General features: G+C 43.2%; 3 protein-coding genes, 1 long non-coding RNA gene, 1 other non-coding gene and 1 pseudogene across 11 annotated transcripts; 5 read left to right on the top strand and 1 right to left on the bottom strand.

The window, feature by feature from the left end:
• Positions 1–6,357: 6,357 nt before the first annotated feature.
• On the bottom strand, positions 6,358–11,896 carry LOC133231292 (uncharacterized). The gene is made up of 2 exons (XR_009731118.1): positions 11,320–11,896; positions 6,358–8,795 (listed from the first exon to the last, which is right to left on the bottom strand). It is a non-coding gene; the product is annotated as an uncharacterized LOC133231292 (long non-coding RNA).
• Positions 11,897–11,991: 95 nt separating this feature from the next.
• Positions 11,992–45,491, top strand: KHDRBS1 (KH RNA binding domain containing, signal transduction associated 1). Of its 2 annotated transcripts, none has more exons than XM_061389411.1 (11): positions 11,992–12,674; positions 24,857–24,981; positions 26,147–26,263; positions 27,482–27,628; positions 30,283–30,416; positions 31,207–31,408; positions 31,898–31,965; positions 32,750–32,808; positions 35,058–37,339; positions 37,852–37,911; positions 45,182–45,491. In XM_061389411.1, the coding sequence occupies exons 1-9, from the start codon at positions 12,293–12,295 to the stop codon at positions 35,153–35,155; spliced, it is 1,332 nt and encodes a 443-aa protein (XP_061245395.1). In that variant the 5' UTR covers positions 11,992–12,292; the 3' UTR covers positions 35,156–37,339; positions 37,852–37,911; positions 45,182–45,491. The 2 variants fall into 2 exon arrangements, with proteins under 2 accessions (XP_061245395.1, XP_061245403.1); XM_061389419.1 differs by having other exon boundaries at positions 12,172–12,674; positions 35,058–35,250.
• Positions 45,492–55,898: 10,407 nt separating this feature from the next.
• TMEM39B (transmembrane protein 39B) lies at positions 55,899–75,340 on the top strand. Of its 4 annotated transcripts, XM_061389335.1 has the most exons (9): positions 55,899–56,028; positions 57,871–57,997; positions 58,507–58,726; positions 59,288–59,371; positions 59,677–59,831; positions 67,897–68,233; positions 69,631–69,818; positions 73,202–73,322; positions 74,917–75,340. In XM_061389335.1, exons 1-9 carry the CDS (start codon positions 56,025–56,027, stop codon positions 75,157–75,159), a joined length of 1,479 nt encoding a protein of 492 aa, XP_061245319.1. In that variant the 5' UTR covers positions 55,899–56,024; the 3' UTR covers positions 75,160–75,340. The 4 variants fall into 4 exon arrangements, with proteins under 4 accessions (XP_061245319.1, XP_061245339.1, XP_061245347.1 ...); XM_061389355.1 differs by lacking the exons at positions 55,899–56,028; positions 57,871–57,997 and adding an exon at positions 59,091–59,173 and having other exon boundaries at positions 58,638–58,726; XM_061389345.1 differs by lacking the exons at positions 55,899–56,028; positions 57,871–57,997; positions 58,507–58,726 and adding an exon at positions 58,744–59,173.
• Positions 75,341–78,793: 3,453 nt separating this feature from the next.
• On the top strand, positions 78,794–138,170 carry KPNA6 (karyopherin subunit alpha 6). 3 transcript variants are annotated; one of them, XM_061389304.1, is made up of 15 exons: positions 104,200–104,313; positions 118,380–118,528; positions 118,893–119,026; positions 119,878–119,970; positions 122,160–122,259; positions 123,406–123,500; positions 124,481–124,612; positions 126,047–126,135; positions 126,906–127,005; positions 127,326–127,489; positions 127,658–127,736; positions 129,360–129,485; positions 129,801–129,928; positions 130,885–131,063; positions 132,967–138,170. In XM_061389304.1, the coding sequence occupies exons 3-15, from the start codon at positions 118,898–118,900 to the stop codon at positions 133,152–133,154; spliced, it is 1,602 nt and encodes a 533-aa protein (XP_061245288.1). In that variant the 5' UTR covers positions 104,200–104,313; positions 118,380–118,528; positions 118,893–118,897; the 3' UTR covers positions 133,155–138,170. The 3 variants fall into 3 exon arrangements, with proteins under 3 accessions (XP_061245277.1, XP_061245268.1, XP_061245288.1); XM_061389293.1 differs by lacking the exons at positions 104,200–104,313; positions 118,380–118,528 and adding an exon at positions 78,794–78,899; XM_061389284.1 differs by lacking the exon at positions 118,380–118,528 and having other exon boundaries at positions 104,199–104,313.
• Positions 99,589–100,300, top strand: LOC133231212 (large ribosomal subunit protein uL1-like; annotated as a pseudogene).
• On the top strand, positions 117,007–117,154 carry LOC133236294 (small nucleolar RNA SNORA79). Its single transcript, XR_009732830.1, has one exon. It is a non-coding gene; the product is annotated as a small nucleolar RNA SNORA79 (small nucleolar RNA).
• Positions 138,171–142,852: the final 4,682 nt, after the last annotated feature.

Raw genomic sequence — 142,852 nt, 5'->3', positions numbered from 1 at the left:
TGCAAACTAGTACAGCCACTATGGAGAACAGTGTGGAGATTCCTTAAAAAACTGGAAATAGAACTGCCTTATGATGCAGCAATCCCACTGCTGGGCATACACACTGAGGAAACCAGAAGGGAAAGAGACACGTGTACCCCAATGTTCATCGCAGCACTGTCTATAATAGCCAGGACATGGAAGCAACCTAGATGCCCATCAGCAGATGAATGGATAAGAAAGCTGTGGTACATATACACAATGGAGTATTACTCAGCCATTAAAAAGAATACATTTGAATCAGTTCTAATGAGATGGATAAAACTGGAACCTATTATACAGAGTGAAGTAAGCCAGAAAGAAAAACACCAATACAGTATACTAACGCATATATATGGAATTTAGAAAGATGGTAACAATAACCCTGTGTACGAGACAGCAAAAGAGACACCGATGTATAGATCAGTCTTATGGACTCTGTGGGAGAGGGAGAGGGTAGGGAGATTTGGGAGAATAGCATTGAAACATGTATAATATCATGTATGAAACGAGTCGCCAGTCCAGGTTCGATGCACGGTACTGGATGCTTGGGGCTGGTGCACTGGGACGACCCAGAGAGAGGGTAGGGGAGGGAGGAGGGAGGAGGGTTCAGGATGGGGAATGCGGGTATACCTGTGGCAGATTCATTTCGATATTTGGCAAAACTAATACAATATTGTAAAGTTTAAAAATAAAATAAAAGTTAAAAAAAAAACAAAACTCAACATTCAGAAAACTAAGATCATGGCATCTGGTCCCATCACTTCATGGCAAATAGATGGGGAAACAATGGAAACAGGGACAGACTTTATTTTGGGGGGGCTCCAAAATCACTGCAGATGGTGACTGCAGACATGAAATTAAAAGACACTTGCTCCTTTGAAGAAAAGTTATGACCAACCTAGACACCATATTAAAAAGCAGAGACATTAATTTGCCAACAAAGGTTTGTCTAGTCAAAGCTTTGGTTTTTCCAGTAGTCATGTATGGATGTGAGAGTTGGACTATAAAGAAAGCTGAGCGCCAAAGAATTGATGCTTTTGAACTGAAGTGTTGGAGAAGACCCTTGAGAGTCCCTTGGGCAGCAAGGAGATCCAACCAGTCCATCCTAGAGGAGATCAGTCCTGAATATTCATTGGAAGGACGGATGCTGAAGCTGAAACTCCAATACTTTGGCCACCTGATGTGAAGAACTAACTCATTTGAAAAGACCCTGATGCTAGGAATAATTGAAGGCGGGAGGAGAAGGGGACAACAGAGGGCGAGATGGTTGGATGGCATCACCGACTCAGTGGGCATGAGTTTGAGTAAGCTCCAGGAGTTGGTGATGGACAGGGAAGCCTGACGTGCTGCCATCCATGGGGTCGCAAAGAGTCAGACATGACTGAGCAACTGAACTGAACTAAACTGAATCTAAACAAAGGGCTTTCCTGCTGGCTCAGTTGGTAAAGAACCTGTCTGCAATGCAGAGACCTGGGTTTGATCCCTGGGTTAGGAAGATTACCTGGAGAAGGGAATGGCAACCCCCTCCGGTATTCTTGCCTGAAGAATTCCATGGACAGAGAAGCCTGGTAGGATACTGTTCATGGGATCACAGAGTCAGACATGATGGAGTGACTAACACTAATGCACACTTAATCCAAACAAAGCCTAATGGCGGAAGGAGAGCCCTAGCATCTAAAGCTTATTCTCCTCCCCAACCCTAAGCCTGAGCTCAACTGACTGAGTCCAGATGTAGGGTCCCTTTGGCTTCGGTGTCTCCAAGTTTAACATGAACTCCCTCCACTCCCTGGGTTCCTCCCACTGCCATTGCCCTCCCCTATCCACTCTCCACCCTCCTCTTCCATTCCCCTACTGGAATGATCCCTCTAAAACTGGGTCACAACTTAAATGCTTAGAGAGTCAGGCTGGTAGGAAAAGGCCCAGGGAGTTAGAGGCAATGCCCTTTAAAGGTGGGAACTAATTATTGCTTGCAGGAGTACAAACCCATTGTTCCTAGAACAGCTGATGTTTTGAGAAATTTTTTTAAGTTGTTGTCATTCAGTCTTTAAGCCACATCTGACTCTTTGTGACCCCCATGGGTTGTAGCATGCCAGGCTTCTCTGTCCTCCACTATCTCCTGGAGTTTGCTCAAATTCATGTGCATTGAGTCAAGGATGCTATCTAACCATCTCATCCTATGCTGTCTTCTTTTCCTTTTGTCTTCAATCCTTCCCAGCACCAGGGTCTTTTCCAATGATTCAGCTCTTTGCATCAGATGGCCAAAGTATTAGAGCTTCAGCATCAGTCCTTCCAATGAATATTCAGGGTTCATTTCTTTTAGAATTGACTTGTTTGATCACCTTGCAGTCCAAGGGACTCTCGAGAGTCTTCTCCAACACCACAATTTGAAAGCATCAGTTCTTGGGCTCTCAGCCTTCTTTACGGTCTAAGTCTCACATCTGTATATGACTACTGGAAAACCATAGCTTGGACTATACAAACCTTCACTGACAAATTGATGTCTCTGCCTCTTAATGTACTGTCTAGGTTTGTCATAGCTTTCCTTTCAAGGAGCAAGTGCCTTTTAATCTCACAGCTGCAGTCACTGTCCGCAGTGGCTTTGGAGCCCAAGAAAATCAAATTTGTCATTGCTTCTACTTTTCCCCCTTCTATTTGCTATTTTTAAGTTAGGCAAGCCAATTAAAACATATGCACAGGCCAAATATGGCTTGTGAGCCAATGGTTTTCTTCTCTGCTCTTCATCTTTGATGCTCTGATCCTGATGCTCCCCATGAACCTTCTATTTCCTTACTTGAGCATCAAAACATGGACTAACTTCGGGGCCTACAACATCTCCTGTTATTTTCCATGCACCTCCCTAGACCCCAGTCTAGATCATACCATGTGACTTGCCAGGGCCCCATGCCAAGCTTTGTAATGCTTTCATATCTCTGTATGTGCTGTTCCTATTTCTTTAGTCACTGAGCCAACCACTCTTTGTTGATCAGCCAACTCAGCCAATCCAGTATGTGCCGGTTGCTGGGGACATAAGTGTAAGCCCCACAGATAAATCTCCTGCCTGAATAGGCCTTACATTCAACTGGCAGAGGTAGATGTTCCTCAAACAATCACATGAAGAAGTAAATTTAAAATGTGATAAGTGTTAGGAATGAAGCCCTGAGAACATGTAACAGTGAAAGCTAGCCTGATTGGCCCTGGGGATCTGGAAAGGCTTCTCTGAAGAAATGACATTCTTCATAAGTCTGAAGGATAGATAAGAATTAGCTTCCCTGGTGGCTCAGGGGTCAAGAATCCTCCTGCCAAGCAGGAGCCACAGGTTTAATCCCTGGGTCAGGAAGATCTCCTGGAGAAGGAAATGGCAACCCATTCCAGTATTCTTGCCTAGGAAATCCTATGGACAGAGGAGCCTGGCAGCCTACAGCCCTTGGGGTCACAAAGAATTGGACACAACTTAGCGACTAAACAACAACAACAATGAAAAGAGGCAGAGGCAGGGGAACTTGACTGAGGGGAGGGAAGACATATTTGGAGTTTAGGCAAAGGAGCCAGAAAGTGTGCAGTCTGGGGGAGGCCTTAGTCTGGCTTGCTTGAGGAACTGAAAAAGAGCTGGGTTGCCAAGCACAGGAACTGAGGAGAAGAATGGCATGAAATGAAGCAGGAAAGCCAGGCAGGGCTCACCATGCAGGCAGGGCTGGATCAGACGTGGTGAGGGTTCTGGTCTTTATTCTAAGGACAGTGGCAAGCCACTGAAGAGGTTTAACTAAGGATGTTTGTATGTGTGTGAGACAGACAGACATGATCAGATTTACACTTGGAAAACACTACGCTGGCTTCTGGGTAGAGAAATAGAGAAGATGGGTAGGAGCAAAAGGAGAAGTTGGGGACCAGTTCAGAGGTTGCAGAAGTTCAGGTGAGGTATTATGGCACCTAAGATGGAGACACAGGTAGTGGAGACAGAGAAACACAGAGAGGCAATATTTATGAAGTAAACAACAAAAAGGTTCAGGCATGGATTTCATAGGGTGGGCATAGAGCAGTGAGGCAATAGAGAGAAGTTAAAGATGACTCTCAGATTCCTGGCTTTGTGGTGAGTTTGGGGGTGCTAGTCCCTAAGACAGGGAACTTGGGAGGGGAAGCAGGCTGGTGGTGAAAGCAACGGGGAGAAAGAGAGTTTAGCAAGACACGTTTATCAAATGCCTGTTTTGTTCCAGCCTCTGTCTATATATAAAGACAGAAATAGTTCCTGCACACAAGGGGGACAGGCATAAAAAATTATTATAATCCAAATATTACACAGGCCTCATAACCCTGTGAACTCAAACAAAGCCATACGAACACTCATCATTCCAAGTTCCTGTTGTTCCCCCTACAAATTTCCCTTCAAGTATCTTGGGGACACTTCTAGGGACTTTTCATAAGCGACTGTCAGACTAAGTGTTGGGGCCAAGTCATTGGGCACATCAGCCCCACACTGACCCCCTTTGTCCCTGCCCACTGACCCCAGGAAGGGTGCCTTCTGTAGGAATGCTAAGAGCACCCCTGGACTAGAGTGAGGCAAACAAGCAGCCTGGCCCTGGAAGTGGATTCCTCCTTAAGTGTTGCTGGCACATGATGCTCTCAAGTGCTGGAGCAAGCCTGGGTCTAATTGAAGGAGTTAGTTTCTCCAGTCATCTGAGCCCTGAAGCAGCACTGCTGGTGCTGCAAGTGTGAGTTCTACTGGGGACATGGTGAGTTGATGGGTCTCTGGGACATCAATAGGGGGATGTAACAGGATGCAATTGGCTATTTGCATTTGGAACACAGAAGTTTGGGTTAGAGATCTAAATTCCAGATCATGGAGTATGGATATTAGGCACAGGACCCAGCTCTGAACTCCCAACATTTAAAATGCCCTGCTTCCACTTCACCTGGCAACTTTCATCCAAATCTCACCTTCCCTCATTTATGTTGGCAGTTGGCCAGTCACTCCTTCCTGTGCATTCCAGCAGCCCTTGGTATAGTCCTTTGTGATTAAGCACTTTTCACACTGCCTGATAACTCTTGATTTACATATTTGTCCTCTTCACTCTACAGTAAGCTCCTTGAGGGCATGGACTCTTATTCAGTGTCGGTCGTCATGGCATTTTCATCCACCACACCACAGAGGCAAAGACCAAAACTACAGGAAGGAAAATAAAGGAGATGTAGTGCATATATGCAATGGAATATTATTCCGCCATTAAAAAGAATGAAATAATGCCATTTGCAGCAACATGTGTAGACCTGGAGATTATCATACTGAGTAAAGTAAGTCAGACAGAGAAAGACAAATATCATACAATATCGCTTATATGCAGTCTTTAAAAAGATACAAATGAACTTATCTACAAAACAAATAGAGAACTAGCTTATGGTTACTGGCAGTGGGGGATAAGACTATGAGTTTGGGATTGACATTACACACTGCTATGTTTAAAATGAAATGCTCTTCCATGAAAAAATAAAATCAGGTTAAAAAAAACTATGGGACGAGAATAGCCAGAATTGATTGAGGAGGTTGGAGAAGAGGATGTTGCTAGGTACAGTTTTATTGTGTCATTTCTAGGAATTTATGCCATGAGTATATTGATATCAGTGCACAAAGATGTTCTGTAGGATGATGTTCATTGCAGTATCATTTGTAACACTGAAAAGCTGGAAAAACCTACATTTCCATCAGAAGGTAATGAGAAGTACTTGGTGGAATAATATCCTACCATGAGAAATGAAGTAGATTTACATATACTGATAAGGGATATTTGAATAGAGTATTTCATTTAAAAATAAGTCAAAAGCTGTTCATATAGTATATTGCAGTTTGTGTTTAAAACAAAAAGGACAGACTCACATACAGATGCTTAAAAATGTCTAGACATTTACATAAGCAACCACTGAATAGTGGATATATTTAGAAAAGCACAGTCAAGTGAATGGGCCAGGTTTTAAGGGGAATTTTACTTTTCACTTTCTTCCTTTCTTATGGTTGATTTTCCTTAAAACTAGAAGCATATTATTTTTCTAATAAAATGTGCTATTTATTTAACATTTGTAATCTTCTGGGCATTACTCTACTTTGTATAAATGTGCTCTTTGAGTCCTCAAACAGCCCTATGAAGTAGGTAGTAGGGGTATTTTTTTTGTTTGTTTGCCCTTTTGTTTTTGGCTGCACCACAAGGTATGTGGGATCTTAGCTCCCCACTAGGAATCAAACCCATGCCTCCTGCAGCGGAAACACAGAATCTAACCGTTGGACCACCAGGGAAGTCGCAGGTGTAGTTTAACCCCATTGTATAAAAGAAAAAACGAAGCACAGAGATGCTAAATAATCAAAGCATAGATTTATAATAATTAAAAAATCTTAGGCAGGGGAGGGATAAATTGGAAGATTGGAATTGACATATACACACTACTAAACACAAAATAGATAATCAGTTCAGTTCAGTTCAGTCGCTCAGTCGTGTCTGACTCTTTGCGACCCCATGAATCGCAGCACGCCAGGCCTCCCTGTCCATCACCAACTCCCGGAGTTCACTCAGACTCACCTCCATCGAGTCAGTGATGCCATCCAGCCACCTCATTCTCTGTCGTCCCCTTCTCCTTCTGCCCCCAACCCCTCCCAGCATCAGAGTCTTTTCCAATGAGTCAACTCTTAGCATGAGATGGCCAAAGTATTGGAGTTTCAACTTTAGCATCATTCCTTCCAAAGAAATCCCAGGGCTGATCTCCTTCAGAATGAACTGGTTGGATCTCCTTGCAGTCCAAGGGGCTCTCAAGAGTCTTCTCCAACACCACACTTCAAAAGCATCAATTCTTCGGCACTCAGCCTTCTTCACAGTCCAACTCTCACATCCATACATGACCACTGGAAAAACCATAGCCTTGACTAGACGAACCTTTGTTGGCAAAGTAATGTCTCTGCTTTTCAATATGCTATCTAGGTTGGTCATAACTTTCCTTCCAAGGAGTAAGTGTCTTTTAATTTCATGGCTGCAGTCACCATCTGCAGTGATTTTGGAGCCCCAAAAAATAAAGTCTGACACTGTTTCCACTGTTCCCCCATCTATTTGCCATGAAATGATGGACTGGATGCCATGATCTTCATTTTCTGAATGTTGAGCTTTAAGCCAACTTTTCACTCTCCTCTTTCACTTTCATCAAGAGGCTCTTTAGTTCTTCACTTTCTGCCGTAAGGGTGGTGTCATCTGCATATCTGAGGTTATTGATATTTCTCCGGGCAATCTTGATTCCAGCTTGTGCTTCTTCCAGCCCAGCATTTCTCATAATGTACTCTGCATATAAGTTAAATAAACAGGGTGACAATATACAGCCTTGATGTACTCCTTTTCCTATTTGGAACCAGTCTGTTGTTCCATGTCCAGTTTAACTGTTGCTTCCTGACCTGCATACAGATTTCTCAAGAGGCAGGTCAGGTGGTCTGGTATTCCCATCTCTTTCAGAATTTTCCACAGATTATTGTGATCCACACAGTCAAAGGCTTTGGCATAGTCAATAAAGCAGAAATAGATGTTTTTCTGGAACTCTCTTGCTTTTTCCATGATTCAGAAGATGTTGGCAATTTGATCTTTGGTTCCTCTGCCTTTTCTAAAACCAGCTTGAACATCTTGAAGTTCAGGGTTCAGGTATTGCTGAAGACTGGCTTGGAGAATTTTGAGCATTACTTTACTAGAGTGTGAGATGAGTGCAATTGTGCGGTAGTTTGACCATTCTTTGGCATTGCCTTTCTTTAGGCATTTCTTTGGAATGAAAACTGACCTTTTCCAGTCCTGTGGCCACTGCTGAGTTTTCCAAATTTGCTGGCATATTGAATGCAGCACTTTCACAGCATCATCTTTCAGGATTTGAAATAGCTCCACTGGAATTCCATCACCTCCACTAGCTTTGTTCATAGTGATGCTTTCTAAGGCCCACTTGACTTCACATTCCAGGATGTCTGGCTCTAGGTCAGTGATCACACCACCGTGATTATCTTGGTCGTGTGAAGATCTTTTTTGTACAGTTCTTCTGCGTATCCTTGCCACCTCTTCTTAATATCTTCTGCTTCTGTTAGGTCCATACCATTTCTGTCCTTTATCGAGCCCATCTTTGCATGAAACGTTCCTTTGGTATCTCTAATTTTCTTGAAAAGATCTCTAGTCTTTCCCATTCTGTTGTTTTCCTCTATTTCTTTGCATTGATCACTGAGGAAGGCTTTCTTATCTCTTCTTGCTATTCTTTGGAACTCTGCATTCAGATGCTTATATCTTTCCTTTTCTCCTTTTCACAGCTATTTGTAAGGCCTCCCCAGACAGCCATTTTGCTTTTTTGCATTTCTTTTCCATGGGATGGTCTTGATCCCTGTCTCCTGTAAAATGTCGTGACCCTCCGTCCATAGTTCATCAGGCACTCTATCTATTAGATCTAGTCCCTTAAATCTATTTCTCACTTCCACTGTAGAATCATAAGGAATTTGATTTAGGTCATGCCTGAATGGTCTAGTGGTTTTCCCTACTTTCTTCAATTTAAGTCTGAATTTGGCAATAAGGAGTTCATGATCTGAGCCACAGTCAGCTCCCAGTCTTGTTTTTGCTGACTGTATAGAGCTTTTCCATCTTTGGCTGCAAAGAATATAATCAATGTGATTTCGCTGTTGACCATCTGGTGATGTCCATGTGTAGAGTCTTAAGGACCTACTATATAGCACAAGGAACTCTACTCCATACTCCATATTCTGTAGGTGGCCTATATGGGAGAAGAATCTGAAAGAGAATGGATAATGTATGTGCATAATGGATTCAGTTTACTGTGTGCCCAAGACTAACACAACATTGCAAATCAAATATACTCTAATTTAAAATTTTTTAAATCTTAGAAAAATTTTAAATATTGAATTTTGGTCTCCCTTTCTCCTTCCATATCCTCCACATATTTGGCACCATAGATGTTTAAGCTTAAACAGATGGATAGAAGAGAAACTCTACGGCCCAGGGAGAGCTGGAGAGCTCCAGGCTGGAGCCCTTCAACTCTTGGGAACTGACCGCAAAGCAGGGAAGGCAGACGGGGCCTGCTGGTCCTCCATTCATGGATCAAGCACAAGTCAAGCAGCTACGTGCAAAAAAAAAAAAAAAAGTCCTTCCAGCCCCTCTGTTAGGGACTCACATGAAAGTGAAAACAAGCATTAAGGTACTCAGTAAAATAATAACAATGGCCACTATCGCTTATCAAGCACCTACTAATTGCCAGTTCCCGTGCTGAGTGCTTTACAAACACTATCTGTTTAATCCTAACAGCCCCAAGGTAGGTATTGTTATGACCCCTTGTTTATCAAAGAGGAGAAAGCAAGGCTGAGGAAGTTTAAGTAATGTGCTCAATCATCCAGCAGGTAAGCCAGATTCGGACCTAACTCCATCTGAATCACAGTGCTCTCAATTAATCTTGCATCCTACACCATAGAAACTGAATGCAGGGAGGAAACAGGGTAGAAGAAACTTCTCTCTCCCACCTCCAAAACAAAATCTAGCTACAGTCAGTGAAAATGAGACAGATTAGAGAACAGGCCTTTCAGATCCACAGCTAACATGAAACACCCAAAAATCTTCACTAGGCGCTAAATGGAATAACAATTATCCTGATTCTGCTTATAAACCCAGGAGGTTTACACTGTTATTTGTTAATGCTCACAACAACTCTGCAAGGTAGATATCATCAACTCAACTTTAGAGAGGAAGAAACTAAGGCTCAGACAGGTTATAGTTTTACTAATGGTATACAGCAAGAACAAGGCATAGCTGGCTTTGAATTTGTCTGCCTCACTCCAAAGTCAGTTTCTTCACAAGGCCATGCTGTTAATACCTTCAGGTGAAGGTGGGGCACAGTATATCGTGGTCCACACAAAATGAAATCCAGACCTCCAGTCTTTCAGGACAGGAATTACTCTTCCCTGACCCCAGGGAAGACCCCACCCCCACCCCCAAACAGAAGGCTGTTGCTTCGCCTACTTGGTGAACACACTGCAGGGTCACAACATATTACCTCAGAGATAACCGTTTTTGTATCTCGCTAGGAAGGTTCAAACTTCTCTTCAACCCCACCTTTCGACAAAATAAGTAAAGGTCTGACAGCCTCCCAAAATGTTGAGTCTAGTCTAGAAACCCACAGATACCACTACCCAGCGCCTTCTCAGACACTTCTTTATCAAAGTTTCATTAGCCTCAGCTCAAGGTAACTCCAGCTGAGCATCTCATTACAGAGCAAGGACACTTCAGACATTTGTAACACCACCACCCAAGCAGGAATTTCAAGGACAACAGCAGAAATTAATCGCAAGGGAGCTATAAATCCTCTTCACTCCCTTTCCCCTCCTCCATACACTCGCTCTCTCAACTCACCTATTTTTCCACAGTCCACAAATGGATTACTCCCATACCTTAAACACATCTGTGACATTCTCATCTCTGTTCATGTATTCACACTTTCCTTTGCTTGGAATTCATTCTCCCCTGGCTGAAATCTAACTTCCACTTTGAACTCTAATCCCACCTAATATTTATTTATCTTTGTGCATTTGTCACATTACAGTCTTCATTACAATTATCCAAAAACATTCCTTTCTTTTTTCCTCCTCCTTGATTATAAACTATCTATGTGACCTCAAAGTAATGTACTGCCTAGACACTGGAGATACAAGTGTGATAATTTATGGAGATTTTGTTTTGTTCTCATTCCTGCTGGTGATTTATCTCCCTACCCCCAAGAAGGCAGCCAAGCCCTAATGTTCCCTAAGCTGAAGGCTTCTAAGTTTCAAATCTAAAAATCAGCAGTTTTTAGGCACCCAGAAGACAATTTCCAGAAATGCTTTTGGAAAGCGTGGGCTTATTAGGGCAACAGATCTAGAAGGAAAAGGGATGAGAGCAAATGCTTCGAATGAGAGAAGCAAAAAAAAATCTGTGGGAGGAAGGGTTAGAGAAGGTACCAAGTGTTAGAGTTTATGGAAAGTAAAGACCTAGCCTTCATCTGCATATAGCACCCCAGGATAAGGAGTACGCTGTGGGAGACTGTCCACTATAATACCTTGGCCTTGAGAGCTGTGCTAAGGGTCTATCTCTGAGCAAGTGTGGAAAGATGATTTACAGCAGGAGGATTAGCACTCACATCGGCAGAAGAAGCCACCCGAATGATGCAACCATCACAGATTAAAGAGCTGGCCTCTACCCCACTTTTTTTTGTGAAAGAAACACAATCTGCAGAAAGCAGTACTATATGCAGAAAGTTAAAATGCTTCACCTTTCAGACGACTTCTCTGATCAACAACGGGTATGTCTAAGAACCTACTATACTGGAAACGACAGGACACGACTTCTTCGATTCCCTGCTTCGGTCTGGGGCCCTTTTCCTGGCTGGATATCAGGTCTCCGATCTGAACCCTCCCTCTTAGTTTAACTCCTCCAATAGCCTTCAGTCTTTCCACTGACCAGTCCTTCCTCAATGGCCCCCTCCAAGTCTGGCCGCATCTCCACCCCTCAACCCTACGTCAGACTCTCCCTTAGCCGTTCCTTCTTCACTCTAATCTCCCTTGTGCCTCTCACCCTCGTCTCCTTCTGCCCAGTCAGCCCCAATTCTCTCTCCTTCCCCTCCCGCATCCCCCGGGAGGGTCTCCTTTCATTCTTCAGTAACCACCCCCCACCCCGACCCACCCGACTGAGTACAGGCATCCCCCCCTGGTCCCCCCCCCGCCAGCTCAGCCGTTGGAGGCGTGGCCCAGCGAGTAACAGGTCTCCCGCCCCACACTCCGCGGGCTCGCGCGCAGACAAAGACATTCCACAGCCCCCGCCCCCTCCGTGCGCTCGGCCAGAAAAGGGAGGAAACACGTGTCCCGCTAACGCCGAGTCACGTGGAAAAGAAACGAACCGAGCCCGCGGCCTCCCGCGCACGCGCACAAGTACCAGGCCTGGAGGGCTCAGAAGGAAAAAGGGGAGCGGGGAGGCGACTTCTTCGGACTCCGCGGCGGTGCGCAGGCGCCGTGGCCCGACCGGGGACTTTGTTCTCCGCGGAGAGACCCAAGGGCGGTGCCGGTGGCTGGCTGCGCACGCGCGCCGCCTCATTTCCGGTGCTCTCTTTTGCTGGGTCGCTCGGGTCGGCTTCGGTCGCTGTCGCTCCCGCTCTCCCACCCCCGCCAACCGCCGCTCGGGCCGCCGCCGCTCGGGCCTCCGCCGCTACCGCGTCGCTTCCTCGATCCCTTAATCGCACATCTTTCCCAATGCAGCGCCGGGACGACCCCGCCGCGCGCATGAGCCGGTCCTCGGGCCGCAGCGGCTCCATGGACCCCTCAGGTGCCCACCCCTCTGTGCGTCAGGCGCCCCCTCGGCAGCCGCCGCTGCCTCACCGGTCCCGGGGAGGCGGAGGAGGGTCTCGCGGGGGTGCCCGGGCCTCGCCCGCCACGCAGCCGCCACCGCTGCTGCCGCCCTCGGCCACCGGTCCCGACGCGACAGTGGGCGGTCCAGCGCCGACCCCTCTACTGCCCCCCTCAGCCACTGCCTCCGTCAAGATGGAGCCAGAGAACAAGTATCTGCCCGAACTCATGGCCGAGAAGGACTCGCTCGACCCGTCCTTCACTCACGCCATGCAGTTGCTGACGGCAGGTAAGCGGGCCTCTGGGGTCCCTCTGGGTCGCCCGGCCACCCGGGGGCATGGGTGGTAGCGGCTTTGTTCCTCTTGCTTCCCGTTCCCTGAGGACGTAGGCAGTCGTGGACTCCTCTCATCCTCATCTTCGGAAGCTTAAGATCCCACGTTCCCATCCCGGCCCAGAGTGCGAGGGAGAATTTTTAGGCTGCAGTGGAGGCCCGGAGGGAACTTGGCGATCTCTTAGCGCAAAGATCTTGATGGATAAATGCCGCGTTCCCCGCCCCTTTGGCCGACCCTTCCGCCTCCCCTCTTACAGCTGCCCTGCGCTCCGAGTGCTCAGATTCTTCCAGAAAGGAACCTTCATCTCCCCCTTCCCCCAAAGGGGAAGCTTGTTTGATCGCGGGTGGCGGTCGGCGCCTCAACTGAGAGTGTAGGAGGTGAAGGCAGCCTGAGCCCGGAGGGACCGTGAGTGGGGGCGGGGGTTGAGGTGAGATGGGGTGAGACTGGGGTGCCCTGTCCAGCGCGCCGCGGCCGCAGGGGCCGATCGGACTTAGCGGTAACTGGAGCTTGAGTTGCTTGGAGGCAGGAGCAACCTGTGGGAATCCGAGCTTGAGGTTTTCCGAATTATATTTCCGATCTCGGCAATAAGATGGTCATTTCTGCCGAGCCAGACGTTTTGGATCCCTTTATTTTATAATGTGTGTTGTGCATTCAAGAAAGGGGAAAAAAAATAAACCTAGAACGGTGAAGGGGTGATAGAGGTTAAGGATGGTTTGCGTGGCATTCCCAATCAGATGGGGGAAAAAATTGACAGAAGTTTGCGTGGCCTCCTCCCCTGCTCTTTTCAGTAGTGAAACAGATAAGGAATAGTAGTCTTTGTTCTCTGTCTGTAGACTAGCGCTCCTTTTTTGCTCAAAACTAGCCATCATCTAGTCGCTCTGATTTCTCCCGAAAGCCGCCTATTTTGCTCTCTCTTCTTGTTAAAACGGTATAATAAGAGTGTCTTATGATACCTAAATTTTATAACCAAATAAAAATTCAAAACCTTCCAACACTGAGTGAGTAGTTGGACCCTTTGGCAGGATTGAAATAATGGACAGGCCCCATATGAAAATACCTTTTCCCCTGCGTTTGTTCTCTATCTCCCAACATCAGAGACCTTTACTTTTAAACAGTAAACAAAGCCCGAGACATTCAAGAATAACATTTAAATAAACTGCTTACGGTTTCAACTCTGTGCTTTGCTCTTCTCTAACACAGTCAGATTGTTTGAAACATTACTGTTCATTGTGTTCTTCTGGCAAACTCTTTGAGGGCAAGGAAAGATTTTTTTAATCTTTATGTTTTTCATATTGTCTTGCATATAGCAAATACCAGTTGTTTGAAAGCAAGTACGCGTAGGTTCAAGAACTTCAGACAATGGTAAAAGTTGATGGGTCTTTTTTTTATTTTGCATCTTCAAACAGTCCAGATTAAATGTGTGAGAATAAAATAACAAACTTTAAAACTGTAAGGTGTTGACTTGGGTTTGAAATTCTAGCTCTTGACTAGTCATCTACTCTTGGGAAACTTTCTGAATCTCACTAAGCTCATCTGTAAAGTGGGGTGGTGAATTGTGAGGATTAAATGTTGTATAAAAAGCTCTGGCACAGTTCCTTTTGACCTATAATCATTAGCTAATAACTTGCCACCAATTTTCTCCTAGTTGTAAATTTGTGGTACACAGTTAGGATGAAAACACAAAATTTTTCTTGCCATTCTGCGCACATCAGGTGTCCAGTGCTAGTCTAGTCTTTTAAGTAAAATACGATTTCTTAGAGTAGCTATCAAAAACTTAATCCTTATAGTGAAGGTGTTAGTTGCTCAGTCATGTTTGACTCTTTGTGACCCCATGGACAGTAGCTTACCATGCTCCTCTGTCCATGGGATTCTCCAGGCTAGAATACTGGAGTGGGTTGCCATGCCCTCCTCCAGGGGAATCTTCCTTACCCAGGGATCGAACCCAGGTCTTCTGCATTGCAGGCAGATTCTTTACCATATGAGCCACCAGGAAAGCCTGATCCTTATAAGTTAACATAAAATTTTCACCGTTCTCTTACTGCTTAACTTTTGTCACAAGAGAGCGTGCTTTAATTTTTTTTTTTAATTTGAGCTTTTTTTCCTCTCACTTTTTAAAAAATATATATAATTTATTTATTTGACTGTGTCAGGTCTTAGTTTCCACCGATAAGCTTCATTACTTTGTGGCATGTGGGATCTTAGACCCCAGGGCCATGTATCAAACCTAGGTCCCCTGCATTGCAGGATGGATTCTTAACCACTGGACCACTGGAGAAGTCCAAAGCTTTTTTTATGTCTTTTTTTCTTTAACCAAATTGAATTTTAATTGGAGAAAGGGGGTTGAGGTAATGCTGGCTCATTGAGAGAGCTGACTTGGGAAACGTGAATACTTCTCAGTATGAGTGTGCTGTGCTTAGTGGTTTAGTCATGTCCAACTCTTTGCAACTCCATGGACTATAGCCCGCCAGGCTCCTCTGTCCATGGGGATTCTCCAGGCAAGAATACTGGAGTGGGTTGCTATGCCTGCCTCTAGGGATCTTCCCAACCCAGGGATCGAACCCAGATCTCCCGCATTGCAGGCAGATTGTTTACTATTTGAGCCAGCAGGGAAACCCGAAAATACTGGAGTGGGTAGCCTATCCCTTTTCCAGGGGAACCTCCAGACCCAGGAATTGAACCTGGGTCTCCTGCATTGTAGGCAGATTGTTTACCAGCTGAGTTACCCAGGAAGACTCTTAGCATGGATAAATGTTGATATATGTTGGACCCAGCTTTTAAGGTTTTTTTAAGTTGAGTATAGTTAATTTAAGATATTTTTGAATGATCTGGAAAAGGGATTGTAGTAAAGTTGACCAATTGTGAGGAAATGAGACTGAGAAGACAATAGTAGTTAAACTCTGTGATGAGGATACGTGTAGGAAAAATACGACTAACACTATGCTGGATGCTGGACACTGGTCTGAGCACTTTACATCAACTATTAACCTTACTAAGAGGAAGTTACTCTTATTACTCTTATGTTTATTTCTACATATGAGGAAACCAAGACAAGCAGATTAAATAATTTGCCTAAGGTAACAAAATCAATAAACTTCATAAGGAAGATTTGAAGTCAGTCTAAGTCTGGATCCTCACACCTAAACCTCTTTGCTCACCACTCCCCCATCCCTCACTATAGTGCCTGCAACAAATTGTACACAAAAAAATTTATGTGTGCTAAAATATTAAAAGAAAATCTGAACACATCATAGTCTAGCCAACAGATCAGTGAAGGTAACGAGACCAAGACATAGAAGGAGGAGGAAACCCAGAGAGCATAGCACTTGGGACTGTGACTCCTCCAGGCAGCTCTGCCCGTTTCCCAAGAGGTGCCACAAGAACCAGACCATTCTGGCCTTCCCAGCCCTCCCTCTCCCTTTCCCAGCTTAACCTTATTTTGTGCTTATCAGCATCTGATGCACCATATGTTGTAGTTAATGTGTTTGCTTGTTGGCTACCCCCTCTTTATGACCAGAATGTCAGCTCTACCAGGGCAGGGATCTTTTGTCTGCTTTGTTCACAGCTGTGTCTTCTGTTCCTTTAAGAGTACTGCACAGAGTGGCTTCTTACTAAATAGTTGGTGAATGAATATTCATGTTCATTGCATGATGGAAAAATATCAACACAATTCTGAAGGATTTTGATTTTGAATATAGACTTCTATATTAGCCAAATTGATAATCAACTATGATGACAATTAAATGCGTTTGCAGAAGTACAAGGACTTTCAGGGTACCCATGCTTGTTTTCTGAAACAAATAATTTATCATAGTATTTGTGTTAAATACTTATATAATAAACATAAGATGTTTTTATATATATCAGTGTTCTTTTTCTACTTTTTATAACTGGGAAAGTACAAGTCAGTATAAATGACTCAGGAATAAGTAAACATTTTGAATAGATTAACAATCCCCAGATGATCTTGAAAGGATACTCAGCAGTTCATTTTCCATGAGCACTCAGTGCAGGGACTTCCCTGGTGGTCCAGTGGTTAAGACTCTACGCTTCCACTGCCGAGGGCATGGGTTTGATCTCTGGTTAGGAAACAGATCCTGCATGCAGCATGGCAAGGCCAAAAAAACACGTCAGTTCAGAATATTTCCAAACAAAAACCTATTTAAATTTCAAATAGTTAATTTCTGTATTTTATTTACAATGTGCTATAGAAATACATCTTTTTTTTATGTATTTAAATACATCTAAGTCATGTCCAATTCTTTGTGACCCCATGGACTGCAGTCAGCCAGGCTTCCCTATCCTTCACTATCTCTCGAGTTTACTCAAACTCACATCCATTGAGTTGGTGAGGCTATCCAACCATCTCATCCTCTGTCACCCCCTTCTCCTGCCCTCAGTCTTCCCCAGCATCAGGAATTTTTCCAGTGAGTCAGCTCTTTACATCAGGTGGTCAAATATTGGAGCTTCACCGAAAGTCCTTCCAGTGAATTCAGGGCTGATTTCCTTTAGGATTGACTGATATAATCTCCTTGCATTCCAAGAGGCTCTCAAGTGTCTTCTCCAGCACCGTAATTTAAAAGCATCATTTCTTCGGCACTCAGCCTTTTTCATGGTCCAACTCTCACATCTGTACATGACAACTAGAAAAACTGTAGCTATGATTGTACAGACCTCTGGCAAGACCTATTAAACCCAAGAAGTGGAATTGAAGAGGACCTATATAGACCAAATAATGGCTGTCTATATCCACAGTTTCTTCATGTATGTGAATTCAACCAACAGTGAATCAGAAATATTCAGGGGTAGGGGGATTCCACAATTTCCAAAGAACAAAACTTGAATTGGCTTTGCAGTAGTTTACCTTGTATTTCCAACTATTTACATTGTATTAGACGTTATAATTTGAAGTACACAAGGGGGTGTGTGTAGGTTATCTACAAGTACTTTGTCATTTTATACAAGGTACTTGAAATCCGCTTATTTTGGTATGGGGGTGTGGTCCTGGGACCAGTCTTCTTGGGACACTGAGGGATGTCTTTGTAGGTATGAATATAAATACTAGGAAAGAAAGAGGCAGCATTTACCATTTGCAACAACTTCATGGTTGTTTTATCTAGGAAAATAGGAATGTATTGGGAATATGCTCAAACTTTTATTCGTGAATGCCTCAGTAATAAAATGGTGTACCTTATTTCATCATTGATTGGATACTGAGAAGTTTTCAAAATGAAATACAGTAGTGAAAATGAAAACTATAGCTGAATGCCACAACATGGAGAGATCTTAGAAATCTAATGTTATATGAAAAGGTCAATCCCATAAGGCTTTATCCATGTGGTACAATATTGTTTTTATGGAACATATAATACCAGAAAAATTAAAATGTTGTTAGCATGAATAAATTTCAGATAAAACAGTTTTTAACAAAACTTAACATGTGTTTACCATACGACTCAGCAATTACACTTGTGGGCATTTATCCCAGAAAAATTAGAATTCACATTCATAGGAAACCTGTACATGAATTTTCATAATAGCCGAAAACTGGATATAAGCCATATATGTCCAGTTGATGAATAGTTTCGCTGTGGTACATCCATACCATGAAATACTACTCAACAGTTTAAAAAAAAAAAAAAAAAGATCGTGATTCCCTGACCAGGGATTGAACCCCAGCCCTGGTGAAAGCATCAGGGAAAGCACCAAGCCCTAACCACTGGACAGCTAAGGAATTCCCTCAAGAGAATTAGCTGAATGAAAAAGCCAGTCTCAAAAGATTGCATACTGTATAATTCCATTAATTTAACATTCTTAAAAAGACAAAATAATTTGAGTTGGAGAACATCAGTGATTGCCAGTGTGAAGGAGAGAGGAAGGGAAGTGACTGTGCCTATAAAAGGGCAGCATGAGGGAACTTTGTGTTCTGTGGTGTACTGGAATCGTTCTGTACCAACACTGGTGGTGGTCGAGTGAATCTGATTAAATTGCATAGAGCTAAGCACACATGCGTGCACACGCACACATGCGTGCACACACACACATGTACATGCAAAACTGATGACATCCAAATAAAGTCAGTAGATTGTAATTGCATTTTTTGGTTATGATATTGTATTATAGACCTGCAAAATGTTATCATAGAGAATAGTGGGTGAAGGATATAGGGAATCTCTTTATTTCTTAAAACTGCATGTAAATCTACAATTATTTTAAGATAAAGTGGTTTGTTTGGTTTTTAAAAGGAAAAAAAAGCCCTAAACTGTAAGTTGTACCCTAAGAAAGAGATTTGGGAGACCATGGTCAATAGGCCATGATAGAGTTTGCCATTATCTTGAAATATGGGAATTGAACCCCTCTTAGAGGGCTCTTAACTCAGGCTTTGAAGCTTTTTTTTTTTTTTTTTTTTGAGCCAATACCCACCCTTAGTTAACATTGTATGTGAAATACCATGTCTGTTTTTCTGGGGAGTTAGTCTGTAAGGGCTCATGACCCTAAATAAAATTAAAAATGTGTAGCTTTGTGTTCTTACTTTACAGAATAATTAATTTGAAAAATGAAAAGAATGGAGTGGCTTTATACAAAGTTAATAAACTTATTGGACTTGTGAATCCATAAGGATTTACCAACAGACAAGATACAGGGCAGAGAACTATAAACTTGGGAATGGTAAAGTTATATGAATTGTTAAGGGAAGTTGAGAGTGTTAATGGAATATTTCTTTAATTTGATATATCTTTATAGATGCCTGTTGTCTATTAGGCACTGTATTATAAATGGCAGTGATGAAGGGGTCCAGAAATGGTTGATAGCAGGGGCAGGAGTGCTGTTGTTAGATGTTTGAAGTGAATACATTGATATTCTGGAGAAGGGCGTGACACCTGACCTTTTGGAGCAGATACCCTGTGAATCTTGCCCTTCTAGAAACAATATCTCTGGATGCCTTAGTCAGAAAATCATGACTGTCTTGCTCCTTATGTAGCATTTATTAAATGTTCAGTTAATGGATTGTACATGATAGTCATTTTTAGTTAAGCCAGGCCAGTTAATAAAATCTGTATATAATTTTTTCTAACTTCTCTAGTATTAATATTTTTCTGTTCATGAAATCTTTTTTCTGTTTAAAAAAAAAAAATCTTCCTTTTTAAAAGTAAGAAGCAAGACTGAGGTTTAACAACTTGCCCCAAGGTCACACAGCAAGCATGTAGCAGAGTTGGGACTCACACCCAGTTCTGTTTAGCTTCAAAACTCAGGTTTTCCTCTCAGACATACATTTAAGAAGCAGTTCTCATCCTTTGGCACTTACAATACGGTTGTGATAAGGCCTACCAAAAAAGGAAAGGTTAAGTTATAGTAGAAGAAATGCCACAACACTGATTGAATTTGCTAACTGACATACAGAATAACCTGGGTTTAAATACCTCCTCTGTCGTTAATTTTGTGATGTTGGACAGGATTTCTGCACCTGTTAAGTGAGGATAATCCTCATTATAAAGACAAAGGGAAACCCAAAAGGGTAAGATAATGATTATTGTCAGCATCTGACTCTGAACCAAACAGGTCACCTCTCTGTGTTGTTTACAGGATACTTTTTCTTTCTTTGACTCTTGGGACATCCAAGGTCTCCAGAGACCCAAGAAAAGATCTTTTAAAGGAGTCAATTTCACAAAGATTGTCTAGAAGTACTTTTGCCTGCGGGTAAGGCATTTCTAGGAAGCTTCACCTTATTTTTTTTTTTTTTTTCCTTCCCTTTACAGCCTGCTTGTTAGCTCTCCACAAGAAGTGAGGCTAAGGAGAGAAATTGAAAAAGAAAAAGATCAGGCAGCTGAACATCTGAGGTGTCGATAGAGCCCTTTTGTTGCATTTAGGTGGATGACAGTGTCTGGGGGTATAAGCTGAATTTCCCAAAACTTTACAAAAGTAGCTCTTTTTTCACTTAAAGTGTGCCCCTCTCTGCCTATTGAGAGGCAATAATAAAAGCATGAGGTTTGAAGTTAGAGAAAGCCTGGGTTTTAATCCTTATTTGGGTACTACTTCAACAGCTTTCTGACTTAGAGATTTAACTTCTCTGAGTTTGTTTCTTCAGTTGTAAAATAGGGATAGTACCAGCTGTTTCACCCAGTAATGTTTGAGTATAAATGGGGTCATATTTGTATAGAATTTGATGTATTGTAGGCACTGAATAGGCAGAAGGCAATGGCACCCCACTCCAGTACTCCTGCCTGGAAAATCCCATGGACGGAGGAGCCTGGAAGGCTGCGGTCCAAGGGATCGATGAGGGTCGGACACGACTGAGTGACTTCACTTTCACTTTTCACTTTCATGCATTGGATGAAGGAAATGGCAACCCACTCCAGTGTTCTTGCCTGGAGAATCCCAGGGACAAGGGAGCCTGGTGGGCTGCCATCTATGGGGTCGCACGGAGTTGGACACAACTGAAGTGACTTAGCAGCAGCAGCAGGCACTGAATAAAGGATTGGTCCTTCCCCTTCCAAAAGTGGAAGATGACTCTCTTTGAAGGTTCAAATTGCTTCTTTTGCTTTCTAGGCTAACCCTGTGATTGATTTATCATTTCAGTCCTGTTTTATTTAAATCATTGTTCTCTGAATTCTCTAAAAAATGCTTTAATATTATTTTTTAAATTGTAAGGTAAGTGGACAAGGGGATCCTAATTAAATCTACCTCATTCAAAACATAGCAGAAGGATCTGTGTTTTAAATTTTGCTTATTTATTATTATTTGTTTGTGCCAGGTCTTAGTTGGGGTGTGTGGGATCTAGTTGCCTGACCAGGGATCAAACCCCAGGCCCCCTGCATTGGGAGCAGAGAGTCTTATTTAAACACTGGACCACCGGGGAAGTCCCAGATCCATGTTTTAGAAAGGCCTTATATTCACAGGGCACATTTCATTGATATTAAACCTTTCTACTAGGTTCAACGTTTGCAGCCCTGCTTCCTATGGGAATACAGATTAACAGATTTCGAGTCTTAGCTTCTTGTTCTGAGCAATTAAAGTTTCTGGAAAGTGGTAGAAAGTACAGCTGAAGGGCCTGACTAGATGGCAGCAGTTAGAGCACACAGAGACATGGGTGAGATGACGTATGTAACTTGTGCCACGTTTTTAGAAGCTCCTCAGTGGTGTATTCTGGTTTGAAATGTGGCATCTTTGTTCCTGTAGGACATTTGAAGATTTTAAGTACCCAGTTGACCAGCCCAGAAGCTCTAGAAGAGGTGTGTTCAGAGATGGTAGCTCAAAACCAGTGACTGCAAAGTTAATATTAGCAGTAAATGGGAAGGAGTGGAGGTCAGGATACACAGGCAGTGAAACAGTGAACAAATAGGGTGTTGAATGAAGCATTTAGTCTGTTGATTGTAAGGTTAAATTTGCTTTCTACTCCAAGCAATGAAAAATAGGAGTGCAAAGAGCATGGTCATTTACGGTTCTTTTAAGTGTATAACATCTCAGTTTAGGCTTTTTAATAAACAGAGAAGCCTTCAGTTTGGAATTCTGAACTCTGTGAGTCTCAGTAACTTTCCTACATCATAGCTAGATTTATTCTAAACAGTTATTTTTTAAAGTTTGTTAAAGGTTTAGATTTGCAGAATGTGTTTAAAGTATTATATCTTTATATACTAAGGTATATAAAGGTCCGCCACCCTCCTCTGTCCATGGAACTCTCTAGGCAAGAATACTGAAGTGGATTGCCATTTCCTTCTCCAAAGGGTCTTCCCGACTCAGGGATCGAACCTGGGTTTCCCACATTTGAGGCGGATTCTTTACCATCTGAGCCACAGGGGAAGCCCATATATTGAACTAGTGGTTTTTGAAGTGTGAACCTTAGGGCAGCAATATCAGAATGACCTGGTCATGGTTTTAAATGCAGATTCCTAACACAATCCTAAATGCATTCCCAGACTGGGATTGGGTCCCAGCAGTCTAGTTGAACTAGCCATCAAGATGATTCTGCTGCATATTGAAGTTTGAGAACCCTTATCTTTAAATTACAGAAGATAGGGACTTCTCTCTTGGTCCAGTGGTTAAGACTCCATGTTGCCAGTGCAGAGAGCACAGATTTGACCCCTGCTTGGGGAACTAAGATCCCACATGCCCCTTGGCATGGCCAAAAAGTTTTTTTAAAATCTGGAAGATAGCAACACTGGAAATGTTGTATAAGGAGAACATTGTGTTAGTTAAAGTGTTCCACTGATTTTAGGGCGTATAAAATTTTTTTTTATTCTCAGTGGACCATAGTATAATATTTTAATTGCTGATATTCATTGCCTCCATACTCTGCCCCCATCTCTGTTAGTACTCCTTTTGTAGCTGTTAACTATTCTTCATCGCCAGCTTCGTATACTGGTACTTCTTGTATATAGACATAGTGGAGATTGGGACCATGTCTGACTGATTGGTTTCTCCTATACTTTAGAGGGCCAAGTGCCTGGCCCTTAGTAAGTTTTCCATGGTGCTTAGTGATCATACCTATACCTGTCCCTTCATGTGCCTCACCATAGGAAGCACTCAAACACTTGGAATCACTAAATGAATGAATGAATGAATGGAGTTCCCTAATGATAGGAATCTTTTGGGATACTAAGGTTCTAGCTGATAAAACTGTCTTAACCTGTGAATTGAAATTACCTTGGTGCATTTTTTCCTTTAGGACACTGAGTGAATTTGGGCTAGAGAGTGTTAAGTAGATATTAAAACACTTCCTAAGAAATGTGCTTTTAGGACTTCCCTGGTGGTCCAGTGGTGAAGACTCCGGACTTCTGCAGGGGGCAGAACTAAGATCCTGCATGGCCGAAAGGAAAAGCAGAAAGAAAGAAATGGGCTTTAATTAGCATATTTGCATATTTTACTTTATTTATTTGGCTGTGCCAGGTCTTAGTTGGGGCATACAGCATCTTTTTAATTGCTGTATGCAGGATCTAGTCCCCTGACCAGGGATCACATTCAGGCCCCGCTACATTGGGAGAGAGGCGTCCCAGCCACTGGAACACGAAGGAAGTCCCTGCATGTTACTTTATTCTGTCTTTATAGCAACCTCTTGAAGTAGATAATACGTCCATTTTACAAATGAGGACATCAAAGTTCAGAACAGTTAAACTTTTCAGAGTTCACACAACGAGTGAGTGGCAGAGTAAAACCGAGGTCTTTCAAACTTTTAAGGACTACTCCTATCCAAAGCACTACTGTTAGAAAATTTTAATAGGACTCTCAGTTGTGTAGTTAAATTACCTTTGTCTCTTCATTAAGATACAACTTTGGGGACTTCCTTGGTGGTCTAGTGGTTAAGAATCCACCTGCCAATGCAGGGGACATGGGTTTGATCCCTCTAGGAAAATTCCACTTGCCTCAGGGCAACTAAGCCGGTGCACCACAACTACTGAGCCCGCTCGCCTTGGGGTTGTGCTCCACAGCAAGAGAAGCCACCACAGTGAGAAGCAGAAGCACTGCGACTGGAGAGTAGCCCCCGCTCACCACAGCTGGAGAAAGCCCAAGTGCAGCAGCAAAGATCCAGTGCAGCCAAAATGAATAAATAGAATAATAATAATAAAGATATGGCTTTGGACTTTTTCTTGATGGAGGTTTTAATTTTTTTCAGTTTAATTATCCCTCTTTGCTCATCTCACTCCTGTCTAAAGAACATTGGAATGTCTCTGTAGAGGTTTCAGCTGAAAGTAAAGAACAAACTGCCCTTACTAGAGGGAGGCTTTGAGACTTCCCTCAAAGTAGTAGTCCAGTGGGTAAGACTCCAGACTTCCAATGCAGGGGATGTGGGTTCAATCCCTGGTCAGGGAACTAAGATCCCACATGTGGCGAAGCAACTAAGCCTGCAAGCCAAAACTAGAGAGTCATGTGCAGCGAAGGATCCCACACGACTCAGAGATCATCCCACATGCCACAACTGAGAGCCAGCATAGCCAAGTAAATAAAAAGAGGCAGGCTTTCGGTTTCCTAGTCAACTTCATCTAGCTTTGGTGCTGTCTCTATTTGAAATTAAGGCACTATTCATCTGAACTGTTCATTAATATTTGGTCTCATTACACTATTCCCTCTTACTGCTTTAAGTAGACTTAGAATTTTGCCTTTATTTAAAAGAACAAAGCTAAATTAAATTTCTGTTTGTCCTATTCAGAAATTGAGAAGATTCAGAAAGGGGATTCAAAAAAGGACGATGAGGAGAATTACTTGGATTTATTTTCTCACAAGAACATGAAGCTGAAGGAGAGGGTTCTGATACCTGTCAAGCAGTATCCCAAGGTAAGGGAAAGAGTGCCTCATTTCTTTGAGTTGTCTTCGTAGTATGAGAGTATGTAGTATGTGGTGTGTCTTGTAGCACCGGCTGTAACAAAAGATTTACAGAGATTGTGGGCTTGGTGAAGGTTCTGTCCCATGCTTGTAGTGACCGTATCCAGCAGGCGAGACACACAGGCCCACAACCAAGAGCATAGCTACAGCCAGGAAGGAAATGCGACCATCTTTTTATTATCAAAAAAGGAATTTCCTTCTCAAGTGTTTGTTTAGCTTCAAGTTTAAAGGAAAAAAATTGAACCCTAATTGTTCTTTGTCAAAAGATTCAGCTGAAGTTTAAATAAAGGAAATACAACACAAATCCTTGTGACACAAAAATAAGTTAATTTTATTTCTTACTCAAAGTTTTTTTGCTCTTGTTTGTTTTTGGTTTGGGCTATACTGCTTGTAGTATCTTAGTTCCCTGACCAGGAATGGAACCTGTGACCCTTGCAGTGGAAGCACACAGTTTTAACCAGTGAACCTCAAGGGAATTCCCAAAGTTTCACTTTTAAATAAATGGTTTCTACTCCTCCTCCTTTTTTTTTTTAAAACAACTAGTTTTAATCAGTCAGACCAGTACTACCAAAGGGTACCATATATCTGTTCTGTTCTAAAGTAACTGCCTTAAAAATGTTTATGTATGTTAAATTACAAAGAGTTGTGGTGTGATAATTTGGAAAGAGCACCACACTACATCAGGAAATTCAAGTTCTAGACTTGCCACTTTGCAGTTTTGTGCCATGCTATGCTCAGTTGCTCAGTCATGTCCAACTCATTGTGACCCCAGTGACTGTAGCCTGCCAGGCTCCTCTGTCCCTGGGATTTTCCAGGCAAGAATACAGAAACAGGTTGCCGTTTCCTCCTCCAGGGGATCTTCGCAACCTAGAGATCGAACCCGCATCTCCTGCATTGGCAGATGGATTCTTTACCACTGAGCCACCCAGGAAGCCTCTTTCCAGTTGTATAACCTTTGGCTAATCAATTTTATCAGTACCACTTCAGTATATCCTTTAGTAAAATGGGAGTGGTTAGTACTCTACTTCCTTTACAGGATTATTGAAGATAAATAATACATGTAGAAATATTTTATAGGAACATACACATTTAGAAATCTGTCTTTATTTTCTATCAGTTCAATTTTGTGGGAAAGATCCTTGGACCACAAGGAAATACAATCAAAAGACTGCAAGAAGAGACTGGTGCAAAGATTTCTGTGTTGGGAAAGGGCTCAATGAGAGACAAAGCCAAGGTAAGCTCACATTAATGAGACAAGAAGACACCCTAATGCCTTCCAGTAGCCTAGAGTCCAGTATGGATACCTTATGGAAGCTAGTTCTTACATGTGTACTGAAAATGATTCCCTTAAATTCGCATTGGATGTGAGAGATTATAGACCAGTTAATTTACTTTGGCAACCCCAGAAGAACCTTGGTATGCCCCGGTAATTGTTTTTTTTTCTGACTTCACTGTGTAGTAATAGAAATAGCAGTAGCAGCTTTGGCCTTAGTAAGCTTATCTAGGAAAACTTGGAAGGGGAAGCTGAATGTACTGAAACTTACCCAGACTAAAGACACTAAAATGTGAACAGCATTCTGTTTCCAGTTAGTGTGGAAAGTGTGAGCAGTAGTGTTGTGAGTGCAGGTGAGTTTGAGGATTAGTTGGCTGGTTTGTTTTATAGCCAGCTGGAATGTGAGGCATGCTAAAGGAAGATGTTACAGAAGGAACCATGAGAAATCCTGACAGTAGGATCCAGAGCTTACTTTTCCCCAAGCCATAGCCCCGTATTCTTTATACTCTAAGTGTGGAGAAACTTCCCACCAAAACAAAATAGTCTTAGCTTTCTAGATTCAGCTTTTTAGATGGGATATAACCTGCTCCAGCCTAAAAACTTACTCTTTCAGGCCTCCTTGTATGCAGCCTAATTGATGAACGTTTTCTCAGACCCTCTTCTTTTTCCTCCAACATTTCTCACTGGATGAATACAGTTAGGGCTGAAGTATAATACTCTGTTTAATGAGGTGTACATGAGATTTTCTTCTCTCTGTTATGACTTTTTTCCTTCTCTATACAAGCATATCAGAAGAGCTGGTGATTAACAGCTCTACCTGGGGTTTATTAAAAGCAAATGCTTGGCAATTAATGAATGAGTGGATGGATGCTTGGCAAACAGCTGTTATCTGAATGGAGACTGGAATTACGTTTGTTTCTTCTGTGCCTTCTAATATGAGCTCCAGTGAACACACCAGCAATTCAGAACAACAGTTAGCTTTTAGCAGCAGACCAATCGTAGGTTTAGCAGACTGTGTAAATTACGATACTCCAGAGTTTCTTTTACTTTTTTCTTATACTTTACTGGGTTTTTTTTAGGTGTTGGAGTCATTTCTCACTGTCCCTTTGGCCTAATGGTAAAGGTGTCATTTTCTCCGTAGTCCAAGTGATAATGGTGTTTTTGTGCATTTTTCCACAGGAGGAAGAGTTGCGCAAAGGTGGAGACCCCAAATATGCCCACTTGAATATGGATCTGCATGTCTTCATTGAAGTCTTTGGACCCCCATGTGAAGCTTATGCTCTTATGGCCCATGCTATGGAGGAAGTCAAGAAGTTTCTAGTACCAGTAAGGAAATCCATATCCTGTATCATTTGAGCAAGAGAATACTGGGATCTTGTGCTTATTGCTAAGGCAGGGGTTCTTAACCAGGGTCTCTGCATAACCTGAAATTGCAACTTCTGCAATTTATGTTCATTTTTCTGAGGTAGTCCATTACTTGTACCTACTTCTCAAACCACTGTGCCCCGAGGCCACTCTACCACTCCTGGTCTAATGTGATTTTAGTTGTATGCCAGTATCTTTTGTCAATATCTTGGATCCACAGTGTGTCTTGGCATTCTAACATTTGGTTAAAAAGATTTAACAAGGTCTTCAATAAATTATTTTGGTGCTAGTATGGGACCAGGAGGTTATGATAGGAAAATGGTGAAGGCAGTTGTAACCCCCTGTGCTTAAGGGGTTATAGTGTAGACTCCTGAGAGTCTAGATGATGGTAACAGCATCATCTAGTCTGATGATGTGTTATCTGGCCTCCAGTGTAAATGGGTTAAATTCTGACCTGAGTGCATTCAAGAATCTATCCTGGAGGAGTTTACTCAAGTAGAGTTGATTTGAAGGAGGCATGATGGTTGTAGGCGTAACTGTTGATGACATTAAACAGATTGGTGTATAGCTTCTTTCAGAATGTAGTTAAGGCCTTGGAAGAGTTGGAACAGACCAGGTTACCTGTCTTCCTTATTACCACCTGATCAGAGGTTATTCATTCTTTGAATAAGTAGGAAATGATGACTTTTTGCCTTTTGACAAGACCTGGTAGTTTTCAGAGTTAACATACTGCTTACTGTTCAATATTTAACAACCAAAGAAGACTCTGGAACCTTAGGAAGCATTTAGAGTACTATTCAACTAGAATTGAGTAAGCATCATAGTTTTCATCAACTGAGAAGAGATGATACATAGTTCTTGGTTTTCTTATACATGTAAAATGAGGGAGTTGGAACTGTCAGAGGATATGAGAATGGGCAGAGCAAAAATTTTTAGGCAGTGTGTCTCTGTAATGCTGAGCTCCAAGGATTCTAGCACTGTCTCAAATATCTATTCTGCTCTGCTTCTAAGTATGTCATCATTAGAATGTTCAACTTGAAACAGCATATTTAAAATATCCTAGAAAAAACTCAGAGCTGGTAAATTTTCCCTTGAGGGGCTTCTTTACTCTTTGAGGTGTGTATTGAAGCATCCTGAGCCATCCGTTTTCTGAAGAACTGCAGAGGAATGCCCATCTTCTCTTTATCATTAATCTCAGCATATAAAAGAGCTACATCTTCAAGACTTCCATGTGAGTCTTCAAAAAAGAAGCCTACCAAGAAGATCTGGGTTTCCTCAGTGTTGCTATGGCAGCTAGAGAAATCTGAGCAAATGGCCCATCATTGGTCACTTGACTCTCTAATGTTTGAGTCTCAAACAGTGGAAATGTGTAAGGTAGGAAGAGGTGAAGAGTCAGGGCGTGGAGGTGGAGGGAGCATCTCTGTGGCGACCAGAATCTTTTAGAAGCTGTATGCACCTGGGATATATAAAAATGCACTAAGTGTTGAGACTGAATGCTCTCATCGGGAAATATGTGAAAAGATTTACAAATGGCATTTGACTCGGTTCCTCCTCCTTGTGAAGAAAACAAATGAGCCTGTTTTTGCATCCATGACCAGAGTCCTCCGTTTTTCCCTTAGAAACTGGTACAGCAGGAAGAGCACTGGACTGGGGGCTTTATCTGAATCATCTTGGACAAGTTATTATATCACTTTTTGAGCCTCAGTTTCCTTGTTCATCCCAAACATTTGTTAAGTATCTAGTAGGTGCTGAATACTATGCTTGGGTCTGAAGTTACAGAAATGGTTCTTGAAGAGCTTATAACCTAGTGAGAAAGACAGACAGACATTTTTAAATGATGTGGTAAGTGCTTAGAGAAGATTACATTGTGCCATGGGAAAAGAGGAGAGAGTGAGGAATTGGCATCAAGAGAAAGTTTTTCAAAAGAGGTAAGGTAATACTTTTGATTAAATCTTGTAAGAATTAGAGTCCTTCAGGTGGACAGAAAAAGGCAACAATATACTGATTAATTGATACATTAATGATTCAAAGCCTAGATTTTGGAGATAAGTAATTCTGAATTAACATATAGAATCTGCCACTCACTAGCTCTATGTCCTTATATTGGTTGCTTTATGCTTTCTGAATCTGTTTTCCCAAATGGGAAGATCTGCCTACTTCAGGATTATTTTGAAGATTAAACTGAAAACCCTATGTAAGGCTTATTATATGGTACCCAGCTGTGGAGCTTAATTAATGGTAGTGGCTTTTATTATTCTAGGAAAAGGAAACTGTTTGCAAGAATGGATGTGTATGAGTATGCCATGTTCTGAACTGCAAGTTGTTCAGCATGGCTTGAAAGGAGGTTATACATGGATAGAGGATGGAAGTGATCTGGAGAGCTAGGCAGGGACCACATCATGAAGAACTTCATCTGAACAATGAGGGGCCTACCATCAAGATTTTCCTCAAAGAGGTGACAGGTAGCGTGCCATTTGACTTCAGAGAATAATCTGAGATTTCATCTGGGCTTTCAAAGTTGTTCTTCGCATCCAAGGCTCATGTGGGCTAGATGACTTCTCAGCAGAAGGTAGAGATGTTGCACAATACTCCTTCTCATTATCTTTTATCCACAGGATATGATGGATGATATCTGCCAGGAACAATTTTTAGAGCTTTCCTACTTGAATGGAGTACCAGAGCCCTCCCGTGGACGTGGGGTGCCAGTGCGAGGCCGTGGAGCTGCACCGCCTCCTCCACCTGTTCCCAGGTAAAAATAATAGAGACAGCTAGAAATGGGATGTAAATCTGACTGCTAGTACCATTTCTATCTTCGTGCTGCCCTTATCTCCAGCTTAGAAGGGGTCTCCGGATGTGTATGTTGCATCAAGAGTGGAGTTCTAGAGTGTTCCCTGGTGGTCTAGTGGTTAGAATTTGACACGTTCACTGCCGTGACCCAGGTTCAATCCCTAGTCAGGGAAACTGAGATCCTGCAAGTCATGCGGCACAGCAAAAAAAAAAAGAGTGGAATTTTAGATCTTGGTTACTTTGGCCGTAAGCAGGTGCAGCAGTCCTGCTGAAGCTGTTTTTTTTGTTGTTGTTTTTTTTTTTTAATTTTGAACAGTTTTCAGCATTTTTAAATGGTCTCTGACTTTAGAATTTTACCTTTGCTGACTGACCTTTATGGACTATTCAGACTCTCAAGACAGACTCTCCACTAATAATATATTAACAGGTCCACCATGGGCCTAGGGAACCTTCCAGAATGGGTCCTTTACCTACCTACACATCCCTCTGTGTTTTTGTTTTGTTTTGTTTTGGCTGTGCTGCACAACTTGTGGGATCTTAACTCGAGGACCAGGAATTGAACCCTGGCCACAGCAGTGAGAACACAGCCGTAACCACTGGACCCCCAGGGAAGTCCCCATTCCTCTGTTTTTGATAATAGTCAACTTAAGGCATCATAAAATCTACCTGGCTCCAGAATTTTAAGACAAATCTGAACATGAAAGTAGCCTATTTATTAAAAATATCCATTTAAAATAAACTCTTTTCTGCAGGGGCCGTGGCGTTGGGCCACCTCGGGGGGCTTTAGTGCGTGGTACACCAGTGAGAGGAGCCATTACCAGAGGTGCCACTGTGACTCGAGGAGTGCCACCCCCACCTACTGTGAGGGGTGCTCCAGCACCAAGAGCACGGACAGCAGGCATCCAGAGAATACCTTTGCCTCCACCGCCTGCACCAGAAACATATGAAGAATATGTAAGACGTTTGGACCATGTGCCATTTCTTAATAGCTAACAGATTGTCAAAGGAAGTTGAGTGACAGGGCATTGGCCCTTGATGTAGGTAGCAGGAACTGCCTATAAGGTTTAGAATCTGCCCTCTTCTGTTGCAGTGATTGTTAAACTATGAGAGAAGATTTTTCCATTTTAAGTATAATTTACTGTATACAAATGTAGATGAAACAGGAAATAAGCTGTGCCTTGATATTTAGTGTTTTACTAAGGAGACTCCCCCTACTACTGCTGATAATGCTGATAAACTTCAACTTGAACGTTATTTCCTGCCCACGCTGAAAGGGTTTTTTTAATTTGATTGATCGTTTTCTAAATGTTTCTTTCTTGACTATTCCACAACAGATGTTAATACTTTGGAGGGAAATTCCATGTTCTGTTCATTCATAAGCCCTCCATATTACCTTACCTACTTTGTGTGATTCTGACTTTTTCTATTTCATTTTGTTTGTAGGGATATGATGATACATATGCAGAACAGAGTTATGAAGGCTACGAAGGCTATTACAGCCAGAGCCAAGGGTGAGTCAGGCAGTGGGAGTGCTGTTTCGTGTCCTTGGGATATAGAGGGAGTTGGAGGAACTAAGAGATTTAGGCAGCACAAATCTAAGGAGCAGATGGCTCACCTTTTCAGGGTGTTGCCTCTGCTTTTGACATCTGTAAGGCACACACTTGGATCTGCAGATTTGGAAAACTGTGTATCTTAAATTATAATGTAGAATCTGGGGTTGGCATATGAAAAATTCCTTAGCTGTGACTATATGGGAACAAAGGGAAAATGCCTTAAAATTGTTTTGATTTGTTACTTTAAACTGTCACAACTACATTAAAGTTGCATAGAAGTTTAAAAGGGTACTAGATTCCCATTACTTAACTCAGGTTCTCTTCTGGTCTTTTTTTAAAAAACATGTTTTTGTGTATGTGTATATATATGTATGTTAACTGTGTTGGGAAAGGCCTCTCATAATTCTGCAGTGGGGACAAGACAGTTCTTTTCATATTTGCTTATTCTCTTCCAGTGAGCCCTGTGAATGTGTGTGTTTACACTGAGCTTTTGGGTTGAGCTTTTTCACTTTAAATTGTATGCTATTCATTTTTCTTTGCTGTAGTTGTCATAATTTTTAAATGAGTATCTAGTATATACATGTTTTGGAAATATTTTACAGTTTGGAGATGAGGGTAGAATGAACTTTCTTTTGTTTGTTTGCACCCTCAGTAAAATGACTAAAATATGGAAGCATTTGGGAGAAAGGTAAAACTGAACATGGTTGCTGTATAGCTCTAATACTCTATCTTTGACTTTCAGGGACTCAGAATATTATGACTATGGACATGGGGAGGTTCAAGATTCTTATGAAGCATATGGTATGTCTTTATTTCTGTGGTGGGACAAAATGTGCAAGTAAGTGCCCAGAAGAATGCTGGTGACGGGATTATTGGGGGTCAGGCAGTCATGTACCTAAGGAGAAACCTCATAAAAAGATCAACATGTTGATAGATGTGACACTAGAAATCCTGCTCTTATTTAAATCGGGTGGTGTGTAGTAGAAAGAAAGACTATTGAAATGAGTTAGGTGTACTCTTGGGTGGCTAAGCGGATGTCCTAAACTCGGGCTAAGGTCCAGGTTGGCTGGTTGGAGCAGCAGGCTTTTCGGCTGACGCTGGGAGATGGCTAGACCTAGGTTATGTTGCTGAGCCTTTGCTGCAAGATACCTAGGCCACACTGATGGATAATAAGAATGGAATCATATCCAACTTTTCTGACCCATCTCATTTTTAAAAACAATTTTGGATCTCATTGTAAAGAATCTCAGTGTAGAGGAAATGCTAGCTGAAAGAGACCCAATGACAAGAGCAGTTTGAGGGCAAGAAAGGTGCCTGTTAGATTAGAAACTGGGGACTGGAGCCAGTTCAAGACAGTTCAGCTTCCTTACTGTCTTGGAGACATCTCAACTTAGTCCTTAATCCCAAGAGAGCTGTAGATGCTGGAATGGCAGCAGGACCAAACTGCCTTTCCTGAGGCCTGGTTGAAAACACATTGCTCAGGAGGTATCCTCAAGAGCCAGTTATGGACCTGTGATAATGGGCCCCAGAGGGAGTGCCATGTGGCAGTAGATGTAGAGAGAGCAGCCTTTTAAATATGAGATGTTTCTGGCATACCTGTGGGAAGTCCAGAGACCTTGGCAAGGGACTCAGCAGTTGACAATTTAAGATAGTAGTTGACAATCTCCCTTACACCTAACTGAAAGAGGAAAGAGCTTCTTAGAGCTCCCACAGACAGACTCCTCACCTCCTCAGCATAGTATTTAGCAGCCAGTCAGTTGTCCAGGGGAACAGTTTTTACCAGCTCTAGCTAAATGGTCCTGGACAGTTGCCATCTGTAACACTGCATTGGTCTGCTCATATGCCACTGTTTAGAAGGGTGATATGATTGCCCCAGGGTGTTTCCCATCATCGGTGAGCAGTAAAATGGGACCTCTGTAAGTGTTCACTAAATTACCTTTCTGTTTTGCTAGAAAAAAGACTGCACTGCAACAGGCAGGCTGCTCCTTGTGCTTCTGGTATGATGCTGCCATGGTTAATCTGTTCTGATTTCTGCCTTTATAAACAGAGCTAGAAAAATATACTATCTGATTGGTACAGTAAGAAGTCACTTAGAAAGTGATGGACATGTCTGTTGTACTAGAGGTATAAACAGGCTTAGATAGCAACTTTACATCCATGTAGGGGTTTTAGACCTAGAATGATGGAAGTAGATGTTTGTGAATGCAAGCAGCTAGAGAAATAGCAGGCCTGGGTAAAGTCTGGGGGTGAGCGGAAAGAATAAACTTATAAACGACTCATGTTCATGAGAGATCAACTCTAAAAGTACATGATTGTTTTTGCTATAGGCTTTTCCCCGTCACAAAGGAAAACCATTTGAGGATAGCAGTCATGTCATGTTGTTTAGCGTCTCTGGACTATTGGCACAAAAATGAGATAATAAATTCTCCTAATGAGTGCTGTAGATACATTTGATTGTATTTCCCACCGCCAGAGCAGTGGGCCAGCTCTGCTGGTGGAGGGTTCTTGAAATGTGATCCTTGCTTGCTCTTCCCAGGGAGCCAGAGGATACTTCTCCACAGGCAAATCTGACTTGCTGTTGCATGGAGAGGGAGCTGCCTCTGTTGCTTTCAATCTGAAAGACTTCCAGAAGTTGTCACCTTACTAGAGGCTCTCTCCTGAACTGCTTTGGAAATAGGAAAGAGCATTGCAGCCCCAGTGAGATTGATTCCTCACTGTCCGAAGCAAGGTGTTGGGTTTATCCAGGTTTGGGGGCTGGAATATAGATCATGCGTGTTGCCTATGGACAGCTTCTTTCCTGGACATCACCGCAAGTCCTTTCTGAACTGTTCCTTCTGGCCATCCACTCAGAACTGCCCTATACCTGGGAAGTTGCCTGAGCTGCTTGGCAGGGAGGGCCAAGCAGAGTAAAAAAGTAAACCACAGAGGAGGTGGCAAGACATTGGAAGCAAAGCAGCATGTTTGGTGATCTTTACCAGGTGACCTACACCTGCCCATTCCAAAATGCCATTGGCACATGGTTTATAAACTGTTCTTGCTTTTCCCCACAGGCCAGGATGATTGGAATGGGACCAGGCCGTCGCTGAAGGCCCCTCCAGCTAGGCCGGTGAAAGGAGCATACAGAGAGCACCCATATGGACGTTATTAAAAACAAACATGAGGGGAAAATATCAGTTATGAGCAAAGTTGTTACTGATTTCTTGTATCTCCCAGGATTCCTGTTGCTTTACCCACAACAGACAAGTAATTGTCTAAGTGTTTTTCTTCGTGGTCCCCTTCTTCTCCCCACCTTACTCCATTCTTAACTCTGCATTCTGGCTTCTGTATGTAGTATTTTAAAATGAGTTAAAATAGATTTAGGAATATCGAATTAATTTTTTAAGTGTGTAGATGCTTTTTTCTTTGTTGTTTAAATATAAACAGAAATGTACCTTTTATAATAAAAAAGAAGTTGAGTAAAAAAAAAAAACACAAACCTGTTAGTTTCAAAAGTGACATTGCTTGCTTAAAGGTTCTGAAGTTAAGGCTTGTTAACTTTCTCTTAGTTTTGATTTGAGGCATCCCGTAAAGTTGTAGTTGCAGAATCCCAAACTAGGCTACATTTCAAAATTCAGGGCTGTTTAAGATTTAAAATCACAAATGTTAACGGCAGTAGGTGCCACCATGTAAAAGTGAGCTCAGATGTCTCTAAAAATGTTTCCTTTATATAAAAAAACACATGGCGGTTGAATCTTAAGGTTAAATTTTAATATGAAAGATCCTAATGAATTAAATAGTTATGCAATTTTTAACGTTAATTGATTTAAAAACAAAACAAAATTAGGTTCGTAAAACTGAATTTTTCATTACGTGGGTTTTGAAATCTAGCCCCAGACATACAGTGTTGAGAGATACTTAGCGGGAAGTAAGTTTCTAAAGAGGTTGATTTGGGGAGAGGGGCTGGCCACTTGAATTTGATGGAGAGCTTTTTAATCATGAACAACCTTTCAGTAATAGTTCTAATAATTAACATTTCAGTATTTCAAAAGACAAAGTATTTTGTCCATCTGAGATCTACACTCCATGAAAAACTCACTTGGACACTGGGGCCAAAAGCTGATGATATCCTTAAGTTGACGGTTATCAATATTGAGCTGTTCCCAAGGAAGTTAGTCAAGTATGTCTCAACACTAGCATGATATAAAAAGGGACACTGCAGCTGAATGAAAAAGGAATCAAAATCCACTTTGTACATAAGTTAAAGTCCTAATTGGATTTGTACCGTCCTCCCATTTTGTTCTTGGAAGATTAAATGCTACATGTGTAAGTCTGCCTAAATAGGTAGCTTAAACTTATGTCAAAATGTCTGCAGCAGTTTGTCAATAAAGTTTAGTCCTTTTTTAATCAAAGTAAATGTGATGAATTGTCATTTTTTTGGGTGGACAATAAAATAGTTTTCTCTTTCAAATAAACTTAAATTAACTCTAAAGTTAATGGGCTTGTTAAAAGTTGGAGACATTCTTAAAAGTGGTTGGGGGGGATTTTATTTTAAGTTTACCAAAAAAAAAAAGTTTATGAGTTGTTAAGTTTTAGTTTAAAAATAACCAAAGCTTTTTCACCCCCTGGAAGTTGTTAAAAGAAGTTTTATCCAGTCCTTATCACAAGCTCTGATTTCTGGAGAGAAGAATCAAACTAAGCTAAAACTTGGATTGGTTTCCATACCTAGGCCTCAGTATTTAAAGTTCCAGTCACTCTAGTTTGCACCTTTTGTAGAGCCCCTAGGTGGCCCTAAGTGTGACACCAAATCATCTCTGTGAGCTTGGAAAGGGATAGCACTTGTCTGTAGATGATGACAATTCAGCAAACCCTGGGTGCCCTTAAGGGTTTTCCCTTCCAATCCCAGAAATGCTGTTAATCAAAGAACTGGGCTGGGGCAGGATCTGGTGTGAAGCCTGGCTCTGTACCTTCTGAGACCAAGAGAGGAAGTGATGGAATTGGTTGACCCTGTTTCTACTCCTCCACATTAATTATTAGGATTCTCATGCCTTCCCTAAGGGAGCACTCTAAACTGCTCGGGGGTGAAAAATCCTCTTGTATGAAGTGCCAAGCTGCCTGCAGCAGTGCATGATGGACATTTTTTTTTCTTTTTAAAACACACCAACAAAAAAAATGTATTTGTAGATTGTGATAAAGTGTAAATAACTGAATTTTCAACCATGGTTTGAAGTCAGCTTTCAGGGCATTATGTCTTGTTTTGATGAAAAGAGATCACTCTATACCCCCCTTTTTAAAGGAAAATTATCGCAAGAGAATCAGGATGTGTAAAGCTAACATGCATCGCAAAAAACCAAAGGTAACCTAAATGTCTGATTTTAATAGCACATATTTCTCTTTTACATAAACTGTGACAGCAACTTGCATAAACAATTCTTTAGCTGTTAATTTTAATGTTAAAACTTTGCAAAACTTGTTTAATAAAAATAGCTGTAAAAAGAAGAACCATATGCTGCCGCATAAATTAGCCATAACTCTTAATAATCCTGCCCATCACAAGTGAACTGTAATGTAACCTGGGCACAAAGTCTGACATCTTAAATGACACATTGTAAAATTTCAATGACTGTAGTTTAGATCTGCTGCTCCCCAAAGTAAAGCTTTCTGCTCAGCTATTTTAAAATGTACAAGGATTATCCCCTATTAGGTCCCCGTATTGATATTCACAATGAAATGTTACTTAAAATTTCTTTAAAGTTGCATGTTTCTCTCCTGTAATGTGTAAACTGCATGCAGGATCTCTATCTTTTATTTTGTATGTCTTTAAAACTTCCTCTTCAAAATACTGATCTCTTACTTCTCCATTTTCAGGTGGTTGAAAAGTCCTGAGGCATTTCCTGGAATAGAATGGGTAGTGAAGACCCTTGTCAGGTATGTTAAGGTGGTTTTCTGTTAAGGATATTGGACTTTTATCCTAACTGTAAAATGGTTGTGCCAGGTGGTTTATGCATATTATAGTACATTTCAGTACCTAATATATATACAGTGATAGGAAACATATTACTTCCCAAAGCTACTTATTTCATTTAAGATAGCTCCACATATTAGAAGTTTTCTTTCATTTTGAATGAGTCGCTCTAGTGACTTAAACTGATTCTGCTTTAGACCACTGCAGGAATATCCTATCATGTATTTGAAGATCATTTATGTTTCTTTCCCAGCTTTAAAAGTTACTTGTTAGACTTGTTAGATCTGATTTTCAAGAAAAGCTAGAAATTTGGATTTTATATACTGCCAGTTGTTTACCGTCTGCTTAGATCTGTGTCAACCTTGTAAAACATCTGTGCAACCCAAATGCTGCCATCACTTGCCAGTTTGCAGCTTCTGCAGATAGGTTAGCTCCTATTAATACAAATTAAAAGACATGTTAGGATTATTGAGATATAATTCATATACCATACTATTCACTTGCTCAGTGTACAGTTCAGTGGTTTTCATTATATACAAAGTTCTACAGTCATCACCACAATCAATTTTAGAAAGTTTTATCACCTCAAAAAGAAATACCATGTCCTTTAAGCCATTTCCCACAGTCCTCTTATCCTTTCTAGGTCTAAGCAGCCATTAATTACTTTCTGTCTCTATCAACTTGCTTATTCTGGACACTTCATAAAGTGGAATTATACAATATATAATCTTTTATGACTGGCTTCTTCCACTTGAGAATGTTTTCAAGCCATATCCATGTTGCATCATGTTGTCAATACTTCCCCTTTTTTGTCAAACACTTTTATTATTTGCATGTACTACATTTTATTTACTGCTTTGGCCAATATGAATAATGCTGTGAACATTCATGTACAGAGTTTGTGTGGACATATGTTTTTTGTGGGGTTTTTGGACATGTTTTTAATTTGGGGGATATATATCTTAGGAGAGGAATTGGTAGGTCATGTGGTAACTCTGTGTTTAATTTCAAAGGTCTGCCAAATTTTTTACACAGAAACTAAACCATTCCTACCAGCAATGAGGTTTCTAATTTCTCCACATCCTTACCAACGCTTACTATTTTTTTTTTTGTTTGTTTATTATAGCTATCCTATACTATGTGATGTGAATTGGTATCTCATTGTGGTTTTGATTTGCATTTCTCTAATGACCAGTGTTGAGCATCTTTTCATGTACTTACCACCATTTGTCTTATCATCTTTAGAGAAATGTTTAACTCTTTTGTCAATTTTTAAATTGGACTATTTGTCTTTTTATTATTGAATTGTAATATCTTTATATATTTTGATGCTGGACCCTTATCAGATATATGATTTGCAAGTATTTTCTCCCATTCTATGAACTGTCTTTTTATTTTCTTTGAAACATGCAACAGTTTTTCATTTGATGAAGTTCAGTTTGTCTGTTGTTTTCTTTTGCTGCTTATGCTTTTTGTTGTCATAGGTAAGAAGCCATTGTCTCTTTAAAGGACCTAAAGATTTATATCTTTTTCCTTCCAAGAGTGTTATAGTTTTAATTCTGACATTTAGATCTTTGATCTATTTTGCTTTAATTTTTTTATATGAAGGGGGAATTTCATTTTCTTTTGCATGTGGATATCCAGTTGTCTCAGCACTATTTATTGAAAAGACTTTTCCTTCCCCTTTAAAGACCGTGGCATCCTTGTTGAAAATCAGTTGACCATAGAGGTATAAATCTATCCCCTTTGAAGTTGGTATTACTTAAACTGATTAATACAATTTGGGGCATACAGCAGCTACTCAATAGCTGATTAGACTATTTTGGCATCATTAAGAGCTCGTCACTGGTGGGTCTGGCATTTGATCTCAGGTATGGATGACTCCAAGTCATGCCTGTAACACTGCAGGCTGCTAACGTGGAAACGAGGCTGTTGTAGCTACCATGCCTGGCTGTATGTACTTCTCCAGAGGCTCAGAGGTTGAGCCCCTACATGCCCTTCCCCCACCATCAACCTCCTTTGCTCCTCTCCCCATCTCCTTCCAGGGTTTCCAGGGTACTCATCAGTGACACTTGCTGCTAAAGAAGCTCTCTCACCCTTCCTTATCTAGGGATATGGCAGCATTCAAATAGCCTTAGGGTTTGTCCATCTTGCTCTCTCTCCCACCACTTGCCACCTCCTGTCTCAGACTAAAAATGTAGATGGAGATGGGTTAGCAACCACTAGGGCTTTCTGGCCACCAAGAGTGAAACAGACTCGGACCGTGTTTTATTTCAGGAACAGCAACCTGAGAGTTAGGGCCTGTAAGGCTTCTTGCCTGCATGTACAGAATGCTCCTGAACCAAGTGAACTAGGAGGATAAGGGTGGTGCTGGTGGGTATTTTGCTCAGTTGTTTGAACCTTAAGTAATCCCTTCCTGACCTCAAACCCTGAAGCTGTATGTCACCCAAAGATCATTTGAGTTAGAATACATCAGGCAGCACGCGGACTCCCTCTTGATATGTTCTCGTGCTTTGCATGAGTCTGTACAGGCGACTGTTTGCCAGCAGAGTTACTATTAACTTTAATATACCTTTAACTTATTTTATTACTTGTTTATTCCCATTATTGACCTTGACCCCATTTTTAAAAATCATTTATTTATTTATGGCTAAGCTGGGTCTTTTGTTGCTGCACATGGGCTTTCTCTAGTTGCAGCGAGCGGGGGCTACTCTAGTTGCAGTGCATGGGCTTCTCCTTGCAGTGACTTCTCTGGTTGTGGAGCACAGGCTTTAGCACACAAGCTTTGGTGGTTGTGTGTGGGCTCAGTAGTTGCGGTTCACGGGCTCTGGAGCACAGGCTCAGTCGTTGTGGTGTACGGGCTTAGTTGCCCTGTGGCGTGTGGGATCTTCCTTGACCAGGGATCGAGCCCATGTTCCCTGCATTGGCAGGCGGATTCTTATCTGCTGCATCACCACGGATAGCTCCATTGCCCCCCCCCGCCTTTTTTTTTAGAGAAAGTGACATAGAGGAAATAGGCAGCTTTGCCAAGCTAAGAGAGAAAAAAAGTTAATTTGACTATCTACTGTATGTTTTTGTAAATGAGGCAGCTGTTACTAGGGGAGGTGAAGTAATTTACCACAGTTGCATAACAAGTCATGGAGGAGGTGCCCATTAGCATTTTGTACACCAAAACCCATTCTCGATGCCAAAAGCATGCTGCTGCTTTAAGATAAACACCATATTTCATTGACACTGAGGGCATGTGTTATGAGATGCATCATGAAATAGTGCACAGAAAGAAAAAATACTGTCAGTTAAACTGACAAAGTGGTTTGTTTTCATGAGTGTTAAAATGAGTCCTGATTTCAGAAATGATGAAATCGGAGAAAAAAGGTCACTTAGCTACAATTGCATTTTTGTCAATTCTAGCATTCTTTACTATATGCCATTCGCTATCTTCTCCACCTGTGAAGTAACTATTTTATCCCATTTTTACACAGTTTAACACACATTTTTACGTAATGGTAACTAGCTTTGGAACCTTTGGTGGGTTATCCTCTCCAAGGCTCAGTTTTTGTTTCATTTTTAATATTTATTTATTTGACTGTGCTGGGTCTTGGTTGCAGCATGCGGGCTCTTCGATCTGTGTTGCGGTATACAGATCTTTAGTTGGCAGCATGCAAGATCTAGTTCCCTGACTAGGGATCGAACCCAGGCTATCTGCATTGGGAGCACAGAGACATAGTCAGTGGACCACCAGGGACGTCCCAAGTCTCGGTTTCATCATCTGTAAAATGGGAGGATAATATTTATTTTACAGTTATATATTTAAATTTTAATACTTACTTTACATTGTTGTGAAGGTTGGGTGAGTTAATGTGTATAAAACATTCAACAGGACATGTGCTAAGCACCTATATAAACAGAGGCTGGGAGAGTAGGTTAGTGCTGATTTTGAAAAGCTAAATTTTAGTCAAGGAATTTGGACATTGTCCTGAAGTTTAGGGAGGTATTTTAAGGCCTTAACCAGGAAAGTGACTTGAGCACACTTGTGTTTGCCCTCACGCTGGTGAGCTGGGGAAGTAAAGGAAACAGACGGTAAATACCTTCCATATATGCATCACTCCTTTGTGGGAGAGCAAAGGAAGTATTCTCCCCTCCTCATGCCTGGCTTCTGCTCCCTCTTACCTAAAAGCCTTTTTCAGAAAGAACAGCCATCTCTCCTCTCAGATGTTAGGGCTGTTTGAGGCGGGGATGTTAGGCCTTCACCATACGTTGAGGGCATCATGCTATGTACTGTCCTTTTCACCCACCCTGTGAATTAGAGACCAAAACTCTGTGAGTCTCCACTGATGAAAACCACACTCTTAAGGAATTACTAAGCAAGGCTTTGCTTAACCACTTTCAAGTCTTGAATGAATGAAGTCTCTGCCACCATTTCTGAGCTAACTGTCCAGGGAGTATCATACTGCAGCATCTAGGGCAATTCTTACAACCTGTGAAGTGAGTTTTCCTGGGAAACTGACATGCACTTGTTAGGATGACCACAGGGCCCATGAGCTGGAGTTCAGACCCAAGTCTCTCTGTTCCTGGTCTTTCCTCTGTATCTACAGTGGCCACCAAAAGATTCGCTTACACTGGAAGTGGTTCCCAGCTTTGATACACGAGATGGGTGGTACCCCTAGCTTGATTTCCGGATTCCTAAAATTAAAAAAATTAGATCCTTCTTTGCCCTCCCTTTTTCTCTCTGGACCCTCATGTACCTCTTGCTCTTTGGATTGTTATTGCATGTTTAAAGCTAACAGGCATCCAATGAGTATTTAATAGCCTTGAGCAGACAAGCTGCATACAGCTGTGTGAGGCTGCAGCCGTTGGGAGGAAGCCAGTGCACTGCCTTACTCGCATCCTTTTGTTCCCTGTCTTTACCCTTGTAGGCCCCTTGGGAGCAAAGACCTATGGTGGGCACTGCACCCTAGTCCTGTTGTGGCCTGATGGCTCCCAGTGAGGCTGCATTCAAGCAGTAGACCAAACCCATTTGTTTGGTAATGAGGAGCAGATATATTCACTGACCTCTAAAATCAATTTTCTACCCCTCCGGCTATATGTCTTCTCAGTAGCCTGCTATGGCTCTGGGGCTGAGGATGTGTTCTTTTCCAGTGTTCTGCCAACTGTAGCTCTCTTTTTAAAAGGAAGGAACTTTGTATCTGGAAGAGATTTGAATTTCATAACCATGCTGCTGGAGGTTAGCTCCTTGACATTCCTTGACTACAAATCCAGCAGCTTCTCAGCAGTAGGTGCACTTCTCACCCCCAACCTAAGCTGTGCTGGTTGTCTTTAGCTACATCTCAGGAAGGAATGAGCAGGTTGGAATTTTCGTACAGGCACACAAGCTATCACAGTGCTTTTTCCCCACCTAGACCAGGGGAGCTTTTTGCTTCAAAGAGGCCTTGTCATTTCCCAGTCAAATTGGGAGAGGTTGTGGGGACTCCTGAAGAAAGACAGCCCATTTGAGGTGTTTCCAGACAGAGTCCAGCGAGGCTGTCAGCCCAGATTAATCACCAAAGTAGAACACGTTGCTGGAAATTTGGGTACTGTTTATGCTCTTAATACTACATTAAGATGCCTGCATTAGCTCTGGAGCCCACATTGGACCACCTCAGGGTAGCCAGTCTCCTCAGCAGGTACGTAAAGCATTTGAGCCAGAAGATGAAGATACAGAGCTAATTCTTCTTGCTGTCTTTGGGCTCCTTCAGCCTTCATGATTCCTACTTACGGCCTCGCTTTAGGTACAAAGTGAGTGCTCCCAATATGTCAGGCTCTCTGGGGTTGGAATATAGGAAGCAAACTCTGCATCTGCCTTTGAAAAAGAGAAATACCTGGTGTTCTGATAACGATTCTTCATAAGCTTCTCTCAGAGATCAGTATAAATGACTCCTCTCAATCTTATTTTTTTAACACATTCACTATTATAAACTGGAACACCTACTATGTGCTAGACACTGGAGAGTCAGTGGTAAGTAAGTAACGTAAAACTAGTCCCTGACCTCGTGAAGCTTGTAGTGTATCCAGGGACACAGACACTAAACGTGTTAATCTCTTAAATAGCATAAATCATCTATGTTGTGATAGGTGCTATGAAAGAAAAGAATGGGTACTGTGAGGACTTAAATAGGGGCTAACCAACTCTGAGATTTTCCTTGAGGAAATAATGTTTGAGCTGACATCTAGAGTCAGAGTTAACTAGACAGAGAGTTTGGGAGATGATCTAGGGAAAGGACATGAAACACATTCTAGGCAGAGGGTAGGGCTGAGGCAGCTTCAGGGTGAGGTAGAAATCTGGGCCTTATGCTGTGCTCATCACTGAAGACTGTTGAATTCAGAAGTCTGAGGTAAGAAGCACAGTTAGATTTCTCCTTTTTAAACTTCATTTGCTCCTGAGTGGAGAATGGGTTATGGAGACCTACAAGCAAAGAATTGAGGAAGACCTGCGCTAGGGTGACATCAGTGAAAGTGTCGAAAAATGAATGGATTCAAGGACTTTTAAGAGAGAGAATGAACATAATTTGATGATTGATTAGGTGTGGGAGAAGAGGGCCCTAAGTTACTGGCTTGAACAAGTAGGGGATGGTAGTACCATTTCTTTTTTTTAAGATGAGGAGCACAGTTACATTCTTTGGCATGAGATTAGGGCCCTGGCCTGTGCCCCAGGCTTAGGGTGTCTCTCCTATCCAATTCTCAGTGGATAACGCTGAGTATCAGGGGCTGGTAAGAACCAGAAAAAGTGGACCCTTGAGCCTAGGATTGAGGTACTACTAATAGCTATGAGAAGATGCCCGTTCGCTTCCAAAGGATTTAAAACTTTTTGTTACAATCTTTATCTTTTTCACATCTCTGAGAGAGTAGAAATTATTTTCTTCTTTATATGGCTAGAGGTTCCAATGCTTGTGTAGTTAATGGCCCCGAAGGTCTAGTTGCGTCTGTCCCAGATCATTCAGCTCAGGCATGGCCAAGGATGGGATGTGTGAGGCTCCATTTTCATTGCTGACTGACAGCAAAAAGAGAGCTCATAGACTGTGGACTTCTTTTTCTACCCATCTGTGTACCTAAAACCTTGTCTAGGATGCAGTAAACTGGGATTGTGCTGTAGGGTGGGGAGATTGTAAGGGAGGCAGAGTGGTCAGATGGGAGCTTGGGAATCCCCCCAGTATGGCAGCTTCATGCTTCATAATTTTTTTGCCTATGTCTTTGCAGCAATCAGAGGACTCCGGAAACCAGGAGAGCTGTCTACTGTGTCAAGGCTGGCCTGAGGGCATTTGCTGAGCACAGAGAAACCCAGGAGAGGAGATCAACAGTCTGTTCCCACCTACCTCTTGATCTGTCTGATTTACCCACAGAAAGCCAGCTAGAGTCCCCAAAGAGTCTCTAGGCCCAGAATGGAGTCCTTAGGGCAACAGGGGATTGTGATGCTAACAATTAAACCTGCTCAGGACCTGAAAGATTGAAGGGGACTAACAGTATCCTCAGCATGGCCTCCTAGATGTGAATAAACTGGCAACTCCAATTGTGTCATTCCCAGTTTGCCTGCTTCCCTTTAGTCTCCAGCAGAACTGGCTGGAGCCCCCTACCACCGCCTCCTGTTTCCCATCCTGCCACATGTGTGTTGCTGGTGCCAGCCTTGGGCACTTGCAGAGGTCTCCTAGAGAGTGGCTGGTCACTACCTCTGTAACAGGCTGAGAAAAGCCATGTAAGAAGGTTCATGTACTTTAAAAGGTAGGTTCTTTAGCCTCAGAGCCTGTTGTTTTTCTCTGTTGATTAGTTAAGTCCAAAAATCTCTTGAAGGATAGGGTAGGGCTTTTCCCACTTAACCTCTGGACTATATCCCTTCCCCAGCAAATACCTGGCACTGAGGAGCTCAATAAAGGTTCAGTCAAGTGATGATGAATCCCACTCTGGTGGCTTTCATCAGCTTTGAGAGAGAGCCAAAGGAGGTGTCCTGTCTTAACTCCCACTCTCCTTCCAGCTATATTGGGCTAGCTATTTATCCTAATGTTTTCTCTTAAAGGATGGGAAAGTCAGCCTTTGCTACACTTCTGGTTTCCTGTGCCAGTGCCATAGGCCCGTAGGCTGATTTTACAGAGGGCATCTTGAGAGGTTAAAGTGGAAACATCCCACGGTCCACCAACAGAAGAAGGTGGTGGTGCTCAATCGTGTCCAACTCTTTGCAACCCTATGGACTGGAGCCCACCAGGCTCCTCTGTCCGTGGGATTCTCCAGGCAAGAATACTGGAGTGGGTTGCCATTTCCTACTCCAGGGGATCTTCCCAACCCAGGGATTGAACCCCCGTCTCATGTCTTCATTGACAGGTGGGTTCTTTACCACTAGTGCCTCCTGGGAACCCCATTTAAACAATGCTACTTCACTTAATCCTCCAATCCACTATACTCATTTTTAGGGATGAGGAAACAGGCTCAAAGAGGATAAATACCTTGCCTAAGGTTAAAAAACATGCTATCAGACTTCACAGTCCCTGCTTTTGACCTTTTGTAACTCTTAGAGCTAGAAGTACTTTGAAACAGTAAAACATTGTGTTTGAGAGGTTTATTTAGGGTGACAAACCATCCTTGTTTACCCAAGACAAGATTCCTGGGATGTTGAACTTTCAGTCCTAAAACCAGCAAAGTCCCAGGCAAACTGAGATGAGTTTGTCAATCTGTGTTTGCACCAAGACCTTCAATCCAGGGTTGACTGCTCCGGCTTCATTTTCCCTGATTTCTTGGTCTCCTAGGCCTCATCTGTGGCCAGTTTCTTCGTCTAGCATTTGAGGACCTGCCTCAGTCCAGTAGGCAGAGGAGAAATCTGGAGCAGAAGGGTTCAGGAATCAGATGGTATCTTCATCATGGAAATTGGAGGTGCAGAGCCTGGGTCACTACTTGAGAAGCCAATGCTAGAATCTAGGCGGCCCTGCCTACCTTCCAACCCCAGATACAGGATATGTACTTAGAAACCATGGATTTACAGGGCCAAAGCCAGACAAGATCTAGATTCAAACCCCAGCTCCTCACTTAACTCTCTTTTTCTGGGTCTGTTCACTCCATAAAAGTAGGATAAAAATCCCAATCCATTGAATGGGACCTGAAAAGCAACTGAAATGTGTGTGAAATACATCCCACAGGTCTATGCATAATACTGTTCCACACTCAAGTGTCCTTCCTCCCGCTTTCCTGGCTTGTGTTTCTTACCCATTCCTGTCACCTGTCATGTCTGTCACATGCTCCCTTTTCCCATTACCACTTGCAGCCCTAGGGATTTTCCTCAGGGAGCCCTGACCTAGTGGGCTTGGCCTACCCACCCAGCTGCCCTGCATGTCAGTCACCTCCCCTGTGAGCAGAGAAGGAATGACATCAGCTTTTCCCCCTCTCTCCCCAGCTGAAGCCTCTGGACTGTTTTGAGCCATAAATATTTTAGCTGGGCCTTTCTCTGGCTGTTGCCAGGGTGATGGAGTCTCAGGGGACTGGGGTAGGAGTGTGGGGGCGGGGCTCCGCAGCCTGGCCTAGCTGGAGAGCGAGTGGCCTCGGAGGGGCGGGTACAGGCCTGGCCAAGAGCCAGCGTTCGCTGCAGTAGTTCTGAAGGCTGTTACTGTGCCTGCCTTCCCTCTCCCAGGCCCCTGAGAGCGGCTCCTGCTGTTTTCCAGGCCCAGTTCTGCCCTTGAGCACTGCTTGATCTTGGGTGGATTGCTGTATATCTCTGGGCCTTCATTTCAACAACAGAAAAGTCCATTTCAACAGTAAGTGGAGAAGATAAGGTTTTGTAAAAATCCTAAGAAACACATTTGGTTAGTTGCAATTGGAGAAGCCTAGGGCCCACAGCCCTATGCAATAGACCTACAGGCTGGGGTCCCAGGGCAATGTGGATGCCACTCTAGATAGAGGCTGAGTGTTAGACACGGCACGGCCTCCCATTCTCCCCCCTGCCCCTCATTCCTCATGCTTTATCCCCAGCTCCTTTTCTAAGGTGCCCAGGCCTAGCTAGACAACCTGGACTGGCATGAGAGATTCTAAGGAATTTGGTACTTATGAACAGTATTAATGAAAGAAAGCCTCTTTTGATAGAAATACAGAAACTGGATCTGGCCCTCACTCTTCTAGTCCCCGCCCGCCCCGCCTCGGACCCCATCCTAAAGATCTAAATCAGAAGAGTTGCAAAGCTGTAACTCTCAGCAGCATGCCCCATCCCCTTTGGGATGGCTCTAAGAAACAAAAGAGCCAGAGAGAGGAGTGCCTGGCTCCATGCCCTATCCCTACCATAGAGCAGCTCTGGATTGGGTCCAGAATTCCACATCCCCTGCCCAGCCCTGCCCACCAGTTTTTGTGTGGGGTTGGAAGCTCTGATTCCTTTGTATTGAGCTCCCTCTGGTGATTGAGATGTGCATTGCGTGAAAATAAGATCTCAGACTAAATCGCAGGCCACCCTGAAAGGTAAGATGATTTGCTCTTCCTAAAGTTCTTCTTGACCCCAGCTCCTAGTGACAGCCATTCCATTTCCTATGTAGGACAACCCTCCTATATGTTTAGTTCTCTGTCATTAATCCTCAAAATGATGTGGGAATTACTCTAATTTTACAGATGAAACAGACTTTAGTTAAGTCAGTCGTGTCCGACTCTTTGTGACCCCATGAATCGCAGCACGCCAGGCCTCCCTGTCCATCACCAACTCCCGGAGTTCCCCCAGACTCACGTCCATCGAGTCAGTGATGCCATCCAGCCATCTCATCCTCTGTCGTCCCCTTCTCCTCCTGCCCCCAATCCCTCCCAGCATCAGAGTCTTTTCCAATGAGTCAATTCTTCACGTGAGGTGGCCAAAGTACTGGAGTTTCAGCTTTAGCGTCATTCCTTCCAAAGAAATCCCAGGGCTGATCTCCTTCAGAATGGACTGGTTGGATCTCCTTGCAGTCTAAGGGGCTCTCGAGTCTTCTCCAACACCACAGTTCAAAAGCATCAATTCTTCGGCACTCAGCCTTCTTCACAGTCCAACTCTCACATCCATACATGACCACTGGAAAAACCATAGCCTTGACTAGATGAACATTTGTTGGCAAAGTAATGTCTCTGCTTTTCAATATGCTATCTAGGTTGGTCATAACTTTCCTTCCAAGGAGTAAGCGTCTTTTAATTTCATGGCTGCAGTCACCATCTGCAGTGATTTTGGGGCCCAAAAAAATAAAGTCTGACACTGTTTCCACTGTTTCCCCATCTATTTCCCATGAACTGATGGGACCAGATGCCATGATCTTAGTTTTCTGAATGTTGAGCTTTAAGCCAACTTTTTCACTCTCCACTTTCACTTTCATCAAGAGGCTTTTTAGTTCCTCTTCACTTTCTGCCATAAGGGTGGTGTTATCTGCATATCTGAGGTTATTGATATTTCTCCGGGCAATCTTGATTCCAGCTTGTGTTTCTTCCAGTCCAGTGTTTCTCATGATGTACTCTGCATATAAGTTAAATAAACAGGGTGACAATATACAGCCTTGACGTACTCCTTTTCCTATTTGGAACCAGTCTGTTGTTCCATGTCCAGTTCTAACTGTTGCTTCCTGACCTGCATATAGGTTTCTCAAAGGCAGGTCAGGTGGTCTGGTATTCCCATCTCTTTCAGAATTTTCCACAGTTTATTGTGATCCACACAGTCAAAGGCTTTGGCATAGTCAATAAAGCAGAAATAGATGTTTTTTTGGAACTCTTGCTTTTTCCATGATCCAGCGGATGTTGGAAATTTGATCTCTGGTTCCTCTGCCTTTTCTAAACCAGCTTGAATATCAGGAAGTTCACGGTTCACATATTGCTGAAGCCTGGCTTGGAGAATTTTGAGCATTACTTTACTAGCATGTGAGATGAGTACAACTGTGTGGTAGTTTGAGCATTCTTTGGCATTGCCTTTCTTTGGGATTGAAATGAAAACTGACCTTTTCCAGTCCTTTGGCCACTGCTGAGTTTTCCAAATGTGCTGGCATATTGAGTGCAGCACTTTCACAGCATCATCTTTCAGGATTTGGAATAGCTCAACTGGAATTCCATCACCTCCACTAGCTTTGTTTGTAGTGATGCTTTCCAATGCCCACTTGACTTCACATTCCAGGATGTCTGGCTCTAGGTCAGTGATCACACCATCGTGATTATCTGGGTCGTGAAGATCTTTTTTTATACAGTTCTGTGTATTCTTGCCACCTCTTCTTAATATCTTCTGCTTCTGTTAGGTCCATACCATTTCTGTCCTTTATTGTGCCCATCTTTGCATGAAATGTTCCCTTGGTATCTCTAATTTTCTTGAAGAGATCTCTAGTCTTTCCCATTCTGTTGTTTTCCTCCATTTCTTCGCATTGATCACTGAAGAAGGCTTTCTTATCTCTTCTTGCTATTCTTTGGAACTCCGCATTCAGATGCTTGTATCTTTCCTTTTCTCCTTTGCTTTTCGCTTCTCTTCTTTTCACAGCTATTTGTAAGGCCTCCCCAGACAGCCATTTTACTTTTTTGCATTTCTTTTCCACGGGGATGGTCTTGATCCCTGTCTCCTGTACAATGTCACGAACCTCATTCCATAGTTCATCAGGCACTCTATCAGATCTAGGCCCTTAAATCTATTTCTCACTTCCACTGTATAATCATAAGGGATTTGATTTAGGTCATACGTGTATGGTCTAGTGGTTTTCCCTACTTTCTTCAATTTAAGTCTGAATTTGGCAATAAGGAGACTTAGGTGAAATCAAATCTAAACACCACTGTATGTAGCATGTGGCATTCAAGACCCTCAAGTGGTATGAACTTAACCTATCGCTTACCTCTGGATCTTCGCTCATGCTGTTTTCTCTGTTGCCATCTCCCCATCCTTCCAGTATGTTACATACCAAATTCATCTATATTGGGAAAACTAACAAAATACAACATTTTCTCAAGCTTGCACATGCTATGTCTCTAGTAAGATATAAGACATGAAGAGAACAAATGTCTGAGAACAAGTGGGTAAGTGTCTCTGAGATGTGGAAGGTTAGATGGGGAGATTAACGTATATGTGGAAGTCAGAATAACCCAGGAAATTAAAAGAACATGAAGACATCTGGATTCTCTTGTAAAAAAAAAAAAATTAAGTATTAAGTATTCTTGCTGTCAAAAAGGACAAATCTAGGAAACTGAGGCAGAAATTTAGGTGACATTTCTTCAAAAGTCATCAATCTTAAATTCACATTAGTTTTCTTGTTACTTCATAATATATCCATGTTTTAATAATAGGTAATACTTAAATAGCATTTACTATACACCAGGTATGTTTTAAGTACTTTACACTGTCGAACTTGATCTTCATCATAATCTCCTAAGATAGGTACTAATATTTTTTCAATTGAAATGTAGTTGCTTTGTGATAATATATTCAAATGTACAGCATAGTGATTCAACATTTTTCTGTTATACTCCATTTAAAGTTATTATAAGCAGAGACTTCCCTGGTGGTCCAGTGGTTGAGAATCTGCCTTCCAATGCAGGGGATGTGGATTCTATCCCTGGTCAGGGAACTAAGATCCCATTGAGCCTGTGCTGCAACTGCTGAGCCAACACACTCCAGAGCTCATGCTCCACAACAAGAGAAGTCCACACGCTGCAACCAAGACCCAGCGTGCCCCCAGAGTTATCAATACTGGCTATATTCTCTGTTCTATACAGTGCATCCTTATAGCTTATTTCTTTTATACATAGCAGTTTGTACCTCTTCATCCCCTGCCCTTATCTTGCCCCTCCCATCTTCCCTATCCCCACTGGTAACCACTAGTTTGTTCTCTACATCTGTGAGTTATACTATCCTCACTTTGTACTGAGGAAACTGAGGCACAGAGAGGTTAAGTAATTTCTTAGGGTCACGCAGCTCACAAGTGGTAGAGCCAGGATTTGATTCCATGTAAGTCTGGCTCAGAGAAGATGCTCTGGATAACTATAATATTGAAAATACTGCCTTACATTGCTATGAATAAAACTGACACTCCAGGAAGCAGTATTGTATTTTATCCTGTGGTTTCAGGACCCCCAGAGGCCTGCATAATCCAGGCTGAAAACTACTGATCTTGAGGACAGACTTGCCAACCTTGGTCCCAGAATAACAGAACCAAGGAAGAGATCCGAACTCCTGATGTCCAATGACACATGGCTGGCGCAGAGCCAGTGGCATTTCCTCAAAAATTCAAGACTCCTGGGAGAGCCAATAGAGAGCAAGTTAATCAGGAAATGAAGACATACAGGAGGGAAGCAAGGGCCTCGGGGTCACAAAACAGCTGAGATGTGTGGGCACAGATCTAGAGGACAAAAACCTAATGAACATCCTGCCATCGTACGGTTATTTTCTCCACAGAGCCTGTAGGAGGCAGATGTAAAAGGATTAAGGCCCTAGATGTTTGTAGTAGATGCTGAGATGGAAGTGTATGTTGTTCTAGATTCTTTCAGTAGCAATTGTCAGATACAAAACTGGCTTTTCGTAACAGAAAAGTCCATAAAGACTTCAGATATACCTGGATCAAATGATGCTGTTAAGAAAATGACTCCTGACTCTCTAACTTTTCTGTGTTTCTTTCATTGTCAGCTAAGTTCTCCCCGAAAGGTGGCAAGATAACCACCAAGAACTTCAAGTTTATATTTTATTTCCTTAGCCATCTCACAGGGGGGAAATTTTATTTCCCAATAGCTGTGGCAAAAGTCCTAGGATTGCATCTCATTTGGCCAAACTTGGGTCACTAACACACCTCCACCCTCACCCCAGCCAGTCCCTGTAGCCTGACGTGGCAGGGATGGAATGCTTTGATTTGTCAGGCCAGGGGCATCTGCACACACTGGAACTAAGGCAGCCACCCTAAACTTCATGGACAGAGAGAGTGGGAGGAAGGGTAGATTCCCAAGGGAAAATCAGTGTTCATATCAGAAGAAAGAGGACTGAATGCTGGGCAGGTAAAATCAGTAGTCAACCTTTACAAGGTGAGCAGGAGCCACAGGTAAACGGGTCACATGCATAGTGGTCCATTTGAGTGCCCTTCACCCCTTACCCTGGGTTAATTGAACACCCTCAAATCAATTAAGCAGGATTTCCCTTGTGGCAAAGTAGATAAGAATTCTGCTTCATCCAGGAAGATACCACATGCCACGGAGCAGCTAAGCCTGTGCACCGCAACTTCTGAGCCGGTGCTCTAGAGTCCATAAGCCACAACTACTAAGCCTACATGCCCTAGAGCCTGTGCTCTACAACAATGGAAGCCACTTCAATGAGAAGCCCGTGCACCCCAAAGACAAGTAATCCCTGCTCATGGCAACTAGAGAAAGCCCATGAGCAGCAATGAAGACCCAGTGCAAACAAAACTAAATAAAATTTTTAAATGTTTTAAAAAAATCAATTCAGCAAACATTTCCTGAGTATTTGCCATGTACAAAGTCAAGTACCTTCCACATAGTAGATGCACAGCAAGACATTCCCCTGCCACCAGCCCCAGTAAGGCAATTACCAGACTCAAGCTATTGCTTCCACCCTGAGGACTGTAACAGCCAAACTTCTATTCTCAGAAACCAGCTCTAATGTCATCTCTTATGAAGCCTTCCATTGATTACCTCGCCTGTAAAGATTAGTCATCTTCCATCCACCTCTGAACTTGGTACATACTGCTGTTGTTATCACATTGTGTCATAATTTATTGATTCTCCTCTGCGTCTCTCCCACTAATGAGCAGCACCTCTGTATCCTCTGGCCAACATATAATAGATGCTCAGAAATGTTTATTGACCTGAGTTAAAATGAGTTCCCAGGAATGGCCCAGCTTCAGTCATTGTCTATGGAATATTCCCGAAATCCTTTAGCTTCCCTTACCAACTGGCTTCCTTTCAAGAGTTGGTTTGCCACTATCTAAATTCAACTGAACTGATCCCAAATAAATACCTATCACACACCAGGTGGTTGCCACATGTTGGGGATTCAGTAATTAACAAGATACACTTCAAATTCAGTACTCTAAAGAGGTCAGAACCAGCTCTTCTAACCAGAATTTCTTTGGCTAGAGAAAGAAATTTCAGCCCTGGTTTCTACCCTACTTTGTGACCTGCTTTGTGATGTGGTTGTTCTGCCTTCCTAAGCCTCTTTTTCCCCAGAAAGGAAGGCCTCTTTTTTATTAATATAGCTCTATAATTTAATAGATGTATATATATGAAACTCCATATTTCCATTTGCCTAGGCTAAAAACCATGGGGCAATCATCTTCTCTTTATTCCATTCGCACACCTATTTGTGTTTCTTTGCACACCTATCCAAATTTGTCAATAAACCCTGTTGACTTTACCTTCAAATCCAGACTCCAATCATGACTCATTTTACCCAGTCTGGTACAAACCATCAATATCTCTTGCTACGATCACTGCCATAGCATCCTGGTCTCCCTGATTCCACCCCTCTGCCCTACAGTCTATTCTCACAGGACAGCTGGAGTGATTCTTTAAAAAAGGAAGTTCAAGCCCTCCAGTAGCTCCCATCTCATTCAGAGTAAAAGCCACAGGTCCATTCTTTCTCATGTCTGACTCTCATGTCTATTCCATTTCAAGCCACATTGGCCTCCTTGCTGTTTCTTAAACACATCAGGAGTGCTTGGTGCTTGTAACTGAGGGCCCTGCCTGGACTGCCCCCTTCCTCCAGATATCTACATGACTGACTCACTCTTTCCTTCAAGTGTTTGTTCAAAAGTCACCTCTATGAAACCTACTGACTACCTTGTTTAAAATTACAACCTCCCATCCCCCTTTCCTGTTTTCCTCCACTGCAGTCATTCCTTTCTAATGATTTTTACTATAATTTTTACACCGATCTCCTCCCACTTAACTGTAAGCTTTGTGAATTTCTATTAATTAAATACCTAAATCACTTAATTAATTGAATATTGTTGTCTATTATGTGCCAAACACTGTGCTAATTGATGGAGGTACCAGATGATGGAGACAACTTAGAGGTCTTATGAGGGAAGAAATGGTAACAATTACTAGTAACAGCTCATTTATTGAGAGCTCCCTCTGGGTTAAGTGCTTGCCATACATCTTAACAGTAATGACGGCTAACATTTATCAAAACAGACTCTGTTCTCCATGCATTATTCCATTTAATCCTCACCAAGCCCTGTAAGGTGAAAGTTACCAGTAAAGAGCAAGAAACAGGACTCCAAGTCTTGGAAATGGCAGAATCAGGATTTGAACTAATGTAGTGAAAGAAGGATATTCTTCCTCACATATTCTCAGAAGTGAGTAATAATGCTGAAGCTGAAGCTTCAATACTGTGGCCACCTGATGCGAAGGGCTAACTCATTAGAAAAGACCGTGACGCTGGGAAAGACTGAAGGCAGAAGGAGAAGGGGACGACAGAGTATGAGGTGGTTCGACGTCCAAACTCGATGGACATGAGTTTGAGCAAGTTCCGGGAGTTGGTGATGGACAGGGAAGCCTGACAAGCGGCAGTCCACGGGGTCGCAGAGTCAGACACGACTGGGCGACTGAACTGAACTGAGCATCAGGAAGACCAGGTGGAAGACTGGATAGGCGGTAGAAGGAAAAGGGGGAAATGACTCCCAAGTTTTCATTGGGATGGACTAAGAGCAGTAAGGCCAAAGAGAAAGATGAAAGCCCAATTTGGGACGCGATCAGTTTGAAGAGCCAGTGGACCACCCACGGATGCAGGAACCGAGATGAGGTTCTAGCCCCTTCCCTCGGCCCTGAAAAGGCGCTAGGAGAAGGCAGATAAGGGAAGAGATGGAGATAGGTTCTCCTCCCTCTCGGGTTTTCTAGCAGCATTTGCAGGAAGGGCGTGGGAGATCGCGAGACAAAGAGCGCGCGGCACTGCCTTTGTCCAGGACGGCCCCTTTAAGAAGCGCGCTCCCAGCTTCTAGCCCGCCTTGTATGCAAATTTGGCGGCGGGCCGGGAGCGCGCAGCTGATACCCGGGGACTGGGCTGCGGCGGTTAGTCCTCTCCCGGCCGCCGTCGCCTCCGACATATTGCCCGCAGGAGCTGCGGCGGCGAAGCGGAGAGCGCCGGGGGGAGGAGATGGGTGAGCGGCACGGGTCGGGCTTGGCCCGGGAACTGGCGGGCTCCGGGGTCAGGATGGCCAGGCTGCTAATTGCTCCCCCACGCGGACAGGATCCCGGCGAGGGGAGGGGGAGGGGATGTTGGGCCCAGGGAGACCCCGCCCCCTCCTGTCGTTTTGCGGGTGGGGCTTCTGTTGTGGGGGCGGGACATTGGAGGGGTGGGCGGGGCTTCTAAAATGTGGAGGTTCCTGGGGGCTTTGATGAGGACCCACTAGAGTGGGTCCCGAGCTAGAGCGTGGCGGGGCTGCCGGTGGGCGTGGCCTTCGTGCTAAGGGCGGAGCTCCTAACCTGTAGGCTCTGGCGCAGGGGCAGATTTTCTGGGCAGTAGGGGCTTTGTACTGGGGAGGTGGGGCGGAAAGGAGACCTTCCAGATGAGGGGAGCCCCCTCTGGAGCCGGGCTTCTGGGCAGAGAGAGCTTCTATTGGCTAGTGGGCGGGTTTTCTGAGCTGGCAATTGTGTGTAGGCGGGGCTTCTGGGCTGAGAGGCTATATGTGGGTGCAGAGCTTCTAAAGAGAGGAGAGTGGGTGTGGGTAGAGCATTTGGACTGAGGGTGGCCTGTGTGGGGTTTTCTAAGCCAGGTACAGTAGCACATGAACAGAGCTTTGGCGCTGCTGGGGCTTGTTGGGGCAAAGTTCCTGGACAAGAACTTTTTTGGAGACGTTAGGGACAAGCTTTCAGGCAGAAAAGCTAGGGCAAGGGCTGTGTGTGTCTGTGGAGGCTGCTGTGCAGTCATGAAGAGATATGAACAAGGCTTTAACTTTGGGCTTCCCAAGTGGTTCAGCGGTAAAGAATCTGCCTGCCAATGCAGTAGTCACAGGGTTGATCCCTGGGTTGGGAAGATCCCCTGGAAAATGAAATGGCAACCCATTCCAGTAGTCTTGCCTGGGAAATCCTGTGGGCAGATAAGCCTGGCAGGCTACAGTCCATGGGGTCTCACTGAACACACATTAACTTTAGGAAACGACTTAAGTGACTGAGCACACACATAACTTTGGGACTGGGGTGCTGCCTAGGGGCTTTGTGCAGGAGCTTTTTGCAGGACCTGGGAGCTTGGGCTAAATTGCTCAGCCGAGAAAAAGAGGTTGTAGGTCTGTGTGTTAGGTTCACAACCATGCCATTCTGCCTTGACACTTGCTCAGGCCCTGAATCCTGACTGTGAGAGTTCAGGATGCCCATTAAGCCAGATCTCGGGTCCTGGAGGAATCCTAAGCCTACAGGGACTTGTAGTAGTATCCCAAAGGAGCTGCGTATAGCGGCTCAAAGAGCACAGGACCCAGACCCCCATACCACCTGTGACTCCATGTAAACTGAATTTACTAATCTGGGTAATCTACCTTGCTGGATTCTTCCCTCATCAACATGTTGTTATTGAGCACTTACTCTTAGGCTGGGCACTGTGGTAGAGGGAGGGGATACAGCAGTGAAAGAGACAGACCTCACTGACCTTCCATTACTGCCAAGATAGGCAGTAAATATGTTAACAAATGAATAAGATGAAGAATGAACTGTGAAAAGAAAAATGGAAATAAGATAGAGAGTTAAGGGGGCAGATACCTACAGAATGGCAGGAAATGCTGTACTCTAAGCTCAGAAGGTAGCAGTAAGCTTGGTTTGCCCAAGGAGATAAAGACCAGGCTGGCTGAAGCATGGGGTCGAGGCAGAGAATGGCAGGAGATGTGTTTGAAGTGGTAGGCAGGGGAACCGATCATGGGTCTCTGTGATTGAGTGAGGAAATGAGACACCAAGTTGTTATCCTTGATATATGCCTTCTGGCTTGAGGATCTACCTTATGTTGAGCCCCACAGGAGGACGAAGAGGTCCTAACAGGACATCCTACTGTCGAAATCCACTCTGTGAGCCAGGATCCTCTGGGGGCTCGGGTGGGGGCCACACTTCCAGCGCATCGGTCACCAGTGTCCGTTCCCGCACCAGGTAAACTACTTGCTGTCTCTTGCACTTCCCTGTGGGCTCAGAGGAGCAGTTTGGACAGAGCTGTCCTTGACTGAGCCCTAGGATGTGATACCCCAGATGCCAGATGAGGGCTTAAAGGGCAGGGATCAGAAGAAACGTCCCTGGGTGAGGGCAGTCCCTGGGACAGGTAACTTGGGACATAATATAAAAAACCCAAAGGCCTGGATTCCACTCACAGTTCTGCTCCTAATTCACTGGTGGCTTGGACAAGTTGTCTCCCCTCTCTGGGCCCCCTTCTCCTCACCTTTCCTTTCCTTCCTGGGGAATGTTGGAAAGCCTGAATAAGATGAGGGAGGGATAGGGAAAGGCTCTGTCAGCTTCTTTGTCTGAGAGGCAGAAGAAGTAGGAGGACTCCATCCATCCTTGCTGTCAGCTGCTTTTCTGAGCCTGCCCCACAGTCCTGTGCCTCAGAAGCCCCTCTTGGTAGGGTTCTCCGGTCAGCTCCTGATGTTGTACCCTCTCACCCCCAGGAGCAGTTCGGGGACGGGCCTCTCCAGCCCTCCATTGGCCACCCAGACGGTCGTGCCCCTGCAGCACTGCAAGATCCCTGAGCTGCCAGTCCAGGCCAGCATTCTGTTTGAACTGCAGCTCTTCTTCTGCCAGCTCATAGCCCTCTTCGTCCACTACATCAACATCTACAAGACAGTGTGGTGGTATCCGCCCTCCCACCCGCCCTCCCACACCTCCCTGGTAGGTGCCCAGCTAGGCCCCGCTGTGTGTGCGTGTACCTGAGTGAGTGACACGTTTGGTTTCAGTTTAGCTTATCTCGCCCAGCACCCTGTGTGTTTGGCCTCACACTGGGCATGGGAGGTGTAAAAGGAACCGATGACATCTGAACACTCACCCCGATGTGCTCAGCACCACTCTACACACCGTAAGGGCAGCAGAGATGAATCTGACTCAGATTTTGTGTCAAGGAGCACAGAGTCTTAAGTCCTGTGGGGGAGCAGGCATACATGGTTATTTCAAGGAGAGGAATGAGCTCTGTGCCGGAGCGGGGCAGGGGCCGGGTGAGCAGAGCAGGAGGGCTCACACACCACTCTCTTGTCTCCAGGGACTGTCCCACTTCCCTCCTCTGGGTCCTGTTCCACTCCTCTAGGTATTTTCCTGGTCTGACTCAGCTGGAGGCCTGTGAAGGTCAGAGAGTGGGGACAGTCCCAATGGAAAGGACTGGGCAGGGGGAGGTGGGCATGTGAAAAGCCCACATATGGGCAGGGGGCCCACGTGACCCCCAGCCTCTGCCCCCGACAGAATTTCCACCTGATCGACTTCAACTTGCTGATGGTGACCACCATCGTTCTGGGCCGCCGCTTCATTGGGTCCATCGTGAAGGAGGTGATTGGGTCCCAGAGGCTGGCCTGGGGACTTTGGGACTCCCCTTTACTCCCTGGGGGCACCACGGAGGCATACCCAGCCCTTGATCCCTGAGGCCTTTCCTTGGGGGCTCCCTTTGAACTTGGTGAAGAGCGTTCATCCTGTTGGCTCTTGGAGTTTCCTGGGCATCCAGGGAAAGGATTTGCCATGACAGGTTCTGCCCACCCTGCAGCGGGGGGAATCGTGGGCCATGCTGGGTGGGATTTGGGCACAGCCCCCATGACCTCCATCCAAGGCCCCATCCCGTCCTATCTCCCCTGACCCAGGCTTCTCAGAGGGGGAAGGTCACCCTCTTTCGCTCCATCCTGCTGTTCCTCACCCGTTTCACCGTTCTCACGGCAACAGGCTGGAGTCTGTGCCGCTCCCTCATTCACCTCTTCAGGACCTACTCCTTCCTGAACCTCCTGTTCCTCTGCTATCCGTGAGTACCCCTCACTTCACCCCTCACTGCCCAGCACCTGCTCCTGACCTCTGCCCCAAGAGTGGCTGGGCCCCGGGCTCCCCTATGCCCAGCCGACGCACAGGCAGGCAGCAACAGAACCTTCTCACACTGTCCGATAGCACCATCCTGATCTTGGGATGATTACCCTTCTTTTGCAGGAGCAGAAACAGCTGGCAGGCCTAATTTCCCCAAGGTGCCATTGAAGGGGAGGTCAGAAGGGGGCTCAGATCTGGGTGTGTCTCCCACAGCTCCAGAGCAGGGATGCACGGGCTTCATCTTGCTCTCTCTTCCTTTGCTCTCTCTCTGTTTCTTTGTGCGTCTTGGTGTTTGTGTAACCTCTCGGTGTCTCCCCCAGGTCTGTGTGCATGCACACATCTGTGTGTGTGTGCGTGTTTCTGTGTAGATGTCTGTGAATGAAGTGTGTGTGTGCGTGCATGTGTCTTCACATGCATATCTGTATGTCTGTGTGTCTACTTTGCTCGCCCACTTCCTTCATCTTGCAAGAACCCAGATTGTTGAGGAGGGAAGATGGTGTCTGGGAGAAGCCCAGGCCTGCCCCTTCCTGGCCTGGAACTGGGGAGAGTTTTGGCAAGACCTGCACTCTGGCTGTTCCTGGGGCAGGCTCCTGGCTGCCGGGGCATTCACAGTCATTTCCCAACCCCTGGGCTTTCTGGATCATGAACTTCTTCAGGCCAGTCCATCTCTGTTTCCTGGGAAACTCCTCTCTTTCTCTCCCCTGCATGACCAAAAGGGCACTGTCATGATCGGAGCCCAGTCACACTTGCTTTAGTTATAACTGGGTTTTAATCATCAGAGATATGTGTGTCGTATAACAATATTAAACTTTACAGAGGCTTTTAACATAGAAAATGAAAATCCCACATAATCTCAGTCCTCTAGAAAACTGTACTTTGCAGTGTGTCCTTTCACATTTTTCCTCTGCAAGTACACACACGTACATTTTTTTAAAACAGAAATGGGATTAATCCCTATGCATGATATTGCATAATTTATTACATTTTCACATGGTCATATAAGGTGGATATTTTTCCATGACACTATATATGGGTCTGTCTCATTTTTTTAATGGCCTCATAGTATTCCATAGGACTTCCCTGGTGGCTCAGATGGTAAAGCGTCTGCCTACAATGCAGGAGACCCGGTCTATCCCTGGGTCGGGAAGATCCTCTGGAGAAGGAAATGGCAACCCACTCCAGTACTCTTGCCTGGAAAATCCCATGGATGGAGGAGAGTGGTAGGCTACAGTCCATGGGTCGCAAAGAGTTGGAGACGACTGAGCGACTTCACTTCTTCACTGCACAATATTCCATTGAGTAAATTTTGCACCGTGTGTTTTGTTTTGTATTCTATTGGTGGATTTTTGAGTTGTTTCTAGCTTTTCTCTGTTGAAAACAGTGAGGCAGGGAACATTCTTCTGCACATCTTTGCACATTTATCCAATATTTCTGTATAGCAGATTCCCAGAAGTAGAATTACTGCACCAAAAGGCATATTTTACATTATAGATAGATATTAACAAATGGTCCTCCAGGGTTGTACTGAAAGAAATGTTAAAAATTGCCTTAATTCAACCCTTTCTGGACACTACTCAAATGTTACCCAGTGTTCATGTTTTGTTTTATTTTACATTATTTAACTTTTTGAGTTTTTATTAATATGAGACAAGTATATATAATGTATGATCAAATCCAGTAGTGCTAAAAAGCTGATATGATGGGAATTCCCTGGTGGTCCAGTGGTTAGGACTGCAATTTCACTGCCAAGGGCACAGGTTCGATCCCTATTTGAGGAACTAAGAGCCTGCAAGCCATGCAGTGCAGCTAAAAACAACTTATGATGGAAAACAGCCTTTAACTCTACCCTCCAGATTTTTAGTCCCACTTCTCATAGGCAACCTCTTTCACTGTTTCTGGTTTTAAGTGTTTTTTGAGTCACCTCCGTAATTCTAATATCCTTGTGCTTTTATTTCTTTAAATATTTATTGATTGATTTTATAGTGGAGTAATAGGTTTGCATCATTAAAATTGCAAAATGTATAAAAGAATGTAGAATGATAAATCCTTCCTTTGACTTCTCTTTCCCAGCTACTACCCAGTTTCCCTTCTGAGGGGTAACCACCAGTGTTTCTGGTTTCTTATATATCCTGGAAATAAGTGTTCTTTATAGACAAGCATACCACACACACACACCCACACACACACACACACACACACCCACCCACCCACCCCTACATGCACATGTCCATCAGTTTCCTGCAGTGACAGTGGAAGGTTTAGTTCACTTTCTATCCATGCTGTTCCTAGTATTTGACAGTTATTATTATTTTCAGTTTCCTGTTGGTCCTCTTTTTCAATAATACGAGTATGTTAGTATTTTTTATTCCATCAGCACTAGTCAGTGTCTTAATCCCTTGAGTCACCCTTGTATTCAGAGCCCTACCCATCATTTCTTTTCCTCCCCTCTTCCTCCTGTCACTTCCTGGCAGCTGTGTCACATTTGACATTCACATTCTCCTACATAGTCATGTTTAAGTCTTCTTTGGGCTAATTCTAAAGATTAAAAACCAATAAGTGGCCTTGATATTTTTATGAGTATGAGGCTGTTATTCACTGCGGGACTGAGTAGTGTACATAGAAAGATACTGCTTCGCTGTAGTTCCTGAATTCTAATCTTGGGCCTCTTAAAAAAGAATGTTCCTAGTGTCAAAGGCAAATGGTTTCTCTTTCCTTACATTCCATCAATTGCTTAAAATCATGCCACGTTTTAGTTTGCTTCATATTTAGATTGTAACTTTCTCATATAGCTTTTATTTTTCTTGGAGTTTCTAATTGCCTTTCTTTTTTCTCATTGACAAAAGAATGATGGGCCTTGAACATATCCTCAAGTTTATCCAGCCTGTCAGTCATGCTGCCTGTTGCCTAGAGTCCATATTTCCCCCCAGAGACATCCCTCCTGGAGCCCTCCATCCTCCTGCTCCAGTCTGGAGTGGCTGCTCTTTAGGCCTGCTGTGCAGCTCTCAGCCTGGGACTTTCCTTCGCTGGCCTTCTGGGTTGGATCTACTGTCTCCTGGATCCCATGTCTTCCTCTTTCTTGGTCTTCTCCCTTATTTTGCTGGAGTGCATTATCAGGTAATTTCCTTAACAAGGGTTATGTGGGAGGTATATACATTCTTTTCCTAGCATGTCTAAAAATGTCTTTATTCTGCCCTCATACTTGATTGATGGTTTGGCCTAATATAGATTTTCAAGTTCAAATTCATATTCTCTCAGAGTTTTGAAGATGTTGCTCCATTGTCTCTAGCAGCCAGTGTTTCTGATGAGAAATCTGATGCTAGTTTAATTCCAGTTACTTTGTAGAAGACTTGTTTTTTTCCTTTCTAAAAGCTTTTAAAAATATTCTGTTTATCTTTTTATTATTTGAAATTTCACAAGAATGTGTCTGATGTGGAGCTTTTGTCGTTCCATCTTATCAGTACTTTAGAACTTTTTTAACCCTGAGGTTTGGGTGTCTCTTCAAGTCAGGGAAATTGTCTTCTACTATTTCTTTGATAATATCTCCCCTTGCATTTTTTTCTGTTCTAAGACTTCTCTTCGTCGGGTGGTAGACCTCATAGATTGCTTGTCTGTTTCTCTTACATTGTCTGTCATACTTTTCATCTCTCTCCTTTTCTTCCTCTCCTCCCTCCCCTCTTGATTTCTCTCTTTCTCTAGCTGTCTTTCTCTCTCTCTTTTTACTTTCCCTTTAGGGGGATTTTTCTCAACTTTATCTTCCAGCTTTTTTATTGAGGTATTTTTCAGCAATCTTGTTTTTCATCTCTGAGGCCTCTTGTTTTCTGATTGATCTTTTCTCATAGCATTCTGTTCTTGTTTTTAAAATCTCCTGTGTCCCTTCAGTTTTGTCTCTCCACTGAATCGGTTTTCCTGTTTCTGCTAGTTTGCTAAGCATATTAGTTTCTTTGGTTGTCTGGTTACATTTAAGAGTGGAGGCCGACCTTGCCTTCTGAGATGACCCACACTCTGTCTGTGGAGTGTTTTTCTCTAAATAAATCCACTTCTTACCTGAAAAAAAAAAAGTGGAGGACTGAGTAGCTTGGAATGCATTTTTGTCTCCCTCTGCCATTGTATACCTGAATGGGAGGTTTGACTGGGAGTTCTGAGTATGTGGGCAGGGTTCATTGGCTGGTAGACTTTGCTTTAGTGAGTAAGGTGCCAGTTGTTAGGCTGTGGGCCCCCATAGACGAGAGAGGGGAGAGAGGTATTACTCTGGAATGCCCCCACTGAAAACCTCAATTCCCAGTTTATTCAGTCTCTTTAGGGAAGAATTTTTCAGGACGGGTTGTGTAAGTTGTGTAGGAGAATAAAGGGAATGACTCATGAATACAGATCGTTTTTAATCCAGTTTGTTCAGCCCTGCTTCTTACTTCTACCCTCGATCAAAGGTGCCCACTTCAAGCCAGTCTCTGCTGGGTCACTCTGGACAGATCAGCTCCTGCCCCCAGTGTAGCCCTCTCGTGACCATCTAGCCAGTTTAGTAATTTCTAGCTGCCTATTGTTATTAAACATTTAAAATAGGCTAGTTTTAATTGAAATGTACTATTAGTGTAAAATATACACCAGATTCTGAAGACTTAGCACAAAAAAAAAAGGAAGTAAAATATCTCATATATATCACAAATAATTATTTTATATGTTGAAATGATAATATTTTGTATATATTAAGTTAAGTAAAATAGAGTATAAAGTTAATTTCTTTTTTTTAATGTGGCTACTAGGAAATGTAAAATTATATATGTGACTCTCATATTTCTGTTGGACAGTGCTGCTGTAGATGATGACTTCCTCATTTGTCAACATGTTTCCATCTGCCATCTAAATTTGTCAGAATCAGTTATGTACTGATAACCCCCACTCCCATTCTTTTTTGCTGATACGGATTTATTTTCTACTTTTCTTTATTTACTTTCTACATGGATACTGTCACATCTTGGATGGAGAGGATGAAAGAGAACGCATGTGAAGATGTTTCTAACTTTTGACCTGTCAGAGCAGCCATTTGCTGTTATCAAATAATGTAACTGTATCTGCACTTCTTAGCGGCAAAGCCAGGACAATTCTTAAGTACTTGTCCTTAAGTTTGAGCCTGAGCCCTTGTGTGTTCGTGCGGGTGCCCACCCCCTCATTCCCACCGAGCATCCTGAGGAGTGTTTTGGGAATCCCATTTCAGTGTTCTTTTCTGTCCCACAGAATCACTGGCCTCTTTCTTTTCTAAACAAAATCGTACTGCTCTTCTACTCTGGGCCAGACACCATGCTGGGCATTGTTACGAAGATTATCAATGAAAGAGTATTTGTGAAAACACTAGCATAATAGAGAATCAATACAAGCTATGTCACTTAAAGCAAGTTAAGGAAACTGAGGCTCATAGAGGTTATATAGTTTGTCCTAAATCACAGCACTAGTTAGTGGCAGAGCTGGGGTTTTAACACTGGCCTGTTTGATCCCAAAGATTATGCTCTTGACCAAAATTCTCTGTTATCTTCTGCTGTGCTGTGCTTAGTCACTCAATCATGTCCGACTGTTTGTGACCCCATGGACTGCAGCCTGCCAGGCTCCTCTGTCCCTGGGGATTCTCCAGGAAAGAATACTGGAGTGGGTTGCCATACCCTCCCCCAGGGGATCTTCCCAACCCAGGGATTGAACCCAGGTCTCTCACATTGCAAGTGGATTCTTTACCATCTGAGCCACCAGGCAAGCCCTATCTGTTATCTTACTTAAATCTTAATGCAGGGAAAGTAGTAGCATTCCCATTAGATAGATCAGAAGCAAAAACCCAAAGAGGCTAATTATATGAGTGCCTAAGAACACTATGTCCCCTCTTGGAAGTTCAGAATAAAGGAAGAGAACATTACTATAGATAAGAAAAAGTAGAATTTTCATTGGATGTAGCTCCTGGTGGCAGCCCAGGGACCCTTCTGGAGCTATGTCTGAGGACCTGGGAAAATTGAGAGGCTCTTAAGGGCTGTATACTGTCACCCTGCTTATTTAACTTATATGCAGAGTACATCATGAGAAACGCTGGGCTGGAAGAAGCACAAGCTGGAATCAAGATTGCCGGGAGAAATAGCAATAACCTCAGATATGCAGATGACACCACCCTTATGGCAGAAAGTGAAGAGGAACTAAAAAGCCTCTTAATGAAAGTGAAAGAAGAGAGTGAAAAAGTTGGCTTAAAGCTCAACATTCAGAAAACTAAGAAATCATGGCATCTGGTCCCATCAGTTCATGGGAAATAGATGGGGAAACAGTGGAAAGTGTCAGACTTTATTTTTTTGGGCTCCAAAATCACTGCAGATGGTGACTGCAGCCATGAAATTAAAAGACGCTTATTCCTTGGAAGGAAAGTTATGACCAACCTAGATAGCATATTCAAAAGCAGAGACATTACTTTGCCAACAAAGGTCCGTCTAGTCAAGGCTATGGTTTTTCCTGTGGTCATGTATGGATGTGAGAGTTGGACTGTGAAGAAAGCTGAGAGCCGAAGAATTGATGCTTTTGAACTGTGGTGTTGGAGAAGACTCTTGAGAGTCCCTCGGACTGCAAGGACATCAGCCTTGGGTGTTCTTTGGAAGGAATGATGCTAAAGCTCAAACTCCAGTACTTTGGCCACCTCATGCGAAGAGTTGATTCATTGGAAAAGACTCTGATGCTGGGAGGGATTGGGGGCAGGAGGAAAAGGGGACAACAGAGGATGAGATGGCTGGATGGCATCACCAACTCGATGGACGTGAGTTTGAGTAAACTCCGGGAGTTGGTGATGAACAGGGAGGCCTGGCGTGCTGCAATTCATGGGGTCGCAAAGAGTTGGACACGACTGAGCGACTGAACTGAACTGAACTGAAGGGCTTCCCAGGTGGCACTGGTGGTAAAGAGCCTACCTGCCAATACAGGAGACATAATGAGACATGGGTTCTATCCCTGAGTCGGGAAGATCCCCTGGAGGAGGGCATGGCAACCAGCTCCAGTATTCTTGCCTGGAGAGTCCCATCGACAGAGGAGCCTGGTAGCCTATAGTTCATAGGGTTGCAAAGAGTCCAACATGACTGAAGTGATGTAGCATAGCATAAGCTAAAACAAGGAATGCCTGTAAAAAGAACCTATAAGGACATTCCATGTGCTGTGCTTGGCACTTACCTGGTTTAGTTATCTACTCTTCCTAGCTGTGAGTCTGTCTAATTTTCTCCTTAAATTATATTAGCCACACACTCCATCCCTTAACTTAAGGTTAACTTAAGCCTCAGAGGAAGGGGTTTATACTGTTTAAGGGTCTATTTCAGTGCCTAGTACATAATAGACACACAGCAAATATTGTTCCTGAACTGTCCCTCTCTGTAAACTTAAGAGCTGCCCTTATAGGCACTCTTGGCCAAATCTACCTCTCTTTTGTGGAAGCATGTACATTTTTAATTAATGAATTGCTTTTAGTGTTTCTTGAGTGTCTGTCTTGATTTCGGGTACCAGCCAGTTCCGGATTTGAATCCCAGTTCTATAACTTCCTTACTAACTGTGTGACTTTTCCAGAGCCCCTCCTCCACCTCTCTGAACCACAGCTTCCTCTGCTGAAAAGGGCACAAAATAACAGTACCTAACACAGAGTTAGGAGAAACAGAAGAGAGTGCATGTAAAGCACTTAGTGCAGCATCTGGAGCACAGGATGTGCCCAGGGAATGCGTGGTGTTATGACTCCTGCTGGACAGCAGTAGACTTGGAGGGCTGAGACTCGGGTCTTGTCTCCTACCGTATTCCCGCCACTCCATACAGGGCTTGTTCCGTGCGCGGGGCTAACACAGGTGTTGAATGACTGATCACTGGCTGGGAGGCTGGATAGCTTTAAGGACTGGTAGAATCTCCCCTCGGAGCAGCTAGGAGAGCTCAAGCCCAAGGAGGAAAGAAGATTCCCTGGGTGGTTAAGGGTTGGGATCCTGGCCCATGGCCAGGCCTGCCCTGACCACTGTCCTCCCCAGCAGGTTTGGGATGTACATTCCGTTCCTGCAGCTGAACTGCGACCTCCGCAAGACAAACCTCTTCAGCCACGTGGCCTCCATGGGTCCCCGGGAGGCGGTCAGTGGCCTGGCGCGGAGCCGGGACTACCTGCTGACACTGCGGGAGACGTGGAAGCAGCACACCAAGCAGCTGTACGGCCCCGATGCCATGCCCACCCACGCCTGCTGCCTGTCGCCCAGCCTCATCCGCAGTGAGGTGGAGTTCCTCAAGATGGACTTCAACTGGCGCATGAAGGAGGTGCTGGTCAGCGCCATGCTGAGCGCCTATTACGTGGCCTTTGTGCCTGTCTGGTTCGTGAAGGTGCGTAGCTTAGCACAGGGAGAGGAGGGGTCTGTCTGGGACCCCACCTGCTGCCTGTGCTCCAGTAGCCCTCCTGCTTGGAGAAACGAGGGTGCTGCTCTTGATGAGATTCCCATCTGTTCTCTCGAGGGCCAGAGTGACTACTGCCTCCCTTTTTTTAATTTATTTATTTATATATATATTTTTAACTTTTTCTTTTGTATTAGGGAGAAGGAAATGGCAACCCACTCCAGTATTCTTGCCTAGAGAATCCTGTGGACAGAGGAGCCTGGTGGGCTGCTGTCCATGGGGTCACACAGAGTTGGACATGACTGAAGCGACTTAGCAGTAGCATAGCGGATTAACAATGATGTGGCTGTTTCAGGGGGACAGCAAAGGGACTCAGCCATACATTCACATGTATCCCTTTTCTCCCAAAGTCCCCTCCCGTCCAGGCTGCCAGTTAACATTGAGCAGAGTTCACTGTGCTACACAGTAGGGCCTTGTGGGTTATCCATTTTAAATATATAGTAGGACATACATGTCAATCCCAAATGCCTCCATTTCAGAGTGGAAAAAAGAAGGCTTGCTGAACGAACATGGCCCACACAAGGTTGCCCAGCCAGTGAGGGGCACACGGCATGGTTCTTGATACTTGAAAACAGAAAGGACTCACTTTGTATTTCGGTGTGGCTGTTTCGGCCCAGGCACGTCACAGCGTCCCACTCTATCATTAAGTCCAAAAGCCAGATTCATCCAGATCTGGGTGACTCCAAAAGCCTATGCTCCGCCTCTGGCTTTTGCCGCCTTCTGGGAAGGCACATCCCTAGTGGGCTTGTCACATTTCTCCCAGGATGGGCTGCACTGACGGATTGGGGGTTGAGAAGACTTCACGTCTGTTGGGCAACATGCTAGAGCTTTCTTGAGTAATAGTATCCTCCTCACGCCTCTCAGAGGTGGCTACTCTTATCCTCATTTGCCAGATGAGGAAACTAGACTGCAGAAAAGTAAAGTGACTTGCCCAAGGTCACATAGTGACTAAGCAGCGGAGCCAAGATGTGAGCTCATTTCTGTTGAATCCCAGGACCTGTTCTCTGGCTCAGAGTGAGAGTAATTTTTCTTTGTAGAAAACTGAGGCCTCTTGCCTTCTAGGTTGGCCCACACTCTGTGAATTGTATTTCTCTCTAAATATATCTATTTCTTACCCCCCCCCCAAAAAAAGAGGAAGCTGAGTAGTGGGCACAAGGTTTAAGCCCATGATTAAGCTGCCTTTGTTAGGTGTTTGATCTTTGGTCTCAGGCCACCCTGAGGTCTGTCTAGGGCTGTCCTGATCTCCGAAGAAAGAGGGAGTCAGGGAAGGGGAGGGCGTGAGGCCGTTATGGGTGTCTGTGGTCTCACTCACCTCCCACTGCCTCCAGAACACACATTACTATGACAAGCGCTGGTCCTGCGAGCTCTTCCTGCTGGTGTCCATCAGCACCTCGGTGATCCTCATGCAGCACCTGCTGCCTGCCAGCTACTGCGACCTGCTGCACAAGGCCGCTGCCCACCTGGGCTGCTGGCAGAAGGTGGACCCGGCGCTGTGCTCCAACGTGCTGCAGCACCCGTGAGTCTGCCCTCTGCCCCACCCCAGCCCCACCCCGCCCCTGCCATCAGCTCATTCAGTCAGTCAGCAAATAGTTAACTGAGCATGTCTTGTATGCTAAGCCTCATAGCCAGAGTAGAATATGGCAGGGCCCAGGAAGGACATGCCCTCTGTCCCTGGGTAACTTGCAGTGTCTTGGAGATAGGAAAGGGGCAGGTAGTAAATTCTTAGACTCGTCAACTTTCTCATTCGCTGACTTAAGTACTCACTCCTTGGCTGATATATTCATTCACTCATTCATTCATTCATTACTTCCCTCCTTCCACTCACCTATCATTGACTCAGGTCGTTGGCTCGTCTACTCTTTCAGCAAGCATTGCATCTACCTAATCCATCCCAGGCTTGGTGCTGTGTATTGTACAAAGGAACTTGGACTTTGACCTCTAGGCAGAGGGGAGCTATGAAGGTTTTTGAACAGTGGAGGGACCCATTCCAAGGTGGGCCTTAAAGAAACCTCAGTTTGATTAATAGGATATGGTGCTGTGTTAGTTGATGTCATAACCTGGCCAGGGAAGTAGAGCCACAGGAGGAAAGAGCTAAGATCTGACCCCTTGAGGAGTACACAGGCAGGTGTGGGTGATCAGCATGTACACAAAGAGTTAGGTTGAGTGGGGTAAAAGAGGCCCAGCTGCAGGGTGGCATCGCAATCAGAGCAGAGGCCAATGTCATGGTGCTCAGGAGCCCTGAGGGGCTGGGCTGTCCTCCCCTCAGCCTGGCCTCTCCTTCCTGGTGCTTAGCATTTCTACAGCCCTTCTTCATAGTATTTACACCCCACTTATGCTAATTTTTCTGTCAGTATTCCCCCATTAGACTGGAAGGTCCTCAAGACTGGGACCACCCCTGTATCATATCTGAGTCTTGGGCCCAGCACGAGGCCTGGCAGAGAAGAGGCCCTTAGGACAGGTTCGTAGAGGGAGGCCACAGAGGCTCAGCCTCCTGCTGTTGGCCCTCCACGCCAGTCAAGGTCCCTCCTCTATCCAGGTGGTTCAGAAAGCAGATGGGTATTGCCAAATGGGCCGAATTGGGGCTTGGCTTAGCTTAAGGTTCTGAGATGAGGGGAAAAGAGAACGATAGTACATGGCTAAATACAAGGATAAACCTGTCCATGGCTCACCATGATCTGCAGGTAAGATCCAAGCTCCTTCACATGGCATCTCATGATGAACTGGCTCCTGCCAGCCTTTTCTGCCTCATTTCTCCCCCTAACCCGACTTATCTTCTGCTCCAGCCAGACCCAGTCTCTTCAGATCCTCAAATTCTGTCTGTACTTCTGTACCCAGACTTTTGAATTTGATACATGTTTTGCCTCAAATGGCCTTTCCAACTTTCCTTTCCTGCTTAATTCCTATTCATCCTCTAGCACATGGCTTCCTCCAGGAACCCTTTTCCTGACCCCCTCCAGGATAGGTTCAGTGTCCCTGCTCTGCGCTCCCCCACCCCCACAGAACTATGAGCATTGCACCTAACACTTTATGCTGTGTTTGCTTGGTTACTTGCCCATCATTCCAGGACTAAAGCTCTTGGAGGTCAGGGTCCTTGTCTGTCAAGCACTTGGCCATCTCCTCACTCCTGGCAAAATGCCTGGCTTTTGATAGGTCCACAGCAGATTTTTTGTGTTTTTTGTGTATAGTTGTTTTGTTGGGTTTTTTTTTTTAAGGTAAAATTTCCATACAATTGAAATGTGTAAGTCTTAAAAAGTGCACAGTTCTTTGAGTTTTGATGAAAGGCATACACACCATGTAACCCATCCCCTATCAAGATACAGAACATTTCCAGCCGATTAGAAAATTTCAGCCGATCAGAAAAGAATCAGAAAATTCCTCCTTGCCCTTCCCAAGGACCCCCTCTCTCTGGCAACCATCTTTCATTTCATTTCACCATAGGCTAGTTTTCTCTGGTCTACAACTTCACATAAAGTAAATCAGTAGATGTTCTTGGGCCCAGCTTCTTTCATTCTGCATATTCTCTGTGATTTCATCCGTATTGTTACATATGACATGGAGGGGGTGTGTGTGTGAGTGCACCCATGCACACTCAATTGTGTCTGACTCTTTTGCGCCCCTTAGACTGTAGCCCTCCAGGCTCCTCTATCCATGGGATTTTCCAGGTTAGAATACCGCAGCTGGTTGCCATTTCCCTCTCCAGGGAATCTTCCAACCCAGGGATCAAACCTGCGAAATAACATGGTAACTGTATTTTAAATGAAAGAATCAATAGCTCAATGAGATTGAGCTTCTTGGAGACGGTGATTCTCAGTTAACTGGCCCAGGACCCTTTGGAGTTTCTGGGAGATCTCAAAGAACAATGGGAGAAAATTCACTGGTCTCACAGCCTTCTTCACATGCCCTGTGGGGGCCTCTCTGTGCCAGGCCTCTTGTGTGGCATGCTTTGAGAACACGGACATGAACTGGATGCCATCCCTTCCTTTCAGCCCTCCCAGACTAGTGAGGGATACAGAGAAATAAATAGATGAAAACACATTGGGGAAAGTAAACCAATAGCAGTAGCTTCAGGAACCATTTAAAGGATGCTGAACTCTGTGGGGAGTTTGACAAAGACTTTCTGAAGGATATTGGGTTTTGAAAGATGACATAGAGCCTGCCGGAGAAGTCAATGGCACCCCACGCCAGTACTCTTGCCTGGAGAATTCCATGGACGGAGGAGCCTGGTGGGCTGCAGTCCATGGGGTCTCTAAGAGTCGGACAAGACTGAAGCGACTTAGCAGCAGCAGCATAGAGCCTGCCAGAAGGATAAGGTGTCAGGAAGGGCATTGCAGCTAGAGGGAGCACCTTGATGGAGAAACAGGAGCAGTCAGGTATGCTGGAGGAACTAGAGGCAGTTCTGGGTGGCTTGAGCAAGCGCTGTGTGGTGTGGGTCATGGAAGGCCTTACAGGGCCTCGGCGGCCAGAACACATCCTTGGGGCTTGACTCCAAGGGCACTGGGAAGCCTTCAGAGGGTTTTGAGGAGAAACTACTCAGGCTCATCTTGGTATTTTACAAACACCACTTGGGCAGTTGTGCAGTGGAATGCCTGGAGGCTAGAAGTGAGGCTGACGGGAGGCTAGATGAAGAAAATGACCCCAGGGAAGAGGGAAAAGGGTTTTCTTGAAATCTGTCAGAGACATGAGTGTCAGCCCTAGATCTTCTGACTCCAGTGCCGTGAATTTCTCGTGATTCTTAACCCATTTTACAGAAGAGGCAGCTAAGACCCAGAAAAGGAAAGTCATTGTATCTACGTGATAGAAATGAGAGTAGAGCCTGGTGGTTCCCCCATGCCCCGTCTGTCCGCATCTCCTCATGTGGGTGAGCTGGACATAAGGGGCTCTGTTGGACTGTGCCTCCAGGTGGACTGAAGAATGCATGTGGCCACAGGGAGTGTTGGTGAAGCACAGCAAGAACGTCTACAAAGCAGTGGGCCACTACAATGTGGCCATTCCCTCTGACGTCTCCCACTTCCGGTTCCACGTGAGTCTCCTCCGCTGGGAAGGAGGGGTGGTGCCTAATCTAGAGGGCAGGAGGGCCAGCTGGGCAGGAAGGTGATGCCATAGCAAGAGGAGGCTATTTTCCATAGTTCCCAAATCCAAAAGAAGAGAGTGCACCTGTGCAGTGCACAAGGACAGTATACAGATTATCACTTATCACTACAGCGCACTTGGTACCAGATCTTTGAAAACTTTGGATGGAGAAGATAATACAATGAAAGGAGGGGTTCCTGGTGGTGAAAATCCTTACAGCCATCATTCTTACTGTGTGCCAGGCCCTGTGGTCAGCACTTCCCATGTACCCTCCTGTTGAGGCTTCATCAGAAAGAACCCTGTGTAAGAGAGAAGTACCAGGGCTGTCCCAGTTTTCAGGTATTGAAATCGACTCAAAGAGTTTAACTTGTTCCAAGGATGCCTTACTGGGAAACCTGGGAACTAATGGTATTAACTCATAGACTCAGCACAATGGAAAGGGCTGCTCAAAATCATCTAGGCTGGTGAATTTCATTTACTTATTTTACTGTCAGAATCCTTTCTTCCAACGCAGTCAAACTAAAGTTCAGTATATAGGACCTCACAGTGCAGCTCTGCTTGAAAGGGTTGGAACTCCCTTTACGTCCTGCTCAACACTGCAGTAGCTCCTAAAAGACCCCCCTGGAACCTGGGGCTCCAAGGAACACAGTTTGAAAACCACAGATCTGGGCTCATCTCTTTATTTCCCAGTAGAGAAACCTGAGGTCCAGACAGGAAGGGGACCTGCCCAAGGTCCTGCAGCTGTCAGGTGCACAGCTGAGCCCGGCTTGCTGGTCTCTTGGACTCCTGTTCTTGCCACTCCTCTTCCCATCCTGTAATTAGTTCTTGAGGTTTTAGGTACCTTGGCCCCTGCAGAATCATGATCCCTGGACGTTGATCATTCTTTCAAATTGATCAGAAAATTTTTCTTAGTCCTATATATTCTACCTTGCCCTGTGGACATCAGGGAAGAGTGATATGTGTCCATGTTCCCTGGAAGCTTCTGGCCTAGCCGAGGAATGCTGCGCACACAGTAGTGAAGGACTCAAGCTGTGGAGTCTCTAATAACTTTACATGTCTCTGTCGTAAGATACTACATTGTTCAGGCCTGACAGTACCCAGAAGGTCACATACTGCTTTTCAACCAGAAAAAGTTTGATAGGACAAACCAGACCTCTCAAGAAAAGCTTCTGGGGAAAGGTAGAAGTTGATCAGGATCTTAAACAACTATGTAGGAGGCAGTAGTCATCTTTTTTTTTTTTCTTTGGCTGTACCCACAGAATGTGGGACCTTAGTTCTCTGAGTAGGGATCAAACCCATGCCCCCTGCATTAGAAGGTGGAGTTTTAACCAGTGGACCACCAAGAAGTCCCAGGGAGGCAGCAGCCCACAAATAAAGGCAGAGGTGACAAGGTCCATACCCAACCCCATGAAGTCCAGCTCTCCACCCAAGTCTGCATGGGGCCCCAAGAGCTTGAGCCCTTCATTGGCCACCCAGCACCCCCATCCAAGAGGCAGATTTCTGGAGCCTACTTTCCAGTCCATGCCTACTCTTTTCCTGGGTAGTTCTTTTTCAGCAAACCCCTGCGGATCCTGAACATCCTTTTGCTGCTGGAGGGCGCGGTCATCGTCTACCAGCTATACTCCTTAATGTCCTCGGACAAGTGGCACCAGACCATCTCACTGGCGCTAATCCTCTTCAGCAACTACTACGCCTTCTTCAAGCTGCTCCGGGACCGCCTGGTGTTGGGCAAGGCCTACTCGTACTCGGCCAACTCCCAGAGGGACCTAGACCACCGGTTCTCCTGAGCCCCAGGGCGACCCAGGGGCTCCCTGGGAAGTAGCTGTATGGGAGGGATGGGTGAGGGGCAAAAAAAGACAAAAACAGACAAAAAAATCCACCAGAGCTTTGTATTTTTGTTACATACTGTTTCTTTGATAATTGATGTGATTATGAGGAAAAAAAGTCCTATTTTTATACTCCCAATAAGCCTGTGTTTTGTATTTCTTTCCCCTCTTGCCTATCAGGCAGCAAGCAGAGGTGTGGGATTCTGGGCCAGGAAGCCCCATGTGTGCAGCCTTCTCCAGTGGAGAAAGGATGAGGAAACACCAGAGATCAAGGTAGCAGTGGTAGCTGCTGTATGCCAGAGGCTGCCCTCCATGTAGTACAGGGCTATCCTTAATCCCATTTTTATGACAACCCTGGGAGGTAGGTGCTGTCACTCCTATAGAAGAAAAACAGAAGCTTAGGGAGCTACAGTGACTTGCCCAAGGTAACACAGGAAGTAGTAGAGCTGGGCCCCAAAACCCTCTGAAAGATGACACTGCTATCCTGATGTGATGTCCTGATTCTTAGCACTTTGTCTCTGAGACCCTGCTCCGTGCCAGGTACCACGGTAGATGGTGAAGATGCCGAGACATAGAAACAAACATGTCACTACACGCAGGTGATTATAACAGTTACAAGGTACAGAATAGCTCACGGAAGAGAACACTGAATGCTCTCTGGACTTCTTGGAGGAGGGGACAGTCTGAGTTGTATCAGCCACTTCACAGGGGGACAAGAGGAGGAAAAGGTGCTTCAAGCAGAGCAATAGCAAAGAGATTTGGAACATTCTGGTGTAGCCGGGGAGGGTAAGCAGAATGTGGTTCCTAGAACAGGGAAGATGAGGAAAGTAGGGCAGAGGTGGGTTGGAGCTGGAAAGGTCTGCAGGGACTGGATCAGGGAGGCTCAATGGCTGTAGGCTAGGGAGATCAAGGCAGTCAATCCTAAAGGAAATCAACCCTGAATATTCATTAGGACTGATGCTGAAGCTGAAGCTGCAATACTTTGGCCACTGGATACAGAGCCAACTCATTGGAAAAGACCCTGATTTGGGGAAAGATTGAAGGCAGAAGAAGAAGGATGAGATGGTTAGATGGCATCACTGACTCAATGGACATGAGTCTGAGCAAACTCTGGGAGACAGCGAAGGACAAGGAAACCTGGCGTGCTGCAGTCCACAGGGTCCCAAAGAGTTAGATAAGACTTAGGAACCGAACAACAAGGGAGGGGATGTGAGCAAGGCCAAGGGCAAGAATGGAAATGAAGCCGCTTGGAAGCCCTCCTGGGTCCCCTTGGAGCATAGGATGGAGGGCTCAGGGGCTGGCAGGAAAAGAGACACAGTTATAGACACTCATCTAGTCTGAGCATGTCCCCTAAGCCCTTGTTCAGCCACAAGTTATACTGGCACTCCCTTGGTGGTGCATAGAAGACAGACACTGCAGCAAATGTTTTTGGTGCTTTTGTTGAGTCAGGCATTGTGCCAGGCACTGGGACAGAGACAAAGATGAGGAAGATACAGTCTCTTCCATAGACAACCAGGAGAGAGAGACACCTCGTGAACAACTTAGGGTGCCAAGTGCTGAGGAAAATGTGTGTCCAGGGCACTAGGGAGCAGAGAGGACATAGGCTGACCTTGCCTGAAAATGCAGGGACGTGGGCTCGATCCCTGGTCGGGGAAGCTGCCACGTACCTTGGAGCAACTAAGCCCGCTGGTGCTCCACAACAGGAGAAGCCATTGCAATGATAAGCCCACGCACCACAACAAAGAGTAGCCCCTGCTTGCCACAACCAAAGCCGGCACCCAGCAAGGAAGACCCAGCACAGCCAAAAGTAAATAACTAAAACAAAGATACTTTTTAAAAAGCGTATGGAAAGGCACAAAAGAAGATAGGAGCATACATGGGGAAATGTGGTTTCCCAAATACGGATGGAGCCTGGATTGCCTGGTGGGGAGTTGCCCAAGAAGCCAGTAAGGACCAGCCTAACATGATAAGGTGTCTGCTTTTAAAGAGATTGGGGTGGTAGGGGTGGGGAGAATTCCCTGGTGGTCCAGTAGCTAAGACTCTGAGCTCCCAATGAAGGGGGCCTGGGTTCAATCCCTGGTCAGGGAACTAGATTCTGCATACCGCAACTAAAGATCCCAAGTGCCACAACTAAGACTCACCATAGCCAAATAGTGGGTGCACGTGGGAGAACCTGGACACAGGAGACCAGTGTGGAGACAGCTAAAACAGACCAGCAGAGAACAAAGGGGTCTGACCTTGAGCAGCGGCAGTAGGAAGAGAAAGATAAGGCTCCCTTTCCTGACCCCGAATCCTAGAACTAGCTTTTTGAGTTGCTTCTGTCAATAGGCTGGGTACACAACTAGAGATGGCAATTTATTGTGACAGGACCTTGGCTCCCAAAAGATAGTTCCTTCTTGGGATCCATGACTTAAAGACTAGCCTTCCTCTGTGTGTTGAAGTGGGGAACAGGAGGAACGGAATGCGATTATGCAAAAAGGGAGGTCTGATGTGTACCAGCCATAAATTTCATGATTCAAAAGGCACATAAGGAACTTCCCTGGTGGTTCAGTGGTTAAGATTACAGTCTCCCCACTACAGGGGATGAGGGCTCGATCCCTGGTCAGGGAACTAAGATCCCACACGCCACAGGGTGCAGCCAACAACAACAGCAAAAGACACTTGAACCTCAGAGTCTCAATTTCCTCATCTCCAAAAAAGGAGATCATATTCCTTGTTGTAACTCACAGGTCTGTTCATTCATTTGTTTATTCATTTAATAAACATTTATGGAGCACATTAATAAACGTTTATGGGCTTCCCTGGTGGCTCAGAGGTTAAAGCATCTGCCTCTAATGCAGGAGACCTGGGTTCCATCCCTGGGTCAGGAAGATCGCCTGGAGAAGGAAATAGCAACCCACTCCAGTATTCTTGCCTGGAGAATCCCACGGACGGAGAAGCCTGGTGGGCTACAGTCCACGGGGTCACAAAGAGTCGGACACGACTGAGCGACTTAGCTTTTACTTAACTATGGAGCACATACACTGTCCCATATACTGTGCTAGGTGCTGAAGAGCAGTAATAAAGGATACAGAACCGACCTCTGCCCGCAGAGATCTCGCAGTAGGGATAAATGAAGCGCTCTGTCAACTATAAAGCCCGGCACCAGTGTCATTTTTCTACTTATCTCCCAATAGGATTGTAATCAGGTTTACTTTAGATTTCTTCATTTCCTTATATCTATATCCTTGGGCAAGTCACTTTACCTTGCCGGATAACTCCTTATTCATATCCAGTTCAGGGTCTATGCGTGGTTTTAACTATTAATACAAAAGGAAGGAAAAAAAAAATACAAAAGGAAGGAATGCCTTTTTGGAAGAAAAAGTTTCTAGGGGAGGAGAACTCACTACAAACAGGAAATAGTAGAAGAAGCTGAGAAATCTTAAGCAGCTTAACTTTATTTAGTAGGTGTCCCTCCCAGTTTTCCTCCACCCACTCCTTTCATATCTCATCCCAGTTCGCCGCCTTTAGCAGCTGCGGTCTCTTTAAACGAGCTCGTCTGTGTGAACTAGAGGTTGGGGCCAAAAGCGCGTTTCTTCCCGGGATTGAATGTTAAGTTGTTTGTCCATTCCGGGCTGCCGTCCTGCAGATCCGCCATATTGTCTGCTGAAGGTGCCGCTGAAGCTGCCGCCGCCAAGTAGAAGCGAGCGGAGCCGCGATGGGTGAGTAAGGAGACCTGGCGGTTGGGGATTCGGGCTGAGACAGTCTCGGGGCTTGGAGTCTGGCGAGGGCCTGTCTCCAGGCTGTAGAGGATGTCTAAACCTCCTCCAAATAGATTTGAGGGGAGAAGCCAGGTCGGGAGCGCCGCTCAGGCCAGTTTGGGGCTAGGTTAGGGCCCATGCGGGGAGCAGTCTTTGGGGGTTGGTTCCGGGAATACCTTGTCACTTCTGGAACCCCCACGTGGTGGCCCTGCGCCGGATCGCACGCGTTCCCGGAGGCTAGAAAGCGGCCGACCTTCTGGTCTGTGCCGAGCCTGGGCTTGGGGGCCGGGCCCCAGGCGGCGGGACTGGGGGCCGGGCTCCGGGTGGCAGGCCCGGACGACGCTAAGGGAGCCCTCTCCAGGCTTGTGTCTGACCGACGCGCCTATTAACTGGATTCACTGACTCCCCTGAACTTAGGGAAATCCTGCCTACGTCTGAGAGAGAAAGTCCTCTGGCGAAGGTACGCCAGGCGATCCGGCTCTAGGCCTGGTAACCAGGGGCAGCCATGCCAAAAGCAGCCTGGGCCGCTGAAGGCCTGGAGAACTTCCCGAGCCGAGGCGGAAATGGGGTGGTTCGGCTGAGTTCAGAGTGACAGCCTTCGTAGTGGTAGAAAACCAACGCCAATACCTCGTAGTCATGTATAGGTCGGGGACTTTAGGTTTCTGGGCCTGGCCCTGATTAGCAGAAAAGGAGCGACCTGTTGCTCTTTCTAAAAGGACTCCAATCAGCAAAGCCAGTGCTCAGAGAGATTACGATGGCGAAGTCTTTGGACTTAGGGACAGACCCATCAGTGGTACTTCTTCTCCAGCAATAAAAGCTGTTAAATTTGCCAAGCTCTTCCTGTTATGCAGGCATTGTTCTGATTGCTTTACATGTCACGTTTTATTTACTTTGCACAATATTGAGATAGTGCTATTATCCCAGATAAGGAAACTGAGGCTTAGGGAGGTAAAGTAGCTTAGGCAAGGTCACACAGTAAGTGGTTTAAACCAGGTGGATCGCTCCAGAGCTCTAGTTTATAGCTGCTGTTTTTTGTGGCCTGGCCCTCTAGTGGTTGGGCTGGAAAAGAGGGAAAGAAAGCTTTTAATCCTAGGCAAGAGTTGTAAAGGTGTTTTGTTTTTGTTTGCTAGTGGGCCCACTTTGAAATCTTTAATCTGAAAGAAACTGAACAACTCCAAGGTGAATTGCTAACCCCAACTATTGTGGGTGTTTTGGAGGTGGGGAGCTAAATGAGATTCTAGGATTGAGTTTTGTAAGATCCCTGATCCTGAGGAAACAAATTATTCCCTTGAGCTGAACAACAATGAGTTTAGAATCAGATCTGGTATTATAATCCTGCCTACTACTTCCTAGCTCTCATCCAGAGAAGTCACTTAAATGTCAAATGCAGTAATGCATATGGAAAACAGCTAGCACAGTTCACAATAAATGTTATTTTCCTTTCTTTCTGAGCCTGCCTTTCCTTATCTCTAGAGAGAGGGAGGGGACAGTGTTACCCAGGTGTTTAAGAATTAAATGAGATACCACATTGTCTAGAGACTAGTAGGGCTTCCCCAGTGGCTTACCCCAGTGGGTAAAGAATCTGCCTGCAGTGCAGGAAGCACAGGAGACCTGGGTTCAATCCCTGGGTCAGGAAGATCTGGAGAAGGAAATGGCAACCCACTGCAGTATTCTTGCCTGGAAATCCCATGGTCAGAGAAGCCTGGTAGGTTACAGTCCATGGGGTCACAAAGAGTTGGACACGACTGAGCACACAAGCACAAGAGCTCTATAAATATCAAAACAGATTCTTTTTCACCTTCTGTGTCTGTTCCTTTCTTTTAAGCACTCTAGTTTCCAGAATCCTCCATTAAGGCTGATAGGCCTGTTATTTGCAGTAACAAATAACTGCAACTTCATGAATGAATGAAAAACTTTTGGGACTTTTATGTTATAGATTTTGTATTGGCCTTCAGTTTCAGCAGCATTGCTGCCTCAAAAGGGAAGGAGCTAATATTTAGTTTATTAAGCCCAATGAAGTAAATTTGGCCATGATTTACTCAATTTTTACAGATTGGGAAACCACTTCAGAGAATAGAACACATTAGTTACAGCAAACCCAGAGGTGAGATTCTTACCAAGTTTGCTGCAGAGAAACCTCTAAGTAGAATCACGTTAGTCCTTTTCTGGTACACTTTGAAATGGAAGTTCTTCAATAGAGCAGCAAAACCTGACCAGGGTCCTGAAGGGGATTTTTAGTCTAGAGTCAGGTAGCTTCCCCTTTTTCTCTGCAACTCCACTTCAGGCCCCTCCCCCCACCCCATCCCACCTTGCATTTTGTCTTTCTGAATACTCAGCTGTTGGTGGTGATGTTTTGTGTGGGTTTTGTGGGTTATTGTTTTGTTATGTGTGGGTTGGTTGTTTTTGTTTTCTGATCCTTATACCACAGAGTGAAATGTATCCTTAAATTTAATCCTAACATCAAATTCAAGATGGTTTTGTGTGCACGCTCAGTCACTTGACTCATGTCTGACTCTTTGCGATCTTACGGACTGTGGCCCTGCCAGGCTTCTCTGTCCATGGGGATTCTCCAGGCACAAATACTGGAGTAGGTCGCCATGCTCCTGTTCCAGGGCATCTTTCGGACGCAGGGATCAAACCTGCATCTCTTAATGTCTCCTGCATTGGCAGGCAGGTTCTTCACCACTTGCTCCACCTGGGAAGGTGGTTTTGGTTATCCTCATTTATAAATGAGTAAACAGGCTTTGAGAAGATGTGGTGTTTAGGCCAAGGCTGGTGATCTAAGCCCTAGGGCTGGGGACACTCATACAGCCTGCCTCACACCTCCATGTCCAGACCCTGTTGTACTTTACTGCCTGACCAGCATACTCGCCTCAAGCTCTGGCCTATACTATACTGTTTCTTCTGTGCCAGACTTCACTAGCCTTAACAGACCTTTGTAGTTATTTCATTGCTATTAGGAATTTTGTGGAGGTGATGCTTGCCGCTCTGGAAGGTACTTGTTTTAACCCTCCTTAGCAGAGACCACAGACTCTCAAGACTAAGTCTTGGCAGACATTGATTGTTTTTATCAGGTTCCTACCATCCTGCTAACCAGGAATCTGGCAGCACCTTCCCAGCCCTGGGGTGATTGATATAGCCCACTAGTCTTGATTGATATAAACTCTAAATCAATCATAATTCTATCTCTCTAGACAGTGATTGATTTAGGCATAGGCAGGTGATACAGATTTTGGCTGATTACATGTGAAGGGAAGCCTGGAAGATTTCTGAAAAAGCCTTTCTTATTTGCGAAATTGTATTCATTTTTGCCAGTTATATATTTTAACCCAGGTATCTCACCAAAGTTTGAGAACTTAAAAAAAAAAGAAATGGGAAAGCTATAGTAATAGTCAGTACTTCTATGGAACTTGCTATATGCTAGGCACTAAGTACTGTAATACTAGTTCATTTATTTCTCAGATTCTCACATTCTAGTTGAGAAAACTGAAGCACAAAGAGGTTCAATAAATAATGCAAGGTCAGAGCTAGTAAATAGAAGAATCACTTCCTCAGGCAGTTTGGTGCTAACCAAAATATGGGCTGTTAAGGACTGTGTTCTGCCTCTGGAAAGAAAGGAGCCCTTTTCTGACTCTTGAAATTGCCATTCGCAATGCTGGGAATTCATGAGGCAGAATTTATAAATAAAGAGCAGGCAGTTCTAAGAGTGAGGGTCAAGATGGAAAGAATCTGATCTCTTCGTGATGTTTTTGGAACTGTCATTGCCATTGGCCTGTTGGATACTGAAGGTTGCCTCTAGTTTGCTGCAAGTAACAAAACCTTTCTGATAACCCCTGCAGGTCAGGGAGTAATCTAGAACGTTTCTTAGTTTCCTTCCAGCCTTGCCTCCCCACCCACCCCATAGTTCATAACAGCAACAGAGAAGGTGTTAAACTAAGTGTCCCACCAGCTTCAGACTCACTCCCGCGTGGGGTGCCTTTCCTGCATGTTTTGTTAATGGTCAGACCATTGGTCCAGACACTAGGGCATAAGAGAAATCTTACCCTTGGTAAGACTGGTTCCTTACTCTTCTTCCTTTCCTATATTGGCAGTTGTTGGATACTATGATCCTCTTACTGATGTCTTCTGTTGTCCCTAAATTGTTTTGTGTATGTTTTTCTCAGAGCATAGTCCCCAAAAGACTGTTAATTCTGTGGTCTTTAAACTTGCTGAGTCTCAGGCTCCTTGATGTGAAAATATAATAATACTGTTTATTAATGTTGTTAATGAAGTGTCAGTGAAGTATCAATACTAGATGTTAGAAAATATTGTAAGTTGTAAAGGTGTCATTATTTCAGGAACTTTCCAAATCTCTTCTGTAACCTCCTATACCACAACCACTTCTGCTGCAGCAGTATTGCTAAAACACCCATCAGATCTTGTCACCCTACTCCTTAATTTAGGAACCTTCATGGACTCCTTATTGTCTGCAGGATAAAATCATAACCCATAGGGTGTGGTACTGAAGGCCTTCCTACTGACTCCATTTAATATTTATCCACATACCCTTCCTTCCACTCAGACTACCTCCTAGGTGTGTATTTCAGCTTTCCTGGTAGAGAAAGTGACAAAGGCAATCTCTTCCCCGCCCGTCTTTTCCTATGGAAATCTTGCCCCTTTTACAAGATCTGGTTTAAAGGCTACCTCCCTCAGGGACCTTTCTGAAATATGTACCTTATGCCTTTCAAACTGGAAGTGAACTATTCTTGTGAATTCTGTAGCACTTTGTTCTTGCCTTTCATACAGTCCTTTTCATATTTTATCTTGTGTTACAGATGTTTCATTCTGTAATTCCATTAGAACTTTAACCAGTTGTTTAATCTCCAGAGCTTTCTTTTCCTCATCTCGTAAAACAGGGATGACAATAATATCTTCCTCATAGGAGTGTTAAGGTGATTAAATGAGCGAATGCTTGTAAAGCATTTTAGCATGGTGTTCAGCACACCATGAGTACTCAGTAAATGATAACTAATTGCTATTAGTCACTCAGTGAGCAAATAAAGTACTTAGTATGTGTTGGGCCTTGTGTTAAATATAAAAGAGTAATCAATTTGTCTTTTAGGGGAAGGCAGAAATATTTTTAAGATTTATTTATTTATGTTTATTTTTGGCTGTGGTGGGTCTTTGTTGCTGCATGTAGGCTTATCTCTAATTGTGGTGAGTGGGGGCCACTCCTCCTTGTGTGCGGGCTTTATTAGTCTTGTTCCTTGGGCTTAGTTGCTCCATGGCAGGTAGGATCTTCCCAAACCAGGGATTGAACCAGTGTCCCTCGCGTTACAAGGTGGATTCTTAACCACTGGACCACCAGGGAAGCCCAGAAAGCAAAAATACTATCAACACTTGTCAGAAACATGATGAGACAGGCAACAGTTATTCATCATTAATTTCAGCAAATGTTTCTTGAATGCCTACTGTGTGTCAGCTACTGTTCTAGGCCCTGGAAATATAGCAGTGAATGAAACAGACAAAAGTATACTTTTCTAGTGAAATCCTAGAGTTTAAATTCTAATGGGTAATTGAGTAAAATTAACCAAATGGAAACTGACAGGCAACTAGAGTCCCATGAGATCTGATTGATGAGTTCCAGCCAGTTGTTGCCATTACAGAATGTAGGTCTAATGTTGCCTTATTGCATAACTTCCCAGCCTTTCCACAATCCCTTTCCCCAGAAGTTGGAAATCTGAATTTTCATATGATTTCTAATGGATTAAACATTTTTAGATGTTGCAAGCTAATTTTTAAAATCTAAAAACATCTTGGAAACTCCCTGGTGGTCCAGTGGTTAGGACTCTGAGCTTGCACTGAAAGGGGTATGAGTTCGATCCCTGATTGGGGAACTTAGATTCTGCAAGCCACTGATGCAGCCAGTAAATAAACAGATAAATCTAAGGATATCTACTTCAATATAAATAAACAAATGAATAAATAAATGTTTTTAAGAAACAGAATCTAAAAACATTAAGCTAACAAAAATAGAATATTTGAGGCCAAATATAGCCCCCAAACTGCCTGTCTTATTGATAAGTTTTGCCTTCATTAATATTCTATATATTTTATAAACTGTCTCAAGTAATCTATGTATTTTACCAGGTTCTGTGTATTTAAAAAATATTTTTGAGCGGTCCACTAGAGAGAACTCGGCACTTACACTGCAGTGGCCCAGGTTCAATCCCTTAGGGAACTAAGATCCCACATGCTGTGTGACCAAAAATAAATAAATAATCTTTAAGATAATTTTAAGTCTTTGGCTTCCTTAGATCTGATTAGCTGGTCATTATGTTATTTTGTGTTGTTTTATTGTGATATGGCAAGTAAAATTCTGGTACTTAGGATCATTTACTTCCAGAGACATCAGCTCTGCTGTTTCTTTGTTCCTTTTCCCTGCATCATTAACATTCTCTTCCATTCAGTTTCCTGACAGAACTCTAAGCTGCTTATTTTGTAAATGTTAATTTAGTTAAAACTAGCTATCCTATAAATCCACTTAACGAGATGCAAACCACAGTGTGATGCAGTATGATAAAATGTGAATGAACTTCTTCACCCGCAGATAAAAGTTGCCAGTATTAATAGGCTAATATATAATAACAGGTAAAAATTGCCAGTATTAATAGGCTAATATATAATAAAGGTAAGCCCTACTAATGTATAAGTACATATTATATACATATATTAGTAAAAATATACATGTATGCTTTTCTTCCTATGTCCCAGTTGATTTTGTATCTCATACTTTGGAGACCATTATGGAATAAATATTTTGAGTGAGCAATCCACCCCAGCCTAGGGGAGTCAGGGAAAGCCATTAAGCTAATGAGACCTGACCTATGGATGTGATTTGTCAGCAGCAGGGTGGAAATGATTTCAAGAGAAAGATCGCTAGGCTTGGTGGTTGGTAGCATTTCGGGGAATGATATTTAGACCTAACCCTGATGACAGTGAAATGCCATTGAAAGGTTTTAATCTCAGAAGTGACATGATCAAATTTATTTATTTATATTACTTGGAAGCTCTGGGGAGAATAAATTAAGACTGCTAGAAGATTCTAATCAGGAGATTCTTCAAGTAGTTGGTGGGGTTTTTTTTTGTTTTGTTTTCTTTTTAATTTATTTTTGGCTGTGCTGGGTCCTCACTGCTGAGCGAGGTCTTCCTCTAGTTGTGGTCAGGCTTCCTATTGTGGTGGCCCCTCCAGCTGCAGAGCACCAGTTCTGGGTGCACAGGCTCAGCAGTTGCTGCTTGCGGGCTCCAGAGTGCAGGCTCAGCAGTTGTGCCTCATGGGCCTAGTTGCTCCTCGGCATGTGGGATCCTCCTGGACCCAGGATGGAACCCGAGTTCCCTGCACTGGCAAGCAGATTCCTAACCACTGGACCACCAGGGAAGTCCCAGTAGTTAGTTCTTAAGTAGTATGGTAGTCCTAGCAAGAGATGTTCATAGAGATTGAGAGAGAGTTACAGTAGAGAATATTGTTGTTCAGTCACTCAGTTGTATCTGACTCTGCATCCTCATCGACTGCAGCACACCAGGCCTCCCTGTCCCTTACCATCTCCCCGAGTTTGCCCAAGTTCATGTCCATTGCATCGGTGAATCCATCCAGCCATCTCATCCTCTGACACCCTCTTCTGCCCTCAATCTTTCCTAGCATCAGGGACTTCAACAGTGAGTCAGCTGTTAGCATCAGAAGACCAAAATACTGGAGTTTCTGCTTCAGCATCAGTCCTTCCAACAAGTGCTCAGGGTTGATTTCCCTTAGTATTGACTGGTTTGCTCTCCTTCCTGTCCAAGGGACTCTCAGGAATCTTCTCCAGCACCACAGTTCAAATGCATCAATTCTTCAGCACTCCACCTTCTTTATGGTCCACCTCTGGACCACTGGAGTAGCCTTGAGTATACAGACCTTTGTCCGCAAAGTAATGTATCTGCTTTTCTTTTTTTTTGTTTGTTTTTTTTTGTTTTTTTGTATCTGCTTTTCAACACACTGTTTAGGTTTGTCATAGCTTTCCTGACAAGAAGCAGTCATCTTCTGATCACAGTAGAAACTTTGAATTACCAGGCTTGGTTATTGGTTTCATTGGAGGCTAAAAGTGGTTGGGGGACAGGAATAGAATTAAGCATGACTCCTGGGCCTCTTGCCTTGAGCAGCAGAGTGGATAGTGTTGCTGTTAACTGAGTTGAGTTTAAATCTGGACATTTCGAGCAATCTCTGTGACCTCCAAGGGAAGATGTCCCAAAAACAACTGGATAGAAAAATCTGGAGCTCAAGAGTGGAGCTTGGGGTTGGAGATAGAGGTTTGATCATCTGTTTATTATGTGGTGGCTGAAACTGCTGGAATCACTGATAGTACCTATGAAAAATGTATCATGGGAGATGGGCTGACAAGAGAACCTTTAATATGCAGAAAGAAATGGATCAGCAGCCTTAATTTGAAGAAAGTTAATGAGTGATGTCTCATAAACCAATGGAAAAGAGTACTTTTTTATTTATTATAAAATTTTATTTATTTTTGGGTGCACTGGGTCTTCGTTGCTGCCAGTGGGCTTTCTGTAGTTGGCAGAGCGTGGGGGCTACTCTCAAGTTGCAGCGTGAAGGCTTCTCATTGCCATGGCTTCTCTTGGACCACGGACTCTAGAGAGTGGACCAGAAGTATGGTGTACCGGCTTAGTTGCTCCGCGGCATGTGAAATCTTACTGGAACAAGGATCAAACCTGTGTCCCCTGCATTGGCAGTTGGATTCTTAACTACTGGATCACCAGGGGCATCTGAAAAGAGGGTTTTAGGAAGAAGGAAATGGCTGTCAGAATTGAGTGCTGCCACGAGGACCAGCAAATAAGGACTGAGATTGAATTCAGCGTCATGCATTCCATCAGTGTCTTTTACAAAAACAGTTTGACAGCATGGAAGCAAATTGGAGTGAACTAAGATGAGAGATGAGAGACAAACTGTTTCAAGAAGTTTGAAATAAAGAGAAAGCAGCAGATTAATGAGACTCTTGTAAAGTCTAGGCAAGAGATCATGAAGATCAGAGTTAGGATAATGGCAGTAGGAAAAAGAGACAGAGTCCAGAAATAATTAGGAAATAAAGCCCCTTTTCTTAGTGATTGGATATAAGGATAAGGGAAAAGGAGTTGTCAAGGGTGACTCACAAGATTTGTCTTGAAAAGCTGAGAAGATACTGACTGGTACAGATCCTTAATTGTTTTTATCAGTGTTTTCTCAACCTTTCCATTTATTGTCACTTTCCTAAGAAGGCTTCTTAGGCATCTTTTTTCCCTAATGCGTCCCTCCCAGAAAATTTTAAAACACAGATACACTGTATGGTTTTTTATGTACAATAAGTATGTCTCTGCTTTATACATAAAAAGAGTAAACATAAAACTTACTTTATGTTCAATGCAAGGTTCAGAATGACTGAACAAGATGTTTAGATTAAATTAAGACAATTTACATTTAGCTAAATTTTATAGCTGTATTTGCTGGGTAACTTTGATTTAATTACTTATATAAAGTATATCAAATTGCATATGCAAATTAGTATTTATAAATACAGAAACAAACTAATCAAAACTTTAAAAATTATATAAAGCTGTTCATTTTGCAGCAAAAGTGAAACAATAGAAAAAGTCAGTTTCTTGAAATTATTGTAAGTAAACTTTTTAACTTTTGCTTGATATGAGAAAATAACAAGCTGCTAGATAGTCATTCGGATAGTTAACATTGTTTATTTTTAGCACTTGGTGTAATTAATTGGAACAAATTTTAATTTGTAGAATTAAATAATAAAATGTAAAGTTTTAATTACCAAAACCCATGTCACATACAAAAGCACTGGGGATCAAACATAAATAACATCCACATAACAGGCATGCTCCTTGCTCAGACCACTCTTGTCATATGACTTCAGAATTCAGCCATCAGTGAAGAGAAAGTCCCCCAGTCATGGCCATCTGTTTGCCAAAGCTTTGTAGTACAGGCCTTCTATACTTTTTTTTTTTTTTTGTCAGCCTTTCATGAAGTCAGTGTCACTGCTGCTCCATGGAATACTCAAGAAAATCCAGCAAGAAAAATTAAATACTAGGGAATAAAACATTATTGATAAAGGTTGAGCTTTGGAGGGCCACATACCATTGTAAAGTCTAAGTTCTTCCCCTCTCTCATTAACCGGTTTCACCCTTTTGAGTGGATAACACCTTCAGCAGGGTCTGGGATAGAGCCCTGTATAGTCAAATATGATTAATATTTTCTGGCAAAGCATTTGAACACTGAGTGAGATTAATAAGGGCTGTAAGAAAGGCAGTGCCAAAGAATGCTCAAACTACCGCACAATTGCACTCATCTCACACGCTAGTAAAGTAATGCTCAAAATTCTCCAAGCCAGGCTTCAGCAATATGTGAACTGTGAACTTCCTGATGCTCAAGCTGGTTTAGAAAAGGCAGAGGAACCAGAGATCAAATTTCCAACATCCACTGGATCATGGAAAAAGCAAGAGAGTTCCAGAAAAACATCTATTTCTGCTTTATTGACTATGCCAAAGCCTTTGATTGTGTGGATCACAATAAACTGTGGGAAATTCTGAGAGAGACAGGAATACCAGACCACCTGACTTGCCTCTTGAGAAATCTGTATGCAGGTCAGGAAGCAACAGTTAGAACTGGACATGGAACAACAGACTGGTTCCAAATAGGAAAAGGAGTACATCAAGGCTGTATATTGTCACCCTGCTTATTTAACTTATATGCAGAGTACATCATGAGAAATGCTGGACTGGAAGAAACACAAGCTGGAATCAGGATTGCCGGGAGAAATATCAATAACCTCAGATATGCAGATAACACCACCCTTATGGCAGAAAATGAAGAGGAACTCAAAAGCCTCTTGATGAAAGTGAAAGAGGAGAGTGAAAAAGTTGGCTTAAAGCTCAACATTCAGAAAACAAAGATCATGGCATCTGGTCCCATCAGTTCATGGGAAATAGATGGGGAAACAGTGGAAACAGTGTCAGACTTTATTTTTTTGGGCTCCAAAATCACTGCAGATGGTGACTGCAGCCATGAAATTAAAAGGTGCTTACTCCTTGGAAGGAAAGTTATGAGTAACCTAGATAGCATATTAAAAAGCAGAGACATTACTTTGCCAACAAAGGTTCATCTAGTCAAGGCTATGGTTTTTCCAGTGGTCATGTATGGATGTGAGAGTTGGACTGTGAAGAAGGCTGAGCACCGAAGAATTGATGCTTTTGAACTGTGGTGTTGGAGAAGACTCTTGAGAGTCCCTTGGACTGCAAGGAGATCCAACCAGTCCATTCTGAAGGAGATCAGCCCTGGGATTTCTTTGGAAGGAATGATGCTGAAGCTGAAACTCCAATACTTTGGCCACCTCATGCGAAGAGTTGACTCATTGGAAAAGACTCTGATGCTGGGAGGGATTGGGGGCAGGAGGAGAAGGGGACGACAGAGGATGAGATGGCTGGATGGCATCATTGACTCGATGGACGTGAGTCTGGGTGAACTCCGGAAGTTGGTGATGGACAGGGAGGCCTGACGTGCTGCAATTCATGGGGTCGCAAAGAGTCGGACATGACTGAGCGACTGAACTGAACTGAAGTAGTCTCATGTTAGTTTTTGTTTTTAATATTTATTTATTTGGCTGTGCTAGGTCTTAGTTGCAGCATGTGGGATCTAGTTCTCTGACCAGGGATCGACCCTGCCCCCTGGAGTGGGAGCTTGGAGTCGTAGCCACTGGACCACCAGGGAAGTCCCCTCATGTTAGTTTTATTCAGATTTTGTTGCTTAAATGTATTTTGAGGTTATATATACTAAAAACATTCTTAATTTCAGTGCTCTTTTGATTTCAGAAATCCAAATAAGGAGTTGTGGTCAATGAAGTGTATAAAGAATGAATGAAGAGCAGGTTTATGGAGACAATGCTGACTTAAAAAAATTTTGTTTAAAGCATTTGAGGTGCTTATGGAACATGGGTAGAAGGAACACCTTGAGTGTTAGGTATGACTGCAGATGTGGATTTGAAAGTCATCAGCCTTTAAATCTTCCAAAGAAACAATAATTGTAAAGAGACATGATTAGAATTGCTTATTTTGCAGTGAGGTAAATGTTAGAGAACCAGCCCTTTTTAAAAAATCTGGCTCATTGGTTCTTACAGTCTAGCTTTGGAAGGAATGAAGATGGAATAGAAGGTAAAGATGAAGAGAAAGGAGCTACAGTGTTAGGAGAAAGGAAGAGGAAAAATCATCTATTAGTGGAGAGCAAGGAAATAGAATTGTTCTTTTCGACTCTTAACTTCCAGGAAATTGCCCTCATGGGGAATTGAAGATTTTCAGAGTAGAATCTGGAACAAAAAAGGAAATACCACTGATTCAGCATTTAGGGCCTAGACACTTTCACATTACCTCATCAGTCATATGGGGCTATAAAGTTTATTATTAAAATGAGAAGCAGAGATTCACAGGAGTGGGATGGGAAGCAGTTCACCTGACTCCCAAATCAATGCTCTATCTTACTATATATTGGAAGGAGTTGACAGGGTTTGAGGGGCAACACTGAGTGCCTGTCTGTAGTCCTCTAATGAGGACAGAGAGGATTCCTTTTGTGTGGCCTCTTAGTCTGGCTCTTCCCAACATTGTCTCAGGCTCTTTGTACATAGGGTCTCAGAAGATCACATTCCAAAGCCAGCTCCTTTTTGGATTAATTTATACAGGTTAGAGAAATCCTACTTTTAACTTGTCAGAATGGCTGTTGGAAAAGCTCTTTCTCCTGTTAACCAAAGGTTGAAATGAAGACCTGAACAGAGGGATTTGTGTAATCCTCCCACAGGTAATGCAGAACCCTCCTTGTCGGAAGACGGGATGCAGGGGTGCAGTGCTGCAGGACAGGGACCAGCAGTTCACTGTTGTGTCTCAGAGACATTCTGCTTGTGGGCCTTTGTGTTTATACCTCTCTAACCCAACTGGTCTTGTTCCTCAAACCAGCCTTGGGTTTTCTGATCTCTTTGCTTTGGACTGCTCTCCCTCCCCCACAATTGCCTTCAGAAATAATAACCATCTAGCCTTCAAAGACTACTTCAGAGCTCACCACACAGTAAAAATAGTTCTCACTTCCACCCTGTGATGTCATTGCACACTTAGATTCTTTTTTTTTTTTTTTTTTTAATTTTTTTGGGCCCTGCTCCTTGGCGTGTGGGATCTTAGTTCTCTGATCCTGAGCTCCTTGCAGAAGAACTATGGAGTCTTAATCACTGGACTGCCAGGAAAGTCCTTTTTGGTTCCTGATGGTGTGAAACTAAATTAGATTATAAAGCTTCCTGAAGGCAGAAACTTTAGCAGAGTGCCTGGCACATACATTTTATTAAGTGAATAATAAATCACTTGTTTATATGAGTCAGTTTAGAGATTTAACCATTTGGATTTTTTCCCCCTTGATTCCTTGAGCAGTATGAGTACTTGGGAGTTATTCAGTGAGTGTTTTGGCATTGATGTAAGTGTAAGGTGAGCGCTTTGATTTTCCTACTTTTAAGTAATTCATTATAGTTCCTTATAGCACCTCGTGGTAGTGGCAGCGGGGTGTCCCTAGGAAGGTAAGAGCCTCTAGATTCTGCAAAGTCTACAAGGGATATTTGGAGCTTTTCTTCTGGAGAAATCGGACTACAGCTATCCTGTTGTTTAGTTGCTAAGTTGTGTCTGACTCTGCAATCCCATGGACTATAGCCCACCAGGCTCCTTCTGTCCATGGAATTTCCCAGGCAAAAATACTGGACTGGATTGCCATTTCCTTCTCTAGGGGATCATCCTGACCCAGGGATTGATCCCATGTCTCCTGCATAGGCAGGCGGATTTTTTTACCTCTGAGCCACCAAAGGAAGCCTGTAGCTATCGTAGACCTCACCTGTATCTCTCGCCACCCCTTACTTCCCCATTCCTAGGTCTAAGCATTGCATTTATATATATCTATATATATATAGATTCAAGGGCTAAAAGGACTAGTAAATGCTAGGAGAGAATTAGGACTAGAGAACTGGGACTATCAACTATCTGGTTGATTCGATACCTCAGAGTGCCATGCTTCTCTTAGGTCTCGAGCTTTGAATATATTAGTTGTGTGTACAAAAGATAGTTTTCCCCACATGATCTTTTAACCAGACCTCCTGGTTTATAGATTCAGCTTTGTTTCCTGGAGTGATCATTCTTCAGCCCAGTCCTGTGAGGATGTGCCAGAATATGAGCAGCCTTATTATGGCTCCATTATGGACTAATCCAATTGTCCATAGAGAAGTCTCTCCCATTGTCTTGGTGATTAGCAGTTCTGACAGGCTTGCAAATAACCCCCTGAGAGCCTCATTCTGTCGGACTGTTTCAGTACTGTTTTCTTGTTTGCAGTATTGCTTGGTCATAGAGCTCTGAGAGAAATTCCAGAAGTTTGAAAAACTATTACCAAACCCAGTCTTACTTTGCCAGAAGAGCATTTTATTTTTCACAAAGCACTTTTCGTGTGTATCCTCATAGGACCTTAACTGTAACTCTGATGTAGAGAGGGTAAGGGTAGGAAAATTGAGATCCAGATAACAGACTGGTTCTAAATAGGAAAAGGAGTACGTCAAGGCTGTATATTGTCACCCTGCTTATTTAACTTATATGCAGAGTACATCATGAGAAACCCTGGGCTGGAAGAAGCACAAGCTGGAATCAAGATTGCCGGGAGAAATAGCAATAACCTCAGATATGCAGATGACACCACCCTTATGGCAGACAGTGAAGAGGAACTAAAAAGCCTCTTGATGAAAGTGAAAGAGGAGAGTGAAAAGTTGGCTTTAAAAAAAAAAAAAAAAAAAAAGTTGGCTTAAAGCTCAACATTCAGAAAACTAAGATCATGGCATCTGGTCCCATCACTTCATGGCAAATAGACGGGGAAACAGTGTCAGACTTTATTTTTGGGGGGCTCCAAAATCACTGCAGATGGTGACTGCAGCCGTGAAATTAAAAGATGTTTACTCCTTGGAAGGAAAGTTATGACCAACCTAGATAGCATATTCAAAAGCAGAGACATTACTTTGCCAACAAAGGTCCATCTAGTCAAGGCTATGGTTTTTCCAGTGGTCATGTATGGATGTGAGAGTTGGACTGTGAAGAAAGCTGAGAGCCGAAGAATTGATGCTTTTGAACTGTGGTGTTGGAGAAGACTCTTGAGAGTCCCTTGGACTGCAAGGAGATCCAAGCAGTCCATTCTAAAGGAAATCAGTCTTGGGTGTTCATTGGAAGGACTGATGCTAAAGCTGAAACTCCAATACTTTGGCCACCTCATGCAAAGAGTTGACTCATTGGAAAAGGCTCTGATGCTGGGAAGGATTGGGGGCAGGAGGAGAAGGGGACGACAGAGGATGAGATGGCTGGATGGCATCACCGACTCAACGGACATGAGTTTGAGTGAACTCCGGGAGTTGGTGATGGACAGGGAGGCCTGATGTGCTGCGATTCATGGGATCGCAAAGAGTCGGACACGACTGAGCAACTGAACAGAACTGAACTAAGTGACACCCAAGGCTGCACACTTGTTAAATAGCAAACCAGAAATCAGATAGTCTGTTCCCTGTTCCCAGTGTGCCTGCTGGTGGTCCATCCAGCACAGCTCCCTTCTCTCAGCCTAAGTATTTCTAAAACAAACCCTTGGAGATGGTCTGCCCATTCACATAATGTTGAATTTTTAAAATAGATTTCAAGCCCTACACCAGAACTGGGAGGATTAATTCAAATGGTTGTTTTTGTTTTTCCTTTAAAGTGGCAGATAGCCTTCAGATGACTACCTAACTACTTGCTAGTCCCTACAATTTTCTACTTCTGTTCGTATCTGTCTTGGTATCTTCTGACATTTGTATTCCCTATCTTGGCAAGAACTGGACCACATCTCATTGATGGATTTAGACAGGCAATGGTTAGGGTGGTAGAATCCAAGAAGGAACATTGACATTTCTTCCAAGAAATAACAAAGGAGTTCCCGGTGGCTAGTATGCTGTTAAAGTAGAATATATGTAATAGAGCTTTGACTTTAGTCAGAAAGATCTGGATTAGCGTCTCCCACTTATTATCTGAGGCCTTCTGCAAGTTGTGCCTCAATTTTCTCACCTCTAAAATGGGGGTTTTATATGAGCTTAGACTTAAAAGCTAAGCAAATTATTACTAACTCATTACCGATCAAATTTGAATTGTCCCTGGGAACATATCCTCTGTAGAGGGTATAACCCTCTGTAGAGGTTAGAGATGACCTTGGCATTTTGAAAGAGCTTTCAAAAGGGATATCTTGATTTATAGTCCAGATCTAATAGATAAAAACATTCCACTATGGTTAGAAGCTTTGGAAAACATTCTGGACTGGACTTGAAAAGAGTGCTTCATTCACATCAAGCAGTGAGGACACAGATATGTAATTTTCAGCAGGAGCATCATGCTCCTTGCCTGCCTTGGTGCCTGACAGAGGTGTCCTAGCAGGACATGGAAATAAGTAGCATGACACATGAAAGGAACTTATATACAGCAATAATTTGTTAGTTCAGTAGATTAGTTCTGTCACAAAAACTTTGAAGGCATGTTAGTGCTAAATTCGTTAGAAAGGACTTGTGTGAATCACAGGATTACCCTAACATGCTATTGCTATATATAATGCCTAAAAACAATAGGTATGCATATGCAGAAGAATGAAGTTGGACTCCTGCCTTACACATAAAAATTAACTTAGTGGATCAAAGACTTAAATGTAAAGAGCTAAATCTATAAAACTTTTAAGAAAGCATAGGAGTAAATCTTTATGACTTTGGATTAACAGCATTTTCTTAGATATGACACTGAAAGCACAAGTACCCCTCACTCCCCCCCAACCAAAAAAAAAGATAAATTAGACTTAGTGAAAATTTTAAACTTCTGTGCTTCAAAGGGCACAGTCATAGATAATAAGAATTATGTAAGTGCTCACTCATAATTGCTTTATTTTGGCTGACAGGTAGCTGACACAACAAAATGCAAGTCAGTTTTAATAATTAAATGATTCTTGGGTTCTGCTTATCTACATTCATCTTTTCTCATTTTCTATACAAATGTGTATATTCCTTTTCCAGATTTTGGGTTTGGTATTTTTATTTTGTTGAATTTATTGTAAAACTAAAATTTTTAAATGTTGAGTTTAATATTTGAGAGTATTCATGTGCTGTGTGCTGTGCTATAGATTCTTAATCTCAAAGATTTAATGATCTGGAAGTGAGAGGTGATGAGTTGTGACTAAAACAGGGTCCTTGATGGTTGTCAGTGGGAACCAATTTATGGTAACAGGTGTCACAGATAAACAAAGCTGGACACTAGTTAAAGTGGTAAGGACAGATTTTAAAAAGTAATATACTATTGCAATAGGGAAAATTATGAACTGATTTCAACGTTGATTTGTACAGAGTTAACTTTAAAAGAAAAAGAAAGGATGAAGGAACAAGGGTCGGAGTGAGAGAGAACTCCGTACGGTCAGGAAAATGAAAAATTACAAACTGCAAGGAAGGGGAGGTGGTTCACATGAAACCAGCCGGGCTTGCTGCTGGTACTTATTGAAAGTAGTCTCCTACCCTCCCACCGAGCCTGGGAAACAGGAACCCTATTTTCAGATGCTAGCTAAAACAGTAAATTCATTCAGCAGCCTTGAGATTTTCCCAGGCAGGCACTTTTAAGTGTGGCTGGGGTCATCTAGCAATGTGACCTTGAGCTGTTAGAAACTATTAGTGTTTTTTATTCACATCTTTATAGGCCATGGTTGAGCCTCCTCGAAAAAGGGCTCAGAGGAGCCTGGATAGAGTTTAGTTAAGGACAGAATCTTTGGTACAGCTGTCATCTTAGAGGAATAGAAAGTTCATGAGTGACTCTAAGACCAGGTGAATGGTAATGGCATGAATTCTGAACCAGGGAAGCTAGGGAAAGTAACTGGTTTAAGGATACAGAAAGTGAGGTGGAGCTAGCCAGTTAGGCATTTGAAAGTACACTTGACAGATTGTGACACTAGAGACTTGGTACTTGGTATAAAAGTGGACCTTGAAGCTAAGGGAGACCATTGGGAAAGGAGGCTGCTTCTGCTGAGAAGAGGACTAAAGGTAGATACACTGACGCTGAAGGGTTGGTGTTATGAAACCCGAGGAGGAGTGGCTAGAAAGGTAAGAGAAGGGCAGAGGGTGGTGCCCTCGGAACCACGGGTAGAGTTTCAAGAGGGCAAAGTGATCGTCAGTGGCAAAGTAGAAAGTCAAATACAATGAATTCTGACAAGGTTACTGGATGCGGCTGTTGAAGATGTCTTTTTCTGAGTCATTTGTGTCCTGAAGTCTTTTTTCTTTTAAGTTATTTTTCTTTTCTGCGCGCATGTGTGTGTGTCCTTACATCGGAGCGCTTCCATTCAGTGTTCATACCCATTCTGGAGGAAACTTATGGGTTCTGGATTTCTAGGAAGAAATCGTTTTAAAATCTGCTTTTAGAAGATCTGCTCCCCTCTAGTCCCAAGGAAGATTCCTTTGCTGTACCTTTCTTCCCTTACCTTATACTTGCTGGCAAACACGTGTTAAGCATCTGTTACGGCTAGACCATATATCTGGGACAGTGTAGGTGTTCAGTAAGTATTGAGTAGGTATTTAAACAGTAATTCATTCAGCAAATACTTGTATATAGCATAAATGCTGGAAATACAACAAAAGTTTTTGTAGAACTTACACAGCTTATGGAGGAGAACAGATACAGATTGTAAATAGTGTAATGAAGGAAATAAAACAGGTGTTCTGACAAAAATGGAGTCGCTTACTTTGTGGTGACAGGGGAAGGACCTAGCAATTCTAAGAGCTAGGGAAGAGAGTTGTGGGCTGAAAGAAAACAGGAAATGTGAGGACTGAGTCCAGAAACAGCTTGATAGTTTCCAAATACTGAGAGCCATTGTGACAGGAGTATTTGATGACTGAGGGTGAAAAATTGAATGAGATGAGATGAAGATATAGACAGGGCTTTATGTGAAGATTTTACATGGGAGCAGTGGTACAGTCTGGTTTTGTTTTGTGGTGGTGGGTTGGGGGTGAGTTGTTGTAGTTGCCAGGCAAGAGATGACTTTGGGAAGGGGTGCTGTGCTTAGTCACTCAGTTGTGTCCAACTCTTTGTGACCCCACGGACTGCAGCCCCACAGCCTCCTCTGTCCATGGGGTTTCTCCAAACAAGAATCCTGGGGTGGGTTGCCATGCCCTCCTCCAGAGGATCTTCCCAACCCAAGGATCGAACCCATCTCCTGCATTGCAGGTGGATTCTTTACTGTTTGAGTCACCAGGGAAGCCCATGAATACTAGAGTAGGTAGCCTGTCCCCTCTCCAGGGTATCTTCCCAACCCTGGAGCTGAACCGGGGTCAATCGGGGTCTTCTGCATTGCAGGCAGATTTTTTACCAGCTGAACTACCAGGGAAGGGGTGAGAGAGATGTAAATACATTCAAGATACATTCAGGATTTGTCAGTAGATTTGATCAAAGAGATGTGAGAAGAGAAGGAATCAAGGATGATTTTGTTTTTTAACTTAGGGTTTGGATTAAGTAACTTGTAAATACTCTTGCTATTGACGACATGGGGGGAGTTAGAAATTGTTAGTTTCGGATACCAAAGTGAAGATTTTGATGTGTGTGTGTGTACAGTCACTAAGCCGTGTCCTATTCTTTGTGACTCCATGGACTGCAGCAGACCAGGCTTCCCTGTCCTTCGCTAGCTCCTGGAGCTTGCTCAAATTTGTGTTTGTTGAGTCAGTTATGCTAACCATCTCATCCTCGGCCACTCTGTTCTCCTTTTGCCTTCAGTCTTTCCCAGCACCAGGGTCTTTTTCAATGAGTCAGCTGTTCACATCAGGTGGCCAAAGTATTGAAGCTTCAGCATCAGTCTTTCAATGCATGTTCAGGGTGATTTCCTTTAGGATTGACTGGTTTGATCACCTTACAGTCCAAGGGACTCTCAAGAGACTTCTCCAGCACCACAATTTGAAAGCATCAGTAGGTAGTTGCAATGAAGACCCAGCACAGCCGTAAATAAATAAATAAAACTATTTTGAAAATTAAAAAAAAAAAAGGACAGAAATTTCCGTCCATGTGGAGTTTGTAGGTGACCTTGATAAAAGCAGTTTTTCTTTGGAGTAGAAGGAATGAAAGTCAGATTTGATGAGTTAGAAGAGTGAAATAGAGCTCACAGAGTCTACAGTATTGGCAGTGCCTTTTTTTTTCCTTTTAATATTTATTTGGCTGCGCTGGGTCTTAGTTGTGGCACGTAGGATCTTGTTCCTTGATCAGGGATCAGACCCAGGCCTCCTTCGTTGGGAGTGTGGAGTTTTAGCCAGTGGACCACCAGAAAAGCTCAGCAATGCCTATTTTTTAAAAATTGGTTATTTCATTATGTTGTTATATGTAAAATGTGTAATATTCAAGAAACGTTACATTAATTGTATGTGAATGGAGACTTAGGGTATGTAGATGACTTTCAAGAAGAGAGATCTGATTGCCATCAGATTTAGTACCATCTGGACAGCCTGCCGTTAGATGCCTCCTATGTGATGTGGTATGCAGCATAAAATATCACCTGTAGCTCTTTTCCAGTTATCGCGGCGTAAGGAACTATGAGCAGCAAAGTCTCCCGCAACACCCTTTACGAGGCGGTGCGGGAAGTCCTGCACGGGAACCAGCGCAAGCGCAGAAAGTTTTTGGAGACGGTGGAGCTTCAGATCAGCCTGAAGAACTATGACCCTCAGAAGGACAAACGCTTCTCGGGCACCGTCAGGCTTAAGTCCACTCCCCGCCCCAAGTTCTCCGTGTGTGTCTTGGGGGACCAGCAGCATTGTGATGAGGCCAAGGCTGTGGATATCCCCCACATGGACATCGAGGCGCTGAAAAAACTCAACAAGAATAAGAAACTGGTCAAGAAGCTGGCCAAGAAATATGATGCCTTTTTGGCTTCAGAGTCTCTGATCAAGCAGATCCCCCGAATCCTGGGCCCAGGCCTGAACAAGGCTGGCAAGTTCCCTTCCTTGCTGACCCACAATGGGAACATGGTGGCCAAAGTTGATGAAGTGAAGTCCACGATCAAGTTCCAGATGAAGAAGGTGCTGTGTCTGGCAGTGGCTTTGGCCATGTGAAGATGACAGATGATGAGCTTGTGTACAACATCCACTTAGCTGTCAACTTCCTGGTGTCATTGCTCAAGAAAAATTGGCAGAACATCAGGGCCTTGTACATTAAGAGCACCATGGGCAAGCCCCAGCATCTGTACTAAGGCACAGCTTAATAAACTATACTAAACCATCAAAAAAAATATATATATATATATCACCTGTATTCTTGCTAAAAAGAAAAAAAAATATGTATATATTTTTTTAATTTTTATTTATTTTTGGCTGCACTGTCTTTGTCACTCATCTGGCTTTTCTCTAGTTTCGGTGAACCGGGCTACGGTTGCGGTGAACTCTTTGTTACAGTAAGTGGATTTCTCATTGGGTGGCTTCTCTTGTTGTGGATTATGGGCTCTAGGTATGCCAACTTCAGTAGTTTCGGCTCACAGGCTCAGTAGTTGTGGTGCCAGCTCAGGTGCCAGGCTCAGTAGTTGTGGCGCCAGGCTTAAAGGCCACACAACATGTGGAATCTTCCTTGAGCAGGGGCTGAACCCATTTCCCCTGCATTGGCAGGCAGATTCCTAACCACTGGACCACTAAGAAAGTCCCCTCCCCCAAATATATTTGTAACTTAAATCTGTTCTAACCCCTAGACCTAACTTCCCTTTTGCAGGAAAAACAGGGCATAAGGTTACTGTGTCAACAAAGATCCGTCTAGTCAAGGCTATGGTTTTTCCAGTAGTCATGTATGGGTGTGAGAGTTGGACTATAAAGAAAGCTGAGCACAGAAGAATTGATGCTTTTGAACTGTGGTGTTAGAAAAGATTCTTAAGAGTCCCTTGGACTGCAAGGAGATCCAGCCAGTCCCTCCTAAAGGAGATCAGTCCTGGGTGTTCATTGGAAGGACTGATGCTGAAGCTGAAACTCCAATCCTTTGGCCACCTGATGCTAAGAGCTGACTTATCGGAAAAGACCCTGATGCTGGGAAAGATTGAGGGCAGGAGGAGAAGGGGACGACAGAGGATGAGATGGTTGGATTTCATCACCAACTCAATGGACATACATGGGTTTGGGTAAACTCCAGGAGTTGGTGATGGACAGGGAGGCCCGGCGTGCTGCGGTTCATGGGATCACAAAGAGTCGGACACAACTGAGCGACTGAAGTGAACTGAAGGGTATAAATTAATGACACAAAACTAGAATGTAGGGCATTCATTAAGACAACTAGTCTTTTCAGAGTCAGTATCACAAGTAAGCAAAAGGGTTGGGGGAAAGGAGGACAGGAACATTATAGATTAAAAGTGTCCAAATGTTGAAATAATGATGATGTAATTTTTAAAAAGTACCAAAATTTTGCCATCAACTTTGTAGGCATTCACTGTAGTTATCTGCTAAGTAGACCAGCAAGAAGACAGGCAAAATTTAAGCCAGTCTGTGTTTTCTTATGGCATCATTGGTAAGAAACGGGACCATGTAAGTTTTAGAACATCTTTAAAAAATGATTGTATTTATTAGTCTCTTTATCTATCACTTATGTTATCTTCCCACCCTTCCAATCCCAGCATCATGGTGGGTTTATACACTTTGGAGGAGTTTGTATTTCATTAATTCCAATGGTACAGGTGTTCACAAAGGGTCAGATGTACTTTAGATTTTATGGTTGATTGGATTTGTGGTTTAGGGAGAGAACTCACTGCAAAAGAAAAACCTATATTATGAAGTTGAGTTTCTAAAAGTCATATGGTGGGTTGAGGGGGAAAATCTTTCATGCAGATGTCTTTAGTACTAGTTCTTATGCACCTATTAGAGAATTGATTGCCAGTAACTTTGTTTTTTTTTTTTAAACAAGATAAAAATTTAATGGAAATGAGTCATTGGTCAGTAACTCTTAAAGTGAGTAAATAGATCAAGATGGATAGAACCTAGTCTAAGGTCAGGAGCCAAATCGAATCGAATTATGTGTCTTTTCAGAGAATTGAAACAAAGCAGTTCTTCAAGACTGGATGCAAAGAGAAGCCTATGAAATTAGAGTCTAGGTCCCAGTCCCAGCTTCACAGTTTAATAGCTAAATAGTCCTGTGCAAATCATAGCACCTCTGAACCTGGTCTCCTAGCTGTTAAGTGTATGTGCTCCAGTTGACTAATATTTCTCATTGGTTGTGGTAGAGTTCAATTAGATGTTGTAAATGGAAACATTTTTTGAAAAGAGAGGTATGATGCTGGGGTTTATTTGATTGTTTGATTGTCTGCAAATGAAGGGCTGTTTAACAGCTAATTTCACCCCAGCTCTTATTGAAATTAAATTTTGTTTGGTACAAAATTGAATGTCCCCCAAGAAATAATTTTTTTTTAACCCAAAATTGAATGTGAGTACAGTCCCTGCTGTCCTGTTATAACCGTCCTGTTAAAAATCATTAACTCCTTGGGAATTCCCTGGCAATCCAGTGGTTAGGATTTGGCGCTCTGACTGCCGTGGCTGAGGGTTCAGTTCCTGGCTGAGGAACTAAGATCCTGCAAGCTGTGCAGCACAGCCAGTGCATATTTGATAGAGAATTCATAGTGAGAAGTAAATGAGGCACCTAAGCTGAGAAAGCCGTTTGAGTCTGGGAGGAGTCAGGTCTCTTACATTCTTGAAAGAACAGGCACTAAGTTTAGCTCATTCTCTATGCCTGAGACAGTACAGTGATATCTTATCAGAAACTTGCCCTCTGCAAAGAGAAGTGCTCACTCAGTTTAACACCAGGACAAGAGAAGTCACTTTATTTATTTAGGCCATACCTAGAGACTTGTGGGATGGGGGAGCCTGGTGGGCTGCCGTCTATGGGGTCGCACAGAGTCGGACACAACTGAAGCGACTTAGCAGCAGTAGCAACAGCAGAGACTTGTGGGATCTTAGTTCCCTGACCAGGAATTGAACCTGCCCTCTTGGCAGTGAAAGCATGGAATCCTAACCACTGGACCACCAGGAAATGCCCCCAAGAAATAATTTTTTTCCAACCCTAAGAAATAATTTTAAAAGGCTGAATGATTGCTTCATAGTGTTAAATACAGACCATGAGCGTAAGACATAGATTGGGAAAATCCTAGACCCAGTGGCTGCCCAGGATGTGAGTGTAGCAGTGTCATTCCCGTTCCATACACAGGACTGTTGGCTATATGTATTATGTCTTTTTCTGAGAAAATATGCATAATTTTAAAATTTTATGAATCTTAAAAATTTTAAACATACCATTGATTAAATGGAGTACTGCAATAATCTGGCTACTCCCTTAGTGTGTGACCTTAGACTCAGGTTATTTCTGTATCAATGAGGCCTGTATTAATTTGCTAAGACTAAATAACAAAACAGACTGGATGGCTTAAACAACAAAAATTTATCCTCTCATAGTTCTAGAGGCTAGAAGTCCAAGATCAAGATGTTAGCAGGATTGGCTAACCCTGAGACCTCTCTTCCTGGTTTCCAAATAGCTGTTTTCATGTTCACATGGTGTTCTCCTGCTATGTACATCTGTATCTTAATCTTCTCTTATAAAGGCACTGGTCATATTGAATTAGGGCCTTACTCCAGTATCCTCATTTTTTAAAAAGCTATCTCCAAGTACAGTCACATTTTGAGGTATTAGGATAGACTTCAAAATATGAATTGGTGGAGGATGAGGCCATAACAGAGTCCACACTTATTTTGTATTATTCTTGCTAGTTCCTTGGTTCTAAGAGCTTAGGAAACGCATGGCAACAGTAGCAGTTATTTCCTAGAAACAAGAGGTGCAAGCAATTTCAGGGACCTATTCAGAGAGTTCTTCAACTAAGAAAACTCAAAGTCTGCCTAAGACAGTCAGATGTTTGAAAAGGTATGTTTGTATTGTGGATTTCTTGGTCCAGGCTTAGCAAGTAAGGGAGTGCTTGATGAAAAAGCCCCTTTGCCTGCTAGTCCCTGAATGAGAGTCCCAGCATTCCTTTGGTTGCTGCTTCCAGATGTGCTTCTGCAAATGTTCCTCCTTCCAATCTAACCTCCCCTGTTTGGCTTCTCCAATGAAGTCATAAGCAAATATTTGTGATAGTTTCTTGTCACCATGGTGACTAAAGCACAGCCTAGTTCTCCTTCCAGCTTCACTGTCAGCTCTGCTTGAAGGAAGAGACAGCCCTCTGGGGGTTGTCTGGGAGAGCCCAGGCTCAGAGTTATGAAAAACCATATGTCAGGTATTGGGGAACAGCAGTCCATAGTGGTGCCTTTAGGAATTTGTCCTGTGCCTATTAGTCTCCAGGCATAGGGGTGATCAGGGACCCCAAAAGGAGGCCACTGCATTCCCCTAGAACTTTTTTTTTTAACAGTAAATCGACCTGGGCTTTGCTAAGTGGGTGTAGAAACTTGTACATCATACAACCTCTACTGCTGCCGTGGTTTGCCTAGCTGCTCTCCAGAATGAACAGAGGCACCTTTTCTGAAGCTTCATTTCCTTAGTATCTCTAACTCAACTGCTTCCATTTTTATTTCTCTTTCATGCAGATTCTCTTAATAGACTACTTCCCCCCTCACATTTATGTACTTTCTTACTGCACTTGAATCCTCAAGGTGGTCTCCTGCTTGAAAAACCAGCCCTAATCTTACCTTTGGGAGATTTCTTTTTAAGCTCTCATTATGATCACCCCAAAACACTCCCCAAAAAAGGTGATATTAGAGTTAATTGTCCCTTTCTGTGTGCCTCTAAAATTTATTTTTCATCACTTTTGTAATACTTAGTAACTGTTTCAGACTAGAAATTTAAAGGATAAGAAATGACTATAAAGGGTAGACCAAGTTAATAAGGCTTCCTCTGCTCATATTTCTACATAATCAGCTTCACTTTTATCAGTTTTTTAAATAGTGATGTTGTTTTTAAAATGTCAATATTGAGTAAGATATGATAAAGTCACTGAGGCCACAGGAGGAAACACAAATGAGGCTTGGCAGGAGGAAGTTTATTATGGGTCCGCCGGCTGTGGGAGGTGGGTTACCACTTGCCACACAGGGTCACAGAGGAAAACACCAGGGTGGTCAGGGGGCAGAAGGGGCACGAGCAAGCAAAAGGTTTAGGCCAGATCCTTTATTGCAGTTTCAGAGGGAAAGTGAAGGCAGGGTCAAATAAGCAGTTTAGTATTGGCTAATTTGAATAAATCTGGAGGGCTTTGGGCTATAAGGGTAGTCTCTAGTTACCCACTACTTTTGGGGCCCTAGGATGAAGCAGAGGAATATTGCCTCCTGGGTATACAGGCAAGATAAAGGAAATGTGACTCTGGGTTGGTTCCTTTACAAAGGCATGCTCTTAGACATGTTGTTATCTGTAGGAATTAGCTAGCCATGGGAGTGTAGATCTCTCCTGGGTTTGTAGGTTCCCAAATGGCAAAACATCAGGAACTCAGAAAATAAGAAAATATAATCGGCCCTGTGATGAATGAATACAAGTAGACAAATACAAAATCTTACACACACACAAAAAAAAGCAATTAAGATTCTATATTAATTTAATTGGAGGACATATGCTGCTATTTATAAATTTTGTGGTAAAATATGACACCAGAGGACTTCCCTGGTGGCTCAGACGGTAAAGCGTCTGTCTACAATGCGGGAGACCTGGGTTCCATCCCTGGGTTGGGAAGATTCCCTGGAGAAGGAAATGGCAATCCACTCCAGTACTATTGCCTGGAAAATCCCATGGACAGAGGAGCCTGGTAGGCTACAGTCCGTGGGGTCACAAAGAGTTGGACATGACTGAGCAACTTCACTTCACCCTTCATGACACAATTCACCACTTTAATCATTATTAAGCAGCATCAGTTGCATCTACAATGTTGCGCAACCATCACCACTATCCATTTCCAAGCTTTTCATCACTACAGACAGAAACTTTGTTCCATTAAGCAATAATTTCTCATTTCTCCCTTCCACCTGTACCTGATAATCTCTAATCTACTTTGTTAATCTCTAATCTACTTCAAAATCTAAATCAAATCCCTTATGATTATACAGTGGAAGTGAGAAATAGATTTAAGGGCCTAGATCTGATAGATAGAGTTCCTGATGAACTAGGGAATGAGGTTCGTGACATTGTTCAGGAGACAGGGATCAAGACCATCCCCATGGAAAAGAAATGCAAAAAAGCAAAATGGCTGTCTGGGGAGGCCTTACAAATAGCTGTGAAAAAAAGAGAAGCGAAAAGCAAAGGAGAAAAGGAAAGATAGACCCATTTGAATGCAGAGTTCCAAAGAATAGCAAGAAGAGATAAGAAAGCCTTCCTCAGTGATCAGTGCAAAGAAATAGAGGAAAACAACAGAATGGGAAAGACTAGAGATCTCTTCAAGAAAATCAGAGATACCAAGGGAACATTTCATGCAAAGATGGGCTCGATAAAGGACAGAAATGGTATGGACCTAACAGAAGCAAAAGATATTAAGAAGAGATGGCAAGAATACACAGAAGAACTGTACAAAAAAGATCTTCACGACCCAGATAATCATGATGGTGTGATCACTCACCTAGAGCCAGACATCCTGGAATGTGAAGTCAAGTGGACCTTAGAAAGCATCACTATGAACAAAGCTAGTGGAAGTGATGGAATTCCAGTGGAGCTATTTCAAATCCTGAAAGATGATGCTGTGAAAGTGCTGCACTCAATATGCCAGCAAATTTGGAAAACTCAGCAGTGGCCACAGGACTGGAAAAGGGCAGTTTTCATTTCAATCCCAAAGAAAGGCAATGCCAAAGAATGCTCAACCTACCCCACAATTGCACTCATCTCACACGCTAATAAAGTAATGCTCAAAATTCTCCAAGCCAGGCTTCAGCAATATGTGAACCGTGAACTTCCTGATGTTCAAGCTGGTTTTAGAAAAGGCAGAGGAACCAGAGATCAAATTGCCAACATCTGCTGGATCATGGAAAAAGCAAGAGAGTTCCAGAAAAACATCTATTTCTGCTTTATTGACTATGCCAAAGCCTTTGACTGTGTGGATCACAATAAACTGTGGAAAATTCTTCAAGAGATGGGAATACCAGACCACCTGATCTGCCTCTTGAGAAATTTGTATGGAGATCAGGAAGCAACAGTTAGAACTGGACATGGAACAACAGACTGGTTCCAAATAGGAAAAGGAGTACATCAAGGCTGTATATTGTCACCCTGCTTATTTAATTTATATGCAGAGTACATCATGAGAAACGCTGGGCTGGAAGAAGCACAAGCTGGAATCAAGATTGCCAGGAGAAATATCAATAACCTCAGATAGGCAGATGACACCACCCTTATGGCAGAAAGTGAAGAGGAACTAAAAAGCCTCTTGATGAAAGTGAAAGTGAAAAAAAATTTTTTTTAAAGAAAGTGAAAGTGGAGAGTGAAAAGGTTGGCTTAAAGCTCAACATTCAGAAAACGAAGATCATGGCATCCGGTCCCATCACTTCATGGGAAGTAGATGGGGAAACAGTGGAAACAGTGTCAGACTTTATTTTTTTGGGCTCCAAAATCACTGCAGATGGTGACTGCAGGTTATTGATATTTCTGTCGGCAATCTTGATTCCAGTTTGTGCTTTATCCATCCTGGCATTTTGCATGATGTACTCTGCAGATGGTGACTGCAGCCATGAAATTAAAAGACGCTTACTGCTTGGAAGAAAAGTTATGACCAACCCAGATAGCATATTGAAAAGCAGAGACATTACTTTGCCAACAAAAGTCCATCTAGTCAAGGAATTGGTTTTTCCAGTGGTCATGTATGGCTGTGAGTGTTGGACTGTGAACAAAGCTGAGTGCCGAAGAATTGATGCTTTTGAACTGTGGTGTTGGAGAAGACTCTTGAGAGTCCTTTGGACTGCAAGGAGATCCAACCAGTCCATTCTGAAGGAGATCAGCCCTGGGATTTCTTTGGAAGGAATGATGCTAAAGCTGAAACTCTGGGAGGGATTAGGGGCAGGAGGAGAAGGGGACGGCAGAGGATGAGATGGCTGGATGGCACCACTGACTCGATGGACGTGAGTCTGGGTGAACTCCAGGAGTTGGTGATGGACAGGGAGGCCTGGCGTGCTGTGATTCGTGGGGTCGAAAAGAGTCGGACACGACTGAGCGCCTGAACTGAACTGAACTGAACTTAATCTACTTTTTGTCTCGATAAGTTTCCAGGTACCTCATGTAAGTGAAATCATGTAATCTTTATCCTTTTCTTTATCCTTTATCCTGGCTTGTTTTACTTAACATACTATCTTTAGGGTTCTTCAGTGTTGTTGTTGTTCAGTTGCTAAATTGTGTCCGACTCTTTGCAACCTCATGGACTACAGCACGCCAAGCTTCTCTGTACTTCACTATCTCCCAGAGTTTGCTCAGATTCATATCCATTGAGTCCGTAATGCTATCTAACCATCTCATCCACTGCTGCTGTCTTCTCCTTTTGCCTTCAATCTTTCCCAGCATCAGAGTCTTTTCCAGTGAATCGGCTCTTCTCATCAGGTGGCCAAAGTATTGGAGCATCAGTCCTTCCAATGAATATTCAGGGTTGATTTATTTTAGGAGTGACTGCTTTGATCTCCTTGCAGTCCAGGGGTCTTTCAATAGTCTTCTCTCACACCACAATTTGAAGGCATTAGTTCTTTGGCACTCAGCCTTCTTTATGGCCCAACTCTCACATCCATATATGACTACTGGAAAAAACCATAGCTTTGACTGGATGGACCTTTGTTGGCAAAATGATGTCTTTGGTTTTTTACACACTGTCTAGGTTTGTCATAGCTTTCCTTCTAAGGAGCAAGCATATTTTAATTTTATAGCTGCAGTCACCATCCAAAATGATTTTGGAGCCCAAGAATGTAGCATGTGTCAAATCTTCATTCCTTTTTATGGATGAATAATATCCCATCGTATGTATATGCCACGTTTTGTTTATCAATTCATTTTTAATGTCTTTTTAAAAATATTTTTATTTATTATTTTCTTTTTGGCTGCACCATGTTAGTTGAATATGCATGGGATCATGTGGGATCTCCTTCCCTGACCAGGGATCAAACCCAGGTCCCCTGCATTGAAAGCATCAAGTCTTAGCCATTAGACCACCAGGAAGTCCCATTTGCCTATTTTTTACTTTTTATCCTTTTTTTTTTTTTTAATTTTTCATTTATTTTTGGCTGCTCTGGGTCTTCATTGCTACACAGGGGCTTTCTCTAGTTGCAGAGAGAGGGGGCTGCTCTCTTCTTGGTGGTATGGTTTTCTTGTTGCAGTGACCTCTCTTGTGGAGTGCGGTTAGAGGGCTTCAGTAGTTATGATAGGTGGGCTCAGTAGTTGTGGAGCATGGGTTTAGTTGCCCCATGACATGTGGTATCTTCCCGGACCAGGAATTGAACCAGTGTCTCCTGAATTGGGAGGCAGATTCCTAACCACTGGGCCAGCAGGGAAGCCCCCATTTGCCTATTTTTAAATTGAGTTGTCTTTGCTGTTGAGTTGTAGAAATTTTTTATATATTATGAATATTAAAACCCTTATCAGATAGATTTGAAAGTTATTTCTCCTGTAAGTTGTCTTTTTACTTCCTTGTTAATGTCTTTTTTTTTTTTTTTTGCTTGTGCTTTTGATGTCATAGCTAAGAATCCATTGCAAAATCCAAGATCATAAAATTTACCCATGTTCTATTTTAAGAGTTTTATGGTCTTTGTATATTTAGGTTGTTGATCCTTTTTAAGTTTTGTCTTCTATATGGTATAAGCTAAGGATCTGACTCCATTCTTTTGTATATGAACATTTAGTTGTCCCAGCACCAGTTGAAGAGACTATTCTTACTCCATTGAATGGACTTAATACCCTTGTCAAAAATCAATTGGCTGGGGAAATTCCCTGGTGGTCCTGTGGCTAAGATTCCCTGCTCCCAATGCAGGGGGCCTGGGTTTGATTCTGGTCAGGGAACTGGATCCCACATGCCTCAGCTAACACCAGCACAGTCAAATAAGTAAATAAAAATATTTTTAAAAATCAGTTTACTGGCCACGGATGTATGAGTTTATTTGTGGACTCTCAATTCTGTTCTCTTGATTATAGAATTCTCTCTCAATTCTGTTCTTTTGTTTATCCTTACACCAGCATCGCACTGTTTTGATTATTGTAACTTTGTAGTAAATTATGAAATCAGGAAGTGTGAGTCTTTCAACTTATTTAAGAGTCTGTTGTTTGGTTTCCACATATTTATGGATCTTCCAGTTTTCTTTTACTGTTATTTCTAGTTTCTTTCCATGTGGTTAAAGAAGATAATTTGTCTAATATCAATCCTTTAGAATCTACCGAGACTCTGTGCCTTAATACAGTTGATTCTGGAGAATATTCCATGCATTCATACTTGGCAATACTTGCTCTTGCTGGGTGGGACTGTTCTATGTGTCTTTTAGATCTAACTGATTTATAATGTAAAAGTCCTATTTCCTTGTTGATCTTCTGTCTAGGTTCTATTCATTATTGAAAGTGACGATTAAAGTCTCTAAATGTTATTGTAGAACTGTTTTCCCTTTACTTTGACTGTTGTAACAGGTTTTTACTTAAAAATTTTTGTCTGTTATTTAGTATAGCCATCCCAGCTCTCTTTTGCTTACCATTTGCATGAATGTCTTTTTTCACCTGTTTACTTTCAACTTCTTTGTGTTTTCAGATATACAGTAAGTCTCTGCAGACAGCATGTAGTAGTAGATCATGGTTATTGTTTTTTTTAATCTGCTGCCCATCTCTGCCTTTCGACCAAAGAGTTTAATCTATATAAACTCCTCTGTTCATGGAATCTCCAGGCAGGAATACTAGAGTGGGTACATTCCCTTCTCCAGGGGATCTTCCCGACCCAGGGATCAAACCCATATCTCCTGGGTCTCCTGCATTGCAGGCAGATTCTTTACCAGCTGAGCCACCAGGGGCCACTAAGTATAATATAATTACTTGGGAGTTCACTGGCAGTCCAGTGGTTCAGTTCAGTTCAGTTGCTCTGTCATGTCCGACTCTTTGCGACCCCATGGACTGCAGCACGCCAGGCCTCCTTGTCCATCACCAACTCCTAGAGTTTACTCAAACTCATGTCCATTGAGTCAGTGATGCCATCCAACCATCTGATCCTCTGTCGTCCCCTTCTCCCACCTTCAGTCTTTGCCAGCATCCAGGTCTTTTCAGATGAGTCAGTTCTTCGCATCAGGTGGCCAAAGTATTGGAGTTTCAGCTTCAGCATTGGTCCTTCCAATGAATATTCAGGACTGATTTCCTTTAGGATGGAGTGGTTGGATCTCCTTGCAATCCAAGGGACTCTCAAGAATCTTCTCCAACACCCGAGTTCAAAACTATCAATTCTTCAGTGCTCAGCTTTCTTCACAGTCTAACTCTCACTCCATACATGACTACTGGAAAAACCATAACCTTGATTAGATGGACCTTTGTTGGCAAAGTAATGTCTCTGCTTTTTAATAGGCTGTCTAGGTTGGTCATAGCTTTTCTTCCCAGGAGCAAGTGTCTTTTAATTTCATGGCTGCAATCACCATCTGCAGTGATTTTGGAGCCCCAAAAAATAAAGTCTCCCACTGTTTGCACTGTTTCCCCATCTATTTGCCATGAAGTGATGGGACCAGATGCCATGATCTTCGTTTTTGAATGTTGAGCTTTAAGCCGACTTTTTCACTCTCCTCTTTCACTTTCTTCAAGAGACTCTTTAGTTCTTCTTCACTTTCTGACATAAGGGTGGTGTCATCTGCATATCTGAGGTTATTGATATTTCTCCCGGCAATCTTGATTCCAGCTTGTGCTTCTTCCAGCCCAGCGTTTCTCATGATGTACTCTACATATAAGTTAAATAAGCAGGGTGACAATATACAGCCTTGATGTACTCCTTTTCCTATTTGGAACCAGTCTGTTGTTCTATGTCCAGTTCTAACTGTTGATTCCTCACCTGCATACAGATTTCTCAAGAGGCAGATCAGGTGGTCTGGTATTCCCATCTCTTGAAGAATTTTCCACAGTTTGTGGTGATCCACACAGTCAAAGGCTTTGGCATAGTCAATAAAGCAGAAATAGATGTTCTTCTGAGACTCTCTTGCTTTTCCATGATCTAACAGATGTTGGTAATTTGATCTCTGGTTCTTCTGCCTTTTCTGAAACCAGGTTGAACATCAGGAAGTTCATGGTTCACATATTGCTGAAGCCTGGCTTGGAGAATTTTGAGCATTACTTTACTAGTGTGTGAGATGAGTGCAATTGTGTGGTAGTTTGAGCATTCTTTGGCATTGCCTTTCTTTGGGTTGGAATGAAAACTGACCTTTTCCAGTCCTGTGGCCACTGCTGAGTTTTCCAAATTTGCTGGCATATTGAGTGCAGCACTTTCACAGCATCATCTCTCAGGATTTGAAATAGCTCCACTGGAATTGCATCACCTCTGCTAGCTTTGTTTGTAGTGATGCTTTCCAACGCCCACTTGACTTCACATTCCAGGATGTCTGGCTCTAGGTGAGTGATCACACCATCGTGATTATCTGGGTCGTGAAGATCTTTTTTGTATAGTTCTTTTGTGTATTCTTGCCATCTCTTCTTAATATCTTCTGCTTCTGTTAGGTCCATACCATTTTTGTCCTTTATTGAGCCCATCTTTGCATGAAATATTCCCTTGGTATCTCTAATTTTCTTGAGGAGATCTCTAGTCTTTCCCTTTCTATTGTTTTCCTTTATTTCTTTCCACTGATCACTGAGGAAGGCTTTCTTATCTCTCCTTGCTGTTCTTTGGAACTCTGCATTCAAATGGGTATATCTTTCCTTTTCTCCTTTGCTTTTCACTTCTCTTCTTTTCACACCTATTTGTAAGGCCTCCCCAGACAGCCATTTTGCTTTTTTGCATTTCTTTTTCTTGGGGATGGTCTTAATCCCTGTCTCCTGTACAATGTCACAAACCTCCATCCATAGTTCATCAGGCACTCTGTCTATCAGATCTAGTCCCTTAAATCTATTTCTCACTTCCACTGTATAATCATAAGGGATTTGATTTAGGTCATACCTGAATGGTCTAATGGGTTTTCCCTACTTTCTTCAATTTAAGTCTGAATTTGGTAATAAGTCCCATGGTTAAGACCCTGCATTTCCACTATTGGGGGCCCACATTTGATTCCTGGTCAGGGAACTAAGATCCTGCAAGCCACTTGGCATTACCCAAAAAGAAAGTATAATGTAATTATTGATAAGAAAAGACTTCTGCCATTTTGTTCTTTTTTCTTTCTTTCTTATACCTTTTTGTCCCTCTCTTCCTCTATTACTGCCTTTTGTGTTTAATTTGTTTATTGTAGTGAATTGTTTTCATTCACTTCTCATTTCCTTTGTGTATATTTTTATTTTGTGTGTGTATGTATGTATATATATATATAGAGAGAGAGAGAGAGATTGTGGGCTTTACATTTAACATCCCAAATTTATCACAGTGTAGTTTGAATTGATACCAACTTAACTTCAATAGCATACAGAGCAAAGTTTTGTTCATTATTTTATGCATTTGTCTTCTTTTTAATAATTTCCATGTTTTTAGTGAGTCTTCCTTGCCGCGCAGGCTTTCTCTGTGGCGAGCAGGGGCCTCTCTTGCTGAGGAGCACAGGCTCTGGGCACACAATAGTTGCAGCTCTCGGACTCAGTAGTTGTGATGCACAGGTTTAGTTGCTCCACAGCATGTGGAATCCTCCTGGACCAGGGATCAAACCCACGTCCTCTGTATTGGCAGGGGGATCCCCATCTATTCTACCACCAGAGAAGTCCTACGTTTTCTTTTAAATCATATACAAAATAAAAAGTGGCATTACAAACCAAAAATCCTAGAAAACTGGCTTTTATATTTCCCCATGTAGTTACCTTCGCTGGCTTCAAGTTACTGTGTAATGTCCTTTCATTCAACTTGAAGGACTCCCTTCAGCATTTCTTATAGAGCAGGTCTGGTGGTAACAGATTCCCTCAGCTTTTGCCTGAGAGTATCTTGGTTTCTCCTTTGTTTTTGAAGTGCGGTTTTGTCAGATACAGAATTCTTTGAACGTTTTTCTTTAGCGCTTTCAATATCTATACATTTAAAGATCTCAGTGCCTTTTTGATGAAAAACTGGCTTGTATGTGATGAGTCACTTCTTCCTTGCTGCTTTCAAGATTTTCCTTTTATATTTGGCTCTCAATAGTTTGATTATGTTTCTAGATGTAGACCTGAATTTTCCTCCTTGAAATTGAGTATCTTTCTGTGTACATTGATGTCTTTTTTTTTTTTTTTTGCCATTATTTCTATAAAATTCTTTTCCCCTTTATCTCCCATTTCTTTGACTCCCATAATGCATATTTTGTGATTTGATTGTTGGAGTTTCATGGATCCCTAGGCTCTCTATTCACTTTTCTCTATTCACCTTTCTGCTCAGACTGCATAATTTCAATTTTCCTATCTTCAAGCGTGCTACTTCTGTCTGTTGCCTGCTCAAATGTGCTGTTGAACCCTTCTAGTGAATTCTTCATTTCAGCTATTATATTTTTCAACTCCAGAATTTCTTTTTGGTTCCTTTTCTATTTGTTGAATTACCTTTTGGCATCATTTTCTCTCTACTTGAAGAACTTTAGACTTTCTTTAGTGCAGGTCTTAGAGCTTCCCTGATAACTAAGTGGGTAAAGAATCCACCTGCAGTGGAGGAGATAAAAGAGAAGTGGGTTTGATCCCTGGGTCAGGAAGATCCCCTGGAGGAGGAAATGGCAACCCACTCCAGTTTTCCTGCCTGAAAAATCTCATGGACAGAGGAGCCTGGTGGGCTACAGTCCATGGGGTGGCAAAGAATCATACAGGTCATATGTGACTGAGCACAGTGGCTACAACGCAGGTCTGCTAGAGACAGTCTCAGCTTTTGCTTGTCTGAAAAAGTCTAAAGTACAATTAATGATGTTATTTCATTATCCTTTTAAATTTTATTTTTTGCTGAAGTATAGTTAATTTTCAGTGTTTTAGATTCAAGTGTACAGAGGAATAATTCAGTTATATGTATGTGTGTGTGTGTGTGTGTGTGTGTGTGTATTCTTTCTCAGATTTTTTTTTTTTTTTTTTTTTTGGCTGCACCATGTAGCATGTGGGATCTTAGCTCCCCAGTCAGAAACTGAACCCATGTCCCCTGCAGGGGAAGTACAGAGTCCCAAACACTGGACCACCAGGGAAGTCCCTCAGATTCTTTTCCATTATAGGTTACATTATAGGTTTTACAGGATATTGAGTGGAGTTCCCTGTGTTACACGGTAGTTCCTTGTTGTTTACATACCTTATATATGGTAGTGTATATGTGTTAATCCCAGACTCCTAATTCTTCTCTCCCTCACCTTGTGCTGGTATTATTTGGAATTTTTGTAGCTTCAGACATGACTAAGCAACTGAGCATGCACATCCTTGTGAATTATAGGACCTTCTCTCATATTATCCTTCTTTGGTATTGTTATCAAAAGAATGTCCTTTTTCCAGAAGGAAGTATGTGTAAGAGTGAAACAACTTATTTAAAAAATTGGTAAAACTCGAGAATTCCCTGGTGGTCCAGTGGTTAGGACTCTGAGCTCTCATTGCCAAGGGCCTGGATTTGATTCTTGGTCAGGGAACTTAAATCCTAGAAGCTGCATATTGCAGCCAAAGGAAAAAAAAAAAAACTTTTTAAAATCTCATTTGTAAAACCATTTAGACCTGGCATTTTTCTTTGTGGAAATATTCTTTAGTGCTGATTCGGTATATTTAATGGTAATAAGGCTAGGTTAGATATTCTGAGTCACTTTTAGCAAGTTATACTATTCTAGAAATTTGTCTTTTCAAGCAAGTTAGCTAGCATAAAGTTGTTCATATTCCCTTTTTTTATCTTTTCAGTTACCTGTAGTTATGTTCTTTTTTCATTTCTAAAATGTGTGCCCTCTTTTGTTCCTGAGAGATCTAACCAGAGATTTGACTATTTTCAGTCTTTTGAAAGATCCGGGTTTCACCCTTGATTCTCTCTACTGTATGATTTCTCTCTCCTTTCTACTTTTTTTCCCCTAACCTGTGTACCGAAGTCATTAATGTTCAGACTTTATATTAACTTCCTAAGGCTTATATCCAATTAATTAAATTTCAGACAAATGAAACACTGGCATGTAAAGGGCAAGCCTTAAAACTCTCAGAAGACATCACAGGGTATCTTTCTGACCTTGGGAGCATTAAAGGATTTATTAAACAAGACACACAGAAAGAGCTAGGTATTAAAGCAAAACTTCCATTATAGTTAAGAACTTGTTAAAGAACTCCATAAAGTGAAAATTGAAAAAAAGTGAAAAGAGACTAGAAGATATTTGTAATACAAATAATCAACAAATAGTTAATAACTAGAATATCTTAAGAACTATAAATCAATAAGAAAAGGACAAGTAATTCAATGGAAAAATATTTGACATACCATAAACAGACATTTTTCACAGAAAGGGAAACATGGCTAATTAAAATAAAATCTAATAACCCTATTAGTAATGCAAATCTTTATCCTAATGAAGTACATTATATTCAGTAGATTGGCAAAAGTGACCGTTCTGAGTAATAGGATGAGTATCAATGAGAGCTCTTGTATTGCTAAGCTAATATGAATTGGCATCACTTTGGAAGGCAACATGGTACGTAGCTGATGAAGTAAGACTTGATGGTAACACGTGAAACTGTTAAAACTCCTATAAGAAGACACAGGAAAAAAAGACCTTAGTCTTGGCAATAATTTTTTTTGGAGGGGGGAGGGTGATAAAACACCAAAGCACAAGCAGCAAAAGCAGAGATAAACAAGTAGGACCCATAAACTAGAAAGCTTAAAGTAGAAAACTTAAAAGCTTCTGCACAGCACCCCTCCCCCCCCAAAAATAAAAAGGTCAGCATTTGATGGCTGTTTCTCTCACTGCTTGGAGCCTTAAGTAGTGGGATTTTAGCCTATCATATGTCTAAGCTGACTTACCTTCACTCAGGGCATCATGGGAATTGGGTGACTGTCTGTCAGTGCCTTCTGATTTTTGCAGAGTCAAACAATTAAAAAGAGAGAAATGATCAACAAAATGAAAAGGCAACCTGTGGAAAAAATATTTCCTAACTATATATCTGACAAGGGATTAATATCCAAAATATATAAGGGACTCGGTGATGCCATACATCCATCTCCAAATCAACCACCACCGAACCAATGGACATGAGTTTGAGCAAACTCCAGGAAATAGTGAAGGACAGGGAAGTCTGGTGTGCTGCAGTCCATGGAGTCACAAAGAGTCAGACACGACTGAGAAACGCCACAGCAACAACAATATAAGGGGCTCATACAACTCAGTAGCAAACAAACACAAATATTGCAAGTGAAATTGGGCAAAGGATCTGAATACACACTTTTCCAAAGCAAACATATAAATGGCCAACAGGTTCATGAAAAAGATGCTTAACATCACTAATCACTGGGGAAATGCAAATGATGATGTGTTTATACAATGAAATAATATAACATAGGAAAAATTAATGAAATAAGGCTTCATGCAAAAACATGGGTAAATCTTAGAAATCCAATGGAGGGGGGATAATTCTCAGTAGACTGAACATAGTATGATGCAGTATTTAGGGGCGTACATATATGTGACTCATAAAAATGAAAGCAAAGATAATGACAATTCATAATAGCAGTTTTCTTTTGGCTGGAGTTGGGATGGAGGAGCCCGGGACAGGGGGAGACCTTACTACTAGATTCAGGTATATTAATCTAGTTCTTGGATTTAGTGGTGAGTTGACAGGTGCTCATTGTATTATTTTGTTTGGTAACTTAACATGTTTCATCTTTTTTGTATGTAGCAAATGTTACAGAATAAAATTTTAAATTTCTTTTAAAAAATAGAGGAGTGGCCATATGAGTTACTTAAAAATATATATATGCATGGTATTCCACTGAATTGGGTACACTGTATTTCACCTTGTAGGTTAAATATATTTGCATTTATTCAGCAAGTCATGTAACTTTTCTCTCGTCATGGAAGTGATCGTGGCTTGTCAACATTTACCATATGCCTAGTGCTGTTCTAAGTAGTTGTTATTGTTCAATCACTAAGTTGTGTCCAAATCTTTTGTGTGGCCCCATGGACTGTAGACCACTAGGTTCCTCTGTCTGTGGGATTTCCCATGCAAGAATACTGAAATGGGTTGCCATTTCCTTCTCGGTCTAAGTAGTACTTCACATGTGTTAAGCTGTACAGTCCTTCTAACAACTCTGTGTTTTAAAAGATAGGCTCCTGAGGCACAGAGTTTAAAGCAACTTACTGAAGGTTGCACAGCTAACAAGAAGAAGCGTCAGTATTGGGACTTCCCTGGTGGTCTAGTGACCAAAGACTTCATGCTCCCGGGCGGGGGGCCCGGGTTCTATCCCTGATCAGGTACCTAGATCCCACATGCTGCAGCTAAGACCTGGGACAGCTGAGTAAATAAACAAATTTAAAAAGGGAAGAGCTGGTATTTGAATCCGTACAATCTGCCTCCAGGGCCTACACCTTTTAACTACTAAGCTTGTATCAATTGCTATAATGGCACTTATTTAATAGACTTGTTAAGGAAACTGTGTTGTTGATGTGGGGGTGGTAATAGAGATCTCAGGGGCAGTTATGGAGATTATCAGGCTTCACTGGGAAGCTGTGAGTCCTCCTTAGTAGGGGAGGGTGGGTGGAGAGAGAAGCCAGTGAGCAGAAAATGCTGTCCTTTTAAGAGCCTTTGCCAGTGTGTTTGTGTCTTCCCTTCTTCCAGAGACCATGGCGAGCCCAGGGAAAGACAATTATCGAATGAAGAGTTACAAGAACAATGCCCTAAACCCTGAGGAAATGAGGCGAAGAAGAGAGGAAGAGGGCATTCAGCTCCGGAAGCAGAAACGGGAGCAACAAGTGAGTTAACCTGAGTGTTCTCAAATGTGCTCTTTAGAGAGGTGGTTCAGCCACCATGGTTGGCCTCCACCTCACATTCTCACTTTCCCCTTGGGAAAGTAGCTTAGCTCTGTGGGCCACTCACCCAGTTTGATTTGTTGTGAAGAAATGTTGGAAGCTTTGAGAAAGAACTGTCCCTTATTCCTCTTCCATAATTTCGTACACCTTGTTATCATTTTAATTGTCTTCAATATAACTTTCCAGCGCTAACCCCTTGTTTTTACTCAGTAGTCACTGTTAGGTCTGGCTTTCAAGGCCCAGTCTCAAGCCTGGCCTTTTAAGAAGTTTGTCAACCATTCTGGGCTGCCTTCTATTTCCTGAGTCCATTCTTTGTAAGTCTCTCTAGAACTGAGACTATTAATGCTTCATCATCTGCACTCTGCCACACATCACCACCAAATTGGTTCCTTGCCCAAGTCTGGATGCTAACCTGCTTTTGCCCACCCTTATTTCTCTTCTTTGAAGCCTTTTATATATGTGTGTCCTTATACATGTGTGTGTGTGTTTATATATATATATATATAGGATATATATAGGGTGTGTGTATACATATATAATATATATGTATATCTGTGCCCTTTTATACAAAGGGCACAGAAATTTTAAAAGATTTGCTTATAAAAATGTTCTCCAAAAATATAAACAATAGATGTAACATAGAAAGTAAAGCCCTTGAATATCTTTCCATATCAGTAGATAAAGTTTGGCATTTTCTCATACACTAGCATTTCCTTGACAGTCATGCCGTAATTTAACATCAGGTTGTTCTTTGTTCCTTGTTTCTATACACCATTTCTTCTCTTTCCTTTCAGCTTTTTAAACGGAGAAATGTGGAGCTGATCAATGAAGAAGCCGCCATGTTTGATAGTCTTCTCATGGACTCCTATGTGAGCTCTACCACTGGGGTAAGACCCTTGCATGTGCTTCAGGCAAGCTTGAGAACTACTTGCTTCTACAGAACAGAAATGGAGCAGTTCATATCATCTAGTAGCTTTACCAGCAATCATGCTAATCTCTTTATTCCATGGGCCCTTTTGTATTAGGCTAGTGCGAACGTAATTACTGTTTCAGACCATGAATTTTAAATCATTCTAACTAGACTCAAACACATCTTTATTAATCAAAACAGGAACCATTATAATCAATTTGTTTTTGCCCACAAGAAATAAGTTTTTTTTTCCTGTAGCATAAAAATCTGCGCTTCAGGATTCAACAGACTCTTAGAAAGCATTTTCTGCCTCCTGCTGGTTGTGGAAGCGTTTTCCCTAGAAAAAGAGATGCTTGAAGAAGTGGCAGTTGGTGAGAGTCAGGTGAATGTGGCAGGTGAGACAAAACTTTGTAGCCCAGCTCGTTCACCTTTGAAGCATTAGTTGTACGGCAGTCAGGCATCGTCTTGGAGAAGAATCGGGCCGTTTCATTGACCAGTGCTGCTGCGGCATTGTCGTTTTCAGCGCATCTCATCTACTTGCTGAGCATACTTCTCAGATGTTGTGGTTTCACCGGGATTCAGAAAGCTATAGTTGATCAGACAGGCAGCAGACCACCAAACAGTGACCATGATCCTTTTTTGGTGTAAGTTGGCTTTGGGAAATGCTTTGGAAGCATATTCATGGTCCAGCCACTGAGCTGGTCATCATCAGTTGAAAATCCACTTTTTGTCTCATATCACATCTAATCAAGAAATGATTCATTGTTGTTGCATATAATAAGAGAAGATGACACTTCTAAACAACAATTTTTTTTAATTTGAGGCACCCACCTATTGTGTTTTTTCACCTTTCCAATTTGCTTCAAATGCCAAATAACCATAAAATGGTCAACATTGAGTTTTTCACCAACTTGTCATGTAGTTAGATTTAAGAGGATAAGTTTCCACGGATCCTCTCGATTGATATTGTCAACATCCGATGGCTGGCCACTGTGCTCCTTATCTTCAAGGTTCTTGTCTCCTTTGCAAAACTTCTTTTAAAAAAAAAAAAAAATCAGGCATTTATAAACAAGAAAGCGTACATTAATTACATAAAAATAGTTTTCGAATAGTAGAGTAGGTCATTAGAGTATTGTCATTAGCAGCAACAAAGGAGAGAAGGGATGGTGATGTGGACATTCCTCGCGAGTACCAGGGGGCAAAACTTCTTGAACACACTGCACTGTACATTCGTTAGCAGTTCCTGGGCCAAATGCGTTGCTGATGCTGCAAGTTGTCTCCACCACTTTACAACCCATTTTGAACTCGAATAAGAAAATAGCTCAAATTTGCTTTTTGTCCAACATCATTTCTCTAGTCTAAAATAAATATAAAATAAACAGCAAATAATAAAACAGGAGCTGGTGATGGACAGGGAGGCCTGGCGTGCTGCGGTCCATGGGGTTGCAAAGAGTCAGACACGACTGAGCGACTGAACTGAACTTAATAAGTCATTAGCAAAAAAACAAAGTGATAAATGCACATTAAAGTGATGTATAACATAACCACATTTATTTAAGAATGTATTCCAATATCAGGCAGCAAAGTTCAACAGTGCAAAACAGCAATCACTTTTGCACCAACCTAATCCCCAGTCAGCTTAAGGAGTCAGCAGGGATTTGTCTCTGGTGAAAACACCAGAGGAAACATTTAAGAGGAGCTTTCAGTTGCCTCAGAGGTTAAGAATGACTTCTAAATGTTCCAGCTTGAAGCAGCTATGGATTAAACATCTGAGCTGCTGTTGTGCCTTCCTCTTGGCCTCAAGTCTTTTTTTTTTTTTTTGGCTATGCTGGGTCTTCATTGCTACGTGCAGGCTTTTCTCTAGTGACAGCTACTCTCTGGTTGGGGTACAAGAGCTTCTCATTGCAGTAGCTTCTCGTTACAGACTATGGGCTCTAGGAGCACAAGCTCAGTAGTTGTGGCATATGGGCTTAATTACTCTTCTGCATGTGGGATCTTCCCAGACCAGGGACTGAACCCATGTCTCCTGCACTGACAGGCAGATTCTCAACCACTGGACCACCAGGGAAGCCCTGCCCTCAAGTCTCAGGATGCCAAACAGGATTATGGGCTTATATCTGGCTCTAGTGTTGGTTTGCAAAATCATGAACCTGTTTTATGTCCTAGGAGAGTGTGATCACAAGAGAGATGGTGGAGATGCTCTTTTCTGATGATCCTGACCTGCAGTTAGCAACCACACAGAAATTCCGGAAACTGCTCTCCAAAGGTACAAAGCCTAGACTTCCCCAGGGAGGCCCTGCATGACTTAGCCTCTTGTTTCCTCTCACTGACCTCATCAACTACTGCCCTTCACTCATTCTGCTCTAGCCCTGCTGGCTGTGGCATCCTTGGACAAGCCAGGCACATTCTTACCTTTGCATGGGCTGTTCCCTCTGCTTGATACCCTTTAGTTGCAGATATCTGTGTGACAGGGCTTCCCTGGTGGCTCAGTGGTAAAGAGTCCATCTGCCAATGTAGGAGAAGCAGGTTCGATCACTGGGTCGGGAAGATCCCCTGGAGAAGGAAATAGCAACCAACTCTAGTATTCTTCTTGCCTGGAAAATCTCATGGACAGAGGAGCCTGGCAGGCTATATTCCACCGGGTTGCAAAAGAGTCAGACACGACTCAGCAACTAAAGAACAACAATCTGTGTGACAGCTGCTTCATTTCTGTGGTTAGATCCTGCCTTTCTCAGCAAAGCCTACCCTCACACCATATCTAAAATTGCAGCTCCCCCACCCCCTGCAGCATTTTTAATCTCCTTACCTGGCCCTACGTATTTTATTTCCTATTACACTTATTACCTTCAAACATAACAGTATTTCTTCTCACTAGGATATAAGCTCTATGAGGACAGAGACTTTGGGTTTGATTCACTGTTGTATTCTTGGTACCCAGAACCACGTCTGGCACACATTTTTTGCTCAGTAAAAATTTGATGTATGATGGGAAAAATATTTTCTTTTCTCCCAAGGACTTTTGTCCTTTGACCTTGGGAGGACTTTTCTTCCTCCCAAGAAAAGAATGCTGATCTTAGAAGGGAAGTGTTTAGACTAGCATTGCACCTACTTTGGTCATCTCTCTCGTACTTTCTTGCTTGCTTAGGTAGGTAAGGTTATTTACTTGCTTAGATTTAGAAAGCCAAAGGTGAGCATACTTAGATTAGGATTGGCTTTACTCTTTAGATTCTCAACTATTTGATACAGTTTGAAAATGACCTGCTATTGTTAAAACTACCTCACCAGAAGGAAGCTTGGGAGTGTTTATAAGGATGGTGAGGAGTATGTAGGAAGGATGGTGGACTGACCCCAGTGAATGCATCACCCAGCCCTTCTCCTGACTTCTCCTCTCTTTCCTTTGTCCCTCTTCCAGAGCCCAGTCCTCCAATAGACGAAGTTATCAACACTCCAGGAGTGGTGGATCGGTTTGTGGAGTTTCTGAAGAGGAATGAGAATTGTACCTTACAGGTGAGGCCCAGGGTGGAGAGGTACCAGATGAATGCTCTTTTTGCCAAGAAATTGCTATGGCACGCTTCTGCAGACACAGCTCTGAGAATGAAACATTTAAGGGGATGCTGTTACCTCAGAGGACTTGGCCTCAAGTAAGAGAGCCACAAACTCTTCCCCAAAACAGTCTCAAAGGAAAGATACCAGAATATGACAGGTTCATTATTCAGAGGTTGTAATATAGAATAAATATGTATATATGTATGTACGTATGTATACATATACATACACAAAACGTTCTAGTCCGTTTCTAATTCTGGAGTGAACCACTTTCCTTCTCTGGGTCTCTTTTATCACAAATGAGTGATGAGCCACTGTACGAGAACTTATTAGAAATTTGGCTGAAAGGGTCCTTGAGAGACATCTCACTTTTATCCTGGTTTCAGAAACGAATAAAGTGAAGTGCAGGAAATCAAAACATGGCTTGCCGCAACCCACTCCAGTATTATTGCCTGGCAAATCCCATGGACAGAGGATCCTGGCAGGCTTCAGTCTTTTGGGTCGCAAAAGAGTCAGACATGACTTAGCGACTCAGCAGCAACAACCTACTGAGGTGGTGGGGGAATAGTAAAGATTTGGTGTTGCTCCCAGGTTTCACTACTTTTCTTTCATTCTTTCTCCTTCTCCTAACTCTTTCAACCTCTCTACCTCTAGGAAAAACAAACAAACAAACAAAAAAAACGTGGCTTGCCCAAGGACTCATGGGGGCTGTGGTGGTGCAGGACTAGACCTGGGACCATGGAAGCCTAGCTCTGTCCTCCTATTATGTTATGTCACTGCCAGTAATTCTTCCTTTCTTTTAAAGGAGAAGAGGGAAAGGCTTGTGTTATTTTTTTTTTTTTTTCAAGTCAGGGGCAGGAGACATAGCTGCTCTGAGCCAGCTGGTAGGCACGGCTCTGTCTGGAATGACCTCTCAGTCATGGCTTTAATCTCACTTTCAGTTTGAAGCTGCCTGGGCTCTAACAAACATTGCCTCTGGAACCTCTCAGCAGACCAAAATTGTCATTGAAGCAGGGGCCGTCCCCATTTTTATAGAGCTGCTTAACTCGGACTTTGAGGATGTACAGGAACAGGTAATACCCAAATTTGACTTAATTCTTGATGATGTCAGCGGTATAATAAAAAATGTATTTTGTCTTTATCCCCAGTTAAGAGGTTAAGAGCAAAGAGCTCCTAAAAACCTTGGGATTTTCTTAGTGATCCAGGCGTCTTCTGTTATCCCTAAAGAGCACGTTTGCAACACACCTCAGTGTGTGCTCCTGAGATGACTCAGGGTGGGGCCCTAGATAGCTTCAGGAAGGGAGGGCTAGTGATCAGAAAGACCAAACTTGGGGTTAGAGAATAGGAACTTTGAACCCCACCCCACCCCCACTCTTCCCACCCCTCCTCCCCAACCTCCCTAGGGATGTTACAGGGGGTAAATATTGGGTTATAAAAATCTTGAACAGTGAGATTCGGAGAGCATCTGGGTTGGTGCACACTCACTGTGCTGGGAAGGTGACCTGCCTGGAGAGGGCACAGGCGTTCTGTGCAGCCCCTACTCTTTGCCCCATGCCTTGCCCTCTGCATCTCTTCCATTTAGCTCTTCCTGAGTTGTATCTATTAAACTGCTAAACATGAGTACAGTTTTCCTGAGTTCTGTAAATCATTGCAGAATGTGGAACTCCTGAATTTATAGCCAGTTGGTAAAAAGTATAGGTGGCACCTGGGAGTTGTAACTAGTATCTAAGTGAGGCCAGTCTTGTGGGACTGAGCCCCCTACCACTGAATTGATGTGGCTTTCCTGGTAGCTCAGTTGGTAAAGAATCTGCCAGCGATGCAAGAGACCCCAGTTCGATTACTGGGTTGGGAAGATTCCCCTGGAGAAGGGAACAGCTACCCACTCCAGTATTCTGGCCTAAGAGAATTCCATGGACTGTATAGTCCATGTGGTCACAAAGAGTCAGACACAACTGAGCGACTTTCACTTTTCACTGACACGGTATCAGAGAATTGATGTAGAAGAAAACTCCACATGTTGGGTGTCAGGTGGTATTGGGAAAAAGATACCACAGTACCCATTTTTCAACATCTATGGATCACAAAAACCCTACTTCCATTTCTTCCGCTGGAGTTTTACTGGTTGACTAGAAGTGGAGTGGTACTGGGGATTTTTCCTCTACTAAGACATTAGGGTTGGTCCTATGAGACTACAAGAATGCAAGTTTCCCATCATTTTCTCCTTTTATGGGAGATGAGGAGGTGAGGATAAGGAGGTTTTTGGTTTGGCTTCTCTGGCTGCAGGACAGTGGCAGCCTGCTTTCCCCCCTGAACCCAGGAATTCTCAGAGGAAAAGTCCTCACAGAGCAAGCATGCAATAAGGATGTCAGCAAGGAGGGCGCCTGAGCTTATTGGGTATGTTTCAGGCCGTGGCAGGGTGTTCGTCCTGGTCACCGCCGTGTGTCACTCTGGGTGCTCACAGAAGCCGCTAGGCTCTGTGGCTGACAGTTCCATCCTCGCTTTTTTAGGCAGTCTGGGCACTGGGAAACATAGCTGGAGACAGCTCCGTTTGCCGAGATTACGTCTTGAACTGTTCCATCCTCAATCCTTTGTTAACGTGAGTAATTACTGTCATTTGCACCTGGGGCATCTGTAGGGCAGCCATGTAGCAGATCTTTGGGGGACAGTTGACCTTAAGATGATGAGTAAATCCAAAAATGCTAACTAAAAGTGCATTCTGGTTGACAGAGTAAAAGTTATCTTCTGAGAGTAAGAGCCTTGTGCCACTGGCCTGTGTCTTTTGCTTCTGAGCCAGAGGACAGAGGGAGAAGTAGCCCATCTGGAAAAACCTAACCTTCTCTGCAAAATGCATTGATTTTCTATGGGTTTATGCATAGGTACATTGGAGAGCTCTGTTGTAAACCACAGATCTAAGACCCCATGCAGGGTCATATTGATGCTCCCATCCCTTCCTCTATGCCCTTAAAGTAGAGCTACGTCTAAACCAAAGCAGAAGGAGGAGTTTTTCTTCAGAAGTCACAACCTCGTAAGCTACTATTAGAACTCTTTCGTGGGCCTGTCACAGAAAATCAATCCGTACTGCATAGCTAAAGCCCTCACACTAAAACTTCATTTAGCATGCTTATTCAAGGTCCAGCTCTCTGTCCTTATTAGCTATGGGCTTAACAACCACATCTGGTCCTAATCCCCTATGAAGATGTAGGTTGGCCCCCTGGACCAAACTAACTCACTTAAATTATGGGTAGGAAAAGACAGTGAGGCGGCTAGAGTCGTAGGGTCTGGTTGGATGTGCTCCAGGGGCTCATAGACAACGGCTCTATGCAAAGGGCATCATTGGTCAGGATCTGGCTTCTGTGTCTCCTTCAGACTCCTTACCAAGTCCACACGACTGACAATGACCCGGAATGCGGTCTGGGCCCTGTCAAACCTCTGCCGAGGAAAGAACCCACCCCCAGAGTTTGCAAAGGTAAGAGAGCTTCTTACCAGTTCCTGAGTAATAGCAGCTTCCTTCATATGGAGGAATTTTGACATAGGAGTTTTCAAGTCTTTGGGGAACCCTCAGAGTCTCAATCCACGGGAAACTCAAAGAGGCAATCATCAGTGAAGTAGGTGATCTCATGTGCCAGGGTGGTAAAGTGAAAATGTGGGCCTGATGGCTTAATGTAGTAGAAATCTCTGGGCCTTAGACTTACGCAGTAGAGGAGGGCTCGGACATGTTAGGAAGTTAGTGGTAGAGCTGATGTAGCCCTGTCCCCCTATGAACCCCTCTCTCTCTGCTTCCAATAGGTCTCCCCCTGTTTGCCCGTGCTGTCTCGCCTACTCTTCAGCAGCGACTCAGACTTGCTGGCAGATGCTTGCTGGGCCCTCTCTTATCTATCTGATGGCCCCAATGAGAAGATCCAGGCAGTCATAGACTCTGGAGTCTGCCGGAGATTGGTCGAGCTTCTCATGTGAGTGATCCTAGTTAGAAAGGGTGCAGATTCCAAGCTCAGAGCTGCAGTCAGCAGTCTGCTGCCCTGTGCAAAGGTCTGGACCCATGAGTGCTACAGGCCTCGGTGGTCAGCAGACCTAAAAGCTTGGTGCTGGGCCTCTGCTGACCACATCTCCCTCCTCTGTAGGCACAACGATAACAAAGTGGCTTCTCCTGCTCTGAGAGCTGTGGGTAACATCGTCACCGGGGATGACATCCAGACCCAGGTAAGGAGGAGGAGGAGAGCTGTCTGTGGGCAAAATCCTTCCCTGCCGTAGACTTTAGTCCTGGGGGAGGCAGTGTGATCTAGGAGAGAAAGCATAGGCTTGAAGGAAAAATTCCAACTCTGCCACTCTGTATGATTTGTGGGCAACTTGGTTGCCTTTACTTTTTGTATAAATTGGAAGCAAGTCATTATCCATTGGGTGCTATTGAAGAAAAACTGAATGGAATAACTTGACTTACTACCTGGGACATGGTAAAGTCCCAGCTTTTCTGTTATGGTACCTTTGAAATACTAAAATCTTTGGAGCCTCACCCCTACTTCCTAACTAAACCTTTAGGATCCCATGGGTAACCTCATGTTAGTCCTCTGTTAGTAGTAAGTATAGTTCAGTGCCATTAAGTGCATTCACATTGTCATTTAACCATCACAATCATCCATCTCCACAACTTTTGCATCACTCAGAACTGAAACTCCGTGCTCTTCAAATAATAACTTCCCGTTTCCCCTTCCCGTCATCCCCTGGTAACTACCACATTACTTTCTGTCTCTTGGGAGTTTGACTCCTCTAGAAACCTCGCGTAAGCCAAACCATATATGTTTGTTCTTTTGTTTCAACTTACTTTACTTAGCATGTTTTCAAAGTTCATTTCATATTTTAGTATGTCACACCTTCATTCCTTTCGGTGGCTGAATAATATTCCTCGGTACACCTGTGCCACATTTGGTTTATTCATTCATCTGTTGATCGACATTTGGGTTGCTTTCACCTTTTGGCTAGTGTGAGTAATGTTGCATTGACTGTTGGCATACAAATCTCTGTTTGAGTCCCTGCTTTCAGTTCTTTGGGATATATACCCAGAGGTGGAATTACTGGGTCATGGGGTAATTTTATGTTTAAAGATTTTGAGGAACCACCATACTGTTTAGCACAATGGCTGTACCATTTTACATTCCCACCAGCAATGTGCCAGGTTCCAGTTTCTCCACATCTTTACCAACAGTTTCTACCATCTTTTTACCATCTTTACCAACAATTTATTGCCTGGATTTTTTAAGAATAAAAATATTTTTATAATAAATTTTATAATTATTATAATAAATTTTTATATATAATAATTTTAAGACTATCCTAGAGACTTCCCTGGGGTCTGGGGGTTAAGAACCTGCCTTCTAATGCAGGGGACTCGGGTTCAGTCCCTAGTTGAGGAACTAAGATCCCACATGCTGTGGGGCAACTAAGCCTGGATGCTGCAATGAAGACCCAGCACAGCCAGAAAAACAGAATAACTGCCCTATGAAGTGTGAAGCTGTATCACTGAGGTTTTGACTTGCACTTCCCTACTGAGTAACGGTGTCTGGCATCTTTCATGTGCTTGGGGCCCCTGCCTATTTTCTTCGGAGAAATGTCTGTTTACGTCCTTTGCCAATTTTAAACTATGTTCAGCTTTTTTTTTTTTTTTAATGTATTCTGGATATTCGTCTTTATCAGATATATGATTTGAATATACTTTCTCCCATTCTGTGACTGGTGTAATTCACTCTGTTTAAAGATGTCTTTCGGTGCACAAAAGTTTTACATTTTGATTAAGTCCAATTTATCTCAATTTGTCTTTTGGTGTTCTAGGTCATTCTTAACTGTTCAGCCCTCCCTTGCCTCCTCCACCTCCTGAGCAGCTCCAAGGAGTCAATCCGAAAGGAAGCTTGTTGGACCATTTCAAATATCACTGCTGGCAACAGGGCTCAGATACAGGTAGAACAAGCAGTTGGGAGATTGAGGAGCGGTGGTAGAAAGGCCTAGGATCACAAGACTTTGTGGGATATTGCCTTCTAGATGAAAAAAATTCTCTTTTGAAATTGGGATCAATGTATGCTGTTGGTCAAAGATTCTGTGGAGCAGAACCCAGGTTCTTCTGCATCACCTTATGTATATGGGAAGGACAAAGGAGAACTTTGAGGAAGGGGAATGTGTCTAAATCTTAGCTGATTTGTGTTCTGGATTTGCTTATTCTCCTTGAAATGACTTTTTTCCCTCATATCCCACCCCCGAACCCTCAATTCTTCTCAGGCTGTCATAGATGCAAACATCTTCCCTGTATTGATCGAAATCCTTCAGAAAGCAGAGTTCCGTACAAGGAAAGAAGCAGCCTGGGCCATCACCAATGCCACATCAGGAGGAACCCCTGAACAAATCAGGTACCACAGTCCTTCCCATTGTTTGAGTGATATGTTTACTCTACCTGTCAGCTTATGTTAACTGCCTTTGCTGGGATAGGTCTACCCCTGTTCAGTAGGGTTTAACTGATAAGCTGCTAGAGTGTAGCCTCTTTTCCCTCCTAAAGAATGGACACTTAAGACACAGACATTCATCTCTCCTCTGCCTCTTTCTACCCACAAGAGAATTTAAATCTGTATAATTCACAATTACTCATACAAATGAAAGAGAACCATGCGATGGCTCATTCAGGGCAGTTTCCTTGAGAAATCATTTTTGACAATGATACTTGGGAGAAGTAAATAGGAAAGCTGTTTTGTGTGAAGATGCTCTTTGATTCTGCTTTCCATTATGAACTTGAGTTGGAGTGATGGGAATTAGAGAAGTACCTTGCCTTCAGCTTGTAGCTTAGGAAGGGGGAGTATATTCAGCATATTATAAAACCTTAGGAGAAAAGGATAGCTTTTGAGGATATAGGTTTGTGAATGGCATTTTGGACAGGAAAAGGCCTAAGTAAAAGTACAAAAATCAGAAACCTAGAGACATTCACATGTTTGACTGGAATGTAATATTCTTGGAAGGGAATAATGTGAGATGAAGCTAAAAAAGCTTAGGAGCCTGATTGTATTGAGAGTAGAACTTGGACTGTGAAAATTTTAAGCAGGGAAATGATGTTTCAGAGTAGGTAGTACTGCTACAGGGACACATTACAGACCAGGAGAAATCTGTGGCAGCCTTCTACATGGAAATGAGCTAAACCAGTATTATTGACGGGGTGAAGAGACTGAGATAAAGCCTGGGTGTTTATGAGGGCTCAGGCAGAGTGAATTGCTAAGAGCATTGATATGTGTGAAGGAGACCCAGGGACCCCGAGCACTGGCCTGGCACCTGCCTTATCTTGTCTTGATTTAGAACTTAACTGGTCTCTGCCCTTCAGGTACCTGGTCTCCCTGGGCTGCATCAAACCCCTGTGCGACTTGCTGACTGTGATGGATTCAAAGATTGTGCAAGTGGCCCTCAATGGACTGGAGAACATCCTTCGGCTTGGAGAGCAAGAGGGCAAGCGCAGTGGCTCAGGGGTCAATCCCTATTGTGGGCTCATCGAGGAAGCCTATGGTATGTGCCTTCTCCCCAAACTAATGTCTGTCATAAGTAGAGTTCAGTTCTAGTTCAGAGCCTCTGAAGTAGTATATGTATGTGAGGGTATGTGGTCAGCATTGAATGCAAAGTTTTATCCCACAAGTTCCATTTCTTCTGAGGAGCAGTAGATCAGTTCTCTTTCTGATAGGCTGTACCCAGTAAGTAGGTTATGGTACAGATGCAAAAATAAAGCTCCAGAATTGATAATAGGATAAGGAGCTGGAAGGCATGTTTTCAGCTGAGTTTCTAGCAAGTTCCTTTCTTTTGTTTTTCCATTATAAACAAGCTTATTACAAGATACTTGTAAGTTCTCTGTGCTGTACAGGAGGTCCTTGTTGTTCATCTATTTTGTTAATAGTAGTTTGTATCTAAGGCTTCCCGGGTGGCACAGTGGTAAAGAATCCTGCCAATGCAAGAGATGTGGTTTGATCCCTGGGTCATAAAGAGTCCCTGGAGGAGGAAATGGCAACCACTCCAGTATTCTTGCTTGGAAAATTCTGTGAACAGAGGAGCCTGGCAGGCTACAGTCCATGGGATCCAACTGAGCAACTCGTGTGTGTGTCTGTGTCTGTGTGTGCGCGCGCATGCGCGCACACATACACACACACACAATTTGTATCTGCTAATCCCAAACTCATAATTATCCCTCTCCACCTTTCCCCCTTTATTAACCATAAGTTTGTGTTGTGAGTCTCTGTTTTATAAATAAGTTCACTTCTATCAATCTTTTTTAGATTCCCCATATGTGATATCATACGATAATTGTCTTTGTCTGATTTGCTTTACTTAGTATGATTATGTCTGGGTCCATCCATGTTGCTGCAAATGGCATTATTTTATTCTTACTTGGGGCTGAGTAATTTTCCATGGTAAATGTACACCACATCTTCTTTACCCATTCATCTGTTGATGGACACTCAGGTGGCTTCCATGTCTTGGCTAGGGTAAATAGTGCTGCTATGAACATTGGGGTGTATATATCTTTTCAAAGTAGTTTTCTCCAGATATATGCCCAGGAGTGGGATCGCTGGATCATATGGTAGGTCTATTTTTAGTTTTTCAAGGAACCTCCATAGTGGCTACACCAGTTTACATTCCCACCAACAGTACAGGAGGGTTCCCTTTTCTCCATAGCCTCTCCAGCATTTATTATTTGTAGACTTGGTTTGTTTTTGGTTTTTTATTTGTCATACCTCTTGGCTTGTGGGATTTAGGCCTTGGTAGTGAGACTGCTCGATCCTAACCATTGGACTTCCAGGGAATTCCCCTGAAGACTTTTGATGATGGCCATACTGACTGGTGTGAAGTGATACCTCATTATAGTTTCGATTTCCATTTCTCTAATAGTTAGTGATGTTGAACATCTTTTCTTGTGCCTCTTGGCCATCTATATGTCTTTGGAGAAATATCTGTGTAAGTCTTCTGCTCATTTTTTGATTGGGTTGGGCTTTTTGTTGTTATTATTGAGCCATGTGAGCTGTTAATAATGTTTTAGAAATTAAGCCCTTGTCAGTTGCAAATATTTTCTTCCATTGTACAGGTTATCTTTTTGTTTTGTTTATGGTTTCCTTGGCAAGTTCTGTTAGGGGTACTGGATTGACTCACTGCTCATCTCCAAGAGATTCAGAATGGTTAACAGTTTGCCCAGGTTAAACCACTGATTAATAACTGACATTTTAGTTGTTTTCCTTTGGAGTTATGTAATTTTAACTAAAGATCGCAGCTCTCCTCTTTGAGATCAAAGAGAGACCTAATCATATTACTTGTGTTTATAAATGCTAATATACCTCAGGGAAGGCAAAATACATTCATGTTTTATGGACCCATAGTAAAGCACTCCAAGTTCATCCATCTCCCTGCTTCCTTCTTGCCACCATAGGCTTGGATAAAATTGAGTTTCTGCAGAGCCATGAGAACCAGGAGATCTACCAGAAGGCCTTCGACCTCATTGAGCACTACTTTGGTGTAGAAGATGATGATAGCAGCCTGGCTCCCCAAGTGGATGAGACGCAACAGCAGTTCATCTTCCAGCAGCCTGAGGCTCCCATGGAGGGCTTCCAGCTATAATGTCTGCCTCCAGGGAGGGGAGGGGATGGGAAGCACCACCAACCAGCGGAAGAGCAGCCCTCTGGTGGGCGGGAAACCAGCCCCACCACCATCAGCCACCACACACCTCTGCTGCCCTGGAAACTGTGCTCTTGACCTGCTCCGACCCCTTCCCTGGAGGGAGCACCCTCTGGACAGACAGAACCATCTGAGGCTCATGTTTGGGTTTTGTGACAAGAAGGGGACGTGTTGGGTTTTTCTTCCTTACACTATATTTTGGCTGCACATATGTCTTTAACCCAGGAGCCCAGGGGTAGACAAAGGAGGACTGAGGTAACCAATTTTGCACCTTTTTTTTTTTTTTTTTTTTTTTAATTTTTATTTTTTTCTTCTTTAGTGGTGACTTCCTTCCCTATTATCTTCCTTCATCCTTCCCAGTCCTCTGCCCTGATCTGTGTAACTCTTATCTTGGGTACTTGAGCAGATGGAATATTCCAGAGGTGGGGGGGTGGGAGGGGATGGGAGAAATCCAAAACAAAGTGTTCTTGCTCTGACAGAATATTAATCTTGTATGCTTGGATTGAATTATTTAATTTTTTCTTTTGCACATTTTTTCTTGTATTAAGATTGCTCTTTCCCAGAGCCATGAGTTCCTGGTATTAAGAAACCCAGCTGCCAGCATTGTCTGGGACTAGAGACTGAGGGGGAGGTCACCATGAAAGAAAGGCCCCTCCCTCCCTCTAACCCCTTGCCCAGACCTCTATAGTTTGGGAGATCCCCTTCACTCTGCTGGGGCATGTGCACCAGTGGGAGTGAGCAAGGAGGAACACAGGTCTTCAGACAGGGCTTCCCATGTGTCGCTACTGATCCCATGTTTCCTACCCACCTTCCAATGGTGCGACCTGATTTCATTTGTTTACTTGAAAATTCCCCTCAGAGTTGAAATGAACCTCTGAGGTAGCTGTATTTTCTCCTAAGCACGCGACAGAGGGCTATGGTCCTTGCTTTCTCCTGAGGAGAAGGTCCTTGCTCGGGTGACCCATAAGTTGCAGAGGAGGTTGGAGTGAGAGTGTCATGTATTGGGATAGCCAGGGGATCCTTGCCTTTGGCCTTTCTTCTCCTTCTTCTTCCTCTTCCGTAGGTGGATCATGTATATTTGACTTCCACAGGAGAGAATGTCAAAAAGTTCTGTATTTTTTTATATTCTATATATTAGGTAGGTCAATCTTATTTGGTCTCAAGAGGAAGAACTGTCCCTGTAATTTCTATAAGTAGGATACCGTGAGGAAGACCAAAAGGAGATGTGGAAGTTCTTTGGCTCAGGAAGCCTGAACTTGATCCATCTCTCTGCTTGGGTTCCAGGCTACCACCTGGACAAACCCTTAGCCCTGGAGCCTTCATATCACAGGTCAGCCTAGTCTGATTGTCCCAGTACCTGAAGGGAGCAATGGCTCGAGGGCCTGGTCAAGTCTACCACTCTGGTCCTGAGAGCTGAGCATCCTGCTCGCATCAGGAAACCCAGACAGCAGTCTGCCTCCTCAGATTCAGTCTCAAATGCCCTTGTCCACGTGAGTTATCACAGGTGGCTTTCTCTCTCACTACAGAAATACAGCAGCTTCAGGACTTTTTTGAGAGTGACTGATAACTTCCTGGATTGGGATCCCTGTACATGGTTTGGATATTGCCCTTCCTGTGACACTTAAAATCCCAATGCCTTGCCTTTTCCCTTTGAGTAGAGCTACTGCAGTGCCTCACTGGCTTGCCTCTATGCATCAGTGGATTACACAGTAATGAAGTAAAGCCCAGCTGATGGGGTGAGTGGAGCAATTTGTTGGCTAAGTGTAGGCCAGTGGTGGAGCTGAAGGCACACTCTGTCTGCCCTGTCACTGCTTCCCCACAGAGATCAGTTAGAGATGCCCTGGTCCAAGCTGTATTTTCCCTTCCCCAGAAACAATGCCATTCTTGCTCCCATTCCTACGTATCCCACCTCTGGCTCAGGTGAAATCCATGCCACTCTGCTTACAGATAAAAAGTTCAGGTCCTTTTGCCCATTGGTTTTGAATCTGCCCTCTTTTTCGAGTATTGAGATCCAACTCCAGAGGCGTTTTCTGAGAAAAATGGTTGGGACTAGTGGTTATCACTGAAAAGTGATAGCAGAGCCATACCACCTCAGTGAGTCAGATGCTCCTCTGCAGTTTGGCCATGATAATTACCAAGCCCCACTCTCCCTGGTAGGCAAGGGGCAGGACCCTCTTCACTTGGCCTGCTGACTCCATTACTCCTACAGTTCAAAAGAAAGTCACCCCACCCCTTGATCTTGTCCAACAGCCAGAGCATTTGAGTAAGAACTACTTCTTGTATCTCTAGCAATAGTTAAGTCCCTGACACTGGGGCCATATTCTTCCTGTGAGACGTACACATCCTGCCTTGCCCAGCTGTTCCTACTTTTGCTTCAGATCTGGGACATGTACTAAATAGAAGACTCTTCTGATTATCAGTTACTGCTTGAAGGCTGCTTGCTCCAAGGACTCCAAAGGCTGAAGTGTCTCCCAGGGCACAACCTGAGGACAAATTTCTCATCAGCTAACATGGCCTCTCGGAGCTTTCCTTTGTTTAGTGTCTTCCTCAGACTATGTTTTCCCATTTTATTCCTCTGACCCTCCTTTCAGTTAACAGGTGAAGTTCTTCGAGCCCCCTGAGATGGTAACATCATCTTTTGTGTCCCCCTCTCCTTTGTTCATCTTGCGAAGCAAAATATTGTTTCTTTTTAGCCCAGGCTTGACAGTCACTCTTCGTGGACAGCCCCCTTCTGGACTGCAGACCCTGGCCCAGGTGAAGGCAGAGTTTTCTGACAGATTTCTGAATGGATGTTACAGGGATGAAGGGGCCCCCCAGCCTGCTGTAGGGAACAGCCAGAGAAGACCTGTATTTGAAAAGTTAATGGTTTGGCACACAGTTATTTGCATTTTAAAATCTCTGGTGGGTTGGTGATGTTTAGGTGTGGATTTAGGGGACAAGGAACCGTTTTCTTAGCTAAAGTGTTCAAGTACTGTTTTGAACAGCTATTCATTTTTGCCAGCCCTTCTGGACATCCCACACCCACCCATCTTTGCTAGTCTTAGAAGACTGAGCTATCCCCAGTGACTGGCTGGCCTTGGTATTGGCTGCAACCTTGTTAGAACCACATAGGTTCCATCCTCACCTGGCCAGCCTGTTTACTTCAGGCAGTGGGTACAAAGGACCCTTCCAAGGACAGATGTAGAAGACTTCAGCTTTCAGGGACCCTTTGTGTTCCCCTTTACCTAGAACCCCTAGATCTACTCCCATTCTCTTTTCCCTTGGAAGACTTTCCAACAGCTCTATTTTTTAGAGCTGAACTACACAGATTATAGCTGCTACTATGCTTAGTCAGGGAAGAGCAAAAGAAGGCTCTCGGGTACTGACTTTCCATTTCCCTCAAGCCAGACCAGTTTAATCTGAAAACTCTAGCAGAATGAACTGGACTTCCATTTTCTCATGTATGCCTGCCCTCCCCCTACACTCTATTATTATAATAGAGTTACCTTTTCTAGCAAAATAGAAGGGAAGGAGATGAATGCCTATCAATACTTCCTCCTCCCACACGCCCCCTTCTTTGAAGGGCTCTCAGCTCATTTGTTCAGGCCACGTCTCTTCTCCCCAAGACTCACTTAGTTTGGTGTCCATCATCTTGAATATTCTTCAGTAGATACATCTTTGGGGCTCATGTTCTGGATTCTCAGTTGAAGGGAGGGAGCCAGACTCTACAGGTCTCTGCAGGCACTACAGGGACCCATAGGGTGCTGGCTGGGGGCCTCCTTGGCAGGCTGGGGAAGGGTGCAAGGCTCAGTGCACGAACCATAGGAAAGGCTCACAACCATAGGAAAGGCTAGCAACATCTTCCAGGCAGGACTATCCTAGAAATAAGTACATGTGAGACTTGAGAAACTGCTCAGAGTAGGTTTCTTCCACAGCTGTTTTAGGATTGGACATTTTAGACCAATCTTGTCCAGTATTTTTTCTGTCTTTTCTATTTTTCTGTTAAGCCAGCAAGCTGAGAATTGGGCCCTGCAGGGATCCATGTGGTAGGCAATAGCTGTTCTTTGGCCAAGGCCTTCATAAAGGATTCAGTCATCCCATTGACTGTTCCCTAGCCCCACCCCTAGATGAAGACCATGGTAAGGGAAGAATTTTGAGGTCAGTACAAACCAAATAAGTCTGTAAATTAAAGCTGTTAGTTTTCCTCTGAGAGGGCATTTTGCATCAGGCCTGGGCTATGTTCAGAATCAAACCTGAAAAAAAAAAAAAAGAATCAAACCTGGCTGTGAGTTAGAAGAAGCACCATTAAATTTTAGACCTAGAACACCCCAGGAAAAAGGTTTGTGTAGTGTGTCATAAAGGCCGTGAGTGTGTTTGGGCCACCTTACTACTTCTGGGCCAGCCTGACTGCTGCTGTGCACATTAGCACATACCTGAACCCCTCTGCTAAACTTAAGCCCTGCATCCCTACCTAGGTCAGATGTTCAGCCTCTGGGTTTGGGAAGAGAAAACTGCCGTGGCGAGAATCCTCAAGCCCTGGAGTTGGGTATTGGCTCTTTCAGCCAGTTTTTGTGGGACTTGCCTTTGGTTGGACCACTAAAGAAGCAAATAAGGTGTGAGGTTCCTGTTACCCAAGACAGCAGAGGTCCCTCAGAAACATCTTGGGTTCCCAGCTACAGACCCTCGGAAGGTGAATCAAACCTGTTTCCTCACTGGTTTTTCTCTCCAAATTTACTTTGCTTTTAAGAACTATAAACTCTAGCTATTGTTTTCCATGTTCTCAGGGCCCCTGGGTAGACAGACAAAGCTTGATGATTTCAGAGCAGATATAGGCCAAGAAACCATGGCATTGAGTGTGCTGAGTCCAGACAAATGATATTTATATACACATCCAAATTTGAAGAGAAAATGTATTTCTTTAGGTTTCAAACACTGTAATAGATATAAAGCAAAAATAAAAACCTGTTGCAAAGTTCTAAATAGTGTTCTTTGGAGTGATCCTAGACTGGATTTCTTGGAAGTCAGTGAAGTGAAGGTGTTTAAATTTATGGCCTAACAAGTGGAATTAAGAATTGTTAACAGCCTGCTTCTGCTACAAAGCATTTTTGAAATCAGCTTTATTGAAATATAACTGACATACAGTAAATGGCACATATTTAAAATGAACAATTTGTTAAGTGTTGATAAATCTACATCCATGAAACCATCACCACAATCAAGATAGTGAACATACCTATCACCACATGCCCCTTGGGAATCCCTCCTTTCTGCCTAAAGCTCAGCAACCACTGATGAGAGTTCCATCTCACTATGGTTTAGTTTGCATTTTCTAGAGTTTCTCTAAGATTTTCACATCATTTCATCACTACTTCACAGCCCACTGAGCCCAAAGTAGTTCATAAACTACTCACTTTGGTTTACATCAATTCCTAATGTAGCAATTAGACTAGCAGCCAAAAAGTTGATACAACTCAAAAGGAAGGTTTTAGTTGGCTTGAGTGCATTTTACGTTTTAATTCATTGCCAACATTAAAAGATGCAGCTGTATTTAAAAGTAGCTGGCACTTCTGTAGTGGTCCACCGGTAAAGAATCTGCCTTCCAATGCAGATTTGATCCCTGGTCCAGGAACTAAGATCCCACAGGCTGTAGGGCAACTAAGCCAGCAGGTCGCAAGTCGAGTCCACGTGCCACAATTACTGAGACTGTGCTCTAGAGCCCCTGCTTGGCAACCAGTGTGCGCCGCAACTAGAGAGAAAAAAAAAGCCTCCCCACCCCCAAATATCTGGCACTCCAGGCCTGAGTTTCTGCTTGAAGACAATCTGCAAGAGTTCTATTACTGTTTACCACCATTACCAGTGGGCTCTCTGGCAGATATTAATGTTGTTCCCATTTCCTCTTATAGCAAAGGAAAAAGTAACTTTTTAACCCATTTTTCTATCAAATTTTCTTATTCCTTGCCTGTCTGTTTTACTCATTACCTAGCAGGGCTTCCCTGAGAGCTCAGTTGGTAAAGAATCCACCTGCAATGCAGGAGACCCTGGTTTGATTCCTGAGTTGGTAAGATTCACTGGAGAAGGGATAGGATACCCACTCCAGTTTTCTTGGGCTTCCCTTATGGCTCAGCTGGTTAAAAAAAAAAGCTGGCTCTCAATGCGGGGAGGGACCTGAGTTCGATTCCTGGGTTAGGAAGATAACCTGAAGAAGGGAAAGGCTATCCTACCCACTGCAGTATTCTGGCCTGGAGAATCTGGCCATGGACTGTATAGTCCATGGGGTCGCAAAGAGTTGGACACAACTGAGCAACTTTCATAGCTGGCCCTTGGAGGCCACTGTTGACCCTTCTCCGTACATCACTCCTCTCACCCCATGCATACTTTGTTCTATTGTTTTTTATCTCTGCCTAGAACACCCTATTCTTACGCAAATCCATCAAGGCCTGATTCATATGTTACCTCAAGAGATTTCCCACATGCTTTTCTGGAAATAATGAGGGCCTTGGTTTTTAGAGACCTGAATTCCAAACCTTTTTGAGCTTGAGTTCCACCTTTTACCATTATTTCAATACTGCCTCTCAATGTTACTTGGTAGACACTGCCTAAGGGGTGGGGAAGAGCATTGCTCTGAAGTCTCTCCAACTAGGGAAAAATATTTTAACATCTTAAGAGCTCTAATATACCCATCTGATTGCGGACTTCCAAACAATAGCAAGGAGAGATGAGAAAGCCTTCCTCAGTGATGAATGCAAAGAAATAGAGAAAACAATAGAATGGGAAAGACTAGAGATCTCCTCAAGAAAATAAGAGATACCAAAGGAACATTTCATGCAAAGATGGACACAATAAAGGACAGAAACAGTATGGACCTAACAGAAGCAGAAGATTAGAAACGTGGCAAGATACACAGAAGAACTATACAAAAAAGATCTTAACAACCCAGATAACCTCGATGGTGTGATTACTCACCTAGAGCCAGACATCCTGGTATTCGAAGTCAAGTGGGCCTTAGGAAGCATCACTATGAACAAAGCTAGTGGAGGTGATGGAATTCCAGTTGAACTATTTCAAATCCTTAAAAATGATGCCGTGAAAGTGCTGCACTCAATATGCCAGCAAAACTGGAAAACTCAGCAGTGACCACAGGACCAGAAAAGGTCAGTTCTCATTCCAATTCCAAAGAAAGGCAATGCCAAAGAATGCTCAAACTACCATACAATTACACTCATCTCACAATAGCAAAGTATTGCTCAAACTTCTCCAAGCCCAGTTTCAACAGTTCATGAACCAAGAACTTCCAGATATTCAAGCTGGTTTTAGAAAAGGCAGAGGAACCAGATACCAAATTGCCAACATCCACTGGAACACAGAAAAAGCAAGAGTTCCAGAAAAACATCTGCTATATTGACTACGCCAAAGCCTTGACTGTGTGGATCACAACAAACTGGAAAATTCTTAAAGAGATGGGAATACCAGACCACCTGACCTGCCTCCTGAGACATCAGTATGAAAGTCAAGAAGCAACAGTTAGAACTGGATATGGAACAACGGACTGGTTCCAAATTGGGAAAGGAGTACATCAAGGCTGTATATTGTCACCTTGCTTATTTAACTTATATCCAGAGTACATCATGCAAAATGCCAGGATGGATAAAGCACAAACTGGAATCAAGATTGCCGAAAGAAAGATCAATAATCTCATATATGCAGATGACACCACCCTACGGCAGAAAGCAAAGAAGAACTAAAGAGGCTTTGATGAAAGTGAAAGAGGAGTGGAAAAGCTGACTTAAAACTCAACATCCAAAAAACGAAGATCATGGCATCTGGTCCCATCACTTCATGGCAAATAGATGGGGAACAATGGAAACAATGACAGACTTTATTTTCCTGGGCTCCAAAATCACTGCAGATGGTGACTTCTAGTGAAATTAAAAGACACTTACTCCTTGGAAGAAAAGCTATGACCAACATAGACACCATATTAAAAAGCAAAGATAGTACTTTACTGACAAAGGTCCATCTAGTCAACGCTCTGTTTTTTCCAGTAGTCATGTATGGATGTGAGAGTTGGACCATAAAGAAAGCTGAGCGCCAAAGAATTGATGCTTTTCAACTATCGTGACAGTTCAAGACTCTTGAGTCATCTACAACTGCAAGGAGATCAAACCAGTCAATCCTGAAGGAAATCAGTCCTGAATATTCATTGGAAGGACTGATGCTGAAGCTGAAACTCCAATGCTTCGGCCACCTGATGCAAAGAAAGACCCTGATGCTGGGAAAGATTGAAGGCAGGAGGAGAAGGAGATGACAGAGGATGAGATGGTTGGATGGCATCACCGACTCAATGCACATGTGTTTGAGCAAGCTCCAGGAGTTGGTGATGGACAGGGAAGCCTGGTGTGCTACAGTCCATAGGGTCACAAAGAGTCTGACACAACTGAGCGACTGAACTGAAGAGCTCTAAAACAATGCCCAATTTGCAAAATAATTAAAAATATTCTCTGCCGTCTCAGCCCCCTGGGGACTGATGCTAGGCTTTAGGACTAGAGCTTTTAGCCAACAGTTCTTGCGATGTTCAGTGACTTGTAAGCAAATAAACTCAACACCTCCCCACTAATGCTGGAATAGAACTCTGTCCAGACCTAGAAAGCTAAAACAAACTGCAGAGAACTGAAAAGGCTCTGAAGTGGCCTTTGAGTTTAGTGGGCCTCAAAAGATTTTGTTTTGCCAAGAAGGAAATTTTGGAAGGTAGAACAGCACCTACAAACACCTGGGAAGTCCTGGAAATAGTAAAAGTATAGATGGAACAACAAAGGCTGAGGGCATGGATAGGACTGGCTGGAAACAGAAGCCATACCAGTTAGGCATTTAATCCAGCACACAGGTTGTTGCCTTTTGTTTCACTAATAGACAAATAGATCAAGTACTGCAGTCAGTCTCACATTTGTCTTGTGGTCTCATAAGGAAAAAAGCTTGCCTTTTTTTCCTGTTTAGCCCCAGTGCAACTGGAACTTTGTAGACGGTGCGTCAGGCAGAGAAAACACTCCGGAATCTGCTAAGGCCAAATTTCCCCTGGCAGGGCCCCCTCAGTACCTTCCAAAGAGCGACTCGAGCTGGTATTGAAGATGGAAAAATAAGTTACTTTCCAAGTTATCTTGATTCATCCTCAAGGAAAGCCTACCACGGGTGGTTATTCTGAGTAAGAGGCAGGTAGATGGACGTGAGTCTGAGTGAACTCCCGGAGTTGGTGATGGACAGGGAGGCCTGGCGTGCTGCGATTCATGGGGTCGCAAAGAGTCGGACACGACTGAGCGACTGAACTGAACTGACTGACTGAGTCAGATAGTTAGGATGGGTGCCAAACTTCCTGGCTTTGAATCTGCCCTCATCAGTCACTAGCGATGTAACCTTGGACAAGATACCTAACCTGTGTCTTACAGTCCACAGCTGTATATTGGGAATAACAAAGGTACAATATTTGAGATACTGGGGAAAGTAACGTTTAAAAAAAAAAAAAAACTATTAAAAACTTCTATTTGAATACAGAAATTGAAACCCTGGGAGGGAAAAGAATGCCCAGTCATACAGCCAATTAGTGATGCAGCTGGGACGAGAATACAGGTCTGATGCCCAGACCAGTATTCTCCCCCTACTCCTCAGAGTTC

The sequence above is a fragment of the Bos javanicus genome, chromosome 2 (genome assembly GCF_032452875.1).
Source record: "Bos javanicus breed banteng chromosome 2, ARS-OSU_banteng_1.0, whole genome shotgun sequence".
NCBI classification, from domain to species: Eukaryota; Metazoa; Chordata; class Mammalia; order Artiodactyla; family Bovidae; genus Bos; species Bos javanicus.
This window is presented reverse-complemented; position numbering and strand designations above follow the sequence as displayed.

What these genes read in the sequence shown, in the direction of transcription:
- KHDRBS1 (XM_061389411.1), top strand. Translation starts at nt 12,293, where the DNA reads ATGCAGCGCCGGGACGACCCCGCCGCGCGCATGAGCCGGTCCTCGGGC. An exon ending in CTGTCAAGCAGTATCCCAAG is followed by an intron (nt 24,982 to 26,146) that starts GTAAGGGAAAGA and finishes ATTTTCTATCAG; the next exon opens with TTCAATTTTGTGGGAAAGAT. An exon ending in CAATGAGAGACAAAGCCAAG is followed by an intron (nt 26,264 to 27,481) that starts GTAAGCTCACAT and finishes ATTTTTCCACAG; the next exon opens with GAGGAAGAGTTGCGCAAAGG.
- TMEM39B (XM_061389335.1), top strand. An exon ending in CGCCCTCCCACACCTCCCTG is followed by an intron (nt 58,727 to 59,287) that starts GTAGGTGCCCAG and finishes TGCCCCCGACAG; the next exon opens with AATTTCCACCTGATCGACTT. An exon ending in CTCCTGTTCCTCTGCTATCC is followed by an intron (nt 59,832 to 67,896) that starts GTGAGTACCCCT and finishes CCTCCCCAGCAG; the next exon opens with GTTTGGGATGTACATTCCGT.
- KPNA6 (XM_061389284.1), top strand. An exon ending in GCAACAGGGCTCAGATACAG is followed by an intron (nt 129,486 to 129,800) that starts GTAGAACAAGCA and finishes AATTCTTCTCAG; the next exon opens with GCTGTCATAGATGCAAACAT. An exon ending in GGAACCCCTGAACAAATCAG is followed by an intron (nt 129,929 to 130,884) that starts GTACCACAGTCC and finishes TCTGCCCTTCAG; the next exon opens with GTACCTGGTCTCCCTGGGCT.